Source organism: Schistocerca cancellata, chromosome 1 (assembly GCF_023864275.1).
Source record: "Schistocerca cancellata isolate TAMUIC-IGC-003103 chromosome 1, iqSchCanc2.1, whole genome shotgun sequence".
NCBI classification, from domain to species: domain Eukaryota; kingdom Metazoa; phylum Arthropoda; class Insecta; order Orthoptera; family Acrididae; genus Schistocerca; species Schistocerca cancellata.
Window position 1 is genome coordinate 810,539,913 of NC_064626.1, and position 144,179 is coordinate 810,684,091.

The window sequence follows — 144,179 nt, forward strand, 5'->3', positions numbered from 1 at the left end:
TAGAATGTACACGCTAACAAGGGGAAGGCCTCAGACACGGCCAACCGATTCGGCTCAAATTTGGCAGGTCGCTTGTGTACAACCTAAAACGAAGGACTCTTAAGATATTTTGGGTCAACACCCCCGCAATTTTGAGAAAATCACCCCTAAAGGTTTTGACGAGCAATCGACTCAAAATTGGAGGGATCGATAGACAATTGTAAGTAGAACATTTTTCATCATGAGGTATGGGGTCCGCAAACGCAAAATTTTCCAGAAATCGAGGAAAGAAACTTTTACAACTGACACTTTTATAACCACATGGTAAACACGTTTTGCCGCCAGCGCCGATAGCGCAACAGCCAACGTAACTGGCTGGGAATCGGAAAACCCGGGTTCGAATCTCGAAGAAGCCTAGCAGATGTTATTCTTTTCATTTGTATTTTTCCATATCTCAATTGATAGGGATAGGAGGGTTAATAAGGTAAGTAACTCAATAAGGAATGATAATAATAAGGTAGGCAAACTAATTTCCCAAATGCCTTGAGTTAGTAAAGTATTAAACTTTTAAGCCTTGTCAAGTGAAAACAACTCCGAGTAAGAGTGCTGCGAATTCCTCACGACATATCACAGATAGCCAACTCCGCGACGCTTGTTTATAGCGAGGCATGGGACAGAATGCACGCGGAGAGAGTTTTGTTGTCCTGGTTGCCTCTTCGTCATATCATAGTTGTGAACCTGGAAGATTGAAGATGTCCAGCACGAGCCTTATAGAAGTCAATCGGAAAGAGTTGTTTTCCGTCATTAGGCTGCCGCGAACCTCGCGGATACATGTAGTGATTTATCCATCGTTAATGCGCCGAATGAAATACGTTTTGTGAATGAATACAGTGTTCTTCCTTAAGTAACATATGAAGAGCACTGTTTGTAGTTTGTAGTGATTAGCTCGTCTGTTTACGTTGTAGTAACTAGTTATTGTTTGTTGTGTCATATCTTTCAGGTGTATAATCTGAATAATGGAGGATGTACACCCTTCGACTAGCGCTGTAATGTATAGTTAGGAGCCTGTCACAGGCGATGGCAAGCGGGAAGTTACCGACGCTGTGTTTTGGTTTGTAAAAGTGTTGCAAGACAGGTGCATTATCAATGCACTACCGGAATCAGGCAGTTCTGTTTCTTGGCGTTCCAGATTGATAGGAGCGGCTATATCGTCGAGCGATTTTTGGAGCTGACGAACGAAATGATTTTTGTTGATACTGAAGTACTATACCATGAAGACGAAGCAAAAGGTGATTCAGTGGAAGATATCCCGACTGTGAATCGCAAAATGGTCATAACACTTTGGAAATCTCAACGCACTTCATCTGTTCCCGATGAGTATTACGAACCGGTTACTAAACGATTGACCTACCGCGCTATACCCCTTGAAGTAAAAGTAAAGGCGGTAGCGCTAGCCAGGAATCATCCAAATTGGAACTGCAAAACAATGGAGCAAGAACAGACCTGAAAAGGAAGAAGGACTTGAAATTGTGGGAAAGTGATATCGTTAAAGGCGGGACAAGGTACGACAAATACCAGGCGATAAATAAGTGGTTATACGACCGATTTGTCGAATCTCGTTGTCGTAACGAGAATGTAACAACGAGAATACTTCAGGAGTGAGCTGCAGGTGCAGCGCTTCAATATATGGCCAACAAGGATTTTACTTTACTACATCATTATCTTGGGCCAGAAATTTCAAATCGGAGTATAAAATTCGTCAACGGCACGTCACTAAATACGTCTCTCATAAGGAGGTACAAAATATAGAAGATATACAGAAAGTGGCGGCTCTTTTCAGCACGCAAACGGCGTCACTTATGACCGATTTTAAACGTGATTACGTGATCAACACCGATCAAAGAGGATGCGAGTATCGGGTGAACATTCGACGCACGTTTCGCGTAAGGGAGAAAAACGAACCCTTGTCGCAGTTGGTAGTAAAAACAAACTAACACATTCGTACACGGCGCAATATGCCATCACAGCCTCTGGAAAAGTGTTGCCTAAGGTTTTCCCCTGTTTACAAGATACGAATGTTATTTTGGTCCTCGGGTTATAGAAGAGATCAATCGTTTAACCGACTCGTTGAAAATTTTTTACATTACCTGCTCCAAATCCGGGAAACTGACGATTGAGTTTTACAGAACATTTCTTGAGAATGCTTTAAAACCATACGTTTCTGATAACAAGTTTTGTCTTATATTGGATTCCTGGAGTGGACAAATTACTATTACAATATATGACACAATGTTTATAGATGGCGAGGGTCAGCCGACGCGCGCATAAAAGTAATACCTACAAACTGCACACATGTGTGCCAGCCTTGTGATGTTTATTTCTATCGCTAGATTAGAAACTTTATTTCCATGCTTCAGAATTGCCGTGTGCTTCTAGAAAGCCAGCGAGAATTGCACAACCGCAAGGATGCAATAACTATTCACAGCATAATTCATAACCAACTTTCAGCACCGATTTTTCAGGCAATGATATCGTATGCGTGGTACGCATCAAAATTTATTCCCAAAAAAGACGTATTTTTAAATGTAAACCAAGTTTGTTTTCCGCCGACTCTTCGTAAGGAACAGTGTCGAAAGACTGCATTCATTAGATGTTATTGGTGCCGTGAGTATTTTTGTTTCGAATGTTTATATGACAAGTACCATCCATCTAGTTGTTAGAAGAAAAGTGAGGACACTTAGCAGTGACTGAACGAGCCATTATAAAGTGACTTGGAGTAACGTTTTAGTTGTTTACCATCCCAACAGGTTTGAGAAATTTATTTGCCTACCTTATTATTATCATTCCTTATTGTTTAGTTTACCTCATTAACCCTCCTTATCCCGTCAATTGAGATATGGAAAAATACAAATGAAAAGAATAATATCCACTAACTTTCTTCGATTCCCAGCCAGTTACCATGGCCGTTGCGCTGTCGGTGCTGTCGGCGGAAAGCGTTTACCATGTGGCTACAGAAGCGTCAGTTGTAAAAGTTTCTTACGTCGATTTCTGGAAAAGTATACGTTTTCGACTCCATACGTCACGGTGACAAATGGTCTATTTACGATTATCTATCAATCCCTCCAATTTTGAGTCGATTGCTCGTCATAACCTTTAGGGGTGATTTTCTCAAAATTACGGGGGTGTTTGACCCGAAATATCTTAGTCCTTCGTTTTAGGTTGTACACAAGCGATGTGCCAAATTTGAGCCGAATCGGTTGGCCGTGTGTGAGGCCTTCCCCTTTTAAGACAAACAAAAAACTTAGGAATTCCACGAATGGGACGGAAATCTGTAGATGTGACGTACATGTAGAGGCAAATAAATGATTACAGTTTCAAAGAGATTATTCAAGAGAACGAGTTTCACATACTGGGCATCTCAGTAAAGAGTTGGTCCATCCCTGACCTGAGGGATATCGTGCAAGTTCTGTGCAATTGGCGCATTAGATCCTCAAAACGCCCAGTTGGTTTGAGGGCCCTGCTCATAATGTTTCAAACTTCCTCAACTGGCGAGAGATCCGACAACGTTGCTGGCCAAGGTAGAGTTTGGAAAGCTCGAAGACAAGCAGTAGAACCCCTCGCCGTTTGTGGGCGGACAATGTCTTACTGAAAAGTTAGCCCGAGACGCTTTGACATGAAGGGCAACAAAACGGGGCATACAATATCATCGACATACCGCTATGGTATAAGGTTGCCGCGGATGGTAATAAAAGGGCTGCTATGAAAGGAAATGGAATCCCAGGTCATCACTTCTGGTTGTCGGGCCTTATGGCGGGTAACAGCCAATTTGGTATCTCACCGCCGTCCAGGGAGTTTCCAGACTCACCAGGCGGAAGAAGTATCTGGAGAGGTCCCGGACAACGGTGGGGTACAAACCTAAGTGTCGCCCGCCAGACGTCACCACAACAAAGAGTGATGATCTCTGATACCATTTATTTTCATAGCAGGACCCCATTGGTTGTCATCCGCGACACCCTTACAGCACATTGGTAAGTCGACGATCTTCTGCACCCCGTTTTGTTGCCCTTCATGACAAGCCAGCCTGGGCTTACCTATCAGTAACACAATGCCCGCCCGCACACGACGAGAGTTTCTACTGCTTGTCTTCCTCCTTGTCGAACCCTTCCTCCGCCAGCAACGTCGCCGAATCTCTTCCCAATTTAGAATGTTTGGAACGTTACGGGCAGGGTCCTGCGTTGAGCTCGGCACTGTGCCGATATAACGCGCCAATCGGACACAATCTGGCACGATATCTCTGAGGAGGACATCTAACAGTTCTGTCAATCAGTGCCAAGCCGAATAGCTGCTTGCATAACACACAGAGGTGAACCAACGCGCTATTGATTTACTCATTTTGTGAAGCTCGTTTTCTTGAATAAATCATCCTATTTTTACTGAAATGATAATCATTTTTTGTCTGTACATGTTCATCACATCTACCGCTTCCTACACTCATGCTCATAAGGATAATTGCAGAATGCGATGCCAAACAACGTGGCACTACACAAGACTGGCGCTAATAGCATAGGCACATAGGGAACACACACGACACAAATCTGTAAGTCCTCGGTATTGATGATAAGTTGAGAAAACCGTCCCGAAACACATGTGCTACAAAAAGCCACTGTTTCCTGCGCATGTACCCCGACATCAACATGGGATATGATCACCATGCACACGCACACAGGCCGCACAACGGGTTGGCATACTCTGGATCAGGTTGCCGAGCAACTGCTGGGGTATAGCCTCCCATTCTTGCACCAGTGTCTGTCGGAGCTCCTGAAGTGTCCTAGGGGTTTGAAGACGTGCAGCGATACGTAGACCGGGTGCATCACAGACGTGGTCGATCGGGTTTAGATCTGGAGTACAGGCAGGCCACAGCCGGCCGGTGTGGCCGTGCGGTTAAAGGCGCTTCAGTGCGTGAGCGCTACGGTCGCAGGTTCGAATCCTGCCTCGGGCATGGATGTGTGTGATGTCCTTAGGTTAGTTAGGTTTAATTAGTTCTAAGTTCTAGGCGACTGATGACCTCAGAAGTTGAGTCGCATAGTGCTCAGAGCCATTTGTAGGCAGGCCACTCCATTCGCCTGAGTAGGTACTCCTCCACTATGGGAGCTCGTTGGGGCCGTGCGTTATCATCCATCAGGAGGAAGGTGGGACCCATTGTTGTTGTTATGGTCTTCAGTCCTGAGACTGATTTGATGCAGCCCTCCATGCTACTCTATCCTGTGCAAGCTTCTTCATCTCTCAATACGTACTGCAGCCTACATCCTTCTGAATCTGTTTAGTGTATTCATCTCTTGGTCTCCCTCTACGATTTTTACCCTCCACGCTGCCCTCCAATACTAAATTGGTGATCCCTTGATGCCTCAGAACATGTCCTACCAACCGATCCCTTCTTCTTGTCAAGTTGTGCCACAAACTCCTCTTCTCCCCAATCCTATTCAATACTTCCTCATTAGTTACGTGATCTACCCATCTAATCTTCAGCATTCTTCTGTAGCACTACGTATCAAAGGCTTCTATTCTCTTCTTGTCCAAACTATTTATCGTCCATGTTTCACTTCCATACATTGCTACACTCCATACAAATACTTTTAGAAACGACTCCTGACATTTAAATCTATACTCGATGTTAACATAGTTCTTTTCTTCAGAAACGCTTTCCTTGCCATTGCCAATCTACATTTTATATCCTCTCTACTTCGACCACCATCAGTTACTTTGCTCCCCAAATAGCAAAACTCCTTTACTACTTTAAGTGTCTCATTTCCTAATGTAATCCCTCAGCGTCGCCCGACTTAATTCGACTACATTCCATTCAAAATGGTTCAAATGGCTCTGAGCACTATGGGACTCAACTGCTGTGGTCATAAGTCCCCTAGAACTTAGAACTACTTAAACCTAACTAACCTAAGGACAGCACACAACACCCAGCCATCACGAGGCAGAGAAAATCCCTGACCCCGCCGGGAATCGAACCCGGGAACCCGGGTGTGGGAAGCGAGAACGCTACCGCACGACCACGAGATGCGGGCTACATTCCATTATCCTCGTTTTGCTTTTCTTGTTGTTCATCATGGGTGGGACCCATTGCACCGCTGGAAAGGCGGACATACTGGTGAAAAATGACGTCCCGACACATTTGACCTGTTACAGTTCCTCTGTCAAAGACATGCAGGCCAATCATAATCCCACCCCACGCCATCAAACCACGACCTCCATACAGGTCCCTTTCAAGCACATTAAGGGGTTGGTATCTAGTTCCTGGTTCACGCCAGATGAAAAACCCGGCGAGAAACTCTATTCAGACTATACCTAGACTCGTCCGTGAACATAACCTGGGACCACTGTTCCAATGACCATGTAGTGTGTTCTTGACACCAAGCTTTACGGGCTCTCCTGTGACCAGGGTCACCTTGCAGGTCTTCGGGCCAATAAACCATGTCTGTTCCGTCATCTGTAGACTGTGTGTATGGAGACAACTGTTCCAGTGGCTGTGGTAAGGTCCTGAGCAAGGGTACCTGCAGTACTTCGTGGCCGTCTGCAGGCACTGATGGCGAGATATCGGTCTTCTTGTGGTTTTGTACACTGTGGGCGTCCTGTACTGTAGCGCCTGGACACTTGTCTGCTGGAATCGTTGCCATAATCTTGAGATCACACTTTGTGGCACACAGGGCCCGTGCTACGACATGCTGTGTTTGACCAGCCTCCAGTCGCCCTAGTATTCTACCCCTCATAACGTCACCAATGTGTGTTCTTTGAGCCATTTTCACCACACAGTCACCATTAGCACGCCTGAAAACGTCTGCACACTTACTCGCTGCACCGTAGCCTGACATCCACCAACACACCTTGCGAGGTGCCGGGGCAAGCAGTGCATTTAACACTAAATTCTTCTAGAAGCTACATATGTACATGATGCGCTAAGCCCCCCCCCTATTCTAACTCCGACTTTTGCTGTTACACAAGGATTAAAAAAAATTACGCGAACTGACTCTAATCAACCCTGCCAGTGGAGTAGAAGAGAGTTTGGCACCTGCACTAATTTAATTTGATAAATAAGTTAAATAAACGAAGGTCTCATTAACATAGTGAGGAATGATAGGGTTGCTCTACCGATTAACAGAATGAAAGTTCTGTCCAAAATAACAATATGATTTATTAAGACTAAACACAAAATAATAAACAAAAATACATGAAATATTTACAATACATCAAATTGGCTCAAATTGGATACTCAAACAAACACTGTGAATGTGAAGTTGTCCCTAAACTAGATTGTGAGGATTATGACGAAGTGGTATGTGCAGCCAATTCCTTGCAACTCAAATCTTAGAGAAAACACATAGCCAACCCAACATTAATTGCTGCTACCCAAGACAGAACAAAGTTAGAAAAAAGACGAACCGGCGCGCTCTGCTGAGCTCTGATTATCACCTAGGAAAATCCCTATCTGCCGGTGCTGCGGACATACATTACCAAACTGTCTTCTTGACTGCCAGGACACGATCTGGCATACCAGAGCCGTTGGCTGGTTGCTTCGACGTCCTCGACCGAAAGGCGAGAGCCGACTACCTACAAGAGCACCCGTACAAAACCGAACACAGAACATTCCCGCCTCCACGACAGTGGCCGTGGTTAAATGTTCCAATCAGCAACTCGAAAACCGGCGGAAAATTCCACTCCATTGCCCGAACGCTACCATTCCACCAATGGAGATTCTTGGCGCCAATTTCTGCGCCGATCTTGCTACGTCACGGAGCTATGCCCTGAGCAAGCCAATCATAGTTACTATTTTGCGGAAAGCGCGGGAATTTTCCCGCCACAGCTGCCTGGGTACACAAGTCATTCCCACGCCTCGCTGGTAGCCCGCCAGAAAGTGTTTTCGCTAAGTTTCTGTGAAGTAACGGAACCTCTAGCCCAGCCGCTACTTCAGGCCCTGCGGGCGTGCCTCTTGACAATGTCGGCGTCTGGAAATCATTCACTCGACTCCCTCACACCTGTCGGCTCACCCTTTCAAAGTCAAAGGGATCCCGCCTGTCACTGGACCACCCGGGTGACGAGAGACGCTGCGTGGGAAGTCCGCGTGTGAAGGAATAGCAACTTTCCACCGCATGCAATTAGAGAGGAGAATCGTAAGATAGAAATATGAGAGGGGGCTCATGCCACCTCTCAACCTCTGCATATGTGGACTGCTGCTAGCGCCACCGTGCGACGACCGCATGTCAAATGCACTGCATGGTCATACCCCGAGGTGATTTAAACCCACAAACCGCCCACCAGAGCGTTGTTTCACCATATATCAGCATTGTCCTTAATTTATGAGCATGATGTCTCTCGCGCAGGTAATTCCTTAGTGGTGCCTCGTTCTTTTTTTTTGTTTTAGAATGTATTTGAGAAGTATGACTATGGTATAACCTTCAAGTTTCGTTAATATGGAGAGTGATTACTGCAAACATCAGTGCATACATGTACTGACTCGTGAAACTGGAGACATCAATGAGTTCCAGGGGAAGCGAATGTTATTCTTCTCGCAAAGCTGCTGTCAGAAACATAAACGTCTGTGGAGAGAAAGCGCAAAACACCTTTACTGCATAATGTCAACGACAATTATGTGGTTAGAAATAGTTTCCACCATTTATCAACAACAGAAAAATGTACATTTGTCGTCGATCGGCAACCTGTACTTCACTGGCGTTGCGCAAGCTCAGTCACATGTCATGTAAAACAGCAAATATTGTAGCAAAAGACTGAACTCTCCGATGGAGATAGGCAACACTAAGTCCGAAGGGTGCATATCAACAGCAAACGACGATGCAGTCCAAAGAGCGATACAGAAGCGGAGAATGAATTGTATGCAGTTGTTGATAACGGCGTTGTGTAACGGGAGGCCTGGAGATTGCAGCATTCTGGAAGCTGGGACCGTGTTGTTAGTGAACAGCTGCAGCGGGGCAGATAAAGGCTTTCAACGGTCCGCTGATCTGCAGTGATTCGTTAACCCTCCCTCCTGTGGCGCCGCTCTGGTGGACAAGCAGCGCGGCTCAGCTGGGCTTACCATCAATCCTTACCGCATAATCCGAACGATACGCCACACCTCTGAGTAGGTGGCCCAAATCGAGGGAGATGAGGCAGTGCTAAGACAGTGGACTGGCGTTCACGAGGAACGCGGTTCAAGTTTCAGCTTTTCGTGAATTCCTCAAATCGCTAAAGGCAAATGCCGGAATGGTACTTCTGAAAAGCACATCGCCGCCTTAATTTCCCAATTCGAGTATGTGCTCCGTCTATAATGACTTTGTCATTGACGAAACGTGAAACCGCAAACATCCATCCATCTTCAAATTGTCATTGCAGTTAATTTTGTCTAAATAATGCACTCACGCTAGAGTAACTAATAATTATATTAATTAATCTAGCGATAACATGTGATACATGTACAATGCTGAACACAAATTTCGCTCTTCCGCGTGAACAAAAAGTTCTCTAATTTATAGCTTACTTTACATCCATCGTTAAGAATGGAACCCTTATACGATCAATTTATTGTTCGTCTGTCTGTTCGTCTCTCTGTCCGACTGTTAAGACCCCTTCTTTTACCGAACGGCTGGAACTATTAAGCTGAAATTCGTGTTACTTACTAAGGTCTAGGCCGCTTGACGGTGTGACGCATTTCAGCTTCTAACTCAAGGTAATCAAAAGGTACGATCATTATTTCACATATTTCGATACCTGCGATCTCACTCGCTATATGGTACTGCCCATTGACCTAGATCATGAAATTTTACAAGAAGCAAGATTTCACAGTAGAAGTAAATGAAAAAATTCGAGAATTTTTAATCTGTAATTACATCACATAAAAAATATTTTTGCCATTTGTTGTCCGTCTGTCCGTTTCTCCGTCTGTTGTTGCTGTGCTCTTCAGTCAGAAGACAGGTTTGCTGCTGCTCTCCATGCTGCTCTATCTTGTGCAAGGCTCTTCATCTCTGAATAACGTCCTTCTGAATATGCTTACTATATTTATCTCTTGCCTCTCTCTAAAAATCCCCCCCCCCCCCATATTTCATTCCAGTACTAAATTGGTGATCCCTTGATGTCTCAGAATGTGTCCTTCCAACCGATCCCTCGTCGTAGTGAGGTCACGCCACAAAATTTCCATCCTCCCCAGTTCTACTTACAAGGGAACCTCCACATCGCACCCCCCTCATATTTAGTTATAAGTTGGCACAGTGGATAGGCCTTGAAAAACTGAATACAAATCAATCGAGAAAACAGGAAGAAGTTGTGTGGAACTATGAAATAAATAAACAAAATATACAAACTGAGTAGTCCATGCCCAAGATAGGCATGTGCGCTCAGGAGCGCCGTGGTCCTGTGGTTCGCGTGAGCAGCTGCGGATCGAGAGGTCCTTGGTTCAAGACTTCCCTCGAGTAAAAAGTTTACTTTCTTTATTTTCGCAAAGTTATGATCTGTCCGTTCGTTGACGTCTCTGTTCACTGTAATAAGTTTAGTGTCTGTGTTTTGTGACCGCACCGCAAAACCGTGCGATTAGTATACGAAAGGACGTGCCTCTCCAACGGGAACCGAAAACATTTGATCGCAAGGTCGTAGGCCAACCGATTCCTCCACAGAAAAACACGTCTGATATATTCTATACGACACTGGGGACGGCATGTGCGTCACATGACAGGAATATGTTGTCGACCCACCTAACTTGTACACTTGGCGAATGGGTAAAAAAAAAAGATTCTTCTACCTTGCCCGATTTAGGTTTTCTTGTGGATGTGATAATCACTCCCAAATAAGGGATGAAAACATAAGAGTTTGTCGCATAAACTGAAACAAATGAATGCAACAGTTTCACAGTCGCGCAGTTTCCCCTGTGCTCTGTCAAAACATATGTTTTTAACGTTTTCAAATTTTTCCGTGTGTAGACCGTCAAATCCTGCATATGTCCAAGCAAATCTGAACATGTCCTGGAATTCTGGAGAGCGAAGTTGATTATGTGTGAGTGCCTGAACTTTGACAATTGTCTGAAAAATTAAACTTTCCACTCGAGGTTAGACTTGAACCTCTCGGTCCGCAGCTGCTCACGCTAACCACGGGACCACGGCGCTCCTGAGCTCAGACTATCCTTGATGTTGCCTATCTTGGGCATGGACTACTCAGTTTGTATATTTTGCTTATTTTTTCGTAGTTCCACACAACTTCTTCCTGTTCTCTCGATTGATCTGTGTTCAGTTTTTCAAGGCCTATCCACTGTGCCAACTTATAACTAAATCTGAGGGGGGTGCGATGGGGAGGTTCCCTTGTCAGTACCTCCTCAGTTGCGTGAACTTCCCATCTAGTCCTCAGCATTTGTCTGTATCACCACATTTCAAAAGCTTCTCTTCTTGTCCAAACTGTTTATCGTCCATGTTTCACTTTGATACATGGCTACATTTCATGCAAATACTTCCAGGAAAGACTTCCTAACACTTAAATCTATAATCGATGTTAACAAATACCTCTTCTTCGCAAACACTTTTCTTGTCATTGGTAGTCAACTTCTATGTCTTCTCTACTTCGGTCACAATTAGTTACCTTGATGCCCAAATAACAAAATTCAACTACTACTTTATGTGCCTAGTTTCCTAATCTAACTCCCTCAGCATTACCTGATATAATTAGACTAAATCCATTATACTTTTTTTGCTTTTGCTGAAGTTCATCTTACATCCTTCTTTCAAGACACTGTCCATGCCGTTCATCTGCCCTTCCAAGTAATTTGCTGCCTTTCACAGAATTACACTTTCATCGGCAAACCTCATAGTGTTTATTCCTTCTCCCTGAACTTTAATTCATATTCCAAATTTTTCTTTGTTTTTCTTTACCGCTTTCTCAGTGTGCAGTAGGCTAGAACACTGTCTCACTGCATCTCATTCTCTGCTTTCCTTTCATGCTCCTCAACTCTTATAACTGCCATCTGATTTCTGTACGAGTTATAAATAGCCTTTAACGTAGATTTGCCTTGCCTTAACCGATCTTCTGAGATAACTGGAGGGGCAGTATTGCCTTGCGTATTCCTAGATTTAATCGGAATCCAAATTGATCTTCCCCGAGATAGGCTTCTACCAGTCTTTCTGTTCTTCTGTAAACAATTCGTGCTAGTATTAGCAACCATGACTTATTAAACTAATGATGTGTGTAAAGATACGAATATGTATGCGAGCTAATCAGCCGCCTAGAATTGTTGCGAGGAAAGATGAATTTGTCGTACGGCTCAACGCTAGCGGGTCCAGGTTTCGGGGTGCACTGCGGCAGTTCCGGCTTCCGGCTAGGCGTCCAGAGCGAGCGAGTCCAGTAACAAAGACTAACAGCGTTCCCGGAAATAGGGAAAATCCGAGCATGGGGAATTTTGAGAGCTGCCGCTCTTATGGATTTTGTGCAGGAGACAGTACTCAAAGACGTAGCAGACTTTGAGACAAGCTGAAAGACGTCTTCTTACAGCTCTTTAAGAGTCTATAATAATTTACAATTAAATATTAATGCAGATCTGAATACATCGATGACCCCAAGTAAATGAGGCGCATTCAGTGACACAACAGTATTTCAATATTATTAAAACTACAAAAGTTACAATTTCGCAGCGAATAAAAGGACAGCATTGAACTATAGCTACCATCTCTGAAAGCTATGTATCTGTATCTATTTTTCGCCCGCATCTCGTGGTCGTGCGGTAGCGTTCTCGCTTCCCACGCCCGGGTTCCCGGGTTCGATTCCCGGCGGGGTCAGGGATTTTCTCTGCCTCGTGATGGCTGGGTGTTGTGTGCTGTCCTTAGGTTAGTTAGGTTTAAGTAGTTCTAAGTTCTAGGGGACTGATGACCATCGATGTTAAGTCCCATAGTGCTCAGAGCCATTTTTTTGTATCTATTTTATTTCTTGAATTATTACGTTTTTTGTATTTTTCATCATGCAAGTGTTTGTCAGAACATCATATTCTCCACAGTTATACAACAAAAGAATAAGGTATGAATACCTCGCATATTGTTATACTTGTGTAGTTATTTAATGAACAGTTAACTATTTTGCTAATGTGCTCATTTAAAGGTGGTCAATTGCATGTGTCAGCGGAAACCACAATTGAAAAGAGAACCAAAAACGCTTCTGTCAGGAAGGCATAAATAATTGTTTAAACAAAATTTAACGACAGTTCGTCGTCATTTAACATGAGCGCACTTGCGCGAGAATACTAGTTTGTTTATTTCTGAACAGACCTTAATTTGTAATTATTGTACATGGTCTGAGTAAGAGTAAATGTTTGTAACATTTCTTTTATTTAAATATTGTTGTCATACAGTAGTTTAGTGTGGGAAAGTAGTCAAGATGAGACAAATCATGTCTGTAGCATGTAAGACCAATGTGGGGACGGCGTTCAGTCAATGGAAAAGCAGACGGTAGTAAAGCACTACGGGAATCAAGTTAAGACTGGAAATTTTTGGAGTGAAGGACTCGAGGGAGCGATTCTGAACACTTTATGTAAAGTTCTTGAAGACGGCAGTCCTTCCTGCAGTAACGTGTGATTTGATAGTGGAGTTGTTTGATTCTGGGGTGTGGATGGCTGCTACTATAATTCTCAAGGAACTTCATAATTCCACAGCTCTGAATATTCTCCAGAGCAGAACTCTCAGTTCCTCAATTTGTAATATGTAACTGCGCAAAGACGGAGTTTGAGTTATTATTCTTTGTATCGCAAGAGTTAATTTGTAAATCGTCATGTTGAACTCTGTACTGTTTTGAGCTGATGAATATTTCGTGTATTGGGATTATGAAATGAACTTTGTTTTCGCATCTTTCATAACAGTTTAGTTGGGGAGTTTTCTACCGTTCTCATAATGCTCTCATCGTAATTTTACTGCTTTTGTCTGTATTTTAACTGAATACCGTAGAACCACTTCCTGATTATTTGAGACGTCCTTTGTTGAATAAACATTACTCAACGTAATTGTCCGTCGTCTATATCAATTACAGATGTCAGAATAGAGCCCTTGTTGTTAAATAATACATTTAACTTTCATTTTGTGTTTCTGTGTATTTCATTAACTCGCAATTCTAGCCAACGCATAGACTGTTTGACTGCAGGATCACAGCTACAGATTATTTGCGGCGAATTAGCTGAAGCTCATGAAAGCAAACGTGCACAACTCGACTCTATGACTAAATCGAGCTATTCTTGTTAAATAGTGCCGTGCATAGCCCAAGTACCTAAATTACAAAAGAACTTAGAACTACTTAAACCTAACTAACCTAAGGACATCACACACATCCATGCCCGAGGCAGGATTCGAACCTGCGACCGTAGTGGTCTCGCGTTTCCAGACTGTAGCGCCTAGAACAGCATGGCCACTCCGGCCGGCTCTTGCAGTATCCAACTGATTCTCCAGCAGCTGACGTTATTGTAGTCTTCAGTGTCGCTTAGTGTTCTTCAGTGGTTTCTGGGTATTTATGCAGTAACCTTTCTTCCAAGAGTTTCTGGAATTTTTCTTTGTTGCTTCAATCCTTAAGACGGACTGTGTTCATTTTAGATCTTGCAAGTTGTTTCTGTTTCCTACGTTGTAAGATAATATAAAGGGTCACCACCGACCGTTTCAGTTCAGTAATAGCACAGTGGCCAGAACCTGCTTTCTTTTGAATTGGAATTGTTATATTCTTCTTACACACCACATGGGAGGGTTTTGTCATGGCTGGCTCTCCGAAAGCTATCAGTAGCTCTGACGGAATGTTGTATACTCCCAGGTCCTTGTTTCGACTTAGATTTTTCAGCGCTCTATCAAATCTTCTCGCAGTATCATATCTCCCATCTCATCTTCACATAAATCCTCTTCCAGTTCTATAATGCTGCCTTTAAGTTCACATTCCTTGTGTAGACCCTCTACAAACTCCTATCACCTTTCCCTCCTCTGATTAGAACTGAGCTCTTGATTTTCATACAGCTGCTTCTCTTTTCTCCAAAAACCTGTTTAATTTTCCTGTACGTAGTATCTATCTTTCCCCTAGTGACATATGATTCTAAATCCTTACATTGGTCCTCTAGACATTCCTGCTTAGCCATTTTGCACTTCCTGTCAGTCTCATTTTCTAGACGTCTGTGTACCCTTTCATTTGCTGCATTTTATATATTTTATATATTTTCTCCTTTCTCAGTTCAATATCTCCTGTGCTATCCAAGGATTTCTACTAGGCCTTGCCTTTTTGACTATTTGGTCTTCTGCTGCCTTCACTATTTCATCTCCAAAAGCTACCCGTTCGTCTTTTACAATATTCTTTCCCCCGTTCTAGTCAATCATCGCCTAATGCTCCCTCTGAAAATCTCAACAACCTCTGGTTTTTTCAACTTATCCAGGTCTCATCTCATTAATTTCCTACCTTTTTGCAACTTTCTCAGTCTAAATCTGTCGCTGGAAATGTCTTACGACTTACAATCTGGTTCCGAAATCTATGTTTTACCGTTATACAGTCAATCTGAAACCTCCAGTTTTCTTCCATGTATGAAACCTTCTTTTATGACTCTTAAAGCAAATGTTAGCGATGATTAAATTATGATCTGTGCAAAATTCTACTAGGCGGCTTCCCCTTTCATTCCTTTCCACATTCCATATTCACCTACTGATTTTCTTTCTCTTCCTATCCTTAGTATCGAATTCCAGTCCCCCATTACAATTAAATTTTCACATCGCTTAACTATCTGAAAAATTTCTTTTATCTCACCGCAAATTTCCTCGATCTCTTCATAATCTGCGGAAATAGTTGACATACAAGCTCGTACTGTCGTTATGGGTGTGGGCTTCGTGTCTATCTGGGTTACGATAATGCTTTCACTATACTGTTCATAACAGTTTGTCTGCTTTCCTATTTTGTTATTCATTATTACGGCTATACCTGCATTGCCCCTATTCGATTTTGTATTTATAAACCTGTATTCGCCTGACCAGAGGTCCTGTTAAATTTTCTAGCGTCCCTGGCTGCTTAAGGGATCTAACATTCCACACTCCGATCAGTGGAACGCTAGTTTTGTTTCTTCTGATGACGACATCGTCCTGAGTAGTCCCTGCTCGGAGATCCGAATGGGGGACTATTTTACCTCCGGAATATTTTACCCAAGAGGATGTCATCATCATTTAACCATACAGTAGAGCTGCATGCCCTCGGGAAAAATTACGGCTCTAGTTTCCCCTTGCTTTCAACCGTTCGCAGTACCAGCTCAGCGGGGCCGTTTTGATTGATGTTACAAGGCCAGATCGGTCAACATTCCAGACTGTAGCCCCTGCAACTACTGTAAAGGCTGGCTACCCCTCTTCAGAAACCACACGTCTATCTGGCCTCTCAACAGATACCCCTCCGTCATGGTTGCACCTGCGGTACGGGTATCTGTGTCGCTGAGGTATTTAAGCCACCTCACTGACAGCATGGTCCATTGTTCACGGTAGTTAAAGACCCCTTTCTCTTAGGAATGGGTATATGTATCAAGTTGAAATTTGTGGCAGGAACTAAAGTCTACGATCCCCTGATGGTATAGGCAATTTAAGCTTCAAAGTCAATGCAGTCTCATAAGATCATTTTTTCTCCGTCACGGGTAGCGGTATAAAGTTGAAATTTGTGTCCGATACTAAGATGTACGGTCCCTTGACGCTGTAAATAAATTAAACCTCTACGTCAACATGATCAAAAGATACGATCATATATGTCAAGTATTTTGATACTTGCACTCTTCAAAAGCTATATAGACCCCATGATTACCTTATTTAGTCGTCGTGTCTGGTGGTCTAGTGGTAAAGCACGCAGCTGTAAATAAAGAGGTCGCGGAATCGAGTTTCAGTCGCATAACGTATTTTTCAGTATTCATTTCAACCTAGACTTCACCCGTCATCGATGTGAGGGGTCGCCATCAACAACGCGTAGTTCGGATTACATGTTAAAGTGTTGGTCCCGTTTCCCGGGATGGATCAATGGGGTAGCCTAAGGACACGCAAGCGGTATAAGTGCTGTTCAATAGAAATACCTGCACTAGGCCACTGAGCCACAACAGCTGTTATTGTAATCCACATACGTAATTTAGTGTGTGCGGAACTCTCAGAGGCCGCTTAGCGTGGCCGTGCGGTCTGGGGCGCCATGTCACGGACTGCGCGGCGCCTCCCGCCGGAGGTTCGAGTCCTCCCTAGGGCATGGGTGTGGGTGTTGTTTTCAGCATAAGTTACTTTAAGCAGTTTGTAAGTCTAGGGAACGATGACCTCAGCAGTTTGGTTCCTTAGGAATTCACAAACGTTTGAACATTTTTGATTTACCATGTAACCGAAATTTAGCGATTTTCTTTTCATGATCATGTGGATGACATCCCACTTTTCATTATTTAGAGTGAACTTCCACGTATCGCACCATACAGATATCTTGTCTTAAAAAATTTTGAGATTGGCTTTGATCATCTGATGACTTTGCAAGACGGTAAAGGACAGCATCATCTGTGAGCCATGTTAGTTGCTCACTTTGTCTCCTACGTCCTTTATGTTGGTCAGGTACAGCAGAGAGCCTGTAACACTTCCTTGGGGGACGCCAAATATTATTTTGTTCACTTGATGACATAGCGTCAGTTTTACGAACTGTGACGTTTCTGACGGGAAATCGCGAATCAAATAGCACAACTGAGGAGATTACTTGGTGAGAATAAAGAGCTAGTTGTTTTTCACAAGAACGATATTTTCTGAATACCTGCTGACTATTTGTCAATTAATCTTTTCCTTCGAGGTCATTCGTAATGGTTCGAACACAGTTCATATTCTAAAATCCTACTGCAAGTCTAGGTGACTGATATGGGTCTATAGTTCAGCATATTACTGCTACTTCATTTCTTGAGTGTTGGTGTGTCTTGTGTAACTTCCCATTCTTTAGGTACGGATCTTTTGACGAGTGAGAGGTTGTGTATGATTGCTAAGTATGGAGCTATTGGATCAGAATACTCTGAAAGGAACCTGGCTGGTTTACAGTCGGGACCGGAGTCTTGCATTTATTAAGGGACTCCGGAAAGGCTCAAAATCATGAAAAGTTCAATTTTTACTTTTTTGCGTTTTCTGAATCTGCAGACTATTACCTTTTAATAGATATATAATTTATTCAATTCCGAAGACTACAACTATTTTTAAATTTTTTTTGAAATGTGTTCTACATGGGCGTGACCCATTGTGGCGATGTTAAACTGCTGTCAAATGGTGTTATTATTAACGTCCGTGTTCATCAGGTACAGTTTAGTGATGTGAGATAAAGTATGTGTTGTGGCTAACCTGTGATGGTTCAATATATATCGCTGGTGTGATTGTCGATTGTTTCATGTTTATTTACTCTGTCGTTATCTCGAAAATATTCGTAATTAATTCTGTTTCTTGAGTCTCTGTTTTGTTGAAGTATAATAATGAGTAAAAGTAAAGTTGCTGTTGCGACTTTCAATGATGGCAACATTGTAAGGTGCAAGGTATTTAGAAATATGGGAATGAAGATAGGTTCTAACATGGTACGAGCGATGCTTGCTTTAGACAAGGAACGCCTTCGGGCTGGAGACAGGGCTGTAAACAGTCTAGAGATACAAGCAAGAGTAAACAGGAGGAGGAACAAGAGGAAGCTGGAGGAGGAGTTTGCAGAGGATGAAGATAATCCATCCTATGGACCTGGAATGCACTAAAAAGTTAATCCAATCTTTGTCGCTCGATTCCCAAAACTTTTATTTTCTCATACTAATTACATGTTTCCTAAGGATCTTCCAAAAATATTTGTTTCAAACTTTCAGTAAATGTTACACAGTACCTTCTGCATAATTTAACACAGCATTTTTCCAAAAAACCGTATATTTTTGAATATATAAATAAAAAATTGCAAAAAAATATTGTGAATTTTCATTACAATTGAAAAAAAAATCATCTTTAATAACTGAACTAAAATTTTGTAAAATCCCTGTGTTAAGTTGTAGCCCATATTCCAATAAATAATCTGTAAAAAGTTCAACTTCCTACCTCAAATACTTTGTGAGGAAAGATATAATTTATAAGCGTTATTTTAACATTGCAAGTATAGGGCGTTCCGGAGCCCCTTAAGTGATTTAAGCTCCTTCACTACACCGAGGATACCTACTTCAAAGTCGCTCATCTCGGCAATTGTTCTAGATCCGAATTCGGGAATATTTCCTTCACCTTACTTTGGTGAAGGAGTTTCGGAAAACCGTGTTTGAGAACTCTGCTGCAGTCGCACTCTCGCCAGTGACATCACCATCATTATGGCGTAGTGAAGGTATTGATTGTATTTTCTCGCTGGTATACTTTACATACGACCAGAATATGTTTGGGTTTTATGTCAGATTTTGAGACATAGTGTCATTGTGGAAACCATTAAAAATATCTCACATTTCGATATTCTGTAAAACTGGAGCAGTTTCAGGGATTCTGCGTTCTTTTAAATTTGGCATGCTTTTTTCGTTGCTTCTGCAACAGTCTTCCGTCCCATTTTGTGCACCATGGGGGATCACTACCACCTATTATTAATTTCCAGAAATTTTTATTATTAATTTATTTGGTATACATCTCTAAGTTGTCATCGGTGCTATTTCTCTGAATTCACATCACATCTGGTCTACGCTTACATAGTCAGATCGGAAGGAGTGAAGATTGTCTCTTAGGAAGGCATCAAGGAACTTTCATCTCCTTTTTTAAATAAATGTATTTTATGTTTATTCTTAGTGCGTTTGGATGTGATGGTATTCAGTCTCGCTACAACCAACTTGTGGTTACTAATTCCTGTGTCTGTCATGATGCCGCCTATTTGCTCAGCATTATTATGTGCTAAGAGATCAAGTATTTTTTCGCAACCATTTACAGTTCGAGCGGGCTTCTGATCTAATTAGTCAAAATAACTTTCTGAGAAAGTTCAAAAATGGCTCTAACCACTATGGGACTTAACATCTGAGGTCATCAGTCCCCTAGACTTAGAACTACTTAAACCTATCTCACTTAAGGATATCACACACATCCTTGCCCGAGGCAGGATTAGAACCTGCGACCGTAGCAGCAGCGCGGTTCCGGACTGAAGCGCCTAAAACCGCTCGTCCACAGCGGCCAGCTTTCTGAGGAAACATTCATTATAGTTTAGGATGACGTTTTATGCCTACCGCCGGCTGTAAATATGTGTTTTCCCCAACATATTGAGAGTAGATTGAAGTTCCGTCGTAAATTGCTCCGGAAGAATAGCATTAGATAATTGACAGATATCGATACATGTTGGTGTAATCATGGCTTTACATTTGCTATTGTTAACAATCGGTTGCCAGTCTTTGCAATAAGTGCTAATTACCTGCAGGTCTTTGTACATATCACCATTTTTAATCTGCAAACTTCTCTGTTTGCATCTTCGTACATCGCAGAAAGCTTCTGACTTTATCTGCTAGATCACGCGTAACAGTTATCACAGCAAATAATTTATTCTAGCTGACGCAGCAGAGCAGCTAGCAATGAACATCTGTAACATGTCTTTGACGAGGGACCTGTGCTCGTCGGGTTGCCCGTATAACGTCAAGATGGCGCCCCGTGGAAGATTAATAAAAGAGGAATATGGCAGTAGCGGCATATTTAAACGTCAAAGATTACAATGGCCAAAAATTTAAAGAAATTTAAGGTGACAGTGGCCCGCAAAATTTGAAAAAAGCAAAATGATGCTGATGGAAAATTTAAAAATAATTGAGCATCCATTACAATGAAACAGCCAATTTTACCGAGGAGGCCACTAAAACGAATCTGACAATCAGTATGTAACTGCCATGTTCAAAAGTATTCCATTATTTATAAAAGACATTCAAAGTACTACAGGATTTCCAAAAAATTACGTATGTTTCACCTGAGTTGTATAAACTGACACCATTACACACAAGCACACACAGATGTTCATGCCAAAAACTATAGCTTCATCAGTAAATTTCATTGCTTCTATTGTATTTTATGCTTTATTCTTTCAAGAAGAACATTTAGGTGTGCATAGTATCATTTCACACAACTGTTTTAGAATGATAATTTTTTGACTAACATTATAATATGTCGGATTAATCGTCAGTCTCCTATTGAACTGGAGGAACTCTGAGATCAAATAAATAAAATTGTTGTATTATACGTAATTTTTCCACAATAAAGGAATTGCAAATTACATCTAATGTGTTTTACACTTTCACAAATACGCTAAAATCACATTTATCTTTCTCTAGCAGTAAAAATCAATTAGAAAACCACATTTTACCTTTTCATATGTACACAATAAATTTAGTCATTCTCCTCATTTTTAGGTGGTAGTGACTCCAAAATAAGATGATTACTTTATCCACAGGTATAAAACGTTTATTATGTGGAAACTGCGTGGCAATGGGATTCAGTTATAAACTGTACTGTTATTTAAAATTCGGAATTTAACACAAAGTTCCGGTAATCATCGATGGTTATTCGTTAACAGAAGCATGTCTGACAGGTTTTGCTCTGTGCATTAGCTGTCACTAATGCATACCTTTTAGTTCATACACCGACGAGTCCAGTTACAGATTTGCCATTCAATTTATCTTAAGTTAATCCAACTTCTTTTCTATTTATAAGTCCAGTGCTGTTCGAACCTTTCTGACACCATTATCCCTGAGTGCAGTCAGGTATTAGCTAGTACCCCGACCGCTCCCTCCACCTATATCAGCACCTAACTAAACTTTATACTGAAAAAGAATTTTTTGATCAATTTCTTTTTTAAAATGATGAAAGGTTGATGATATTTAGTTTTTGTTCGCGTGTTCTTAAAACACGAGCTAGTGACTCAAAGAGACAACTGATAAGCCGTACTTCTGAAAAAACTTCTTGCTATAGAAAGATGAAACAATTCTCATTGCAAATGTTACCTAAAACTACTTCTTAAAAATGAAAGCTAACTGTCTGTAGTGAGGATAGACACCCATTACAAAACATGCTTCCTTTTCACCCTAATGACACTTGGTTCACCCACACCTGCACCATAATTCAAAATCAACCTAATTAATCTGTGTGCACTGTACAGGATGTTTCACAGTGAATGTATAGGGTTTTAAAACTTTGTAACATTTATTACTTTCAACTTATAACTGTAAGTAATACTTCTAATGAAAAAGCAACTCGAACAGTATTGTTTGTATACTAGTGCGCAAGAGTGACTGAATAACGTTTGAACGAGTGAGTGTTCCACATTTGGCCCTAAGAAATCAGTTTAGAAGGCTACTCGTGAATTAGTATTCCGAGCTCTAAAGCCTACAGACTACCGTTTATGTGCCAACTGTGCAAATGAAATGTTGCTGCTGAGGAAAAATATTTTCTCTGTAGTGTCATCCTCAGTGATGAATCGACATTTCACCTAACTGGAAATGTGACCAGAAACAATGCGTGCATCTGGGGGTCAGCTAATACCCGTGAGGTGGTACTGTTGCAAAAAGACCCCCAAAACTGTATTTTTTTGCGCCATAGCCCGGTGGAAAGTTTATCGGTCTTTACTTTTTAGAGAAGCAACTGTAATAGGTGTTTCTTGTTTTGAATCCATAGAATTATGATTCTTTCCTGAATTGTAAGAAGCTGAGCGAAAGAACGTTATTTGGCAGCAAGATGGTGCGCTGCCTCACTGGTATAACTCAGTACATAACTGTACCTGGCCGCTGGATGGCCGCAAGGAGTCGGATGACAGAGCTTGTTTTGTGTGACCTCCATGTTCACACACGATCTGACGCCATGTGATTTTTACCTTTGTGGGTTCATAAAGGATCAAGTGTATGTGCCTCCGCTAGGCAGCTGATCTTCCCAACTTTAGAAACAGCATTGTTGCAACAATTATTCCTGACACGCTGATCAAGGTTTCAGAAGAACTCGCATATCGTCTCGATTGGTGACGAGTGTACTCACAATGAACACTAAAAGAAAAACTGTTTGAGTTGCTCTTTAATTTGATGTGTTATTTATAATTGTAAGTTGAATGTAATAAATGATGTAAAGCACTAAAAGCCACGTTTTCATTTAGGAACTACCCGTACTTGAGCAGCGTTTGTAAATCACTCGATTACTGGACTTCTTACTTCCGAACTGGCAAAAATTGGAATACTTCAGGCTGCCAACGCTTTGTGTCTGATTATAGCTATTACTGCTACTACTGACTAATAATAATAATAACACAGCGTCAGCTTTAAAGCAGTGTTGTAGTCATTACACAGCTACTGTTGTGCTGTGAATTAGTTTGTTTATTGTAGCGAATTAAATAATGAAGCAATTTCTACAACATTATTTTTATAAAATAATAAATAAATATAATATAAATATATAATATAATATATAAATTATATATATATATATATATATATATATATATATATATATATATATATATATATATATATATATATAAAAATAATATTGTAGAACAAAAGCAAACTGGTGCTTTTCATTTATTATTATAATGTTGTTCTACCAAGAACCGACGGAAGATTCTATTAATATGAAGCAATTTCTGTTTTGCTGCGGAACTACGCACAATTCTGAGAATGTATTTTCACGATACATTTAAGCATATGTGATGTATGTGCTCAATTGTACTGTTGTAGATGCACGGTAGCAAGAATAAGTGTAGTTGGTGGACTACGTGAGGAAGACCTTAATACATTCATTTAATAAGTTGTAAACCTTAAAACACTGTCATGAGTTGATGCTAGTATTTGAAAAAATATAGTTATTGGTAACTTATGCAATCAGCAGTACAGTATTATGGAACAATGATAATACACTAACGTTTTGAAAATAATTTAGTTGCGTGACTGAAACACAATTGCATCCTTTTGTTTTTACCCCTCAGAATTTTTACATTTTACTCCTTGGGGGTCATAACCGCAAATTGGGAACCACTGTGTTAGAGAGGCAGTATATGAAATTCGACTTGTTAATAAATAATTAAAGATAACGATAGAAGCTGAAGAAATGAATTAAAATTTTTGCCACGATCAGGACTCTAACCTAGATGTCGTTGCTTACTAGGCACGTGTGCCAGCCATTGCGCCACCATAGCAGTAGAGGTAATATAGGTCCATGGACGACCCTAGTCGAATGCCCTCCCTAACACAAACGTCAGTCCACATCTTCAGCTTATTTTCCGCTTCTTAAATCGTCACTATTGCCAACGCTTCCTAGCATTGGATGTAATGGGGAAATCCTGCTTGAACCTCAGAGATAGGCGATTTATAGGTCTGATACAATTAAATTTTCCTTCAGTCGTTTCAGTCTCAACATTATCTTAGAAGCTGAAGAAACGAATTAATATTTGTGCTACAGCTAGGACTTGAACCCAGATCTCCTTGCTTACTAGGCTGGAGTGTAGCCATTACACCACCGTAGAAATATAGGTAACACAGCTACATGGCTACCATAGCCCAGTGGCCTCCGTATGTTAGTGTTAGGGAGGGCATTCGACTAAGGTAGTCCGTGAAGCTGCGTTACCTATACTGCTGCGGTGGTGTAATGGCTACACACCAGCCTAGTAAGCAAGGAGATCTCGGTTCAAGTTCTAGCTACGGCACAAATATTGATTCGTTTCTTCAGCTTCCATCATTGTCGTAGATAATGTCTCAAAGAAAATTTAATTATATCAGAGCTACCATTTGTCATTTATGCAGACATCGACTGTTTGCTGCAACAGGGTGTTAGTAATGAAATTGACGTGCATAAATCGTATAGAAGTGCAGTGTATGTGCACCGCAGTTACAGTGCCAAATACTCAGAATTGCAGCAGTATCGAGGTACACATTGTGTGGAAAGGCTTAGGAAATGGCTGCATCTGATTGCAGAGCACATAAAAATATGCTTGCTGAAAACAAGTCCCGAAGAGTAATGGGTATCTTGAACAGCAGCAATTTGTCATATCTGCAAGAAACGCTTCAAGCAGACCAATGTGAAGCACAGACGTCATTGCCATTTTACAGGCAGATTTTGTGGAGCTGTACATGGCAGATCTAATTTAAACTGTAGATCTAATTTTATGGTGTCTGTTGTGTTTAACAGTCTGACGAATTACAATCCATATTTTATAATTACGAACATATCCAAAACAGTGGAAGAAACGATTAAAACAAATCCAGGTCCTTGTTTCTGTGATTGCAACAAACATGCAAAAATGTAAAGCATTCACTAACACTGTCATAGTGGGCTATCGAAGCGACACAAAATTTTAATTTACAGATGCCTTTGACTATCTGTTGTTATGTCTAGAAAAACGTGTCTCACATTTAAAACCCGATGCATTGCAAATAGAAAGAGTACTCTCCCTGACAGCAAGCAGTTTAATTTGATGAGTAAGAGAGGCATATTTCCTTATAAGCATGTAGCTAACGAGTTCCCTTTTGTAGGAGAGCAGTTACCTCCAATTGAGGCATTAAAAAGGTTCCTGAACGGTGAAGCGACAGTCAAAGATTTTGATTACCAAAGAATTTGAATAAAAAACACTAGAAGATTTCTCTGACTCATTTGAAAACTGATGTCTTGCTTTTGGTCAATGTGTCTAAAAATTTCCGGACACTCTATCTTAAAACATGTAAACTACCGGGAGGTTATAATTAATCTTTCCCTATTTAACACTTTATAACACGGAAACTAATAACTGTACGAGTACCAAACTTGGCAGCTTTAACGTCCAGAGTATGGGGTGTACGATTTCCATGCGTCACAGCACCACCGTCCCGTTCCAACTGTGACCAACAGGTACCGTGATCAGTCATCGTGATATATACACTCCTGGAAATGGAAAAAAGAACACATTGACACCGGTGTGTCAGACCCACCATACTTGCTCCGGACACTGCGAGAGGGCTGTACAAGCAATGATCACACGCACGGCACAGCGGACACACCAGGAACCGCGGTGTTGGCCGTCGAATGGCGCTAGCTGCGCAGTATTTGTACACCGCCGCCGTCAGTGTCAGCCAGTTTGCCGTGGCATACGGAGCTCCATCGCAGTCTTTAACACTGGTAGCATGCCGCGACAGCGTGGACGTGAACCGTATGTGCAGTTGACGGACTTTGAGCGAGGGCGTATAGTGGGCATGCTGGAGGCCGGGTGGACGTACCGCCGAATTGCTCAACACGTGGGGCGTGAGGTCTCCACAGTACATCGATGTTGTCGCCAGTGGTCGGCGGAAGGTGCACGTGCCCGTCGACCTGGGACCGGACCGCAGCGACGCACGGATGCACGCCAAGACCGTAGGATCCTACGCAGTGCCGTAGGGGACCGCACCGCCACTTCCCAGCAAATTAGGGACACTGTTGCTCCTGGGGTATCGGCGAGGACCATTCGCAACCGTCTCCATCAAGCTGGGCTACGGTCCCGCACACCGTTAGGCCGTCTTCCGCTCATGCCCCAACATCGTGCAGCCCGCCTCCAGTGGTGTCGCGACAGGCGTGAATGGAGGGACGAATGGAGACGTGTCGTCTTCAGCGATGAGAGTCGCTTCTGCCTTGGTGCCAATGATGGTCGTATGCGTGTTTGGCGCCGTGCAGGTGAGCGCCACAATCAGGACTGCATACGACCGAGGCACACAGGGCCAACACCCGGCATCATGGTGTGGGGAGCGATCTCCTACACTGGCCGTACACCACTGGTGATCGTCGAGGGGACACTGAATAGTGCACGGTACATCCAAACCGTCATCGAACCCATCGCTCTACCATTCCTAGACCGGTAAGGGAACTTGCTGTTCCAACAGGACAATGCACGTCCGCATGTATCCCGTGCCACCAAACGTGCTCTAGAAGGTGTAAGTCAACTACCCTGGCCAGCAAGATCTCCGGATCTGTCCCCCATTGAGCATGTTTGGGACTGGATGAAGCGTCGTCTCACGCGGTCTGCACGTCCAGCACGAACGCTGGTCCAACTGAGGCGCCAGGTGGAAATGGCATGGCAAGCCGTTCCACAGGACTACATCCAGCATCTCTACGATCGTCTCCATGGGAGAATAGCAGCCTGCATTGCTGCGAAAGGTGGATGTACACTGTACTAGTGCCGACATTGTGCATGCTCTGTTGCCTGTGTCTATGTGCCTGTGGTTCTGTCAGTGTGATCATGTGATGTATCTGACCCCAGGAATGTGTCAATAAAGTTTCCCCTTCCTGGGACAATGAATTCACGGTGTTCTTATTTCAATTTCCAGGAGTGTAGTCTCACAAATCTGAACAGTCACAGTGCACTTGTTGACGTGTCAACATGAGCTTGGAAAAAAGGAGTAGGGTATTATTGGTGAAGCGCTATTATCAAAACACCAGTAATGCTGTAGCTGCACTTCGAGAATAGTGCCGGCTGAAAGGAAGAGTCCTCTTGCTCTACGTGCTGTGTGGAGGATGATGAAGAAGTTCGAATCAAGTGGAGAACTGGGCATCGCTCTGGAAGGGGCCGGCGGCCGGTTGCACCATATGTGGTTGATGGAATCGCTATTGCTATGGCAGACAACGCTGCGCGCAATTCCCGATCGTCAGGCAGTGCGCGTGCTGTGTCACGATAGTTGAACATCTCGTGGTCCACTGTACGGAAGATGCTTCGAGCAATCTCAACTGGTATCCGTACAAGATCCATATCGTACAGCAGCTTGAACCGCAGGACGCACAACAGCGTGTTGACTTCGCTCTCTACTTTCTCGCAATGATTGCAGTTGACGAAGGCTTGCTCTGGACCACCCTAAGGACAGACGAAGCTCATTTTCCTCTGACGGGTCAGGTGAACACACAGAATTGCTGAGTGTGGGGATCTTCACCTCCAGTCACTGTGCATGAACTTCTTCTGTATGGCGAACGTGTCACCGTATGGCATGGCTTCACGGCTGCGTTCATCTTTGGCCCATTCTTTTTTGAACGAGTGGGCGGTCAAGGACCAAAGACGTGCAGAATGACTGGCTAATGTTACTGCGATATGCTTCGCCACCATGACATACCCGCCCTTCAGGAGAGAGACGCACTGAACTCAACAGTTTTCATGCAAGATGTGACCCCACCGCACATCGCTCGTGGAGTTCACCTGCTTCTTCGAAGCACATTGGGAAACGATCGAATTATCAACCGATCGTTTCCAAATGCTTGGCTGGCACGATCACCTAATCTCATTCGCTGTGATTTCTGGTTGTGGGGGCTACCTGAAGGACAAGGTTTACAGGGGGAACGTTCACACATATTTTCAGCACATCAAGAGAGATAGCCAGCAGACCTGCGGACATGCTTCGTTCTGCTGTGCAGAATGAAATCCTGCGCTTTCAGACTCTTCTAGAGACTGATGGGCTCGATACTGAGCCCCTTTTGTAGCAGTGATGGTACCGGTTTGTAATAGTATGATGTACCGTAGCAGTCCTTGTCATTAATGCTATCAAGTTCAGTACTCGTATGGTAATTAGTTTCAGAGCTATAACGTGTTAAATAGGAAAAGTTTAATTATAACCACCCGGCATATCTAGCCCACAATATGATCGCATTGGCTTGGCATGCAATGCATTGTTGAAAATTACTGATGTAAAATTGCAGCTTATTATGAACACGTGACAATCACAATTTGTTGAGGGTGGCTTCAGAAACGGTAATGTGAATATCCCCTAAAATTTTTGTTGTTTAGCCTCCCGCTACTAGTCCAGAGTTCAGAAATTCAAGGCTGTCTTTGGCCTGTTCCATCCCCTAAGGCAGACAATGACGCCCATCACTGGACGAGAGAAAAGCATTACCGAATTACAAGTAAACAGTAGGTGAAAGATGTAAGATTGTTGATAGTAATACACTAAGGTGACAAAAGTCACGTGATATTTCCTAATATCGTGTCGAACCTCCTTTTGCCCGGTGTAGCGCAGTAATTCGACGTCGCTCGGGCTCAACAAGTCTTTGGAAGTCCTGCAGAAATGCTGAGCCATACTGCCTCCTTACCCATTCATAATTGCCGGTGCTGGAGGTTGTGCATGAACTGACCTCCCGTTAATGTCCCATAAATGTCCGATGGGATTCATGTCGGGTGATATATGTGGCCAGTATGTTCTTCAAATCACTTGCAAACAAATGTGCCCCTGTGAAATGACACCGTTGTTTGGGAACATGAAGTCTATTAATGGCTGCAAATGGTCTCCAAGTAGTCGAAAACAACCATCTCCAGTCAGTGATCAATTCAGTTGGACCAGAGGCCCAGTCCTTCTCATGTAAACACAGCCCACGCCATTATGGTGCTAACACCAGGTTTCACAGTGCCTTGTTGACAACTTGAGCCCATGGACACACACACGAACTCTACCATCAGCTCTTACCAACTTAAATAGGGACTCATCTGACCAGACCACGGTCTTCCGGTAGTGTATGATCCAACTGGTAGGAAACCTTTTCACGTGAATCAACTGAGTAGAAATGACAACTCCGCCAATGCACTGCTCTTTTATATCTTACGTTCGCGATGCTACCGCCATATGTATATGTGCATATCACTAGTCCACGTTTTTTGTCACCTCGGTGTACACTGCTATGTAAAACTTAAGGACGATTTAGATAAAGTAACGTAATGTTGGAAATGAATGAAAGTACGATAACGTGTTGCCAGTCTGGAACAGAAAGATCGACGCCACATAGAATGTCACTTTGACTAGAGCGCCAAAAGGGACGGAACCTGCAACACCAGGCATTTGAACGAATGGGAAAAAGACAGCGTGTGTCAGACAGTGAGCAGTTACAGCGCACTGTTCTGGTATTCATTGCAAAATCCCAGAGACCACATTTGGATGACTTCACGCGAGGAAGAAACTTTGGGAAAATGAAACAAGAACGAAGTGTAATGAGCGTAGCCTAGAGTTTAGCACTGCTGGCAGCACTCCTTCAGGTGCATGGGGAGCTTTCAGAGCGACAGGCACTGCAGCCTGAAGAAAAGGAGGTGATCGATCAGGGTCAACTGCAGCACAAATAATTGCTACATTGTACAACAGACAAGAAAGGACTCCACTTCAAACATCAGGTGCAATGGTAACCACATTTAACAGGACTGCGTGGCATGCAGCCCCATGCTACAGAGTGGCACGGTGACTGCATGGGGCTGGTCTCTTTGTCCAAAGACCAGTAAATTGTGTTCCATTGATAAGTGCACATATCTGCAGCACCATGTCCGATGGTGCCAAGAGCATAGCGCAAGGACCAACGAGGAGTGGTATCGTGTACTCTTCTCGGATGAGAGCAGATTCAGCCTGAGTAATGATTCTCGACATACACTCACATGGCAGAAGGTGTGAACACATAATGCATCCAGAAATGTCGAAGATGATCGTGTAGGTGGTCCATGTGTTATGGTGTGGGGAGGCATAATATTGAATTAGTGTACTGACTTTTAAATCTTTGAACACAGAAACTCACTGGTCAACGTTATTGTGACACTGTGCTCCTTCCCCACGTCCATCTTTTCAGGTGTGCATTCTGCCATGGCTTCATTTTTATGGATGACAGTGTGCGACCACATCGAACAGCGCAGGTGTAGGAGCTCTTAGAATGAGAGGATGTTTGGTGAGTGAACTGGCCTGCCTGTTCCCATGTCTTAAATCCCATCTATAACGTGTGAGATACATTGGGGGAGATGTACAGCAGTGAGTCCGCACTACCAACGACCATCCAGCAGCTACCAGCCATGCTGATGGAGGAATTAAGAGTCGTACCACGAGGACTCCTTACTGTCCTTGTGGCCAGCGTGGAAGCACATTGCAGAGCATGCAGTACCATGGGTGGTGATCACACAACATATTAAGAACCGTGACATACCTTTTGTAATGTCCAGGGTACCATCATTAATCGTAGTGTCTTCTGTGTAGTTATTGCCTCTGAAGAACAGGTCACTTGTTTTTCTCATTGGATATTTCTTTCAGTTACCTTCTCTATTATACTGTAGCTGTTCTTTCTATGTGGTCCAAGTTTCATCGAGCTATGTACTTAACTGTAACACATCATGCGGAAGTTACCTTTGTCCTTATCTTTTGCACATCAATGTATATGTCACATTTACATCCGTATGTGTCCAAACAAAGTATTAAAAGACTGCTATGATAGCTCAACATCAATAACTTGCTACGAATAGCTGCTTCGATTCAATACCTATCTTTATACAATCAAATGAATACCCTAAGTTGCATACAGGTTTTGATGTACGTCAACGGGGACAGTTGAAAATGTGTGCCCCGACCGGGACTCGAATCCGGGATCTCCCGCTTACATAGCAGACACTATATCCATCTTTTTTTTCCGTTGTTGATCGTTTTGTTTGGTCGTTGTGGGCGTTGTGGGCGTCACAGGACAATCGTTAAAGTTCGTCCTTCCACTCAGTTTTTTACCACTAAGGCCAACCAGCTCTCTGACCGATCACTCTGACCGATCACTCTGAGCTACCGTGCCGGCATCCATCTGAGCCACCAAGGACACAGAAGATAGTGCGACTGCAGGAACCTATCTTTGGCACGCCTCCCCTGAGACCCACAATCCCACCTTATTGCCCCGCACTATATTCATAGTGCCCCTGCCCATTATACTAATTACTCCCGGCTTTTTGCCCATTCGCGTAAGAGTTCGGGCACTGTTTGTGCATATATCTATATATATATATATATATATATATATATATATATATATATATATATATATAAGGTTCACCGGCAATTTGACTATCTTTTTCTGTGCAGATGCACAAACAGTATATATATGAAGATGGAGTCTGTTCTTTCGGACATGCCCATGGAGATATTATATGTTCTTTCCGATATGTCCGAAAGAACAGATACCAACTTCATATATACCTATCTTTTTGCCTAATCAGCAAGTCAGTGCTTTCGCAGTCTCCAAACATAACATATTTCGCTGAATCGAAAAAAAGAATGCATGTATGTTTTCTCATAGAAAAACGCAGAACAGGTTATAACTTGTTCTAATAATCAAAAATCTAGCCAATAATTTCAGACTTGCTGATGCCTGCCAAGGATTCAGCATGAATGTCTTTTTTCGCTGAGCCAACACATTGGTGAGAAACATGAACTGCGCAACGAAATTGCTGGTGCTTTCCAAAATGATTTATAGAAACATGAAGCATTTTTTACCGTCAGTTATTAACCTACAGTGTTACAAATATAATATGATTGTTGACCATGACAAGTAATACATTGTTATCAAATCAGCCTTGACTGTTCAGACAGTTTTGAACATGACACCAGTTTAAACTAAATTCAGATTGTTCGAATACTTTTTAATATGATACTAATCTACACTAAATTCAGGTCATTCCATTTCTTTGAAACATGACACCAATTTATGAAAAATGCAGATTGTTCGGATACTTTCGAACATGGTGCTAATTTATTCGAAATTCAGATCGTCCAAGTACTTTTGAACATGGCGACACTTTACCTAAAATTCAGATTGTTCACAACTTTTGAACATGACATCAATTTACGCAAAGTTAGATCATTCGGAAGCTTTTGAACATTACACCAAGTTGCGTAAAATTCAGGTCGTTTGGATACGTTTGAACATAGAGCCAACTGACACAAAATTCGGATCGTCTGGACACTTTCGAATACGATGCCAGTTTACCCAAAATTCAAATCACCCGAACTGTTTTTAACATGATGCTATTTTTCTTAAAATTTAGATTGTTCAAACACTTTTGAATATGACACTAATTTACCGAAATTGATACTAATTTATGCAGAATTCATATCGTCCTGATATTTATCAATATAGCACATGGCCCCACCAAATAGTATGCAGGGGCAATTGTAGTCACATCGCGAATTACTGACTAACACGGTCCCACTTTATAAACTGACCATCATTGCCCAACCAATAGTGCCCATGGTGGTCACTCAGTTCGTTATTCACAGTGGAGTCAGCCCCAATAGCGTCTCTACGCCGGCCTGATGGGACGGCCGCCGGTTCACAAGTTGGAGGTTCGCCTCCCTACTGTGAACTGGAAACAGGTGTGGGCGAACATCAATGCCAGCGTGTTGCCAACCGACGTTTCGGCGTTGTGGTTCAAGTTGGTGAACAACACCTTATCGACCAACCAACGCCTCGCCGACATCCACCTCCTCGCATCGCCCAACTGTGGCAGGTGTGGCGCGCCTGACACCAGGGAGCGCCGGCTGCAGTGTCGGGCTGTTGCAGACGTGTGGTCGCTTTGTCAGATCATGCTCGCACTTATTCACAGAACTGTACCGGCAAATGTCACCGTCGATTCCGTTATTACCCCTGATTTTAAGTATTTTCCATGTGCAAGGCATACAATTACTGTGTGGTTATTTGGACATACGGTTTACGCCCTGATTGGTCTGGAACTGTCTGATGCATTTTCTTATTTGGCATATATCTGGGATTGTTTTGTGACGGCGAAACGTAAAAAGACATACAGTGCAGATTTCGCGAACTATTTGAATGTAGCGATCTCTCACGCTTATACAAAAGTTCTGCGACTATGAATTTTCTTTCTTTCATTTATCATTAATTTGAATTCTTTATCAATTTTTTTCCAATTTTGGACGCTTTGGCGTGTTGTTTGTGGTACTGACATACACATTTTCATTCTCCATTTATGGTGACGCAATTCGGGCCGTGTGTTACCTCAATGTGTATATGCTTGTTACTGCCACGACTATTATGTTTAGCTTACGTGCCTGTTTTTCTCAATCGCTTTGCTTTTACGAGTGCAGTGTCGCCTTCTTATGTGTTGAGCTATTTTTCTGTGGCATGCTATTGCCAGGTACTTTAGTTTTCATTTTTTTTCTTGCAGCTTGGCGAGCTAATTGCCCAATATTTTACTTTTATTTTTTGTGTGATGACCCTGCATGTGTGTTTAGTTATTTTTCTGCGGCATGATAATGCAGGTACTTTAATTTTCATTATTTTTGAAGCGTGGCGAACTTGCAGCCTAATATTCACGTTTATTTTTTGTGGCGGTGGTCTTAAAAAAAGAAAAAAAAATACACCGGTTCTCGTCCGATCAGCGAAGTTAAGCAACATCGGTCCCGGTTAGTACTTGGATGGGTGACCGCCTGGGAACACCGGGTGCTGTTGGTTAAAAAAAAAAATAGCTGGGTGGTCAACGTGACGGATTGCCGTCCTACGGGCCCGGGTTCGATTCCCGTCTGTATTGGAGATTTTTCTCCGCTCAGGGACTGGGTGTTGTGTTGTCTTCATCATCATTTCATCCCCATCCGGCGCGCACGTCGCCCAGTGTGGCGTCGAATGTAATAAGAGCTGCACCAAGGCGGCCGGACCTGCCCGCAAGGGGCCCCCTGGCCAGTGACACCAAACGCTCATTTCCTTTCATTTCATCCGCAATGACGAGAGCGGCCGACCAGCCTTCTGAATCTAAGAGGCATAGCTGCAGCTCTCTTGGCAATTTTTGTTTGGATGTAGAGTGTTTCTTGAAACAAAGCCATAGTACAGACCACAATTAATTGCTTGTTTCACTGTCTCTGCTCACACACTAGTGATTACACCGCATTAAGATAGGGAAAATGCACCTGACAGATCTTAGATGAGACAAAGCAGTACTGCAGCAGCGGCAGCAGCCCTCGGCCCGTGCTGACTGCCACACTGATGTCACTGCTGGAGTCCTAGTGATTCTTCGTATTTTGCCGATCCTCTTAATACACAGCGATAAAACTAATATCGCACTTTATTAATGCGAGACAGTTTTGTCGAATGAGCGCGTGCAATTCCGATTCAAAAATTATTTTGTTTGTAACAGAAAACAAACCGACGCTTTCCGTCGACGAAATAAGGACGTCGCATGAGAGACGTAATGCGCAGTATTTGTTTACATTGTTTGCAGTTACACATTGGAAGAGCGAAACTGCAAATTTCCGCAGAAACACCAGAGAAAATGAGCCTGTCTACGTTTAAGAGAGACGCGCGGAGAGGGACAGCTCTGGTCCGAATCATTTCCACTCTTTAATCTGATCTGCAGTGTGCTAAAAGATATTTTGAAATTTATATATCATTTTAACACCTGAAGCCGCAGGGTGTTTGGAGAGCCGATTCAAGAAGCAAGCACTTCAACGTCCCATGAGAGCGATTTCTCAACCACTGAAGAAATAATTCAAGAAGGACACTGTTCCCAAAGGAGAAGAAGATAGGCCAAGCTGAAGAAAACAAATTGTTTATGACAGCAAGCGGCAGAGATCTACATCTACATCTACATCTACATTTACATGAATACTCCGCAAGCCACCGTACGGTGCGTGGACGATGGTAGCCTTTACCACTGCTAGTCATTCCCTTTCCTGTTCCCATCGAAAACAGAGCGACGGGAAAACGACTGTCTTTACGCATCCGTGTGAGCATTAATTTATCGTATCTTATCTTCATGGTCCTTACGCACAGTGTACGTTGGCGGCATTAGAATCGTTTGGCAGTCAGCTTCAAATGCCGCTTCTCTAAATTATCTCAACTGTTTCCCGAAAAGAGCATCGCCTTCCCTCCAGGGATTCCCATTTGAGTTCCCGAAGCATCTCCGTAATACTTACTTGTTGTTCAAACCTACTGTAACAAGTCTAGCAGCCTGCCTCTGAATTGCTTTGATGTCGTCCTTCAATCCGACCTGGTATGGATCCCAAACACTCAAACAGTACTCAGTAAGAGGTCGCACCAGCCTCCTATATGCGGTCTCCTGTACAGGTGAACCACTCTCTCCTAAAATTATCCCAATAAACTGAAGTCGACTATTAGCACACTTTTCACCTGCTTGTTCCCCCTCATATAGCATTACAACGTTCCGCCCAGATATTTAAATGATTTGACTATGTCAAGCAGGACACTAGTAATACCGCATCCGAACATTACAGTTTGTTTTTCCTACTCATCCGCATTAACTTACATATTTTCGTATTTAGGGCTACCTGCCATTCATCACACCAACAGGAAATTTGTCCAAATCGTCTTGTATCTTCCTACAATCACTTAACTTTGTCAGTTAACGAGCATTTCGTTCTCATTTAAGTATTTAGTCGAAAGAGTCAACCTTCAGGAATTGTGAAACGAACCCTGTCGTCCAGGAATGTGTGCCACAAAGAACGCACATTCGCCACGAGATGGGGAAATTCACAGGCGTCTGTTATGCTGAACGAGGCCTAAGCGCTGTGGTGTACAAGTGAGACAGATGAAAACCTACATCATAGGGAAACCCCGTAGAAGCTGTTTGTGGCCAAGGAGACGTAGCAGTGTTAAATATGGTCGAACTAAGATCGGCCATAAAGGGAATCATTCATGAAAACTATTTCTATTCTGCAGTAATTCAGGGAATGAAGCCACAGTAATTTTAATCTACCACCCTTCATAAATTTTCATTGTGATCCCAACAAAATTTGAAGATTGATCATATCTATAATAGTTTAGGATTTACTGTTAAAGTGAAATTAACAAGTTTTGTAGCAAAGGCCTGAATGCTAAAATCTGAACGCTTTGGTCGATCATAACGATCGACATTTCATACAGAAACGCATCATTAAAATGACAAATGTTGTAAATATCAACTCTGTAACTTTATTTGTTTAAAAGATATAGTAAATTTAAATTATCAGTATTTTCAGTTAATCATCAGATCACCATTTCCTCCAAACAAAATACATGCAACGATGACAGCATGACACCTTATTGAATCCTTAGATAATAGAATATTTGTTGTAAATTTTAGTGCTTAATAGTTACTTTTGTTCTTTATTTATTTATCAGAAAGCATATTGGTGCATGACTACTGGCCATGACATTCAAAGTTAAGAAGGAATTTGTATTGGTTTTATGTAAAAGAATTTAACGTTTATTATGTAATGGTTATTATTGTTCATTTAGAACGTGAAAGTGGTCAAGCTTTGATTATTTAAATATGTTAAAATGTAAAATAATGTAGAATAAGCTGTACTCAATCAGACGGCCGGCTTCAGAGAAGGGAACTGCATTTGTCAGTTGAGCGAGGATGTTTGGCGCGCGGGGAACACGGCCGGGGACAGGCAGAGAGACACAGCTGGTGGAGTCGCGAAAGCGGACGGTCGGTCTTTACATAGCTAGGAAGTGAAACGACTTAGAAAATTCCATGTTGTGTGGTATCGCGGAACTTAGTCTCTGAGCGGTGAGAAGCTGCACGCCTGGTGTGAACTATAACTTTTCGAGTAGTTAACGAGGTGGAGTATTGGACTTGAAATTCGCGACGAGATTATGAATGATCGAACTGTGACAGTTGGATATGTACTCGAATGTGATAGTAATTCTAAAGACGACCACTTTCGCTATTAGTTTGCTTTGTGAATAAACATTATTCTAACCAAATTATAACTGTGTGGCCTACATCATTTATGGGTCGTTATTTAGCTCCCGATATTATTACTACCGTTGTTATATGTTATATTAACGTTGGAGATTTCATACAATTTCACAAACTTGCCACCAACCGGACAATTTAACCAAAGTGCCAAAAGTGTCTAATTTACGGCGTGTAATGCGAAACATGTGGTTCAACCCCTAGACGAGTTTGAGCCAAGACATTTCGACGAAGGGGAACCGCATGAGATCCCGAACATCTTTGGGATGTTAGCTCGCAACTTCGACACCTTACCGTACACCATATCGTCATCAGGAAACAACCGCAGATTGTTGCCTACCCTGGCTGCCAAATCATTTATGTATGTAGAGAACAAGAGCAGTCCTGTCACAGCTCCCTGGGGCACTCATGACGGGACCCTTGTCTCCGATCGTCACTCGTCGTCGAGGACAACATAACGGGTTCTGTTACTTAAGAAGTCTTCCAGCCACTTACATACTGTTGAACTTTTTCCATATGCTCGTACCTTCGTTAACAGTTTGCAATGGGCACCGTGTCAAATCCTTTCCGGAAATCTAGAAATATCAAATCTACCTTCTGCCCTTCATCCATAATTCGCAGTATATCATGTGAGAAAAGGGCAAACTGAGTTCCACACGAGCGATGGCTTCTACAACCATGCTGATCCGTGAACATAAGCTTCTCACTCTCAAGAAAGCTTATTTTATTCGAACTGAGAATATATTCAAGGATTCTGCAGCAAACAGAAGTGAGGGATATAGGTCTGTAATTTTGCTGGTCTGTTCTTTTATAATGGAGTCACCTGCGCTTGTTTTCAGTCTCTTAGAAGTTTCTGCTGGGCGAGAGATTCACGATAAATGCAGGTCAGGTAGGAGGCCAATGCCGTAGAGTCTCTTTGTAAAATCTAACTGGGATACCATAGGGACCTGGTGATTTATTTGATTTCAAATGTTTCAGTTGTTTCTCTAAGCCAGGGATGCTTATTACTGTGTCATCCATGCCAGAGTTCGTCCGATGGTCAAATGACGGTATGTTCGTGCTATTCTCCTGTATGAACAGTTTCTTGAACGTGAAGCTGACAACTTCGGCTTTCATTTTGCTATCTTCAACTGCCACTGGTCCACAAGGGACTGAATGGAAGCCTTAGATCCACTTAGCGATTTTACGTAAGCTCAGAATTTCCTCATGTTCTCTGCCAGATGTTTTGCTATGGTGTGACTGTTGTAGTTGTATGCTTCGCGCATAGACGTTTTCACAATCACACGAATCTCTACTAACGTTCGCTTGTCGTCATTTGTGTGTCTCCTTTTGAATCGAGAGTTGAACAGCATCTGCTTCCTTAGCATCCGCCGAATTTCGTTATTAAGCCATGGTCGGTCTTTTCCATCCTTTATCCACTTACCAGGCACATAACTCTCCAGACCACGATTTCCAATTTGCTTAAACTTTTCCATAATTCCTCTACATCCATCTTACTGGAACTAAGTGATGCAAATTCACTAAGTGATATGCTAATAACTGCTTATGTGCTCTATCTAGTAGAAACACTCTCCTAGCCTTCTTGACTCATTTATTAATTTTCGCAATCATAGTTGCTATAATGACATTATGTCGCTAATCCCAGTTTCTATACCGACATAGTCGACAAGGTCCGGCCTATTTATAGCTACAAGGTCAAAGATATTTCCATTGTGTGGGCTGCCGAGATCGTTGTTCAAGACAGTTTTCAGAAAACCAACCGTGGTTTCAGTTGCCTGAGACAGCAGTCGTGTGTGTAAGTTGCGTTTACCTGAGTTTGCGTGTGTGCTTATGTGTGCCTGTTGTTGACAAAGGCCATTTGCCAAAAGCTTTAAGTGTGAAAATCTTTTTGTTGTGCCTATCTGCGGCTCAGCGTCTCCGTTAAATGGTGAGTAGCAACTTTCCTTGTCACCAAATTGATTCTTGCTAGCTTTGAAAGTCGTAGGCAATAATACACATAATAATGAAATAATATCTATTGAAGAGGAACGTTGGGTAGCGGCGATTGTTGCTTGAAGTTTATGGTGACAGCAGGACACAAAGCGAAAGACTTAACTCCAGAATGGGAAGTTGCATACCAGGTCATTCCATCAATTGAAAGACAGCCACAAAAGCTTTATTTCGCAAATTCAAAAGATTTGTAAGCAGTTCACGAAATTATTGAAAGGGGTTTCGCATGCTGAACAGCATAATTGGGATCTTGGAAAGAGCTGGCGAGAGATCGTGTTCGATTTCAATGGAGGATTGAACATATAGGCAGTATGATCTAACTATAGAAAAATGTAAGTTAATGCAGATAAACAATCCTGTAACGTTTGCGCGCTTCTTGACAAAGATATTCCAGTTAAATATCTAGCTGTAACGTTGCAAAGCAATATATAGTGGATGAGCGCATAAGGAAGGTGAATAGTCGACTTCCGTTTATTGAGCGAATTTTAGAAAAGTGTGGTTAATCCGTAAATAATACGGCACATAGAACACTAGCACAGCCTATCCTTGAGTACTGCTTGAGTGTTTGGGACCCCACCACCTTCGATTAAAGGAATAAGTCAAAGTAATTCAGAAGCGTGCTGCTAGATTTATTACCAGTAGATTCGATCATCATGCAAGCATTACAGAGATATTCCATGAATTCAAGTGGGAATTTCTGGAGGGTAGACGACATTCTTTTACACTGTTGAGCAAATTTAGAGAACCGACGTTTGAAGCTAACTGCTTATCGATTCTACTGCCACCAATGCACATTTCGCGTGAAGACCGCGAACATAAGAAATTAGGTTCTCATGTGGAGACATTCTTTCTCCCTCTCTCTAGTTGCGAGCGGTACAGGAAAGGAAATGATTAGCAGTAGTACAAGACATATTTCGCCATGAACAAAATGAATTGTGGAGTATGTGTGCAGTTGTAGGTGTAGAACTGTAGTGTCAACTTCACAAGTGACTCGTCACAGGAGCTAAGAGCATAGCAGATGCACATGTATTCATAAATGATCATGACTGATTTCATTGTGTCAATGTGAAAAATGTTACTGATATGAATTGTAACTAAAGTGAATACCTTAATTTGAGGTCACCACCACTTGAGCAAATGGTGACTATAATTGAATATATTGTGCATTGTGTATGTTTGAAAATGTAAAAAAAAACAGTAAATATGATTTGTAAGTGATTTAAGTGTATGTGTGAAAACATAAAAGCATTAAAATGTGACTTGTAACTGATTGAATCTGTGAAAGTTAAAAAAGCACATGTTACGTCAGTGTTTATCTGAAAAGTTCTTCAGTTTAATAGGAGGTGGATCATTAATTTGTCACAGACATTAGCTGATGAGACAGTATAGTATCTGATATTACAGTTTTTTTAGGTGTATCAAAAAGTCAAAACAGAGAGAGAGAGAGAGAGAGAGAGGGAAATTGGAAATTTGTGATAAGGACAATGGGGCAAACTGCTGAGGTCATCGGTCCCCACGCTTACACACTACTTAATCTAACTTAACGTAACTTACGCTAAGGACAATACACATATACACATACCCATGCCCGAGGGAGAACTCGAATCTCCGACGGGAGTAGCCACGCGAACCAAGACAAGGGGGGGGGGGGGGGGGAGAGAGAGAGAGAGAGAGAGAGAGAGAGAGAGAGAGAGATATGAGAAGAGATGAGATGAGATTTACTGCCAGAGCAGTACACAAGAGCCATCTTTGGTTTTTTAGTTTCCTGCCATCGTCATCTTGCATTTCTTTAAAATTTCCCACCAGCACCATCTTTTATTGTTACGTTATTGCTCCTGGCAGCCATCGAGTGAAAGTGAAAGCGTACCAAAGTAGCCTTAGCCCTACAACTAGCAACCTTACAACTCTTTGGTCCACCTTTGCCAGAAAAGAACAGTTTAACCACAGTATGCAAAAAATAGCATACAGAGAGTACATAAAAGAGTGAAAACACTTGGCTATAGTGCAACAATGTAGATCATAGTTGCTGTTGAGTAGTGGAGGCATACAAGTGAGAAAACAGGTAGAAAGCAGCTGGTGTTGAAAGGCGAACACGAATGATAGACACACGAATCAGAACACTGGAAGAAAGATTTAGATTGAGCATCCCATCGACGACGAGGTAATTAGGGATAACGGAAGCTCGTTTTGGGAAAGGACGGAGAAGACAATCGGGCATGTCCTACAAAAAGAACCACCTCAGCATTTGTCTTAAATGATTTATGTAAAACAACGAAAACCTAAATCTGGATATCTGGACTGAGATTTGAAACGCCGTCGCTCGAAATCGAGCCCATGGTCTACCAGTGCACCATCTCGTTCGATGAGCACAGTGCACCAAGATCAACTAGAGTAGCACAGCTTGGGACATTTTTTTAAAGTTTCGCATGGAAACAAACAAAGTTAAGATGTTACGGGGCGTCTACGTCGCAGCAAACAGAGACGGAATACATTGGTCGAAATTGGGAATGGAATCGAGTGTGCCTATCTCAAAGGAAACATATTGGGATTCGCTTTCTACTGATTGTAGAAACAACAGATACATAAATCTATATGATCGGATGGGGATTTGAACCCTTAACTTCCCGGATACGAGACCACTCCCTTAACTACAAGGCTGTCTTGCTCGGTTTACTTCCTACAAAAGCGGTAAAAATGTGCTATTTCTGAGAAAGGTGAACGACTGTTCAATAAATTGAGGGACGATTTACGCCTTCTTGCATTAGGAGGGAGCGTTTTCGCTGTTCCATCGCGAACGGCTGTTACTTCATGAGGAAATTTAAATTATTTGGGCTGCAACGCAAATTAGCTTAGGTAGCATCCCGGAAAGGATAGAACGAATCAGTATCGATCCCAAGACGTTGTAGCTTGCAGCCAAATACTGTGCTCCCATACTTACTTTCAAGTTTTATGTGGCGTGCAATGAGAGGACGCTCGGTTTAACACTGTTCTTTCATTGTCAGTGTAGTAATAATGTTCTAGATTCCAGTAACAGAAGTAAGTTGCATATGTTATACACATTGCCTGTTTTAAATACTTAGGCAATAGGCTACAATGATTGTAAATGTTGTTCTTTATTTCTACAGACTAATGTGAAAATATACTTCATTGGATGAGGAGAAACTAATCAATGTAACTCTGCCTCAGATACACACGAGATTTACGTACTTGTGTCGGAATTATAGAACTAATAATCGGCCCGAAGCAGCTATCACACGCTGTCCACTTCTACAAAAAAAGTCCTGACATACGCTAGTACAAACTGAAAAGTAACCACTCTGAGATAATTTTCCCATATGAATGGAATTAATTCATAATTGTACCCCACGTAAGTGGTATATAATTTTAATCAAAGTATCGCACACCTGTGGACAAAATTTTCAGGATGTCGTACATTTTCTGTTGCTACATGCGTCTAATGTTATCTCGGAAAATACTACTTCCACCTGATGTCGCAATTAGCCACTCAATGCAGACTCAACAAGACACTGTTCCATGCTCTCCGAGACATGCTCAATAGCTGACAGGTTTGGTGATAGTGGAGCTAACAGGGGGAATTGACGAACATTGTCGAGAGGACGTTTAGCAACTCGAGAATTGTGCCCATGGCTGTAGACCAGTTCTATGAGCATGCGATGTATCGTTACTTGAGTATGTCCAGATGACAGATACTATTACAGTTTACCAGAGAATAAAAGTCAGCACACTGAAACCTTCCCCACTCCTCTATAACTCTTTTGTTACGCAACCTTCCCTTCTACAATAACCTATGAAACCTTCCCTTAGGATTTCTACATCTTGCTTAATAATAACAAATGAAACCTTCCCCTTGAAATTAATTCTCTTTCTCAATCTTCGCATAGAAATTTAAATGCTGCTTATTAAAAGTTATTTTCTGATTATTTCGACGAAACATAGAACGTGTTGTCGTCGTGGCCCTCAGCCAAAACTGTTCCTTGCCTTTTTTACTCTTACTGTTACTTTTACTGGATTGCCATCTGACTGCTACATCGAACTGCGATATGAATATACTTACTCTGTTTTACTATACTCTAGTAGCTGCTGGTGGGCTGTCATAATAAGTGGCTGCATTTATTACCAAAGCTGACGTTATTCTTTAATAGCAAAGCTGACGTTATTCTTTAATTAATTTGACTGAAGTTACGTAATTCATAGTTAAACTTTTTCTTGACAACAATAAAATTTTGCGAAGTTTTACGTTGATGGCGTTTGAGACGGATTATAATCAGTAATCCAATATTACTGGCAAAAATTAAGTATATTCTGAATGAAATGATTTTACAAATGTTCAAATGGGACTCACTTTTTACAATAATCTTACAACTAGCAATGCGCAAACATACCTTCAGTAGCCTTGAGTTTCTCAAAAAATTAATTCAATAATATTAGTTCCTCTTATGATAATAGTTAGCTGACGTCTCTGTACATCCGTTTATAATCTCTTGTAAATCATAGCTAGTGGCTGGCAGGCGCACCGCTCCTCTCAACCTCTCGCTTCAGACCTGCTACCGACTCGCTTCACATCTCGCTTACTACTGACTTCCTACGAACGCTAAAGTGCGGTCTCTCCTGCCAACAATGCTTTCTGGTGCAGACAATCCCTGCTACCATTACAAAAGGTATCAATGCGCGGTCTTTCCCGCTCTTTTCTTAAAGTGTAACCATACGCTGTCTCTCCCGCCCTTTTTAAAATTATATCAATGTGCGGTCTCTCTTGCCAACAATACTTTGGTGCAGACATTCCCTGCTACCACAATTATTTCCAACATGACAAATATTGATTGTTCCTACATAATCCTATTAATGAAATATAAACATCTTTCATAAATTGTGGTTTGACAATAGACAATAGAAATATACACGTCTTACAACACTAACAACATTAGAGCAGTTGAGTGAAAGGACTGTTGTAATCGTTGTTGGAGACATGTAACAAATTCAGTAGGTACGCTGATCTTTTCGACTAGTGGCCTTAAATCAAGTCGTAAATTTTGTATCCCTGCACCCATATCGATATTTATTACTTTTGAGAGAATTAAGAGAAGTACATTTTCTTAGAAAGACAGGAGTGTGCCTTATAAACAAGTGTAGAATGAGAAGAGGAATGTTGGGTAAGGTGTTAGCTGTTTTATTAATTGGAGGGGTGGGGGGAGGAGGGGACAGAAAATGTTTGCTTGCCAATTGATGCAAAACACCCCTGTGAGACCTTTCGCTAAGGCTTATTTTGTGTCTGAGGATTCGTGTCAAAGGCTTCTGTTAGATTATTGCTCAGGACTATGATCATGACCGCCACTGAATAGATTATCGAGATTTGTATGCGATGACTCTACGTCCAGTTCGGGTCTTCCAGGATGACACGCCCCAGCTTTCATATAATGTTATGAGAAGCCAGTGTGTGGCGAGTCAGAAGTTTCATCCCTCCATAACTGCCGCATCTAACTGGTAACATGATACACTAGTACACACGAGTTGAAGTAGAACTCCTAACGTTCAGAAGCATACTGACTTGCTTGACTCCTAAAAAAAGTAATATAATGAGCAACACTTTATTTACTATGAGCCTCTCAAGGGATTAAAAACAATCTAAGGTTGTGCAACGGCTAAGGCACACGCCTCACTTCCAGATGGAGTGGGTCTCATGTCATCACCGGCGGGCTGTGAAGCCCTAATATTCTGTTGTTCAACTCACTAAATATTCGGAAATTAATGTGTCTAGGACTGTGGTAAAATTACGGGACGAGTAACTATAGTAAAATTTAGTCATGTCTATAAACACTGATTCATGGAGAGCAGAAGTCCTTAAAATGAGTGTGTTTTCTGTTGAGTTCTTCGTAGACGCCACACTTAGCTGTACCTCCTCTTGATGAGAGCTTTCCATAAATGTCTTTCTTCACATATTCTTTTTTTATGCCTTTTTGATGCATACTTTTTTACTTGATTTCTTTTATTCTCCTGTAACACCAGTATTCAAGTATTCCAAGTCTCCATTTTATCTCAGTCCACGTTTCTTTTGATGTAATGTTCTTCAGAAACACAGTCGCAGTAACATTTACAGTAATTCTGTACTAGTATTTAGCAGCAATAGACATTCTTTTTTACTGGTAAGATATCTATTTCTGCTCTAGTCTGAGTGTTTTTTTTTTGTATTCTGAATAGCAGTATCTTTTCACTTCTTTCACTGTTTTCCGCGATTTGGATACATTGTCTTACCTTTGTACATCCTTAATCTGAGTGTTGTGACACGTAAGTCACTTAGTCCATCCTTCAGTACTTTTGAGGATACTTTATTCTTGGTCTGAACTGCTTCCGTGTTCTTCCAGGGGACGACCAACATTTCAGAAAAGCGGAAGGAGTGCAGATGTGGGATGCTAGAATGTTACACAGTTCACCTAAGGCAGTTTATGTGCTCACTTCCCCGTATTGCCGTTAGATTTTTACCGGTGAAAAGCTTGGTCATCTCCTTAAAAGCGAGTGACGTGATAGCGGCAAGTCATAAGTTTCCAACTACGTGCTTAAAACGCAGATAACGTTATGAGGCTGCCCTCTATCTTCCCAGCTTTGCTCTCGTCTTTTGTGCCCCGTTTTGAGGACAAAGTCCCATTGAAAGCGATAACTGTATTCTTACCTTTATCTGAATGAAAGAACCGTAATATATTCTCTAGAGTTAAGCACTGTGACGCAAAGGTGAGACACTGAGAAATTGTTCAAAAAATCCAAATTTTACTTTCAAATCGTCTGTTATAGGTTCAGTGTTTCATAATGTCATAAGCTCGTGCTTTTGAGAATCATTGTACGGTTGAGGAAAAACAAACTGGCTCGGAAAGTGTTTATAAGACTGACGCGGAATTGACCCCTGTTAATGAAAAAGAGAACTGTCCATCGCAGAAAACGCTGAAAACCATGATTGAGATGCAACAATGAGAGCGACAGCACACACCGCCTTGTCGAAGCTTGTCACGAGTGTACGAGGCGTTCGGTGAGGAGCAGTGATATGCACTACCTCTGATCTCCTGGCCATCTCGACTGCCGATCTTTCTCAAGCAGAACTGCTACGCAAATCTCACGATATGATATATCGAGCACAGAGCTGATCGATGTCAGCAGTAGCCATTTCCACCTCCTTGTGTGTCGTCCTTTAACAGCTGTCAACCTCGCGTCAGACTTGCTTTGGTTTGTTTTAATTTGCTCTCCTAGTACTTCTAATGAAGAGAAAAAATTATCAAAAACCCCAGGTTCCTTTTAGTTCAAATTAGAATAGGGTGACCAAAAAAAAAATCTCTAAATTTATGAGATCTGACAAAGAGTTGAGGAAATCTGGAAGAAACACACATCCAATCTAGCCCAATTAAGACACTAACCTTTGTAGCTACTTTTCCGTTCTTAGGAGTCCGTGAACGGTTATGAATTTATCGGCTTCAGACAGTTCGTTACTTGTGTACCTTAAACTTTCCTCTACATAAAGTGTATTCCTGAGTTTTCAGGATTACAGTCCCAGGATGTCCCTTATTGTCACGGTATTTTGACCGACAACCAGGCAACCATCTTCGAGGGATACGTTTGTCTTTCTTGGCGAAGTGAAATTACATAAATTTCTTGTGTTTCCAGACGAGTGATTTCGTTGAAATGGTGCAATGTTTCGATGAGTGCAAATTCCATCATTTTGATGTGAGTGACGTTCATCGAAACGTGGCACTATTTTGACGAATTCACTCGGCTGGAGAAGTGAGAGCTTCATATTAATATCTCTAATTGAGTATTACAACCGGAGATCTCAAAGTTTATTCAAAAAATTGATTCGTCAGGGCATCTACTCGTTCTTCGTCACATGATCACTCTCCATCGAATACCAGGGAAGTAAATCGGCCCTACGTTTTCAAAAAAACTAGCTCCAGCATTCGTGATTTAGAAAAATTACCTAAGACCTAAATCTACATCGTGGGTACGGGGATTTGAACCAACTCCTCCGAATAAGAAACTCCTATCTTGGCAGTGCTCTTCCTCGGTCGTCAGTTGTTCTAATGTATTTTCTGTCTGCACCCTCCTTAGGGCTGTATTTTACCTTGCTTCTCCTCTGTCTGCTGTCTTCATCCGACTTTTATCTTCGTGCAATGCCAAATTAGCAGAACTGTGTCCTATTTTTGTAATGAAGAGGAAACAAACCTCAACCAGCCACTGCTTTCCACATTTCTCTTCATTGCCCCATCAGAACGCTTTTCGGAGTCAATACTCCATACACAGGGTGTCAAAAAATACATTCCACATTTTGAGAGGCAGAAGTGTGGACCAAAACAAGACCGAAATGCCCAGTAAACATCGGCTCAATACATAACTTAAGAACTATGAGTACTTGGTCATTTTCAGCACTTTGAAACACATTTCTTCTACTGACCAGGTGCTCATAGGCCTTAAGGTATATTAGAGCCCATAGTTATTCGACTCTTTTTCTTGTTTTGGTCCATATTACCACCTCTCAAAATATGGAAAGCAAAGAGATTGCATCAGAAGAGATGTGCTTCACAGCAGCGAAGATGAAAAAGTGCTCATAGCCTACGTTTACTAAACGCTTTTTTTATTGTTTTCGTCCAAAGACACTCCTCCTAAAATGTAGAACTTTTTACCTCCATGTATAGGTGATGTATAAATCATATAACTTTATTTTGAAATTTCGTCTGCTTCAGTTTCAACCACTCAGACCTATCTGGTATTCTGTACAAGAAAAAAAGTTTACTTTCGTGGATATAGTCATCATCAGAGGCTGCTTTTTCAGGTTCTACCAGGATTTATGTTGCAAATACAATTGTCGTGTTTGCCACAGGATGATACCAAGTCCGCCAACTTTTCATCGAAGCATCTGTTAGGTATCTTCAGCTTGCACAACGTTATTCGGCGGAAAACTCAGAAAGTTATTTGCATCATCAGACGCACTTGATACGTCACGATACGATAGTGAACAATTTTGACTTCTTGTGACCAAAACATTTCAACAGCCTGTCACTTACCAGGTGTAGAAGTATGAAACCGGAGTTTCCTTATATATGGTGCTAGCCGTTAGTGTAAGGTTCGTGAGACCGCGTCTGCAGCGCCATCTTCTTCCTCTAACAGTCTAACGGCTGACGACGATTTTCAACACGCAGTAATGCAAGTTTCATACATCGGTATCTGTTTCAAACGCGTAAACATGTCGAGTTTCGTGCCTACGAACTATCATTTGCCGACAGCATTGGTTTTCTGTTATCATTTGAAGAAAACTGCTGCAGAATCGCATCGAATGCTTGTCGAAGCATTCGGCGAACATGCTCTTGGAAAAACGCAGTGTTTCGAGTGGTTCAAAAAATTCGAAAGTGGTGATTTTCATGTGAGAAACAACGAGCGCGGGAAACCACCGAAAAAGTTCGAAGACAAGAGTTTCAGGCCTTACTGGATGAAGATACTCAAACTCAACAGGAACTCGCGGAACAATTGAATGTGACACAGAAAGCCGTTTCTTTTCGGTTGAAAGCTATGGGAAAGGTGCAGAAAGTTGGAAAATTGGGTCCACATTAACTGAATGAAAGACAGCAAGCAAATCGAAAGACCACTTGCGAAATGCTGCTCGCCAGATGCAAAAGAGAGTCTTTTCTCCATCGAATACGGACACGTGCTGAAAAAATGGATATATTTTCAGAGTCTTAAGGGTCGTAAATCATGGGTGAATGCAGGCAAACCATCGACATCCACTGCAAGACCAAATGTCTTTGGGAAGAAGACAATGCTCTGTGTTTGGCGGGATCTGACGGGGTGCCAACTATTACGAGCTTCTAAAACCTGGTGAAACAATTAACACTGCTCGCTACCAACAGCAAATGATCGATTTAAATCAAGCATTACGCGAAAAACGACCGGAATATGGAAAAAGGCAACACAGTCATATTGCTCCATGATAACGCCCCATCACACACAGCAAAATGTATCAGGGAAACGATCGAGGCGTTCCATTGGGAAATACTAGAGCACGCGGGTTATTCTCCAGACTTGGGTTGGGTTGTTTTGGGGGAAGGAGACCAGACAGCGAGGTCATCGGTCTCATCGGATTAGGGAAGGACGGGGAAGGAAGTCGGCCGTGCCCTTTGAAAGGAACCATCCCGGCATTTGCCTGGAGCGATTTAGGCAAATCACGGAAAACCTAAATCAGGATGGCCGGACGCGGGATTGAGGCATCTCCAGACTTGGTTCCGTCCGATTATGATCTGTTTGCGTCACTGGGACACGCTCTCGCTGAACAATGACTCAGTTCATATGAAAATCTATAAAAAATGGCTGACTGGTTCGCTTCAAAAGAAGAACAGTTTTTTTGGCGTGGCATTCATAGCCTGCCGGAGAGGTGGAAGAAATGTATAAATAGCAATGGAGATTGTTTTGAAGTAAATATTATTTATGAATTTCAAAATACAGACGTGTAATTGTTGCAACCAAATTTCGGTTTCATACTTCTACATCTGGTAAGCCTTAAATACTATGCTAATAACGAACTGGCGTTGGAAGGGAACTTGCCGGTCAACACAAGTCGACGTTGAAGTCATTAGAGCAGATTGTGGAGTGATACTGCAGTATGCGGGCTGGTCCGCTGCTGAACGCCGCACCGGGTTGTCGTCTATTGCGCAGGTCGGACTGAGGTGGCTGTACCGCGGGGCGCTAACTGCGGATTTCCTCAATCTGTCCTCCTCACCGACCACGCCCCTGACCTGCTGTACCCGGATGGCCCACTTACGTCCCACCCTCTGGGGATCGCTCCGTAACTCTCGACAGATTGGCGCTAGTTACGGCCACGAATCTGCTACGAGCCCACTCAAGGTGAAAAGGTCGAAAGCATTTGGGCCCGCAGTGTTACATCATAGTCCCGATGTGCGCAGTAAGAACAGAGGTTGGCGACACCAGACCCTGCTGTTGTTCAATAATTGCACCCAGCTATTATGTAATAACGATCGATAGAACTATTGCTTCAATCTCTGTCGAGTCAGTATGTCATCGAACGAAATATCGAAAGAATCCATTTCGAAGTTTTATCGAAATTAAGAGCAAGTACTCATAGCTCTTAAAGTATGCATTTTAGAGCCGATGTTTACTGGATATTTCGGTCTTGTTTATCTCCATACTATTACCTGCGTACATGTGACCACAAAATACTACAACACAGGTAATGCTCACTCTGAATACAAATGAGGCACTGAGAACCACAAGAGCCCAAAGCACAAACACCGCGTATCGAGAAAAATATATGTCTGTGAAAATTAGGTTTGTGGAGAATCACCAGTCTCATAGGTCTGACTTGCTTTTTAACCAAGTCTCAACACCCTACATTTTTTATGAAAAAATAATCAAGTCAGTTTATGTTACGAAATACTAGTTAATATCAGGATTGTATTTATCATCAACGTTAATTCACAAGTTTTCTGTAAGTTGGATAGTGACATAGTGTCTTTTGGCAGTTGTGAAGTTTGTAATTAATGTTAAACTAGAATCATAAAAGATACTAAATACACCAAACACACATTTATCCTCTATAACAACACTTCATGGTCCTCGTTAACATCATTTTCATTGAGCACATTCTGCGGCTTGAGGATCAGATAAAACTACCGATATACCTTCGATTATGGAGTACTACCACTACGTACATGATGTAGACATTAAATTACATTCCTCAACCCAGATTACAGACCAAGAAAATTTTGATTTGTGCTTTGGGCCCATATGGAAATGAATATTCGAGAAATCGATGAGACACCTTTTCGTGAATGTTCATATATACAGTGTAGGAATACAGATATAGGAAAAGCTGATTCACCAAAAGATCAATAAAAGCCAGGAGCATGTACACATGATAAAATCTCAAAATCGATGACGGTGCGCTTTAGGCCCTTATGGTTCGCAGTGCCTCAAATAATTTCGAACACTGCTACATGTAGCATTAGGAGAAATCTTGAAGAGAAACAAATGTTCAAAAGTGGCACGAAGGAATTTACTGTTTTAAAACTGCACTAGGAGCGAAATGTACAAATCGTACCAAAATAGTGACAGTATAGGACAATAGATGACACATACGGTGAAACTACCTTTCAAATGACTTCTTCTAAACGGAACAAAATTGAACTGCATTCTAAGTAGTACGACACTATTCGACAATTACGTACGAGAGTGCTAAGCATGCGTTTTCCGTACCTGGAACACGTGCCAGAGGTACTACTTGCTTGGTGCAGACAGTAGTAACCCTTATGGAGCTACAGTTCTTAGTAAAAATATAACCACAACTTTCTTCTCTATGTGTTAAATATCTGTGTATGTATTGTTAAAGAAAAAATGTTTCCTTCTAGGATGTCGTGCTAGACATACGCTAAATAACAATAAACGTGTACTCTATATATGGATCAATAATCATTTTATTTCTGGTTAAAATTTTTAAAACACAAAAGAACAAGGAACTCTTCTTATGACATATAGATACATACGACAGTACCCGTATTTTTTTAGATGGGTGGATTAGAGGTATTCCAGGTGGAAATATAAGAATCAGTCAAACGAAAAACGAACATCTGCCGCAGTGGGACCATGAAATAGCGCCATTCCAAAGTAATCATCACACGCTTTAAGACATTTATCCCGCTGGGAAACTAGACGTTCACTTCCTGTTTCGCAGAAAGCGGTGGGCCGCTGATGGATCCGCACGCGCATTCACTCTTGCATTTCCTCGTCCGAAAAAATGGTTCAAATGGCTTTAAGCACTATGGTACTTAACAGCTGAGGTCATCAGTCCCCTAGACTTAGAACTTCTTAAGCCTAACTAACCTAAGGACATCACACACATCGATGCCCGAGGCAAGATTCGAACCTGCGACCGTAGCAGCAGCGCGGTTCCGGACTGAAGCGCCTTGAACCGCTCAGTCACAGCGGCCGGCTCCTCTGCCGATTGAAACCGACGTCCACGCATGTCTTTTTTCAGGTTACCAAAGATGTGAATATCACATGGTGAAAGATCCAGGCTGTATGGAGGATATTGGGGCGTTTCTGAACCAAATCACCGAAGCATAGCCTTCGACCGTTAGGCAGTGTAGAGACGGGCATTACCGTTCGACAGGACTATTCCGTCCTACAGTATTTTGGCAGCCCGAGTTCAAAAGACAAGGCCAATAGTAGAAACACCCACATCTCCCCCGCCAAAGAAATCCAAAACTGTTCACACAAGTTTCGGTAAGATCATGATGACCTCTGTTTTGACTGCAGGGATCCTCAGCTCGTCGAGCTCCTCGACCCTGGAACCACAATCAGTGTAGGCACTCTGCAGATACTAGGACACACACCATAAAGTCAGAACACCCAGGAATGCTTCGGACGGACTCATCCTGTTGCACGATAGCGGCTGGCCCTACACTGCCAATCGGACGAAGGCTACACTTGAGCGATTTGATTGGTAAACATTGCATCATCCTTAGTATAGCCCGGATCTTTCAGCGTGTGATTTTCAAATCTTTGGCGACCTGGAAAAGGCATGCGTGGATGTCTGCTTCAATCGGACGGGGAAGTGCAATATTGTGTGTAATAGTGGGTCCGTCTGCGCTCTAGCACAAAGAAAATGATCGTCTCCTCTCCCAGGGGGTTTGATGTCTTAACCCGTGTGGTGACTGCCTTGGAATTGAATCATTCAGTGGTCCCGTTATGGTGGGGTTCAGTTTTCATTTGAATGCCTTTTACGTATCTCCCTGCATAGCTGAGTCGGTAGCGTCGTGGATAGTACTCTGCAGTGCAAATCTCACTTTGATCTTATATATTTTTTCGTTCAATTTCGAATACCTGCATTGTTTAAATGAAAAAATTCATCAAATTTATGCTAATTAACACGCATCTAATCATAATTTTTCATGAAAAATGCACGTCTTCCAGTTTCTTATTACAATTTGTATACAATATTCCAGTTTTCATTGCAAATAAAAATTCTTATTTATTTATATTTTATAAAAGATTGTTAAGGGGCTCCGGAAAGGCTCAAAATCATGAAAAGTTCAATTTTTACTTTTTTGCGTTTTCTGAATCTGCAGACTATTACCTTTTAATAGATATATAATTTATTCAATTCCGAAGACTACAACTATTTTTAAATTTTTTTTGCAATGTGTTCTACATGGGCGTGACCCACTGTGGCGCTGTTAAACTGCTGTCAAATGGTGTTATTATTAACGTCCGTGTTCATCAGGTACATTTTAGTGATGTGAGATGAAGTATGTGTTGGACACGTACAGAAGCGAATGGGAACAAGACTTCGGCGACTAAAAGCTTCGTACAAAAAACAAAAACTCAGTGATGGTAAAGGGTTGGATGGGAAGGGAAGGTTAACTGACAGTGTAATTGACAAAATACAGAACTATTATGGAATGGCTATTAGGCAAAATACACAAAGTGTCGACGAAATGAAGATGGCTGTTTGGGCTCTTTTTTTTTTCATACTTCTTCAACCGATGAAAATCCCCAACATAGCTTGTGTCCCAAAGAAGAAGACAGTTGGTGTAAACATAACAAACGATTGCTAACTGGTGAAGTGTACACTCATAAGCATAGTCTGCCTCATGCAATAATGGAGGTGATAAAACCTATTTTCAGATACTTAGCAGCACCTGAACTGTTGAAAAAGTGTATTCACGGAAAAACTCAAAACCCCAATGAAAGTGTAAATAGTGGTATATGGTCGAGAATCCCCAAGACTGTATTTGTTGGAATAGAAACACTTCACTTTGGTGTGTATGATGCTGTTGCGACTTTCAATGATGGCAACATTGTAAGGTGCAAGGTATTTAGAAATATGGGACTGAAGATAGGTTCTAACATGGTACGAGCGATGCTTGCTTTCGACAAGGAACGCCTTCGGGCTGCAGACAGGGCTGTAAAGAGTCTAGAAATACAAGCAAGAGTAAACAGGAGGAGGAACAAGAGGAAGCTGGAGGAGGAGATTGCAGAGGATGAAGATAATCCATCCTATGGACCTGGAATGCACTAAAAAGTTAATCCAATCTTTGTCGCTCGATTCCCAAAACTTTTATTTTTTCATACTAATTACATGTTTTCTAAGGATCTTCCAAACATATTTGTTTCAAACTTTCAGTAAATGTTACACAGTACCTTCTGCATAATTTAACACAGCCTTTTTCAAAAAAAACTGTATATTTTTGAATATATAAATAAAAAATTGCAAAAAAATGTTGTGAATTTTCATTACAATTGAAAAAAAATCATCTTTAATAACCGAACTAAAATTTTGTAAAATCCCTGTGTTAAGTTGTAGCCCATATTCCAATAAATAATCTTATAAAGTTCAACTTCCTACCTCAAATACTTTGTGAGGAAAGATGTAATTTATAAGCGTTATTTTAACATTGCAAGTATAGGGCGTTCCGGAGCCCCTTAATAAAGCTGTTTAAACTAAGAAAATATAGCAGACTAAATTTTTAGCCGAAAAATGAAATATAAAATACTTTTTTTTTTTTTTTTTTTTGGAGTATGTCCATTGTTTTATACCTCAGTTGTTTTATACCTCAGATGTGGTTTCGCACGAGCCAGAGTGGAAAGTGTCGTAGAAATTTGAAAAACAATCATTTTCACAGAATCGAGTACACCATAAAAATGCTGCATTTTTGCAGTTGCCACTGTACCATAGCTATATGAATCCAACAGAGCTGATTTGTAGCAAAATTAGGGGATTTTTCGTGAGAAATAACAAGGAACTAGCGTACGAAACTTCGTCACATGTCACGGCCGAACGCTGGCGGGATACGGAACGGCATGTCAGGGGGAGAAAATGTGACCCTTGAATGGCTTCGTGGATCCTGTTGTTGATCTACTAGTTATCACGTAGCTGATGATAGCTCCTGCACTGAAATGTATTTCTCAGATTCGGACATGGAATGATTTCAGACATTACTAGATGACTGACTGTAATACCTTCGGTGGCTTCAATATTATTTTAAATATACGCTGAAATCCCTGCAATGCGCTTTTGCAGCATTGCTTTCCTTCTTTCAGCATCTTCCAGTACTCGTTGGCATTATCAGGTGCTTCTTTGTCTCGTAATGTGTTGAGAAAGTCCCGAGACAGCATTTCTGTAATTTGTTCTTTGTTGGACCTTATCTTCTCTAAATCCCACTTCTTCACCATGGTCGCCTTCTTCAGTTCTTTCATTCTTATTTCTATTTCTGCCATGAGTAAGTTGTGGTCACTATTAATATCTGCACCTGGTAATGTGTGCACCTTCTTGATTCCATTCCTGTATCTTTCTTCTACCAGTATAAAATCGATTTGGTTTCTGTATTTATCCCCTGGTGATTTCCAAGTGTAGAGCCTCCTCTTATGGATCTTGACGTGTTTGCCGCTATCAGCTGCCTTTCCCTACAGAAGTCAATTAACCATTCACCTCTGTCATATCTCTTTCCAAGACCATGACTGCCTACTATGTTTCCCTCTTTCCCTTCTCCCACAATGGCGTGCCAGTCTCCCATTACTATTTTGCAGCATTTTTTATTTTCGTATATTATTCTCTATTACATTGTACATTTCCTCTACAATTTGGTCATCATGTTCTGAAGTTGGCATATACACCTGGACAATCAGTAAATCATTTTTTGCTCCTTTCAGCCTTACACCAATAACCCGGTCATTTGCATAGTCTACATATTCCACACATTTGGCCAATTCCTTTGTTATAATCATTCCTACTCCATTAATTCCTTTTACTTCTCCTCCTGAGTAGTAGAATACATATTCATCTGACTGCAACTCTCCATGTCCATTCCATCTTACCTCAGCAACTCCTACGAGGTCCATATGATTCTTTTTCATCTCTCTTTTAAGGTTTTCTAGTTTTCCTGCTCGTATCAGAGTCCTGACATTCCAGGTACCAATTCTCGTTTTGATTTTTTGCCTCCTTTCAAGTTGTTTCCCCCCCCCCCCCCTTGGAGATCCGAATGGGGGACTATTTTACCTCCGGACACTAATGTAACATGAGAGGAAGCCATTTTTTGTGCATAAAATGGAGACTGCATTATGCAGGGAAGATAATCTGCGGTGGTATTCCGTTGCCTTCCGCAGTTCTGGAGGCCGCCCCTAACACGGGATACAGACGCCTTTTGCAGCCGCCCGCTCCGGGTCAGACGCTGCATGAGAAGTATAGGTTGGAAAATGAAAGACCCTTAGCCCTCGAAACCTAATAGCGTCAGCGTCGGAAAAGAAGAGGAGTTGGCCGAGGGTGGCCAGATAGGAAAGATAAAAGTGAGGAGCCTGGCATAAGTAAGTGGAAGCAATGCCAGGACTCAGCTCCGGGCCCCGTGGTCGCCAGCCACGTACTCACTAGGTGTGAGTCCCTGAGGGAGTTTACAGCATTCAAATTACTTGCATCACTAAACGTTCATAAATATCATTTTTATAAGAATTTACAAAGTGTAGAACAGCCAGCTGAGGCATGTAGCGTTCACTTATGAGGAACAGGTGGTGCCGTTGCGTTGCTATTTCCGCCAACGGGAGCAAACGCATGTCTACACAGGAAAATCAAACAATTTGAGAAGCACAATGTTGAAATCCAATCATCAGTTCCATCAATAACATACGGCAACCGTTCCAGATCGAGTTACATAACTGAAACGCTTTAACCCTCAGCATCAATTTAAAGCACTATCTAAAAGACGATCATGTGAAAACCAGTGCGGTATTAATGTAATGGTGGACTGGCAGCTGTGTTGCATTCTATAACTTGTCCCCTATTTCATAAGCATTTGTAGCCACATTATTACAAACAGTTTTACAGGATCTTTTAATATGTCAAGAATAATCATGCGTACCCCTTTATCCCCCTTTAGTTGCGTCGCGGTCTTATGCAATGCTTGTTATTCACAGAAAACAATTTTATTGTCATGCAACCAAGGAAGATCTTATTTACGTTATTTTAAGTGTGAAAAATTTAACAAGTCCCCGTCCAACCCTCCAGTAATATCTACAATTCTAATTGTTTTTAATTTTTCTACTATCTTACGTACTATAAGAGCTTATGGTTTGTGATATATAGTTACACCTATTTCTGTAAGATTACCCCCTTCATTTCTTTAACTGCATCACGGCCTTTTTGCAATGTTTGTTATTCAAAGTAAGCCGGCCGCGGTGATCTAGCGGTTCAGGCGCTCAGTCCGGAACCGCGCGACTGCTATGGTCCCAGGTTCGAATACTGCCTCGGGCATGGATGTGTGTGATGTCCTTAGGTTAGTTAGGTTTAAGTAGTTCTAAGTTCTAGGGGACTGATGACCACAGATGTTAAGTCCCGTAGTGCTCAGAACCATTTGAACCATTTTTTTGTTATTCAAAGTAAACAGTTTTAAGGCCACAGAACCACAGAAGATCTTACGTACGTTATTTCAAGTGTGCCAGTTCTAACCAATTCCCTACCCATCCCTCCCGAAATCTCCATAATTTTTATTTTTTTAATTTTTCAGCTGTCTTACGTACAATTACAGCTTATGGTTGTGATGTGCCTATTTCTGTAAGAGTTTTCTTTGGTTCCTGGAGAAAAAGAAGACATGTAACGTCAGTAAAAAGGAACAAGTTATGTAAGCTAGCGCAGTTGCCAATGTGCGGTCCAGACATAAGAAAAGTTGCCGAATAATTTTACTCGTTTCGTTTGTTTCTTTGAAAGATAGTTATTACGAATAATAAACACTTTCAGAACCCTATTTTTACGCGAGCTGTGTTAACATTTAAAATAAATATGAAATGATACGACAGTGTTGGTACGTAGTATTCGCCGATAAGCTGTGTCAGCGAGTTGTTGATACTTTATTCCTTATTCTTCTATCGGTTTCGTTGTTAGAAGGGCGTTACAAAATTGGAGCAGAGTTCCGTGTTGCGTTAAATATGCAGTGTGGACTAAGAATCATTTTATATATGGATCATTACAGGAATTACCAACACGTAATAAAAAAAAGCATCGTTGTCCGTTTCCCCTTTCAAGGTTCCAGACAAAATCTGCAGAAGTGTATACACTTTAAAATTCATTCCCCATGAGAATGCGGTGGATGAAAATTCCATTGTAATTCCACAGGATTGCGAAATCAGCGGAGCATCTTCATGGAAGCACGTGTTGTAATGTAGTAACTAATAACTGAAACTATTTCGTATGGGTTGCAACATAAATTACTCCCCAATTTAACTGTGATGGAAGACATTTCTTAAGTGTATCAATAACGAAGAATGCTATTTGAGGGATGAAACTTTTATTGAATAAGCACCTTTTTGAACTACTATCCAGAACTATGTCTTTATATCTTGGTTCTGTTGTTTTTAGCAGCTTATCAATTTCTTCTACCACACTTCTGTACTTGTGAAACACAAATCATAGTTGGGAGTAGAGACTTAACTATGTTCGTGGAGGTTCTTCCCCTTTTCCAGCTCTGACCCCCATTACGGAAAGATGAGAAAATCCTTCAATAGATTGACTTTGTTACTGCATGAAAAATACAGGAAATAAGAACGAAGTTCGAAAGTGAAGTATTACTGTCTGCGACAGTGGACTTCATATTGTTAGTAATTTATGAAAATCAGGACTAGTACAATAGTCTATCTTTTTGTATTTATACTTTCGCGGTCTTTATCTAAGAACGGAGAGAACTACGCCTTCGCGCCGACTCCATACAGGGCATGCACTGCTGTGCTAGCATTCTCATTATTATCAGCGCAGTTCAAAGGCAGAGGTAGTTGACGTAACAAACAGAACAAATTGTTCCATAACGACCCACATGGGACCTACGTTTCCTGACTTCAAAACACTCAGCAAGCAATTCTGTTTCATCTATGACAGTGTGTCGGTGGAATGGAGATTCATCCCGCATTTTCTCTCTGTATGTTTCATGCGTCAGATCTTATGTGATTCAAATTCAGAACCACACTTCACCATTAATTTAGGAAAAAAATCTGTTTCTTAGATAGTGTTATGTTTCTACTTCACACGCAGCTACACATATTTTCAGAGGGTGCGTTGCTAGATGGATAACTCTGCCAAATTTTCCATTCACTTCGTCGTTAATATTAAAAATGTACCAAAGACACTCAAATACAGGCGTTTTTAATAAACGTCTTAGACACCAGTGCAGAACCAACTTCGGCGAATTATAATATTACAAAGTGAACATGTTACCTTGCCTCCAATCATATAGAACACAACTAGCAAATTAAGTTTCCAAATATTGCGTAACAGCCAAATTCCTGTCCCTCCTAACCAACCCCTGTTGTAACCAACGATAATGTCCCACTCACTTCCAGTCATTCCTTCTTCGGGGATAAAGCTTTGAAATCGCTTTTAGGAGGAGCCAATTTTGATTCTCGCTCTGGTGAACCTAGTTTGATGTTTCCGTGGTTTCTTCAAATCAATCCAGCCGGTGCCGGGACAGTTCCTCAGTTAACATCACAGTCGTTTCCTTCCCCGGCCGTTTCTAAACTGAGCTAATGATTCACCTCCAATAACCTCGTTGCCGATCGAGCATTAAATACTACTTTTATCTCTTATGGTGAGTATACACAGGGTCATTGTAAATGATTGGAATGATTCCACAGATCTACTGTAGCTATATTATTTCACATATTTTTACAGGACTCTGCACACTCGCACAACATATACAAGTGCTCCATAAGCACCCCTATTGATCTGCAGATATCAAGTCGAATTCAAGTTCTTCCCACATTCGACGCAGTATTTTCCTATCAGTCTGTTTAAAAGCACTGTTAATGCTAGCTTGCACTTCTGGAAGTTTTGTTGGTAGAGGATGCGTAAAAACCGAATTTTTCACATCCACCAACTGGACATGTTCAAACACTAGCTATATCAACGGCGCTCGACCACATAGTCAAGAATGTACACCTTAAAGATTCTCTGTCATGTCCGAAGGCAGTCAAAAGCATCAAGGATTTGCCTTCAGCTGCTTAAACGACTGTGAGTGCTACGTTACAGTAAAACAGAGAAGCCCAAATTTAATTATTAAGTGAATATTATAAAATAGCACAAACAGGACAAGTTTGAAAACTGGAATGCAAATCGACCTATCACCACAAATCTGCCATTATCTGAAATATCACTCTGTAGATCTTAAACAAGATCTGTCAGAAATATGGAATCACATCATCAGTACTATTCACCCAAAATTACAAGAAACTGCAGTTGAATGGTTAAGCTGTATAGCCACATCGTCAGCTTCTGAAAGACTGTTTTCAAAAGCAGGATACGGTCTTTATCACAAAAGCGATAGAGTGAAGGAGAAAATTCTCTCAATAATGTAATTTTCACAGTTCCACACAGGATACGGTGGCTGATGCGCAGTAACCAATTTTCGTCCAGAGCCCTGGGCGAGTTCATTCGTTCGGAAGGGGAGACCGACACTGTCTTCCACCGTTTGCCTGGTCGACGATGACAGAATTGAGGCGCACTCCCTGTAATATTTCTGAAATGATTTTACAGAATGTATACGGTAAAAAATTTCATTTTTGCGTTACTTGTAGCTTTATATGTCAGGTTCATTATCATGTGCCCATCATTTCGTTAATCGTCATAGTTATTTTGAAATTTACGTGCAAGTTCAAATGGTTCAAATGGCTCTGAGCACTATGGGACTTAACAGCTGAGGTCATCAGTCCCCTAGAACTCAGAACTACTTAAACCTAACTAACCTAAGAACACCACAAACATCCATGCCCGAGGCAGGATTCGAACCTGCGACCGTAGTGGTCGCGCGGTTCCAGACTGAAGCGCCTAGAACCGCTCGGCCACACCGGCTACGTGCAAGTAAGACACTGCATGAACTTCAAAATAGTTTGCAATGAAAAATAGATGTCGTTATGATTTTACATTTGGTGTATATCACGTGACACATTGCTGTGTATGAAATTTACTTAAAACATTGAATTTTTTTTTAGATTAGGTGGAAGTCAGCATCTGTCAGCAATCTTGAGAAAATTGATCTGGTGTAGCACGCTCATTTGCGATCGCCCTGCGCCAGCAATAAAGCCAGACTGAAATATTCCCAACATTCCTCATATTTCATAAACTGTCTGAGATATCTAAATAAGCTGTTGGTAAATGATAGCATGTATACAGGAGAATATTTTGTCATATGGTTATTATGCAATAATTCATTATCTACTGTGTTATCCCACTAACTACAGACTTTTTCGATGGAAGAATGTGGTTTTTATGGGTCATCGATAGCTGGTGAGACGAAAGATGCTATGGGTTTTGGAACATCAGTGAAGGCACATCTATTTTGCACCGAGGATGTGGTTTTTCATACGATACTGACCTTACTTTTTTTCAGTTCCTCACTTAATAAACTACTGTTTCAGAATTATGTTACTAGTGCCTCTGCACAACATGTTAGTATGGTGAGATTGTGTAAACTTCGCTGTGTTTTGGCAAAAGAAGCTAATTTTAACACGGCAACAAGAGAAATGTGTAGGTTTTACTCAAAATTGACCACTCATGACGTTTTTTTCTGAAAGTTAAGAATGATTAACAAGCCAGGTGGAAATAAATCGCTACATTTTCAGCGGAATCCTTTCTAGATACTAACTACAGCAGAAGTGTCAGATCTTCTTGAATGGTTACCATGTAAGTGAGGGCATGGGGGCGCTCCACTTAATATTCATGAAATATGTGAACATAGACTTCACTTTAGAATGACACTTCCCCAGTGCTCAGCATTTCGCCTACGGCACCTGTCTGCAGTCCCCACCACTACTGCTCTCCACACACGTGCCCTGCTGTGTACGCATCTACTGGCCATGGTACTCTGTGTGGACTCTACCTCTCACTCACTGCACATGCGCGTCAGAAGACAGAAAGCATCAAAATGTGTACCGAAGTAAAGACATCAACATAAAAAGATAGCTTGTACTTGCTAATTAAAACCATGTAATCCTTGTCAACATGTTGTAAGGGTGAAAGCCATACTTATAAAGAGGCTAATTTGGCTTGGATATAATTTAGGACTCTCGTTCTGATTAGCAAGTTTTACTGTTATCGAATTTGTAAATAGACTAAACAATGAAGTGTAAGAAAATTCCAAAATTGGTGGGAAAGACAAGCAAATAACAAAATGCTAGCATCGTCAGGTGGTATAGCTGCAGGAAAGTGAGGTACAGTTAAATGACTGGAATGGATAGCATACAGAATATTATTAATGAACGCAGCTAAGACGGAATTGAAGGAGCATAGTAGAAAGGACAACATCGACTCGCGTAATATCAGAACTGAAGCAGTCAGATGAATAAAAGAAGTGGGATTACGCAGGGTAGCCGAAGCAAGGAAGATATTGTCAGTAGACTGTTGCAGCTCTCTTCAACAAAAGATGTGTATTGATATCAAATAGTATATATTATGAAATATTGACTTGGAATTAAGGAAAAATTTTCTGATAGACTGTGTTTGGAAAACAGAACTGTACACACGTAAAATACGAATCATATAGAAACCAAATAAGCAGAAACTCTGTTTGTCTGGGGTATGAGAGAAGCAGTTTAAAAATTAAGTGGACATATGAAGTACAGAATGGAGAGGTGTTAGGAAGAATAGGCGATAGATATCTATTGAACACTCAACCAAGATGAAAAGAAATAGAAACAAAACTGTCAAATGTTTTGCGAAATGATTTTTCTAAAAATAAGAAACAGAATAGGTTACATAAACATTTGCACGTCTTTCAGTGATGCTCGAAATCATGTACAACAAATTGGACTGGACTGGAGAAGCAATGTCCACTTGGATTCTGTAATTAAGTGTTTAGACATCAAGGCATCAAGGCCTCTCTTAGCAGTGAAAACGTGAATATGTTCAAGAATGGTGGTACAGCTATTACAGTACGTAGCGTCCTGCGCAGCCTGCACATACGAGGCATAAGATTTATTTTTTAACTGATCAAGAAGATAATAGATGCTATTCAGGGTTAACGGCATTCATGGACTTACAAAACATGGAATTTATAACATTTATTGAGAATGCGGGAGCAAGGATACCACTTACTCAGTTATTACAGTTGCGGAGGAGATGTGCAGAATACTAGAATGAAGCTGAACAGCCTTAGCAAATTGTCTCTGATTTTCTTCGAGCCCATTCCACCGCTTTACTGGTGGATAGTTAATCAATAGAATACAAAAAATTATTTCTGACTAGTTAAGTATGTATTTATTCCAATCTTTTATCAGTCCATCTGCAGCTTCCCCCTCTCTCTATCCATCTGCGCCCCCCCCCCCCCTAATCTGTTTACCTGCTCCTTTCACCTCCGTCCATCTCTTCCACCCTCTCTCAGTCAGTCTACTCCTCATTCTCTATCTTCTCCTCACCCCCTCTAAGTCAATTTCTTCCTCCGCCTATTTCCACCTCCCCTCTCTTCACCAAATCCTTCTGCCTCTCTCTCTTTGCATCTGCTCCTCCTCCAAATGTCCATCTCCTCGTCCCCACTCTTAGTCAGCTTCATCCTCCTCTACCTCCTCCTCACCCCTTCTACATCCATTTTCTCCTGCCCCTCTCTGTGTCAAACTCCTCTCACTGTTCATCCTCTTCATCTTCTTGCCTCTCCACTTTCTGTCCATCGTGTTCTCTTCCCTTTCCCTGTCCATTTCCTTCTACCCCTGTCTCTGTACATCTCCTGAGAAATTCTGCCTGCTTGGCACTAAACTAGAAGAAACTTCCAGAATGAAATTTTCACTTTTCAGTGGGGTGTGAGATGATATGAAACTTACTGCCAGATTAAAATTGTGTGCAGCACTGCGATTCAGACTTGGAACCATTGCCTTTCGCGAACAAGTGGTCTGCCGACTTTTCTTTCATGAGTGGTTGTTGCCTTAACCGTTTTTTTTTTAAAATTTTAAATTCATTATTACTTCTTTCTTTAATAAATTTTGATTTTTAAAAGTTTTTTGTTCATCACAAATGCAAAAATTTTACAATAATGACAAAGTGGAAAACGTACTGTACAATTTGAATAAGAAAGTCACTGTCACTTTTCCTCTTGCGACACTAACATGCTTTATAATTTTTAATTTTTTTTTACTTATTTATTTATTGCTTTTTTAATAAGTTAGTAGACTCACAAGGTCCAAACAATAGTGAACATCACTTAACTACAGTACAAAATGAAACGTATGTGACAGTGTTGTATTTTGTTAGTAAAAATATTAAACGAAATACAATCAAACTGAGGATACCCTTCAAGAAGTACAACATAAGAACAACGACCTCTCGAAAACATCGGAAAAAAACTCTGTTTGGTTGCAATTCTCCACAGTGGGGACCCAGGTTCGTCTTCTCTGAACACAGTCTGGTTCAAAGATCCATTTCGGGATTCAAGGCAGTGTCTACCGAATCAACTTCTCTTACCCGGCACTGCCAGCTGAGGGGTGGTGGTGGTGGGGGGGGGGGGGAGGTATGGGTGCGAGGGTTTCGTGAATACTCTGCTTAACTAATTAGAAAACGTCTGACGATATCTGGAATGGTACTGTAGTTGTACGTGTCGTTCCTTTAGGAAAGCCCAAAAGTCAAGCACATCTTTGAGACTGTCCCAAAACAGGTAGTACACAGAAAGCCCTTTAATTCAGTTCATCGCATGTGCCTTTGACTGGGGAAAGTAGGTCTTAACCGTGAGGAGGAGCATTCAGGATGCGATCGTGTGGCGCGGCATTCACACATCGGCGGAAGGTCCACATTCCATGCGATGTTCGTCAGTGTCTATCGCACAACACCACATACGCGTTGTGGAGCCGGCTAGAGCCATATAGTGCATTTACGTCTTTGTGGAAACTTTTCGTTAACCACGAGGTATCAGGTGGCGCGGATCTCAGTCGTAAAATATCTCTCGTGAATCGCTCACCAGACCACAGGCCACCCAACTCCTGGGTGGCGTCTCTCAACCACATTCCGAGGGCGATTCTTCATCAACTGGCCGTACACATCACGCGCCGTAGATGCCCTGGTACAGGGGATTCATATGCACAAAGCTGTAATCTAGGAAACGTGTTTTGGTGTGGGAGAGCGCAGGCGTGATGTGAGCGAGTGCAGTATGGGGCAGGTAGGACAAAGGCTCCAGTTCCACAGTGAGGAGACCGGTGAAGCTGTGTCGACGATGGGCTCACATCTTGAGCATGGTGTTGATGAAAAGGGCCGCTGTGCGCGCTCGAACATTGATCAGTCCCAGTCCTCCTCTGCGAGGGGGAGGGTGAGGACATTGCATCTCGTTACTAAGAGAAGTCCCTTACTAACGAAGTATCCGAAGGCCACTTGGATCTGCTGTGCCATCAGTGGAGTCATCGGCAGGATCTGCTCCAAATGAGGAATCTGGGACGCCATGTGGACGTTAATGAAGGCGACATTTTCGACCATAACTAAAGCTCTGAAAAGGTGGCCTCGGATGCCCATGAGAGCTTGTGAGGACGTTTATAGTTCAGGGCCGCCGTACAGCAGACATCTCTGGTAAATACAATGGCCAAACACCGAAGTGTATCCATCGTCCGCGGCCGCCGGAGTGCCACATTCACGGCTGATTTACCCATGCACGGATGCCGACTCGTACTCACAGAAGTTTGGAAGTAGGAGGACTTTACTTCCGCCAGTACCTCACCTCCTACCTTCCGAAGTTCTGAGTGAATGGGTCGTGAATCGTGCTTGGGTATCACTGTCGGTAGAGCATTTTCCAGAGAAAGTCAAAGGTCCCGAGTTCGAGTCTCAGTGCGATAGACAGTTTCAGATGAAACGCACTTTAAATGTCATTGGGGGGGGGGGGGGGGGAACTGTGTGACTCGTCAGTGTTTTGGAGATTTATAATTTCCACACTTTCAGCAAAGCGAAAGATAGGTGTATACCGGAAGGCAACATGGCGGAGCTGAGGTACATGTTAGGGAAACGTGAAAATAAACTCTGAATGCAACGAGTTTCAATAAAAATCACATAAACAAGTGAAAAGAGGTGCTCCAACCAGTATCAGAGAGAGAGACAGAGAGAGCTTGCATATGAATTTGATGTACATGCTCTATAGTTACATGATCGCTTAACAATTTATGCCTCCCGCCGCCTTGATCCCCCTCACCCCCTGGTTGCTCCTCTCCTCTCCCATCCCCACCACCTGACTCATCTTCACTGTTGTGTCCCCCCTACCCTCTACTCTAACACCCTTCATCTCCTTCCCAAGGTGGCTTCCATCAACTCCCCCTCCCGGATGATGCCCTCTCTCCCTCCATTTATCGCTCCTATCAACTGTGATCCTCACCCCCCTTCCTTTCCTCCATCCTTTTCTTGGGCTCCCTCTCCCCCCTTCCATCCTCTTTTTTCCCCACCTACACTCTCTCTGTCCCCTTTTTCTCCCCCGAGTCCTTTTGCATTTCCCTCCTCTGCCTTTTCCCATTCCCTCTCGCGTCTGCCCTGCCCTCCCCCCCCTTATAAGTCCTCTCCCTCCTCTGGTTCCCCCCCCCCCTTTTAGTTTTTTCCTCTCCTCCCTCCTTGTTTTCCCCCTCACCTGTCCAGGTTCACCCCTCCTCCCCCATCTGCCCTAGGCTATGGTGAGCCCTCTTTCTGCCGACATTTTAGTGCAGTGTTTACAGTGAGTGTTCAGTGTTGTGTGTGTTTTCCAAAGTGTTGCGAACGGCCATCCTACTGTCGCTGGGTGTGATTTTATATCTCTTGCGAACAGAAACCAGACTGTCGCCATGTTTTTTAATTGTCTGTCTACTATGTTACCTGTCTGCATCCTATGTATTTTATTCGCGTTGCCAACCCTTTGCTTCATGTTTTAACTTTCCACAACTTTCCGCCGTTTTACAATTTAAGTCCCCATTTTATCGCCTGCTTTTATTGTTTCTTAACTTCTCCTTACGTTTTAAAAAAAGTCTGTAGGCTGCAGAACAGGGGGCAATCGAAATACCATAAAGGAAAAACAAAGAACAATTTATGACATAAAATGAAACGCTTTTACGTTCTGTTAGGAAAAGTTGGAAATCAAATTAGAAGAGCTGAAACGCTACCGCAAGTTTCCGGTGGTAGACACGTGTGCGTAACTAGTGTGAATGGGAAACGATGCCACGCAAACTCTGGCACGAGGCCAGCTGGCAGGCTGTCTCTTCATCGTGCGTGTTGACTGAGGGCAGGCACGGCATATCGACGCCGCGATGGCACTCACTGCACCGCGGGCCGAGACAATGGATGGCCTCTGCGGCCGATTGTGCCCGCTATCGACAATTCAGCGAGCTATTAGCGCCAACGACTTGTTTCAGTCGGGCGAGTAAACACTGCGTCATACAACGTTGCTTTCCACCCTGAATTTCACAGCTTTTCCGACCGGCTGACGTGTCATACGAAATATGGAGAGAAATTATCAGAGTACCATTCTGCTGGAAAAATGTCAGTCTTACTCAGTCTCTTTTTCTTAACTATCCTTTGTTGAATTACTTAGGTGGTTTCTAAAATCAGGGCCTCCCACCATATGTCATTATTACGTATTCATCTCCATATTAATTGTCAATAATATCTTGTAAGGACGTCACAGTTATTTTTTCAGTTTTTTCTTTTACTTCAGCAGCAACATCTCTATCACTTTGTGGAAGGTCTGCAAAGGAAAACACCGGCTTGACGAAAGGCTCGGCGTTGATCAATAGGGTTTTGATAGTTACCCAGCAGTAGTTTTTATTTTCACAAACGTGTATGGATGTGCACTATCGAACTGCTTTTATTTTAGGTTTCTTAGTTTTAGCTGCAATCATGACACGACGATCCGTGCCCGAGGCAGGATTCGAACCTGCGACCGTAGCGGTCGCGCGATTCCAGACTGTTGCGCCCAGAACCGTTTGGCCACCCCGGCCGGCGATCCACGTCAGATTATTAGCGGTGACCAGTCAGATATTACACGGGAGTCTCAGGTGAATGCGGTTGCATACTGGACAGAAATGTCGAACGTAGAACCTGCAGAGTATGACGACATGTCTCAGTCAGGTGACGAAAGTGAACGGGAGACCGCAGCAGAACGAAATGTAGGCGCTGCTGGTACGAGAAGCACCATCAGTGAGACTGCAAACCAGAATCACGAACGAAACGTCACAGAATGATGGAATCTCGTTCATCTAGTCGTGGGAGTGTTATTGGCGGCTCTCATGCAATTCATGCAAGAGGCAGAAAGGAAGAGGCAAGAGGCAGAAAGGAAGAGAGAAGAGGCAGAGGAAAAGAGACGGGAGGAAGAGGAGGAAAGACAAATCAGTCATAAAAACGATCACGGACGGTATAGAATGAGTCAAGAAAGAGATCGCAGGAATCCAAGAAGAGCTAGAGAATGTCAAAAGAACGACAACAGAAACGCGTGAGGTTGCGAACCAGGTGAACCGCGATGCCAAAATTGCGCGATTGGTAGCGCAGGTAGCACGAAATGACGCAACAGCGGCCAAAGAACACGTTAAACTGGCAAGAACTGAGGTGTGTAAGACAAAAAAGGCACCTGCAACTCTCCAAAAGCAAGGCAAAAACATAGTTGAAGAAACGCAGGAAAAAATGAATGAGCCTGCGAAGCGAATCGAACAGACAGAAATCAAACAGGTCGAAATCCCTGAAGTTAAAGACCAGCAGACCCGAGTCGCCGCGCAACAAAACGAGTTAGCTAAGGACGTTTGGCAGGCACATGAGCGGGTAGCGCAATTGCAGACGCAATCTCGTCCGGTAGAGCGCCATCGAGAGCATCACAGAAGTGAAGAAAATGTTTTGCGATTCTCCGAACTGCTATATGAGGACACACCCCCCCTGCACATGGGCAAATGCAACAGAAATATTCTCCTGCCGCGGCGAAACCTGTAATAGAACACGCTCCGTCGGTAACACGCAGTATGTCAGAGACTGAGCCGCAGAACAATTGTACACGTCTACGGAGGTCAGAAACGTTATTTCGTGAATCTGACAACACGAGGCGATACCACAACAGTGCACGAGGATCGTTTGGGCACGGATACATGGAAACACGTGCTGCAGACGAGAGGGAAAATTCGTACGACGGATACGTCGATACTTTCGACCACCAACTTTCCTTGACTATACAGAATGTTCAAGTCTACAAGGAGGCAAACAAAGCATTACATCCAAAAGACCTGGATGACACAGTACGATCACGTGTTACCAGAATCATGGCCACTGTAGTACAAGCTCCAGTTTATCCGTGGTTTCATAGAAGGGTCGACTGCAGAACATATGCGCGGAGTTGTGGAGAGTTGTCGCTCCTATCAAGAATTTAAGGACGCATTCCTTAGCACATGCTGGTCGCAAGAGACACAGGAATGGATAAAACATGAGATCATGTTAGGAAAGGACTTAGAAGCGTAGGATTCCGCAGTCCTGTCGAATTCTTCGAATCCCTGGTCAAGAAGAACCGATTCTTGGATTATCATAATTTTCCATTTGTTATATTTCGGTGTTATTTAGTTTGGGTGTCATTTCCATTAGCTTTCAGCATGAATCCTTGTTGAACGTGGTCAAATGAGTTGCGTCTTTGTGACATCTTCAAGCCAATATGCACTGCCAGGTGGCAGTTTGAATTAAAAATTCCATTGCAATTTATACGAGTACGTCATCAGGAATTGGCACTTTTTGTGCCAAACCAAACCAGGCACGTTGTAAAACTGAGTACTCCAAACAACTGAGTACTGCTATTATTTTTCTGGACCTCTCAATTGTTGTCCGATTTCGGCTCTCAGGAGAGTAAGGTGATCTGTCGTAATTTGACAGCAATTGAGCATCGTACTCTGTTGTAGCATTCTCGCAGGAGAGCCTCCACAAGTATGACCATGGCCACTGAAAATTGTTTCTGTTTGCTTTCCATTGTTTCTTGTACACTGGCCAAGGGACGGATGTACGTCACTTTATGTTTTTCGTGGTGTCAAGACGATAAAATGGCCTTAGAGCATGTGCGTCTGGATTTTCGGATGTGTTTCGTGTGGCGTTAGTGATCCACGCTTTGGGCGCGTGTCGACGCAAAGACTCGGTGTGTTATGAGCCGTCGCCTGTCATTTCGTGTAGCCTGTCTCGTGGTGGGATTTTGCCAGTGCCATGTGAGCGCCGTTAGCGAAACATTGTGTATGGGGAATTAGCACGGACAAGTGCAAGTCGCAGTAGAGTGGCGAACCCCAGACCCGGAAACAGGAAGCAAAAACCAAAGGATGGACCATGGATCAGACTTATATATATTCAGCAGCAGCGATTCCGACAGAGGAGACAGGAGGCATCCTTGTAGTATGTAAAATTACGTGTACATAATCATAAATGCCACTACAAAGATTTCAGCAAATCACCAGCACATCAGTAAGTAGACGCACTTCCTGACCACGTCAGCGTCAGCAGACAACACTGCTGGACATAGAAAAAATAAAATCTGAGTGTACAAGGTATAAAATGCATGAAATTTCGCTTTGTTAGTACTAGCAAAGGCATAGCGTAATACAACAAGTTAGTATTGTCTGCACGTTTGGTGGAGGTATAGAGGTAGCGCCAGCGTAAAATGAGGGTGCATGACAGCAGTAGAACTAACCAAAAGCTAATGAAAACACGTGCACACACAAACAACATTAACAGGGCCCTGCAGTCATTAAATTTATTTTTGGATATTGCGTCCTTAGTATTACTAAATGTATATATTAAGCAATTTTTTTTTCACTCTTCATTATTTTTTTCTGTAAATAGGAGAATATGACACTTGACCGCACTTGAGGATTGTACAGACTCCGGAACCAACATTACAGACTGGACGTCATGGCTCATACCCACAAGTGAAAGGCGAGTGGAGTGGGCTGCCGTAATAAGTCAGCTGTAGCAGCCCAGGTGCGGGGGACCGCCTGCTGCGACACAACCGGCCACTGACAGCTGATGCGCCTACGTCATGCAGCCCGGTCGTCTACCAGTGGAGGCGACACGTCTCAAGCCAGTGCAGATACAACCACGTGGCAACTGACACACCAATCCGATGTCCCGCAGCTGGCAGGCATGTGTTCAAATGCAGAGGCGAATGGGCAGACTAGGGCTGTCCCACATCCCACTAACGCTGAATGGATTTCAACGACAGGGTGTGGGTTGCACGTCATGTGCCATGCTGTCACGCCAGTCCCTCACAGCTGACTGTGGCCTGAACAGGATAGGGCCAAGGGTACAGCTGTGGTCCATAAGCTGCCCAAAATGCCAGTTGCCGCCTAGACACCAGATGCTGCCTTAGATGAGAGGGAATGCCAGAGACATCTGCCTCCACTTCTGCCACATCATGTTCTGAGTGAGAGGCCATTACACTTTGGCGCAAATTGCTGTTCTTCAATCCTACCAGTGATGGTTTGTGCACGTGCATAAGTGCCATGTTCTCAATTAGTGTGACATTTTCAATAGTAAAATTTGTCTCCCCATTGACCCTTGTGGAGGATAGGATACCTTCCCGTAATATCATAATGTAATATCTTTTTGTGACTTTGTAAGTATCAATTGAACTGTTTTGGTCGTGAGGTGTATCTTTTCTGCACATTTATTAATGCTCTGATTATGTTCCTGTATTTGTTTTCATGTCATAGAAAATAATACATAAATTTGCACAACTTAGGTACTAAGACAAACAGATTACACATATGATTTCCTTTTTCATTGAGAATATGAAAATGTATGTGTTTGATGATTGAGACCAAATGATAGAGCAGGGGTAAATCAATGAGCAGAGGACAGTTCATACTCCAGGATATTGTAGATGATTATTGACATTACACATCTCTTTATTCAGGATATGGTGTAAACAGGTATATTTCTTTGCTGCAAAGCCTTTTAACCTCATATCAAATGTTTATTGGACGTCTGTGATGTAGCAGTGACCCCTGGGTCTAATATAATTCATACTTCTCACAGCAGTGTTTACATGTACTGTTGCTAGCTTGCAGCTTCATGTGAGTGAATGACCCTTGTAATGACTGAGGTCAAGATAGGATGTGTTTTAGCCATGGGCAATCATGATTGGCAAAGTTACCTTTTCACATACATTTCGGTTATCAGGATAAGATTCTCCTACTAGTTTCAGTGATTTCCACCGGTTTGTGTCCCACTAAACAATACTGAAGTGAGCGCTACCCTTGCAAAAATCAACAGCAGGTAGAGGGCAGTAAGAGAGGACAAGTTACACTCTCACCAATTTTTCGCATACAGAAAATTATTGAACATTTCATTACAACCTGATGCACCTTGAGCAAGATTCTGGAAAGGTAACCGCCTGAGCAGATGTTGATGGAGCCTGTTAGGGCACTAAAAGCACGTCATGGGGTGTTTTTATGATTCTTAGCTCATAGAAATGGCATGTTGGGAGTTGAAAGCAACTGGCAGTGAGCCCATCCCTTGGTAAATCTTGGTGTACAGGTCCACAGCCATACAGGGCAGACAGGGCAGCCCCTCATCAAGATAGGTCTCTAGCAGAACAATGCCATGCTATCTGCCATGGCATCATCAGAAGCACGCGCTGGGGCGACAGTCTGAAGGAACGCGTCTACACAGTGGAGTTGTAAACTGGGCATTGTGTGCAGAGACCTGTGTAATAAAAATTCACCTGTTTGTGTGTTCACCAATAGTGCAAATAGGCCAGTGAACCATTTGCCCTGGGCGCCACGGTTGTGTAATAAAAATCCTACTTATGAGAAACGTTTGGAGATAGAATCTTTATTACACCTCATAGCTAGGACTAACAAGTTCCAAGGCACAGGTGATTTAAATAAAGATCTTTGAGATTGTATCTGTTTGCTTGTTGCCGTGGGAACGGACCCGACTTTGGAAAAAATCATCTTCCACCTCTCTGAAAACTTAGAAAAAACCAGTAATTGGCGGTTTCTTTCTTTCCAGAGACGCAGGTATCTTAAGTCATGCCCTGGTTCGACATGAGTTTGTGTTTTCGTGTGGGAGGGGAGATTTTGCGCCTCCAGAGTCTTGTGATTAGCTCGAGACGGGGTGAAGGCAGTGTCGGTTCGTGCACTTTGCGGTAAAACGGATTTTTTTTTTTTTTTTTTTTTTTTTTTTTTTTCTGGAGAGGTGCGAGGCACTCCGGTGGGAGACTATAGTCTGGAAGCACTTCTGGGTGAAGCTCTGGCATGTGTGATTGGTACTTGGGATCTGTCCTGAGACTGTCTTCACCTGCGAGTAGTTAGATTGGGGAGCGTGTGGTGAAGTTCTTACTGTGCCGACAGTGTGACTTCAAACGTCTCAGAGTACTCATTTGCTGAAGGGACACTTATTCTTTTTTGGTTTACCAGTCTTTTGACGTTTGGTATCCTTGTGTACTCTGTCGTATGAGTAAGCCAGATTGGTTCAAAAAATGGCCCTGAGCACTATGGAACTTAACATCTGAGGTCATCAGTCCCCTAGAACTTAGAACTACTTAAACCTAAATAACCTATGGACGTCACACACATCCATGTCCGATGCAGGATTCGAACCTGCGGCCGTAGCAGTCGCGCGGTTCCAGACTTAAGCGTCTAGAACCGCTCGGCCACAACGGCCGGCGCCAAATTGGTCCTTGCTACGACCAGCGAACGGGTGTGACACACTGAAATCTTCGATGATTTCAGGGCTCTGGTAGAGAGTAAATTGCGATCCGTCTGCCTGATCTCTAGAGTGTGAGATTTTTGAATTTCTTTCGTAGCCGCTATAGATTCACAGGTCCCACCATCACATCTCATCTCTGCCGCACACATCTACATCTAAATCTACATTCATACTCCGCAAGCCACCTGACGGTGTGTGGCGGAGGGTACATTGAGTACCTCTATCGGTTCTCCCTTCTATTTCACTCTCGTATTGTTCGTAGAAAGAAAGATTGTCGGCATGCTTTTGTGTGGGCTCTAATCTCCCTGATTTTATCCTCAAGGTCTTTTCCCGATATATACGTAGGAGAGCAATATACTGCTTTACTCCTCGGTGAAGGTATGTTCTCGAAACTTCAACAAAAGCCCGTACCGAGCTACTGAGCATCTCCCCTGCAGAGTCTTCCACTGGAGTTTATCTATCATCTCCGTAACGATTTCGCGATTACTAAATGATCCTGTCACGAAGCGCGCTGCTCTCTGTTAGATCTCTTCTATCAACAGATCCCACAATGGTGAGCAGTATTCAAGCAGTGGGCGAACAAGTGTACTGTAACCTACTTCCTTTGTTTTCGGACTGCATTTCCTTAGGATTCTTCCAATGAAACCCAGTCTGGCATCTGCTTTACCGACGATTAATTTGATATGGTCATTCCATTTTAAATCATTCCTAATGCCTACTCCCAGGTAATGTATGGAGTTAACTGCTTCCAGTTGCTGACCTGCTATATTGTAGTTAAACGATAAAGTATCTTTCTTTCTATGTATTCGCAGCACATTACACTTGTCTACATTGAGATTCAATTGCCATTCCCTGCACCATGCGTCAATTCGTTGCAGATCCTCCTGCATTTCAGTACAATTTTCCATTGTTACAACCTCTCGATATACTACAGCATCATCCGCAAAAAGCCTCAGTGAACTTCCGATGTTATCCACAAGATCATTTATATACTGTATATTGTGAATGGCAACGGTCCTACGACACTGCCCTGCGGCACACCTGAAATCACTCTTACTTCGGAAGACTTCTTTCCATTGAGAATGACATGCTGCGTTCTGTTATCTAGAAACTCTTCAATCCAATCACACAATTGGTCTGCTAGTCCATATGCTCTTACTTTGTTCATTAAAAGGCTGTGGCGAACTGTATCAAACGCCTTGCGGAAGTCAAGAAACACGGCATCTACCTGGGAACCCGTGTCTATGGCCCTCTGAGTCTTGTGGACGAATAGCGCGAGCTCGGTTTCACACGATCGTCTGTTTCGAAACCCATGCTGACTCCTGCAGAGTAGATTGCAAGTCTCCAGAAAAGTCTGTTCCAAAATTCTACAACTGATCGACGTTAGAGATGTAGGTCCTCCACATCTGTTCGACGTCCCTTCTCGAAAACGAGTATGTGCCCTTTTCCAATCTTTCGGAACGCTACGCTCTTCTAGGGACCTACGGTACACCGCTGCAAGAAGTGGGGCAAGTTCCTTCGCATTCTCTGTGTAAAACCGAACTGGTATCCCATCAGGTCCAGCGGCCTTTCCTCTTTTGAGTGTTTTTAATTATTTTTCTATCTCTCTGTCATCCATTTCGATATCTACCATTTTGTCATATGTGCGACAATCTAGAGAAGGAATTACAGTGCAGTCTTCCTCTGTGAAAGAGCTTTTGGAAAACACATTTAGTATTTCGTCCTTTAGTCTGTCATCCTCTGTTTCAGTATCATTTCGGTCACAGAGTGTCTGGACATTTTGTTTTGATCCACCTACCGCTTTGACATCAGACCAAAATTTTTTTACGATTTTCTACCAAGTCAGTACATAGAACTTTACTTTCGAATTCGTTGAACGCCACTCGCATAGCCCTCCTCACACTACATTTCGCTTCCTGTAATTTTTGCTTGCCTGAAAGGCTTTGCATATGTTTATGTTTGCTGTGAAGTTCCCTTTGCTTCCGTAGCAGTTTTCTAATTTTGTTGTTATACCACGGCGGCTCTTTACCATCTCTTACGATCTTGCTTGGCATATGCTCATCTAATGCATATTGTACGATGGTTCTGAACTTTGTCCACTGATCCTCAACACTATCTGTACCTGAGATAAAATTTTTGTGTTGAGCCGACAAGTACTCTGAAATCTGATTTTAGCACTTTCGCTAAACAGAAAAATCTTCCTCCCTTTTTTTTAATATTTCTAGTTACGGCTGAAATCACCGATGCTGTAACCGCTTTATGATCGCTGGTTCCCTGTTCTGCGTTAACTGTTTCAAATAGTTCGGGTCTGTTTGTCACCAGAAGGTCTAATATGTTATCGCCACAAGTCGGTTCTCTGTTTATCTGCTCAAGGTAGTTTTCAGATAATGCACCTAAAAAATTTTCACTGGATTCTTTGTCACTGCCACCCGTTATAAACGTTTGAGTATCCCAGTCTATATCCGGTAAATTAAAATCTCCACCCAAAACTATAACATGGTCGGGAAATCTAATCGAAGTATTTTACAAATTTTCCTTCGGATGTTCTGCCACAACAGCTGCTGAGCCAGAGGGCCTATAGAGACATCCAATTACCATGTTTGAGCCTGCCTTACCCGCGACCTTCACCCAAATTATTTCACATTTCGGATCTCGGTAAATTTCCTTCGATACTATTGCACTTCTTATCGCTATAAACACGCCTCCCCCTTCACTGTACAGCCTGTCTCCGCAGTATACATTCCAATCTGAGTTTAGAATTTCATTATTGTTTACATCTGGTTTCAGCCAACTTTCCGTCACTAGTACTATGTGGGCATTGTGACTGTTTATTAATGAGAGCAGTTCTGGGACCTTTTTATAGATGCTCCTGCAGTTTACTCTTACCACATTAATATTGTCATTCCCTGTTGCGTTTTACCTACTGCTACCCTGTCGCGTCTCAGGAGGCGTCTTGTCGGGCCTAGGGAGGGAATTCTCTAATCTAAAAAACCCCCATGTGCACTCCACACATACTCCGCTACCCTTGTAGCCGCTTCCTGTGTGTAGTGCACGCCTGACCTATTCAGGGGGACCCTATATTTCTTCACCTGATGGCGGAGGTCAAGAAATTTGCACCCCAGGTCTCCGCAGAATCGTCTGAGCCTCTGGTTTAAGCCTTCTACTCGGCTCCAAACCAGAGGACCGCGATCGGTTCTGGGAACGACACTACAAATAGAATGAGATTTTCACTCTGCAGCGGAGTGTGCGCTGATATCAAACTTCCTGGCAGATTAAAACTGTGTGCCCGACCGCGACTCGAACTCGGGACCTTTGCCTTTCGCGGGTAAGTGCTCTACCAACTGAGCCACCGAAGCACGACTCACACCCGGTCCTCACAGCTTCACTTCTGCCAGTATCTCGTCTCCTACCTTCCAAACTTTACAGAAGCTCTCCTGCGAACCTTACAGAACTAGCACTCCTGAAAGAAGGGATACGCAGGGGTGCGCAGGAGAGCTTCTGTAAAGTTTGGAAGGTAGGAGACGAGATACTGGCAGAAGTGAAGCTGTGAGGGCCGGGTGCGAGTCGTGCTTCGGTAGCTCAGATGGTAGAGCACTTGCCCGCGAAAGGCAAAGGTCCCGAGTTCGAGTCTCGGTCGGGCACACAGTTTTAATCTGCTAGGAAGTTTCGACACTACAAATAGTTAGCTGAGATTCAACCCTGCGAGTGAGGCTTTCTGCCTTTACCAACTCCTCCAACGGCCTGTATGAACTGAGGATGACCTCTGAATCCAGACGGCAGCAGTAATTGGTGCCGACATGAGCAACAATTTGGGGTCGGGTGCACCCAGTGCTCTCTATCGCCACCGGCAGGGCCTCCTCCACATCTCGGATGAGACCCCCCAGCCAGCAGACAGAGTGAACACTGGCCTTCTTCCTCGACCTTTCCGCTATTTCCTTTAGGGGCTCCATCACCCCCCTTACATTGGAGCTCCCAATTACTAATAAACCCCTCCCCCCATGGGCCTGCTCGGACTCGCTGAAGGAGCTGCCATATGTCCACTCACAGGCAGAGAGGTGGATGACACACGGCCTGCCTCCACATTGACCCTCCGCCTCGTACGACGCGATCGCCGTTGAATGCGCCACTCCCCTTGGGGAGAGGGTGGCTCAATCGCGCCCGGTACCCATGAAGATGTCTCGACACACGGGGACCGTGGGTGAAGCATGTAACACCTGGGATCTACCATGCGACGCACCAGACTCCCTACTGCAGCTACACTCCGAGGCAGCAGCCTGAAGACGGCTGACCGCGGCCATCAACAGGTTCAGCTGTTCGCGAACAGTGGCCAGCTTCTCCTGCATCCGAACACAGCAGTCACATATCCTATTCATCGTAAGAAATCAATAATTTACTGTAGACAGTTAAGTAATCAACTTTCATCTAGACTACTAATTCACTAAAGGCGGATGATAGCTGACTAAACTGTGGTTTCTGGACACTTCTTGTTGGAAATAATGAAAATAAGCACTAACTGTCTCTGGCCTGTATTCAAAATAAACACGAAATCTATGGAACGCTATTACTAGTACTCGAAAATTAAAGCTTCCTAAAAGCAAAAACACACGCAAAAGAAGTGACAAGTAAGAAAAACACAATTAATACTTAAATTTACGTAGCTTGCTGCACAGGAGATGTGAAGCAGACGACAGTTACGACGCCAGCTGCAAGTTACTTCGCCACATGAAGCAAACAGGGTAACGTACTGCAGCTCTGGCATTGTCAGGGCGTACAGATCTCAATCGCTACTTGCTCTCAGCAGCACCTATGTAGAGAAACCTGAATAGATTTGATCAATCAAAGCCTGCTCAGCTTGAGATCAATTCAGATTGCGTTATCCACATTTTTTGGGCCAGAGTACTTGTATCACTCCACTAGTTAAACTGTCTCCGCCACCCAGGATCCTTGTCCAGTATCGTCTTAAACCACGTGCTAGTTGTTTACGGTATTCAACCAATAACTTATTTAGCATAATTTATGTCTGTTTTTATGAAAATAAATGTTGTTAGTAATCTGAATTTCGTTTATATTATCAATCATTTATGTAGTCCCACCAGGGTTACCTTTCACAGTTATGCAGCACATCGATATCCCGCGCATAATAACGTCTGTTGTGCTTCGTTTGATCCATGGGGTGGTCATGAGGATTATCGTAAATGGGTGTCGTCTGGCCCCGTCCGTGTCATCAGGTGCGTCAGACAGGGTTATCCTCTTTCTGCCAAGTTATTTCCCATTGCCCTCGAACCAGCTCTTCACGGACTGTGGAGACACTTGGAAGGACTTAGCGACCACTCCGTGACCTTTTGATGTGGTGCATAGTCTGATGATGTGATGTTCTTAGCACGGACTGGTGACGAAAGACAAACGGCGCTTTCCTGGCTCCAACAGTGTGGGGCGGTGGCAGGCAGTGTGATCAACCTCCGGAGATACCGCTACATGGAGGTGGGATGAGGCATGGCTGCAGAACTGGATGTACCCCTGACAAAGGTCCCAATGCCCTAATGTTTAGGGATATCGCTCCATCGACAAATACAACGTATGGCGGCCTTTACGTATTGTAAGGTCTTAGGACGATTCCACATAGACGTTCGCCTCAACAAATTCAGATCGTTGAGCGTCTTGCAACATGCTCAATACATCAATGTGTACATGGATTTTTCACCTTAACCATTACGCCCACGTATTAAGGATGACTGACGCGATGGATTCCCGGATACAGGCAGTGTTTGGACACGTGGTGAACGCTGGTTCCATTTTTAAGAGTCATTTTGTTACTCTTACTTTACCCTTCCAGAAAGGATGTGTTGGGCTCACCCATGTCAAGCATAGAGTGTTGGCACTATACCTTCGCTCAATGCGGCGACTCTGGCTTTCACCAAGAGACAATCTTCCTGGCATCCTGACAGTAGACGTGGCCTCACACATGCTGTGCCCACCGGTGCCTGTTGCACATTTATCATCCTCGCTGTCACATATTAGGAAGTTTTCTTTTTGTGGAACACAGCTATATGTTGGGGCTATACTGGAGATACGGAATCTGACAGCAAAGATTTATTATAGTGTTCTCCAACAATGGAATCCGACTAACGACATTGCACGACGCCACCCCACAGTCGACTCGACGTGGGCTTGACAAGCCATCCATGCATCCATCCTGTTGATCTGTGCTGATCTAAGCACTATGGGACTTAACATCTGAGGTCATCAGTCCTCTAGACTTAGAACTACTTAAACCTAACTAGCCTAAGGACATAACAGACATTCATGCCCGATACAGGATTCGAACCTGCGACCGTAGCAGCAGCGCGGTTCCAGACTGTAGCGCCTAGAACCTCTCGGCCACAGTGGCCGGCAGCTGTGCTGCGGCTCGCGTTGGTGCCGTGTGTAGGTTTCTGCCAGACCGTATCGTTTAGTTGGCATGGTTGCGTTGTTTGTCTTCTTCTCATGTTCACTGGCGCCACTCGGTTTCGTAAGCGTTGCCTGTCCGCTAGTGACAGCAGCGGTGCTTATCGATATGTAGTTCTGTTGCCCTATCTTTGGAGCGACCTCGTTCGTTTCCCGTGTGGTGTGTGTGGGGAGTTCGGTTGGGGATGCAGGATGTAACACCTCCGTTTATTTCGATCCGACCTGATCTGATCGAATAGCAGCCCAATAATTATTATTAAAGTGACCGTGTACCTAATGGGGCTGGCAATCGGAATTGACTGCTACGGAAGTTGTTACTTTCCAGTTCGTCCTTCTCAAATGCTGTAATAATGAAATGTCTGGTAACAAGATAAACACCAACACAGTTTCACTAATTACGGACCTATATTCGTCTCAAATGCACAAAAGGGAGGAGACAGCCACTGGCTTCGTCATACATATCTAATTACGGCTAATCTCAGCACAGGCTTCTTCATTTTTCATTATCGTCACACGCTAATCCATCACTGCAATCCAACACTGCAATCCAACACTGCAATCCAAAGAGATGCCAGCGCGGTAGACGCGAAACCAAAATATCGGCACTAGAAAATCACTAATCACTTTCGTAATTATACTTCTTCACTTTCCCGGTATTATTCTAGTACAAAGGGGTTAAACCACGGCGATGGCAACTCCCTTTGTCGTTAAAGCCTTACATTACAACAACTGGCCTCCACACACCTCTACTCGCAACATGGGACTGACACAACTCCACACTCGCTCTCGCAACACGACACAATCGATTATTCGCCCTATCGACCTGTGCCGAGTGCAAATTTATAGGGCCTATGGACCCCTTACAAGGAGCAGCGAGGTCCGCGCAGAGCGACAACACGCCGGGACCGCTGGTGGAGTATATGGACTGCCGGATCGTAGGGCAGTGGTCATGAGGGTCCCCGACCTCGTTGAAACCGGATCCTGCATATTTGAGTGCATTGCAATTCGCGTAGAGGAACCTCCACCACTGCGAAATCTTGTGATTCTCCATTGACTTGTTTCGTGTTACTGGTCGTAGTGTCGCCAAGGCGAAAAGCAGCGAGTGCAGTACCTGGGGAAGGCGGATCTGATTAGCCTTATTGAGCTTCTAATTACTATTTACTATTTTAGCTTCTTACATTGCTAAGTTCAACCAGCGGTATTTTTCCTGCCTCGTGGAAGCTAACGCCCCAGTTACCTGCCCTGGGGGTTAGTGCACGTAACGGCAGTGTACATTTCCTCGCCTTGCCGCCGCTGTCCGGTGAGGTGTGTAAGTTTGACAGTTTCTAGATTGCAGGTTGGTTGGCGTTCTTCTACTTTAGTTGGAGTCATTCCTTCTTGTTCCAGGCGCTCTAAGCACAGTATTCTATGGGTGGAGCCCAGACCACCAGTTTCGGCTTTGGCGTAATTTTACATCTTGCATTTTTTTTTTTTTTTGTTGGATGTCAGGTAGCCTCACCAAGATCATCATTAGTCGCTCGTTAGACTGCCACTAGTCCGAGTTACCATCTTGTGAGCTGAATGCAACTCTTGGCTGCCTTTCTCTTCGCTCGCGAAAGTGTTTTTGGTGTGACCTACTCAGAGGTTGATTCCTGGAGCGCCGTCTGTCACTGGCCTTTGTGTTTTATTTTATTATTGTATTATTAAGTTACCATCATTTCGTGATGTTCGTTTTTTTCTTTAAATTAACTTTTGCTATCCCATTTACGTTTGACAGTATATTTATTAAATTTTTTTATAACTGCCGTTTTGGCGTTACGAGGCCTTCAGCCGTGATAGTGGTTACTTGCCATAAAATTATGATTGCTACCACATTAGCTTGTTTTCTGAAATTATCTGCTGTCTGTATTTTATGTACGTTTGTTTAATTTTTAATAATTGCCATTTTGGGCGTTACAGGCATTCAGTTGTCATTATGATTACTTGCTTTAAAATTCTGGTTGCCACCACATTGGGTTGTTTTCAAAAAATATTTGCTGTATGTATTTTATGTATGTTTGCTAAATTTTTTTAATAATTGCCATTTTGGGGGTTAAGGGCCTTCAGCCGTAATTGTGGTTACTTGCCTTAAAATTCTGATTGCGACCACATTGGGTTGTCTTCAAAATTATTGGCTGTCTTTATTTTATATATTTGTTAAATTTTAAAGAATTGCCATTTTGGGATTATATGGCCTTCAGCCGTGATTGTCGTGACTTGCTTTAAAATTGTAATTGCGACCTGATTGGCTTGTTTTCAAAAATTATTTATTAAAATAAATGAGTGAAATTGCAAAGCAAACCAATAGTAACTGGTTCGGGCCCCGTTCACAATTGTAACCCAATCCTGCCATCTTTAACTACCAGCTTTCACTGGTAGCAGAGCGTGGTTATGATTGTAATATCGCCATTTCAGTTACTGTTGGTTGAACTGGTTAAGCCTTGTTACTGTTGTACGTTTTCTGTCTTTGTTGTTTGGTTCTGTTTTAGGGAATCAGTTCTGTAATTGCGGTCAGGTAGTGCCCTGGATCGGCCTATTGAGGAAGGACCACCTCATGTATGAGCTGGCTATAAGTCACCAGCCTATTGAGGGCAGTGTTGCGGACTTAGCAGCCCGCTTGAGTGCTACCATTCTTCAGCCAGTTGACGTCACGCCGGATGTTGTGGGTGAGACAAAGGCAGCCATTGAGTTTTTGTTTAAAGCTGTTAGGAGTCTCGAGGACAATATTGGCTTTTTAGAAGGCACTCAACCTAGTGGCAGTCAGTTATTCAGAGTGCGAGGGCAGTTGGTACATTTAGCCAACCAGATATTTGACTAAAGGGCATTAAAGTTAGAGGATCGTGATAAGGAATCGACCGCTGAATTTGGGTCCTAGGTTAATGAACTGCACTTTAAGGTCACATGTTTAGAGCTTGATGGGAAGACGACCGGAGAGCACGATTTGTTACCTTCTAGGCGCTGCATTAGCGAGCCCGGGAATAACGCCCTTATGTCCTTCGAGGGATTAGTCAGGGCGTTTGATAAATTGCCTAATCCCATGGTGCATCTGTTTCGAGACATCATAGAAATAGCTATAGACAGACTTGAGCAAATTGAAAGGTTGTTATGGTTGTTGGTTCGCTTTGAGCAACATGCTTATGGGTTTGGTGTTTTGCATCAGGTAATTTTGTCTCTATTGTATCCTTTAACTAGAGGCGAATTGATGACTCTGGTATCCAGGGCCATGGCAGAAGGGTTTTCACTGCAGCAGTTGAAGGAGGTTTTGATTAGCAAAAGATTCGTAAAAAGCTCAAGTGTCGCTACGTTTGGCAGATGCAGGAAGATGGCGAGGAGTTGCATCAATACGTGGAAAGAGTTAAGACGGCCTGTTTGGCCTTGTTATGGGAGTTAGTGTGAATTGTCCTGAGGGGATTGCGAGATGGCGGATAGGTCAATTTTTTTTTTTTTTTTTTTTTTTTTTTTTTTTTTTTTTTTTTTTTCCGTGGTCGTTTCTCCACTTGGGAAGAACTGCGTGCCGCCTTTGTAGCGATATCCCCATTGCCACTCTCGGACCATAGACACTGTGAAGTTAAAGTTCAGTCCATGGGCGTCACCGAGTGGAACTCCCGATTACCACCATCAGCTGAGTCTGCTAAAGAGGAATCGCGTCGTTGTTTCAGGTGCGGTCGAACTGGGCATTTAGTTTGTATTTGCGTTCAGCCGCGGACACCCAGAGTGAATAAATTTGCTAAATGGGAATCACTGCGTTGTTTCAGGTGCGGTCGGACAGATCATTAATTTGTACTTGCGTTCAGCGGCGGACAACCAGAGTTAATAAATCACGTCCGGCTGGGCAGCGACCCCGGGATCGAGCCTTTAAACCCTGGTGTGCCCGTGTCGCTGCTCCATCATCACCCCGACTGCCTAATATTTGTTCTAGAGTAGGTGGTGAACCTATTTGTGCCCTTTTGCATTCAGGTAGCTGCTTTTCATTGTTGAGCTTGGAATGGTTTCTTGAATTTTCTTGCAAGACTTAGGCCGGTCCCTTCTTCAGTGCAGAGATGTCGGGTTGTCAGTGGGAAGGTGTTGCCTCTGCAGGGTTGGGTCCGAGGCACTATCTCGGTTAGTGATTCCTCGTGGCCCTTGTTTTGGACTTGATTAAGGAGCTGTTCGTTGATTTGATTTTGGGATGTGATTTCATCGGTAAAATTGGTCGTGTCTTCGATTATTCGGCTTACACCTTTTTCTTTAAGGTCGCTTCTGATCAGAAATCTGGCTTATGTGAGTGTACTAAACGTAGGGTGCATCAAGATGCCGGAATGTTGGCTGTTGATGCTAATGTTAGTGAGTTGGATCTCATCCATCTGAACTAAGGGGTTTGTTGGAGAGGTTCCCAGTGCTTCTCTGTGATAGACTGGGGGTTACTAATGTTCTTGACTACCATATTTGTCTGTCTGACCATATTCCCGTCAGGCAGTCCCCATATCGCCTCTCACCACCTAAGATGAAGATACTAAGGGGAAAGATCTCCAAAACGCTTGAGCAGGGAGTTATTAGGCCTTCTACATCCGCTTATGCCTCCCCTATATTCCCCGTTCCTACGGATCGGGGGCGGGACTTTCGGCCTGTTGTTGACTAGCGTCGCCTAAATGAGAAGGTCGTCCTTGAATTGGCTCCTTTACCTGATCTTCATAACTCCTTTACTTAGTTTGCCGGGGCTAATTGGTTTACTGTGCTCGGCCTGAATCAAGACTACTATCAGATTCCCTTAGCCGAGGAATGTAAAGACGTTACAGCATTTTGTACTGACTGGAATCTGTTTGAATTTAATAGGTCCCCCTTTGGTTTGGCTACTGTCACAGCCGTCCTTACTCGTTTGCTGGATAATATTCTTGGAGACTTGAAATTAGTCTGTGTTTACAATTACCTGGACGATCTGGTAATCTATAGTCTTTCGTACCAAGAGCATTTGGAGCATATGCAGCAAGTTTTTGTTAGGTTGCAAGGGGATGGCTTAACTGTTAAAGCCAATAAGGTGACATTAGCCAGGCAGCAGGTATCCTTGTTGGTCACCAAGTATCAGGAGAGACTACTCGCATCGATCAGGAGTGGACTAAGGCCTTGAGAGCCCTTCCGCCGCCCACTGATAAGCGGGGGATTGTCAAGTTCATAGGGATGGCAAATTATTTTAAGCGTTTTGTCCCTCATTTTGCTCAGTTGGCGGCTCCTATAAATGAACTGCGCCGAAAAGGGGTGCGTTTTCAGTGGGGACCTGCTCAAGAGGCCGCGTTTGAGCATATGAAGGCGGCCGTAGCCAACCTTCCCGTTCTCGAAGTGCCTGATTTCAGTAATAAATTTATTGTCCAAACCGGCGCAACGAATGCGGGAATTTCAGCAGTCTACCCCCTGAAGTTCGAAGGTCAAAGGCAGCCATTAGCATACGCATCTCGTCGGTTAACCAGCGCTGAGCTTAAATATTCTGTTTACGAATGTAAGGCATTGGCCGTCTTGTTCGCGCTGGATAAGTACCGGTTTTATCTCGAACATAAAGTATTTCAGCTAGAGACCGACAATCAATCCTTAAGCTGGGTGCTAACCAGGCCACGATTTCATGGTCGAGCGGCTGCTGATAACCCACACATCACGCGTCTAAATGCCAAACGACGCCTCGCTTGGTGTAAGGAGTGTAAACATTGTACGACTAACAGTGGAAAAACGTTATGTGGAGTGACGAATCACGGTACACAATGTGGCGTTCCGATGACAGGGTGTGGGTATGGCGAATGCCCGGTGAATGTCATCTGCTAGCGTTGTATAGTGCCAACAGTAAAATTCGGAGGCGGTGGTGTTATGGTGTAGTCGTATTTTTCATGGAGAGGGCTTGCACCCTTTTTGTTTTCCGTGGCAGTATCACAGTACAGGTCTACATTAATGTTCTAAGCACCTTCTTCCTTTCCATCGTTGAAGAGCAATTCGGGGATGGCGCTTGCATCTTTCAACACGATCGAGCACTTGTCCATAATACACGGCCTGTGGCGGAGTGGTTACAGGACAATAACATCCCTGTAATGGACTGGCCTGCACAGAGTCCTGACCTGATTCCTGAGGAACACCTTTGGGATATTTTGGAACGCCGACTTCGTGCCAGGCCTGAGCTGCCATTCGCCAAGAAACCCTCTAGCACCTGATTGAACGTGTGCCTGCGAGAGTGGAAGCTCTCATCGAGTCTAAGGGTGGGTCAACTCCATACTCAAATCCAGCATTACCGATAGCGGACGCCACGATATTGTAAGTCACTTTCAGTCAGGTGTCCAGGTATATATCATTTGTTAGCAAATAGGAAAGTAGTATTTGTGGTTTATTGGTTTATGATTAGCGTACTACTGCACAGTCTGAATTTGCAATACCAATAAACACGACATAGGTTCAGAGGGAGTTGAGCAGAGATTAATAGAGGTGTGGGAGGAAATGACATAGAAAATGGGAAGGAGATGGACTGCGAGAGGGGCAAGAGGATGTAGAGAGAGAGGGAGGAGTGCAGAAGATGGACAGATAAAGAGGGAGGAGGTGATGGACAGAGAGAGTGGGACGGAGGAGGAGATGGACAAAGAAAGGGGAAGGCGAGATGGATAGAGACAGAAGAGAGAAAGAGATTAGGAAGTACAATCATTACGACCGCTCCCCACCATGATATCGGATGCCACCTGATGGCGTTACGGGAATGTGACGTGGCAACAGAAGTATGTAAGCGGAGCAGACACGGAAGCTGGAACGCCATAGCGGAGGTATGGGCTGCAAATGAAGAAATCCATTGAGATAAGCAACTTTGAGAAAGATCAGATTGTTATTACGCAGAGCCTGTGAACGAATATCTCAAAAATGGCGAAGCTGGTAAAATGTTCTCAAGCTACTGTGTCTGTAAAACAGAATAGATGGTGATTTGTGGCATCTCTGCCCGAAAAGCACACGGCTGGTACACGCATACGTGTTTCGGAGCACACCGTTCGTCGTATATTGTTGAACACGGAGCTCCAGAGCAGACCATCCCTACGTGTTCACGTTTTGAACCAACAACATCGTCAATTACGATTGCACTGGGCACGGGACCATCGGAATTCGACCGTCGATCAATGGAAACGTGTCGGCTCTTTGGGTGAATGACATTTCTGCGACACTAGGTCGCTGGTCGTCTCCACAAACACTGTCATCAAGATGAACAGCGGCTCGAAACGTGCAGCGCGCCACGAAAGCACGCTGGTGGGAGCAGTATTATGCTATGGGAGACATTCTCCTGCGCTAGCATGTGACCTGTGGTAGTAATCGAAGACACGCTGACAGCTGCGAACCACCTACAGCCCTTCATGTTTGATGTCTTCACCGACGGCGATGTCATCTTTCAGCAGTATAATTTTCCATGTTTTTGAGACAGTATCTCGCTGCAGTGTTCCGACGAGCATTATAGTGAACTCATGTTGATGTCTAGGCAACAAAATTCGCCTGATGTAAATCCTAGGGAATCCATCTGTGTCATTAGCGGGCGCTATCACCGCGTACGCAAATCGGCGGCCTGTTATTTACGAGAATTAAATAACCTGTGCGTAGGTATCTAATGCCACATACCTCTAGAAACCTGCAGACATACTGTCGGGCCCCTGGTACGCAGAATCATTGATGTATTTCGTTTCTAAGACGGACAAATAAGCTATTGATCGGATGGCCATAATGTTTTGGCTCATCAGAGTATACTCAGTTGTCATTTATATTAGAAACGTGTGCTTTCTCTTTTCTTTCTCTTACATACAAGCAGACTGAGCCACAGAAAAGCCTGGCCGAGTACAGCTAGTTAAGCATAAAACTTTGATGTGCAGTCCGTTGAGCCGTGTGGAGGCCGTAAAAATACTGTTTTCGATTGTAGACAGCGCGAACAGTTTGGTGCTTATCACGGACTGTGAAATGAAACAGAATGTGTGGTAATGCATTTTCATGTCGTATGCTGATACAAAGAACTTTAACTGTGAATGGACGGTGTGCCCATCGCCGCGCGATTGAAGTGATTACGTAGACAATTGTGCACGGCAGGTATTGTTCGGTTTATACCGCGGACTAATGATTTACGCTAGAAGTAACTTGATATAATTTCGTTGTTCGGACAGATGCACTGTGAAAAGTTCCACGTCGCGATCAAACAGTAAAGCAAAAATCGGAAAACTGTGGCCAGAATGTGTAACAAACATTATGATGTCAGGTTATGTCACGCGTTAGTGTCGTATGTTCATCGTTGTATTCAGATACGCAGACTGTAATTAATTCTGCAAACATCGAGCGTTTCTGTTTCGTTCGTAACAGGCGCCCACGATCAAGGAAATCAGTAAGACGATACCAGTTATTGGATAAGACACTCGAGGATCATGGACTAACGACGCGAACGTCGACGACTTGCCAACTGCAACAGCTAAGTGAAAACTGCTTTGAAGGAACATTGTCTAGGAGATACCACGAACTACATTGTTCTACTCAGTAATTAAATCTCAGTATATAAATTCAACAGTAACTGTTTTTCGTCAGCCATTTACGCAATTGTAAATTGTCTATTGTAATGCTATTCTGATTTGTTTTTGATAAAATTGGGAACCATAGTTAAAACTTGGTCTCGTTCACTGAAGAATTTCAGCCCATAATCATAAATATACACTCCTGGAAATTGAAATAAGAACACCGTGAATTCATTGTCCCAGCAAGGGGAAACTTTATTGACACATTCCTGGGGTCAGATACATCACATGATCACACTGACAGAACCACAGGCACATAGACACAGGCAACAGAGCATGCACAATATCGGCACTAGTACAGTGTATATCCACCTTTCGCAGCAATGCAGGCTGCTATTCTCCCATGGAGACGATCGTAGAGATGCTGGATGTAGTCCTGTGGAACGGCTTGCCATGCCATTTCCACCTGGCGCCTCAGTTGGACCAGCGTTCGTGCTGGACGTGCAGACCGCGTGAGACGACGCTTCATCCAGTCCCAAACATGCTCAATGGGGGACAGATCCGGAGATCTTGCTGGCCAGGGTAGTTGACTTACACCTTCTAGAGCACGTTGGGTGGCACGGGATACATGCGGACGTGCATTGTCCTGTTGGAACAGCAAGTTCCCTTGCCGGTCTAGGAATGGTAGAACGATGGGTTCGATGACGGTTTGGATGTACCGTGCACTATTCAGTGTCCCCTCGACGATCACCAGTGGTGTACGGCCAGTGTAGGAGATCGCTCCCCACACCATGATGCCGGGTGTTGGCCCTGTGTGCCTCGGTCGTATGCAGTCCTGATTGTGGCGCTCACCTGCACGGCGCCAAACACGCATACGACCATCATTGGCACCAAGGCAGAAGCGACTCTCATCGCTGAAGACGACACGTCTCCATTCGTCCCTCCATTCACGCCTGTCGCGACACCACTGGAGGCGGGCTGCACGATGTTGGGGCGTGAGCGGAAGACGGCCTAACGGTGTGCGGGACCGTAGCCCAGCTTCATGGAGACGGTTGCGAATGGTCCTCGCCGATACCCCAGGAGCAACAGTGTCCCTAATTTGCTGGGAAGTGGCGGTGCGGTCCCCTACGGCACTGCGTAGGATCCTACGGTCTTGGCGTGCATCCGTGCGTCGCTGCGGTCCGGTCCCAGGTCGACGGGCACGTGTACCTTCCGCCGACCACTGGCGACAACATCGATGTACTGTGGAGACCTCACGCCCCACGTGTTGAGCAATTCGGCGGTACGTCCACCCGGCCTCCCGCATGCCCACTATACGCCCTCGCTCAAAGTCCGTCAACTGCACATACGGTTCACGTCCACGCTGTCGCGGCATGCTACCAGTGTTAAAGACTGCGATGGAGCTCCGTATGCCACGGCAAACTGGCTGACACTGACGGCGGCGGTGCACAAATGCTGCGCAGCTAGCGCCATTCGACGGCCAACACCGCGGTTCCTGGTGTGTCCGCTGTGCCGTGCGTGTGATCATTGCTTGTACAGCCCTCTCGCAGTGTCCGGAGCAAGTATGGTGGGTCTGACACACCGGTGTCAATGTGTTCTTTTTTCCATTTCCAGGAGTGTATATTTTCCAAACCCGTTAACTTACGACCCAGTCGTTATTTGCAAAGAACTTTTGTTAATACTGTTGTTGTTGTTGCTGCGGTCTTCAGTCCTGAGACTGGTTTGACGCAGCTCTCCATGCTACTCTATCCTGTGCAAGTTTCTTTATCTCGCAGTACCTACTGCAACCTACAACCTTCTGAATCTTTTTAGTGTATTAATTTCTTGGTCTCCCTCTACGATTTTTACCCTCCACGCTGCCCTCCATTACTAAATTGGTGATCCCTTGATGCCTCAGAACATGTTCTACCAACCGATCCCTTCTTCTAGTCGTGTTTTGCCACAAACTCCTCTTCTCCCCAATTCTATTCAATATCTCCTCATTAGTTATGTGATATACCCATCTAATCTTAAGCATTCTTCTGTAGCAGCACATTTCGAAAGCTTCTATTCTCTTCTAGTCCAAACTATTTATCGTCCATGTTTCACTTCCATACATTGCTACACTCCATACAAATACTTTTAGAAACGACTTCCTGATACTTAAATGTATACTCGATGTTAACAAGCTTCTCTTCTTCAGAAACGCTTTCCTTGCCATTGCAAGTCTACATTTTATATCCTCTATACTTCGACCATCATCAGTTATTTTGCTCTCCAAATAGCAAAACTCCTTTACTACTTTAAGTGTCTCATTTCCTAATCTAATTCCCTCAGCACCACCCGACTTAATTCAACTGCCTTCCATTATCCTCGTTTTGATTTTGTTGATGTTCATCTTATATCTTCCTTTCAAGACATTGTCCATTCCATTCAACTGCTCTTCCAAGTCCTTTGCTGTCTCTGACAGAATTACAATGTCATCGGCGAACCTCAATGTTTTTATGTTGTCTCCATGGATTTTAATACCTACTCCGAATTTTTCTCTAGTTTCCTTTACTGCTTATTCAATATACAGATTGAATAACATCGTGGAGATGCTACAACCTTGTCTCACTCTCTTCCCAACCACTGCCTCCCTTTCATGTCCCCCGCCTCTTATAACTGCCATCTGTTTTCTGTACAAATTGTATATAGCCTTTCAGCCGGCCGCGGTGGTCTAGCGGTTCTAGGCGCTCAGTCCGGAGCCGCGCGACTGCTACGGTCGCAGGTTCGAATCCTGCCTCGGGCGTGGATGTGTGTGATGTCCTTAGGTTAGTTAGGTTTAAGTAGTTCTAAGTTCTAGGGGACTGATGACCATAGATGTTAAGTCCCATAGTGCTCAGAGCCATTTGAACTATTTTTTGTATATAGCCTTTCGCTCCCTGTATTTTACTCCTGCCACCTTCAGAATTTACAAGAATGTATTCCAGTCAACATTGTCAAAAGATTTCTCTAAGTCTACAAATGCTAGAAACGTAGCTTTGTCTTTCCTTAATCTATTCAATAAGTTGTAGGGTCAGTATTGCCTCACGTGTTCCAGTATTTCTACGGAATCCAAACTGATCTTCCCCGAGGTCGGCTCCTACCAGTTTTTCCATTCGTCTGTTAAGAATTCGCGTTAGTATTTTGCAGCCGTGACTTATTAAACTGATAGTTCGGTAATTTTCACATCTGTCAACACCCGCTTTCTTTGGGATTGGAATTATTATATTCTTCTTGAAGTCTGAGGGTATTTCGCCTGTCTCATACATCTTGCTCAACAGATGGTAGAGTTTTGTTAGGCATGGCTCTCCAAAGGCTGTCAGTAGTTCTAATGGAATGTTGTCTACTCCCGGGGCCTATTTCGACTCAGGTCTGTCAGTGCTCTGTCAGACGCAGTTGCATATCTCCCATTTCGTCTTCATCTATAAACTCTTCCATATCCATAATATTGTGCTCAAGTATAGACCCTCTATATACTCCTTCCACCTTTCTGCTTTCCCTTCTTTGCTTTGAACTGGGTTTCCATCTGAGCTCTTGATATTCATACAACTGGTTCTCTTTTCTCCAAAGGTCTCTTTAATTTTCCTGTAGGCAGTATCTATCTTACCCCTAGTGAGATAAGCCTCTACGTCCTTACATTTTTCCTCTAGCCATCCCTGCTTATTTCTTCTGTTACCCAAGGATTTCTACTAGCCTTCGTCTTTTTACCCACTTGATCCTCTGCTGCCTTCACTACTTCATCCCTTAAAGCTATTAATTATTAATACTAATGAAGTAAAAATTAAGCAGTTTTATTTCAGTTGTTTTTTGGGCTCTCGGGTGTCCAGCCGGATGCGATCGTTGAAGTCTCACGATATTTCGGCGAATAACCTTCCCGCTATCATCAGGTGGTTCTGATCGCAGCTTGCTGGACACCCGACAGCCCTGGAAGCAACACATACGCTGGGAAAGCCTCCGATCACATAGTTTTTTTTCATTTCATTCCCCCTTTAATTGCCATTGTTTGTTTATTTATGTAGTCTGTAAGTGTTTATCTGAAGTTGCAAGTTTTATAGTTTTGTATTTAATTTTTTGCGAATCATTATGCTGTGCTGACGAAGTACGTGCGCTATACATTATATTAGCAGGTAGTAGCACTCCACGAATTATTTAGTTTGTTTAGGAGAATATCTCACCAGTGGTAATTCGTTTATTTTGGACTAACGTTTGATCATTCATAGCGTTACGGTGTCTGGGTAATCACTTTTGTGCGTGGGTATAATGTTCAGTTAAATCGAGGAAAAAGTAGAGTATTCCTCCTTTCAGTTAGTTTAAAGATTAGGGTTTTCTCAGTCCGAGTAGTTGAACACAGTCGGTTCTGGCTCAGTCGATGTTCGAGAAAGTGCTGCTTCAGATGATACAGCTGCATTTTGTGATAGCCTCTGCTCCATTATTTTCACAAGCTATACACTTTGTTGTGTGGCATTTGAAACAATCTTCTAAGAGAACTTCAATGACGTAACATCTATGGGATTTCATCAAAGAGTATGAAGATAACAGTGCCGCAAATCGCTGTCCCACCGTCAGGAGAAGGGATTCGACAAATGTCTGCCCTAGTATACCAAATGTAAGCAAGTACATAACTGAGCTACAGTTCATGTGTTTATTATCTCGGTTGTCATACAAAGTGCTCAAAATATTGACCTCGAGAACTACTACACGCTAGAAACTCATTCTGGAGAAACAATACTCCATGTTGAATTTTCTATGGGGCTAACGGCATCACAGATCTGTATTATAAGGCATTTCATGCCTTCAGAAGTCATCTGTATCTTGTAATGGACTCTTGTTTTAATTTTCGCCATAGATAAAAGTAAAGAAGCGTTGAGTTTGGTGTGTGTGTATCATTTTGTATTTCCTGAATGACAGTTCCACTGCACTCCAAATGTCCTCTTAAGAGAGTCTGTCATTACTTGTGCAGAATGGGAGGGACATCAATCATGTTGGTACTGCAGTGACTGCCTTCTGTCCAGTGGGATGTCTTCCAATAACTGCGCCAGCAGCGTCTTAGAAACTCAAGATACTTGACTGTATTTAAATTCCCACAAATAAAACAGGAACCAAAGACGTGGGTTTTGAGAAAGAAACACCAAACATTGATTGACCATGAGCATTGTTTTTATCCAAGCCTTCTAGTTGGCATGTACTTTCATCTGACGATTAGTGCATGTTAGATGTTTCTTCTTTAAACAAAATATTGCATACATATGGCGTCACTTTGCACTTTTTGTAGGTAACAATCGGGAAACTATAACCAAGTTTGGTAGTCACTGCCATGAAGCTGCAGATGCAGGGAAATGTGAAGAGGATGAAATGCGATGGTAAGGACAACACACACACACCCATGCCCGAAGGAGAACTCGAACCTCTGACAGGGGGAGCACAACAGTGAATGATGGACTTCCAGCATACAGATAAACAGAGGAACCATACCTGCGTTATGTCTGCTTACGTTTGGTATAATAGGGTAGACATTTGTGGAACCTCTTCTTCTGATGGCAGGACAGCAGTTTGTGGCGCTGTTATCTTGATACTATCTGATAGTCCCACGCATGTTACATCGTTAAAGATATCTCAGAAGCCTCTTTCAAATGATATAGAAAAGAGGCTGTGGCACCATTAGAAAAGAACAAAGACGATCTAGCAATTCGACGATTGTAAAGGACAAAATTTACTTGCGAACTTCGCGAAACTTGAAATATTGTCCGCTGTAACTGCGATACCGATGTCTCGATGTATTTATTAATTGAGGATATATCCAGGGTGGGGGTGGGGCTGTCATACCTGCACCGCCCTGTATATACAGGGTGAACATTAATAAAACCAAGATACTGCAGGGACAGATTACTGTCTAGAAATGAAGGTAAAACGGTCCTATGAACATGTGCCTGGAAAAGAATTGTTGCCCTGTTGTCATGGTAGATGGCGCTGACAAATGGCACTTTCTCTGACCACATGCCATGTGTTCCTTATGTGTTGCAGGCAGTGTGATTGACGCAGTGTACTGTAAACAGCAGAAGGGTTCGGTGTTCATGTGTTTGTGTGTGGCCAATCAGATGGAAATGATAGAGAGGGAGCACCAAAACAAGTACCCTCACAGACACCAACCACTTCACACAATATTTCAAGCCCTTTTGGCGTTTATGTGATAATGGGTCCATTTAGACAGACAAATATGCAGGGAGGCGGTTGACTGTGCATATACGAGACTTGGAGGACTGGATTTTACAGAATATTGAGACAAACCCCAGCACAAGCAGCAGACAGTGGCCCTTCAACATGGTGTAGGCCAATGTATGATTAAGTGTAACCTGCATGACAAACGCTACTATCCCTATCAGGGCCACTTTGAACACGTTGTGATGTGGATACGACGCTGCTTTTACTGTGTACCAAGACGATTTGTTCTCATTGCAGACACACCCTCCATTTCTGGACAAATGTTCAAAGGACCTTTCGTCTGTTATTTCCAGTCAGGAATCCGTCCCTGCAGTCTGTCCGTTAATACAATGTTCACCCTGTATAAACGACCCAGTGAATAATGTCCTAAGCTCTAAGAGGCTGTTCATAGAATATGCTATTGTATACAGAGAAATTGAAACGCTAGAAAATTGTAGTGAAATAGACCTGCAGAGTATTCATGATTGGTGTGAGAACTGGCAGTAAACCTGTTCTCAGGAAAGGTAGATGCCACATTGAAATTCACTGGATGAACCCTCAGGAAGTGTAGTTCACCCACTATGGAGGTAGTTTACAGAACTGTCGTTTGAGCGACATCTGAATCTTGCTAGTCAATCTAGGAAATTTATCAGATAAGTGATAGAGAAAAGAGAGAAGATTCAAAGAAGCATTGCACAATTCTTCACAGACTCGTTTGGCAGACGCGAAGCCGTAATTGAGGTGCTCATCCGATCCACTACAAGACACTACAAGAAAGATGGTGTGCATCATAGTGTGTTTTACTGAAAAAGTTCCAAGAGCACACGCTCCAATTGTCGAGACACTGTAAAAAGGTCCTTGACAGCTTGCAGCGCTGTTGCCACTTTTCAACTGCGAAGCGCTAATGGCTGCAGAGCGAAACAATAGCCATCTACAGAGCTGTGACAACATTGAGGTGTTGCCATAGTGATGTTTACAAAATCATGTTACATTATTGGTTGAGGTAGGCCCACGAAGCTACCACACCGAGCTCACTGCAACTATCAGAAATCAACTTATGCTGACTCAGATATAGAAGAGTCAACGAATGTATTGCTTCCTTCTACGAAACGACCACGGAGATAATATTAGAGAGATTCAAATTCACAAGGTGTCTTATTGACAACCAATATTTCTGGCACCATTTGCGACTGGGACAGCAATGGACGAAGTTACAGTAGCGTCCTCCACTCATCATAAGATCGCTTGCGGAGAATAGACGTAAATGTAGGAAACCGATCAGCTCAGTCACAGTTGACAGTTTCCTCCTGACTCGTTTCCGCACTGCAGCGTATGCATCAATGCTAGAGTGCCTGTGCAACCGCACTGTAAACAATGTACAGAAGTGCGTTAAAGTAATTTGTAACATATGGACCCATGTGTAGACAGATACAGTGATTAGTCAAAAAATTATGAGTACTGTCCATCACGAGAGCGAGTGCCGCCTGGGGGAGTTGTTAGCATGCGACGCTGCAAAAAAAGTATGTAAACAGAGTAGAGGCGAACGGGGAATCATTTTTGCACTAATACGCGACACATGTGGAGAGCTCTACTGGCATAAAAGTCTGGTCGGATGCAAAACCGCTAAGCGGGTCTAAGGCTTCCACTCAGTTCTTTGTTGACCAGTCTGGCGAGGCAGTTGAAGATAGCAAAACGAAAGCCGAAGTTTTCACGTTCGAGACATCGTTCACGCAGGAGAACCTTAGAAACATACCATGATTTGAACATCGGAAAGACTCTCTTAAGGACGACATAGGAATAATCATATCTGGCGTAGAAAAGCAACTGAAAGATTTGAAAACAAATAAATCATCAGCTCAGGATGGAATCCCATTTCAGTTTTACAAAGTGTTCTCTATGACATTGGCCCCTTACCTAGCTTACATTTATCGTGAATCTCTCACCAAGTCCGGATGGAATCCCATTTCAATTTTACAGTGTGTTCTCTATGACATTGGCCCCTTACCTAGCTTACATTTATTGTGAATTTCTGGCATAGCACAAAGTCTGAAGCGCCTGTAAACAAGCGCACGTGACTCCAGTATATAAGATATGTAAAAGAACGGATCACGCAAAGTTGCACACGAACATCCCTAAATTCTGTTTGCTGCAGAATCCTTGAACACATTCTCAGTTTGAATATATTAAACTTGTTTGAGGACAAGAAGCTTATGTTCACGAATCAGCATTGTTTTAAAGCACTGCTCGTCCGAAACTCAGATTCTTCTTTTCTCACATGATATCGTACTGACAAGGGAATGGTCGGACTTGTCATGCCGAAATATGTATTGCTTTTTTTAGCACTGTTATTTAACTGTGCAAAAGGTCCGTATGCAAAATTGTAGCTGCTGACATGAACTGGAAGTCACCTAACAAAATTCACGAACATGGCTGTGTCTCCTGCTTGGCGCTTGCAGTGACGGCTGGCCACCCCTGGAAAAGGCGAGTCGCGAGCGTCGTGCGCATGGTCTGCAAGTGCAGCCGTCTTATCGCGGCGTTCATTAAAGAGGAATATCGCTGCACGCTTTTGGTGGAGAGGGGAAACGAATACTCGTTTCTGTGGCATGCACGTCCTTTTAATTTCTGGTACGTATTTCGAAACATACCGTCCTGAAACTGGTTAGAGATGTGAAAGATGTTCTGTACATGTTCATTTATACTCCGCAAGCCACTTTACGGTGAACATTCAATCTCCCCTCACAGGTGATGGCGAACTCTGTAAATGTTTTCCTGCTTGCCTTGGAGATATACCACAGACGCCAAATGAAGCAATCAACAGAAAACACGCGTGAAGACTATGTGTTGTACGACATGGTTGTTAAACTTCTAGAGGAGCATGTAAACGGTGCTGACATGTGACTAGAAACAACTGAAACACTCCATATGGCAGACTGTGAATCTACAGACGGCGAAGACATCGACGAAGGTTGCACTAATGAAGACTCTTCGAGTGGTAGTGCCACGTACTATCATCAATTATCTCCGAAAGTAACACCAGCAACTACAATTACCTTATCAGACAAACAAAAAGCGGTGACGTATGGTTGAACGAAAGTGGTAAGAAACGCCTACGTGTCAGTACTGTTCAAAATAAGCATCGCTTTGTCCGTTCTGAACGTGAATTGTATAGATGGAAAAAGGAAGTCGCTGGACGACGTAAGAGTCGACTGGAAATTGCGACGGAGATAAAAGCGCGACTTTTTGAGCTATTTACCGATGCCAGACAACAGTCATTTAGTGTCAGCGATACAAATTTGCGTGATTGGGCGTTAGAGATTGTCAACACGATAGGCGCTAAAGAATTTACAGCTTCTCAAAGTAGGATTAGTCGCTTCAAAAGATCACATAAAATTGTGGCAAGAAAAATGACAAAATTTGTATAGAAAAACAGGTCGGAAAATGAAGTGACACAAATCGAAGTGATAGAAGCTTTTCTTACGAATGCAAAAAATAAGATCGCTAGTTATAGTGAATCGTACGTGTACAGTGCAGATCAATCAGGTTTCCAAAAAGAAATGCGTGCGAAAAGAACACTGTCATTCAAAGGGGAAAAACATATTGAGGCGATTGCGCAGTCCACGACTGCACTCACCCATTCATACACTATAATGCCCATAATTAGTCTGGATGGTTCACTGCTGCTTAATCTATATGTGTGTCTTCAAGAACCAACTGGACGTTTTGAACCACATGTTAAAAGAACAATGTTCTACGCAAACAATCTTGTGGTAGGCGCATAGGAATCTGGAAAAATGGGAAATGAAAACGTTACACTTTTCATGCATCATGCTTTTCTTCCATTCTGCGGGGACAAATCTCTTCTCCTTCTAGATTCGTGGTCAGGTCATAAAATGTCTGATTCATTAAAAGCTGTATTTCGAGCCCACCCTGACAAAGAAGTAGAGATACTTCAGATTCCACCCGGCACAACGAACGTAACTCAACCTTTAGACAGAGAATTTTTCCGTCAATATTTCGCATTTTTGCGGTAATTACAAGAAATAAAATTTGGACGTGTTGTAAACCGTATATTTATTTGTGTCTATTTCATAGCTATTTGGAAAGAATGTTGTAGATAACATATCAGCCATATTTGTCAACGAATGTTTAATTATCATACGATCGCTTTCACTGGGGGAATCGGCTCTCTCACTGCTGTGGCAAGAGAGCGGCGCCTAGCTAACGCCACCTTGTCCCTAGATGGCGTTGGTATAACGTAGCGAGAGAGGTCAGGGTTGTACAAGAGGAAGTTATAAGCGCGGAAACTATGCGACAATAATGTCTTACTTCATAAAATTGTTTAGACTTCCAGGTCATGTTAGCAGCTAAAATTCTGGATACAGACTTCTTGCAATGTTAACTCACAGTGGTAAAAAAACCAACACAGGTTTAGACATGACAAGTCTGACCATTCCCTTGTGAGAACTATGGCTGAAGGGAAACAGGGAGATTCCATATTTTTAGATTTCCGGAAAGCATTTGACACGGTGCCACACTGCAGGCTGTTAACTAAGGTACGGGAGTGTGGAATATGTTCACAGATATGTGAGTGGGTCGAAGACTTGTTAAATAATAGACACTCGACGGCGAGTGTTAATCAGAGACAAGGGAATCGTCACGAGCGCCTCAGGGAAGTGTGATAGGACGGCTTTTGCTCTCTACATACATAAATGACTTGGGGGACAGGATGGGCAGCAGTCTGTTACTTAGTTAGTTAGTTACGTGTTCCATTAATCAATAGCAGGGAAAACCGCTATGATGTGAAACGTGTCAAATGCACAAGAAATGCGCACAGAAAACAAGTTTTTCTTTCTTTTTTTTGTTTACATTATACTGTTGTATCTGAATATTTCTATCATCTATCCCATTCCCTTAAATGGTACAAAATGCCTATATTATATCTCCAGATTTATTTACTCATATTCAAGAATTCATCCATGGTATAGAAAGAGTTGTCAAGGAGGTATGATTTCAGTTTGTTTTTGAAACTATTACTGCTGTCTGTCAGACATTTTATTCCATCTGGTAATTTATCAAAAAGTTTTATAGCAGCATATTTTACCCCTTTCTGTGCCTAAGATAGGTTAAGTAAAGGATAGTGTAGGTCTTTCTTTTCTCTGGTATTGCAATCATGAATGTCGCTGTTGATTTTATACTGGTCTATGCTGTTGAGAAAAAATTTCATTACTGAGTAAATGTACTGTGAAGCAGTTGTAAGAATTCCTAACCTTTTAAACAGATGCCTACAAGATGTGCGACTATGAACCCCACACATTATTCTAACTACTTTCTTTTGAGCAGCGATTACCTTTTGCCTAAGTGTTGAGTGGCCCCAGAATGTTATTCCGTATGACATCAGAGAGTGGAAGTATGCAAAGTATGTTACCTTACTGATTTATGCATCCTAAAAATTGGCAATTATTCTGATTGCAAAAGTTGCCGAACCTAGTCTGTTTTAGGAGATCCAAAATATGAATTTTCCAATTATTCTCATCTGTATGTACACCCAAAAACTTAGTATGCTGTACCCTGGCTACTGACTCCTTTTGATGTGTTATGCTTAGTGAAAGAATTATACTTTTTGCAGCAGAAAATTGGATGTACTGTGTTTTTTCAAAGTTCAGAGCAAGCCCATTCGCAGAAAACCAATTAATAACTTTTCCAAAGACCTTATTTGTATAATTTTCTATCGAACTTTCTTTTACTGGATTAATAATTATGCTTGTATCATCAGCAAACAGTGTCAGTTCAGCATCTTGTTTCACATAAGAAGGCAGGTCATTCACATATATCAAGAACAGGAGGGGACCCATGATTGAATCTTATGGAACACCTAATGTAATTTCACCCCAGATAGATGAAGTGGCAAACTCCTGCGAATCACTTGAAGCATATAAAGAGACTTTTTGCTTCCTGTTCTGTAGATATGACTTAAACCACTCATATGCTGTTCCATTTATACCACAGAATTGTAATTTCTCTAACAAAATGTCATGGTTAACACGATCAAATGCTTTGGCTAAGTCACAGACTATTCCTACTGGTGACATTTTACTATTTAAAGACTCTATTATGTGGACAGTGAAACTGTATATTGCTGTCTCAGTGGAACAGCATTTCTGAAATCCGAACTGTGATTGTTTGCTGATGATGTAGTGGTGTTGAGTGACTGTAGGAAAAACAAGACGACTTAGACAAAATTTCCAGTTCGTATGATGAATGGCAGCTAGCCCTAAATGTGGAGAAAACGTAAGTTAATGCGGATGAGTAGGAAGAACAAACCTGTATTGATCGGCTACAGTATTACTATAATCTAGCTTGACACAGTCAGGTCGTTTAAATATCTGGACGTAACGTTTGCAAAGCAATATGAGGTGAATCGAGCGTGTGAAAACTGTGGTAGGGAGGGGAAATGGACGACGTCGGTTTACTGGGAGAATTTTAGGAAAGAGTGGTTGACCTGTAAAGGAGACTGCTTATAGGACGCTGGTGTCACCTATTCTTGAGTGTTGTTCGAGCTTTTGGAATTCATACTAGGTCGGATTGAAGGAAGACATCGAAGCAATTTAGAGGAGGGCTAGTAGATTTGTTACTAGTAGGTTCGTACAAAATATGTAACGGAGATGCTTCGGGAAATCAAATGGGAATCCCTGGAGGGAAGGTGGCCTTTTTTCGTGAAATGCTATTGAGAAAATCTAGAGAACCGGCATCTGCAGCTGACTGCCGCACGATTCTGCTGCCGCCAATATATATCGCGCCTAAGGACCACGAAGACAAGAGACGGGAAAGTAGGGCAAATAAGGGGGTGTGCAGACAGTCGTTTTTCCTTCCCTCTATTTGCGACTAGAACAGGAGGGGAAAATGACAGGTAGTGATATAAAGTACTCTCTGCCACACACTTTAAGGTAGCTTGCGGAGTATCTATGTAGATGATGATAAGCAACTTCGACAAAAATTAGTTAGCTGTGGCAGGTTGTCTGGGAACAAGCATCTCCGAAAAAGAGAAGATGGTCTAATGCTCGTGTGGTATACTCGTTAGCAGCTATGAAAAGGATGGTGAAATCACTAGTGGACGTCATCACAGAAAGTGGAGGTCAGAGGCTTGCTCGCTCTGTAAAACAAAACAAGCGGTGACATGTGGCAGATCTGGCAACAGAATACACTGGTGGTCAGTCAGAAGTCCTTAGAATCATACTGTTCAGCGCGTATTGTTCAACTTGGGGTTCCACAGCAGACGATACCTACGTGTTCCCATGTTGGCTCAACGACCATATTGCGATTGCAGTGGACACAGAAAAATTGGATGGGGATCTATGGAAACTTTTCAGCACGTCGGATTAATCATGATGACTTCTCAGCGTATTTATTTCCTGACAGTATATGTTTACCGATTATTACTGCCAGGCTAGTCTGGTTCCGGTTCTGAGTGGGAGAGTTTCATTCGAGGCTACACGGTGTACGAAGGAAGTCGTCTTTATTTAGTGGAGATCCATCTTTTGAACATTACAACATACAAGGAATCTAGTAAGACCAATGAAATTTCTGTTCAGTGCAGAAGTTTAGTTTTGCATCTGAGGTTAGCTGGCAATATTTACTGATATCAGTCCGTATGTAGGTATTTCATCATGTGTTTCTGCAAAGTGCAGTTGGTGGAGTCAGGTTGCTAATTCGAAATTGCTTGGAAGCTCAATGTATCATCATCACTTCTTGCTATGATAAATTCTAAGACGTTACCTCACATGTAATGCGAAGATTAATTTTCTCAGAGATTTGTAGTGATACATTTCATGAATGACGCTGTGTATGCGTGTGTATACTATACTTTATATTGTAGGTTGAAACATCCTCAATGGGTTGTAAAGTATGCTTGTGAATGCAGATAGTTAAACACATTCCTCATTCGTTTATTGTATCGAGAAGCCCATCATTATTTGTATACAATCCATTTTAATATGCCTGTCTTACATAAAGTAACTGCTGGAGTTACAGTCACTCTGATAATTAAATCTACGATTACTGATCCATGGCTGAGGCACTATGGTAATAAAAAGAAATTCTGTGCATGCTAGCTGGGTTACAGGAACTGATTTAGTGATTACGCTGCCTCACTAAATTGTGACCATAATATGTTTGGCAGAAAGTTAGGGCCTTATTAAATAATACTTCGGTTACCTAACTATTTTATGCATTTCGTATTTATGAGCACAGAGCTTGGGAGACTCCGTCATTGCACTGCTGGGTGTTAAAGTGTAATGCTGACACATGTTCAAAGTATTCAATACCACTTACAATATAGTTCATTCCTGTACTACATGAAATATTGAGATTTGCAGGCCCTCGTTTCTCCTCATAGCAGTGAATTTATGAAATCGTATTCTGTGTGACTATTTTATATACAACTATCTGTACCTGGTCACATTTTCCTGTGGTACAGTGTGCTTAACTGGGAAACCCCATGTTTCTAATATGTATGGGGGTTGGGTACACATCCTAATCTACTTCTCTCCTCTGTCTGTCCATCTCACCCTCCCCATTTCTTTGGCCCTCTCCCTGTCCATCACTTCCTCCCCCTCTCCCTGTCCATCTTCTCCTGCCCCCCTCTCTCCATCCCCTCCTAACACCCCTCTCTGTCCTTCTTCTCGTTTCCTATGTCCATTCAATTTTCCCACACCCCTGTTTTCATCTCGTCTTCTCCCTCCCCTCCCCCTTCTCTGAACTTGAGCTTTGTTTATTGTTATTGCAAATTCAGATTCTGTAGTAGTATTCTAATCATGAACTTACCTGTTTGCTAGCAACGTTTCACTGTTTTACATTTTACATATATATACTAGCTGTCTCTGGCGGTTGCGTTCGCATTTCAGTAAAATGAAATGTGTGTATGCCTTTAATGGCTTTATTGGTCGGGAGACCTCGTCCGGGAGGTTCTAGCGTTAGTGCACGTCTATTTATTTGACGCCACTTTGGCGACTTGAGCGTCGATGATGGTAACGTTATGATGAGGAAACACACACACCCAGGTGCGAGAGGAAGAATTTCGGCTCGGCGAGGAATTGATCTCCGGACCCCACGGACAAAAAATAAAAAAAGTTACCCACAAGACCACCAACACCTGACTGACGTTGTTCAGTCTCTTAGGAGGTTTACTTAATCAAAAAAATGGTTCAAATGGCTCTGAGCACTATGGGACTTAACATCTGAGGTCCTCAGTCCGCTAGAACGTAGAACTACTTAAACCTAACTAACCTAAGGACGTCACACACATCCATGCCCGAGGCAGGATTCGAACCTGCGACCGTAGCAGTCACGCGGTTCCAGACTGAAGCGCCTAGAACAGCTCGGCCACACCGGCCGGCTACTTAATCAGACCACCCCACCTTACCTCCCATCTCACATCGTCGGCACCCCACCGCCCTTTATCTACTTTATTTAAAAAGTGAAGATTCATCATTATACTTTATTGTTTTTTGAAATAATGGAACAACTGTTGTTATGTTGTGCATTACTAGATTTTTAATGGAAAACTGTCCTGTACATCTTATGTTTTTAATGTTCACTACAGTTACTACAGTTATTAATATTCATCCAATGTGGATTACTGTTCCTTCTAAACAGTTGTGTAGATAATATTGCAGTATAGGTGTATATATGGTGTATACAGTATATATTGTAAACATTAGTTTTTCTTCCTTTCCCTCCCTTCCCCCTCTTTTTTAATCTCCATCTACTTATTCAGACTACTCCCCCCACACAAGCCAACAAGTTTCTTCCAGATGTCATGTCCCTTTCATAATTAAATCTGGTCTGTTGTTCACATTCTTTTTGATAACAGAACATAACTTCTCCATGAAATTTTACCTAAAAAGTATACTTTAATGTAATTTAAAATAGTGGAGCAACTGGTGTAGTATACTACATTTCTATATTTATAATGAAGAGCTGTTCTGTACATTTTAAATATTTAATATGTAGTAAACTTACTACAGCTGGTAACCTTCATACAGTAAGGGACTCAACATTCAGTCTAAACATCTGTGTAAATAAATTTACAGTATAGGTGTATATATACACTGTTTCCCCTTCTCTTACCCCATCCCTCCCCCATTCAGTTCATCTACTTAATCTGACTACCCCATCTTTCCTCCCCTCCCACATCAATCCTTTCCACCCCTTATCTATTGAATGCCTCTAATCCGTTTCTTTAATCCTAGTGTGCACCATTCTGTCATTCATTATGGATCCATTGCCGCTCCCTCCTCCCCCCCCCCCCCGCTCCTTACTCCTTCCCCCAGTTTTCTCATCATTGTACTATACTTGGTCTTTATAACAATCATTGGCGCTTTTATGTAAAGGGTATTAAATTCCAACTACGTTTGTGACCATTTAGTTTATATAACAGACCAGTTTTTAAGCATGACTGGAATTAATTACAATTTATGACTGCATATTTTATAATTGACCATGTATCAAATATTTCCTATCTTACAAGATTGTAGCTCTATGAATCTTTAACTACAATGGTGTAAGACGCGTTTTTACATGCACACTGGGAAGTTGGCTCTTCACACCATATAATATGAACACTGGCATCTTCTGCCATTTCAAAGATAATGTAACCAGTTCGTACAATAAAGAGTCCCATTACCTATTCCTATGACATACCACAGATCATATGGTACAAACTGGGATGCCTTTATGTTAGTCTTTGAAGATATTTTCCCTTATGTTTAACTCAGTGGCTGCTTAGAGACAGTATAGCGAAGCTTAAAACCTGTCATTTGGTCAACTATTTTATTCCATAACCATATCCAGTGAAGGGTTCATGGTAACTTTCTGTAAATTAGCCTATGACACAAATGTTCTCGCATTTACTTTTGAAAAATTTGATTTATATAACCGACGATACATATTTTGACTATAGTTTGTGTTCTACTGAAGTCCAATGATTTTAATATGTAAGCAAGAGAAAAAATCATGCAGCCTATGCATTAATTTAAATGTTTCCCCTGCCATTTTTCTAATAGTTGTACTTTTATTGTGCTTTAATCTGTTGCAGTTGTAACTCTCGATAATGGCCTAATGTCGAAATCTAGATTGTGGAGTGAAACCTGTTGTACAGTCAAATGGCAGTTATATCTTTTAAAAGCATAGGGAATTGTATAAGCATTGTATTCATTACCTTAAACGGTATTACATAGATCATATCAAACAATAAAAGCATTTTCACAATTATAATCAAATTCAAAAGTTAAAGAGCATATAGCTTTCTCGAAGAGTAATTATTATTGCATATTTTGCGTTATATTCTTCAAATTCACAAATGTGTTGTACTACATACTTTCTAAAGTAGGTAGTGTTCTTCCTCAGCATTCAATCTATCTCCATATTAAATATCATCAGAGTCGATTCAGCGTTTTAGCCGTGAAAGCATAACACAGAGGTAGGATCATATTTATAATGTTATTATGGATTTATATATTTGAAAGTATATAGTCTACATGTGTCTAAACGTTTATTGCAGCAACGTGGAAAAATTTGAAGTACATCGGAAAGGTACATTTTGAGATTCTTTGTAACAATGTTTTCCCTTTATGTATTACATATGTATACAGGGTGAATCACCTAAAACTTGCACTGCAAATATTGAGGATATAAAAAGTGCTATTGAGGTGCGGTTTTTACAGAATAGATTGGTAGTCAGAGGCTGGTACTGTTAGCCAATCAACAGATTGCAATAATACTTATGAAGTGTATTTTTTGTGCCAACATATAATTTTTTAAATGGAACAATGCCTATTGATATTAAAAAAATTAAAAGTAAGGTAAATTATAATGCCGTTGGTGTTTGTTGCAGCATTCTAGTGCGATTTGGTTACGAGATATTGTATTTTTAAAAGTTCCGTCACTGAAACTTGTACAATACCTGTCGCAGCACATACTAAAGAACAACAAGTGCATGAACTAGTTATGTGGATTCTGACCATTAACGAGACCATCAGGCACAACAGTTATGTTCAAAATGACCACCACCATAGCAGAAGCAATACAGGCTTCCAATCTGGTATGGAAAAACAACTGCACACGCACTAGCATTTCAGCGGAGCTGTCCGAGCAGGCTGCATTAATACGTCTTGCATACCGTGGGGTGTAGTTAAGTATGTTCTTGTTAACAGCGTCCTTCAGCTTTCATCACAGAGAAAAAGGCTCCATGCATCAAATCCACGAACGGGCCGGCCGAAGTACGGCTCTTCTGCGCCCCATCCAACGATTTGGAAACAATTCGTCAAGACATACTGTAGCACTTCGTGCACTATGGTCTAAATAACCATAATGTTGGCACCATAGGTTCCTCCTAATCTGCAGAGTGACGTCGTCTAGCATCTGTGGAGGACGGTGTGGTAAGAGGCTGCGATGCTTGTGTGCGTTCAGTGTTCTGTCTATGAAAAACGGGCCTAGGAGCAGATGGTTCACTATCCCACATCACACGCTCACAGGCCATGGACGCTGATGTTCCACCTAAGTCAACGAGGTTGTCAACAGGCCAATAGCGCATGTTTCGGCGGTTCACTTGACCATTATTGGTAGGCGTGGATTCATCAGTAACAAGATACATGATACATCTGGAGTACCCTGTCTTAATCCATGTACAGAAATGAAAGAAGGTTCTCATAATCTTTTCCATGCAGCTTCATGCTGTATACAGCGAGCAATATCGTGCTGAAGTGCAGTAAGTGGACTTAACCTGAGAGAGAGACAGTGCCGCGGGTTATAGAAGCGTCACGCTATAACAGATGTTTTTCGTATTCATAACCATCAGTTGATAGGAACTGAGATGACGCGTTGAATTCAGTAGCGCCTCAAACCATAGCATTGTTTATTTCTCCACTAGTCGACAAGGCAAACTGCGGCTTTCCTGTCCCCGAGGTAACATGTATTAGATATGAAGTCATCACTCTAGGGCAAGTTGTAATTGGTCACTACATTTTGCCACTCGCTAAGTGAGGGGCGGCTGTCACAAACCCGTTGCAGTCAGAGGCAATAATGGTTTCTGTACAATAATGGTTGACGCCCGCTACCGGGTCAGCCTACGGCTTCAGCTGCAGGAAGGTGCACATCCACTGCAGCACTCCATTGCCGCACCAACAGTTTGGAGAAAATTTGAACGATCCGTGACCGACATATGGGGCGTTCAGAGCACAAGAGAGTCAGGTCTATTTTTGGTTATTTTGGGCTTATTCCATTGTTAAATACTGTTTATGAAGTTGCTTTCAGAGCATAAAACATTCATGCCAGTGTACTGTAAATGGCTGCCGTAAGACTGGCAGCACTGTTGAGCACATAGAGAAGTCTCTTGTTCAGAGCGCAATAGGAACATATCCAATGTAATAGTTTGCATGGCTTGTTTTGCCAGTGTCTGAACTCTAGTTCAAGCGGACTGATGATTATGAGTGATTTATCTGAAGATATGGAAGATAACGCATCGGAATATCAATGTTGTAGCTCAGTTAAACTAATGATAACTTCCTAAACTTGATAAGTGAAAGTAAACTAATGAGTAAATAACTAGACTGGGCTGCAGAGCTTGAGTGTATGGTAAATTATTTTATGTACTTTTGCAGTCATTATACGTTATATTAATATATTTTTCTTTTACTTCAGTAAAGGTGGTGGTGTTTCTGCAGCAGCTGACAATAATGTCTGCAAGCAATACGTAGCAGAGAGCAGAAGAAGAAAACGTTCTCGACATCCTGAGAACTGGAAGAGGAGTGGCAAGCAACTGCAGTGGAACTTTGGGCAGGAGTATACTACGAGGAAGGCCGTAAGTGTTCCAGCTAAAGGTCCTCCTGCTAGCTCCCCATGCTGCAGGTTGCAGTGGTATAATCACCTCGGAGAAGAAACGAGAGAAAATATATTTCATTTAACACATGTACCTTCTGGGACTTGTTCAGTCAGTTCCGTTTATGAGATCTCGGAAAAGAGTTGGTTTCGTAAATCCTAAGAGCGTTAGCCTCAAATATTTCTGAAGGACTTGAGTGAGGTCGGTAAGGAGGTGGTGGTGGAGGGGGGGGGGAGTTTAGTGTTTAACGTCACGTCGACATCGAGGTCATTACAGACGGACCAAAAGCTCGGATCGTGTCAAGGACTGGGAAGGAAGTCGGCCGTGCTCTTTCAAAGGAATCATATGGGCATTTGCTGGAGCGATTTAAGAAATCACGGAAAACTTAAATCTGGATGGCCGGACGTGGATTTGAAACGTCGTCAGATCTGTAAGGGCGCGTAACCTCTACACATAATAAAGTAATCTTATATTCAGAATGTTATACTAAGGAAAACAGGAACGTTACAACATCGTTGTCTCCTAAGGAAAACAGGAACGTTACAACATCGTTGTCTCTCATGAGATTTTGTCAAGATCCCAGCATCTAGTCTCATCCATTGATAACAAATTTTTGGTATCAGTACATTTTTAATTACCTGACGACAGTTATTTTTGTTTAGCGGAGAAAATCAGTAGGAAAATTTCGGACATTTACGGACCAAACGACTGGATAGGTATCGTTATAGAGGAAAAGAAAACGTTCTCCAGATTGATGTCATTGAAATGATATGCTCAGCCTTCTTATCCTCCAGAAACTTTGACAATTCAGTAACGAACAGAATGGCTGATGGTTGTGGCATAAACTGCCTGATTATGAGATGATTACATTATCCAATAGAATTTCATTTTACCCTGATTCATATGCAGACTTTGAACTCTGTTGTACAGTTTGACGAAACTGACTTAAGAAAGAAACGTGTCCGTCCCATGACATACTTTTGTAACATCCAGCTGTGTCATCTTTATACCAGATGTCGACAGTAACAGAAGCGAAGAAAAAGGACGTGGAGGAGTTACTGCTGTTTATTCCGCCTGTGCATAGTCAGTTTTTCAAAAACCGGTCATGTGTCAATGCTATAAGAGGTTCCTCAGCTTTGCAACAGCAAGCAGACAGTTCTTGTTTAAAAATATTAGCTATAAGCAGACACAGGGAGTAAAATTACAATTGCATGTTCAAGAAACGTGCTTCCGTTACTGTATCGTTAATAAAACCTGTATACTAGAATAAAGACGGTACACCGATTGCAGATAAGAATCAAGTCGAACATTTTACTTTTCTTTTCAAGTTTGCATATAATGGCACTTAAATTCACCCTTTAGTCATTACATGAATACGTTATACAAAATATCGTCTATCATTCAGACACTTTACATGGTTTAAACTTTCTCATGAAAATAATTATTCAGCTAAAACTTTGTGTCAGTTTTCTCAAAACTCTCTTCTTGTGACTTAAGTCCCTTGTGCACTGAACACCCCACACGTACCAAAAAGAGACCGTTCAGTAATGTGGCCACGTTGCATGGTGCTGGACCTGTTCATAGCCAAACACGACTCTCCCAACTGTTATATGCAATACTATCGTAAAGTATCCTCTTTGGGAGTTGAAATGTCACATCGCGACAAATTCATTACCCGCTCATTCTGCTCCCTTCCAGCTCAGATACCGATATTGCACTATGAGACGTCGAAGACGTATACTGATATTTGCTTTCAGATTTTCAGTTCTTTGAACGCTTTTGATTTAATGAATCTGAATTTGTCCATGAATGCTATCTCTTACTAATGTCAAGAGTCTTGCTGGTGTACCGTGCTATACATCTTCGAGTTGAATCAAACTAATTCTTGCTGGCCATTGCTATTTTTAGACACAATTCATTCTTGAGGATAATCTCATGTCTTTTGTCACCTCAGTGTATATACCAAACAGAGGCGGTCCTGCAGTGGGGCCATGCTGCGTGGCGCTGGAACTGTTCATTGTCAAATACGCCTCTCTTGACTGTTGCATGCAATACTATCATGAAGTACACTACTGGCCATTAAAATTGCTACACCACGAAGATGACGTGTTACAGACGTGAAATTTAACCAACAGGAAGAAGATGCTGTGATATGCAAATGATTAGCATTTCGGAGCATTCACGGAAGGTTGGAGCCGGCGGCGACACCTACAACGTGCTGACATGAGGAAAGTTTCCAACCGATTTGTCATACACAAACAGCAGTTGACCGGCGTTGCCTGGTGAAACGTTGTTGTGATGCCTCGTGTAAGGAGGGGAAATGTGTACCATCACGTTTCCGACTTTGACAAAGGTCGGATTGTAGCCTATCGCGATTGCGATTTATCGTATCGCGACATTGCTGCTCGCGTTGGTCGAGATCCAATGATTGACTGATTGCAGAATATGGGATCGGTGGGTTCAGGAGGGTAATACGGAACGCCGTGCTGGATCCCAACGGCCTCGTATCACTAGCAGTCGAGATGACAGGCATCTTATCCGCATGGCTGTAACGGATCGTGCAGCCACGTCTCGATCCCTGAGTCAACAGATGGGGACGTTTGCAAGACAACAACCATCTGCACGAACAGTTCGAAGACGTTTGCAGCAGCATGGACTATCAGCTCGGAGATCATGGCTGCGGTTACCCTTGACGCTACATCACAGACAGGAGCGCCTGCGATGGTGTACTCAACGACGAACCTGGGTGCACGAATGGCAAAATGTCATTTTTTCGGGTGAATCCAGATTCTGTTTACAGTATCATGATGGTCGCATCCTTGTTTGGCGACATCGCTGTGAACACACATTGGAAGCGTGTATTCGTCATGGCCATACTGGTGTATCACCCGGCGTGACGGTATGGGGTGCCATTGGTTACACGTCTCGGTCAGCTCTTGTTGGCATTGACGGCACTTGTAACAGTGGACGTTGCATTTCAGATGTGTTATGACCCGTGGCTCTACCCTTCATTCGATCCCTGCGAAACCCTACATTTTAGCAGGATAATGCACGACCGCATGTTTTAGGTCCTGTACGGGCGTTTCTGGATACAGAACATGTTGACTGCTGCCCTGGCGAACACATTCTCTAGATCTCTCAACAATTGGAAACGTCTGGTCAATGGTGGCCGAGCAACTGGCTCGTCACAATACGCCTGTCACTACTCCTGATGAACTGTGGTATCGTGTTGAAGCTGGATGGGCAGCTGTACCTGTACACGCCAGCCAAGCTCTGTTTGACTCAATGCCCAGGCGTATGAAGGCCGTTATTACGGCCAGAGGTGGTTGTTCTGGGTACTGATTTCTCAGGATCTATGCACCCAAATCGCGTGAAAACGTAATCACATGTCAGTTCTAGTATAATATATTTGTCCAGTGAATACGCGTTTATCATCTGCATTTCTTCTTGGTGTAGCAATTTTAATGGTCAGTAGTGTATATGCTCTGTACGAGTTGAAATGTCACACTACCATAAATTCATTTCCCCGCTCATATTGATCCCTTCCAGCTTATATGCTGATATTGCACTGTATGACGTCGATGAAACATCTGACATCTGCTTTCAGATTTTCAGTTCTCTTGAAGGCTCTTCACTTACTGAGATTGACGTTATTGCTGCTCGATGGACGTCAACTCCTACTAATATCGAAAGTGTCTTTCTGGTGTAAAGTTCTGCATATCCTTTGAGTTTGATTCCTTTGTCTCATTCTTGCTGGTCAATGCTATTTTTAGCAAGAACTTGTTCTTGATGAAACTGAAAGCTGGGTACCTGGGAGGAGCGACGGCCGGGCGCTCGAGCCATTACGCGCTCGGGCCCGCCTGTCAGTGGGCGGCACGCTGCGCCGGAATGTGCGGATCGCAGACGGATCCGCTCGTGCATATCACTGCGCCGGCCGCGCCGCGCGGTCCGCCAGAAGGAATGCCGGGCGGCAGCGGTGAGATTGCGGCGGAGCTGTGAAAGCCGCGAAACTGGCTCTGCTTTTAATTAAACGCCGAAAATTTGCATCGCTATCCGCGGCGTTAATTAAACTTGAGGTTAGTCCGCTGCGCCATGTGCTGTTAGTTTTACATTAGGCAACTAATTTTCACTTCTAGCGATAGCGTCCATTTTATCTGATTTGGAACTGTTTCCATTTCCTTCTCAGATTGTTTACTTTAAAGCATGTAACGCAGAACTGCATCCCACTTTCTCAAGACAACACAAAAGCGATCGAATGGAATAACTTCACAGTAACGTCATGTAAGTATCTATAATGAGTTTTCACTCTGCTGCGAAGTGGGCGCTGCTATGAAACTTCCTCGGCTGGTTACAACTGTGCCGGACCGGGAACTTTGCCTTTCGTGGGCAAGTGCCCTACCTACCCAGTTACCGCACTCACAACTTTCATCCGCCAGCACCTCGGGTAGTTCAGTCGGTAGACCACTTAGGGCCTGTGCTCGAGTTCCGGTACAGCAGGCATTTTTTGATCTGCCAGAAAGTTTCATCCTTTAAATTTATTTCTTCTGTATGTTTCAGTATGTCATTACCTACTTCTTCCCCGCAGGAATGTCTTCCCTCTACCATACAACTGCCATGTCTGTAGTCCATTTTCCTCTCTAAATTTACACAAATTTTTGATTAAGTAACAGTTGCATTGTGTACTATGTTTCGTTTCCCAAAACATAGAAAACAGTTGTTTGTCGGAGTACATATCGCGTGAGGTGACGTACCGTTTGTTTACTATTTTATTTTTATTTATTGGTTTATTTAATCTGACAGATTTAGAGCAATCAGACCCTCTCTTAAATCTCGCCAGGAATTCCACGTATTTTATGTTACACATATTACGATAAGCGTGTCATAATATACGTTCTAATACAAACTATAACACTTAGAAATTGCAGTAGTGCAGATAATAACGCAGAGTTTACAGTGTTTCGTGATTAGAACAACAATAAATAAAAATTGCTGGAAGGTAGGTTTAAACTAAGAGCGCTAACAACAGTGGACCTGAGAGAAAGGGATGCAAGAAAAGGAGAAAGAGCAACTTGATAACAAACAGTTAATAAAGGTAAGCTTAAAGATAGCGGCGTGACTCATACAGAAATGAAATTAAAAGGGTGTGTAACTGGTGTGAAATGGCAGCTCCACTTTACTGCTTAACGGATGGAAACTTAGTCATACCCATCAATTTTTATTTGGGGAGGTGGGTGTTACAGAAGAGAATGCTCCCGCTTCATCCTAAAAGCAAGAGGGCATTCAGTTGTGCGCAGAAGAGAATGGCAGCAACAGAGGAGTTAGCGAATGTTTTTGTTTTATGAATAGGGACAGATAGGATGCAAGATAAGTAAGACCTTGTGTTTCGTTTATGATGTGACGGCCCGTGATTGATCTCTGCTGCGAGGTACTGGGGAGCTTGCGCGCTGGTCGATAAGGTAGACGTCATGTATGGTACTCACATAATGTGTCTGCCCGCAGTCAACCTAATCAGGCGTATGAAGCGCTGACATGCTCATATAGGCGACACAAATGTAACTGAAGGTGTGACTGCACAAGTCTATGTTTCAATTCTATGGATGTGAGTTCTGGAACTTCTTTAGGGCGTAGAAGCAGGCAGAAGTCTTCCTGCTTTTGGCGACAGTGGTCTATGTCCAGCTGATATGCACATTCAAAGTTTCGTCCAAATACAGTACTTCGCTGTTTGTCCTCGGAGACTTCCACGGCGGTAGGCATAAATAAAATCTCTGTTCTCAAGCCCCGTCATCTGGAATAAAACACTCGAGCTTTCGATAGCTATCTGCGTCATTGTCGTCAGGAGTAAAAACCACGGAATGTTGTGGCTGTTTCTTTTTTCTTCTTTATTGTTTTTACTCGTACATCCTACTCGCCCCATATGGGTGGCGCTGGGCTGTCAGCTGTACAATCAACCCTCTCTTCGGTCAGCTGGACAAGTAAAGGTAAATTAGATGACAAAACACTAATACAAATGTGGGATATTCGCATGGACTTAAAACATCTGGAATGGGGAAAAAGTAATGGTACTTCAAAAATGGTTCAAATGGCTCTGAGCACTATGAGACTTAACTGCTGTGGTCATCAGTCCCCTAGAACTTAGAACTACTGAAACCTAAGTAACCTAAGGACAACACACGCATCCATGCCCGAGGCAGGATTCGAACCTTCGATCGTAGCTGTCGCGCGGCTCCAGGCTGTAGCGCCTAGAACCGCTCGGCCACTCCAGCCGGCGCAATGGTAGTGTTTCTATGTATATGAAACAAGGTGTTCTTCGTGTTTAAATTAAAAACAGTAATAATGAAAGAATAAAACGGAAAACAAGATGAATATCGGTAAATACAGGGGAAACTATAGGATTATTAGAGTCAAGTTATATCTCGTTATTGGTCATGGCATCTGAGCCGTGGTAAAAATTGCCGTTTTGAAGAGCGCGCCGCAGCGCGTTGTGTGAAGCAGTCGCCCTCCGTTTCAGGCGGTGGCGCCGCTGTGGCAATCGCAGCTTTGGTGTCTCCCTCTGGTGGGAAAGGGGAAAGGTTGCCTTTTCACGTGCATTTAAGGGGCGCTATGAGCTCGCCAGTGGGTCAGTTAGTCTAGGTGAGCCTGGAGTCAGTCCGGGGTCAGTCTCTCGTCCCCAGCTTGCTAGTCTGTCCCTCGTCCGAATTTGCGACGCAGTGAGAGAACTCAACGAGTGGTCGCCCGGTCGGGGGCTTAGTTCCTGCGTCTGAGTTTGTGCGTTAGGCCGCCAGTCTGCTCGAGTTGCTCAGGAAACGGTCATTGGCGGTTGGATCGATCGGTTGGTCGGTCGCGCACTGAGACACAACATGACTTGTCCGCCTTGATCGTCGGCGCATGTGAGGTCGCCACGTGGGTCCAGTGGGCCGCGCCGTATAGCGAGGGGTAGTGGCTTCGCGGCTGACACGAGAGCAACAAGAGTCAACCCACGACATCGGTCTGGCCGGTGCGAGCTGCGACGCCGTGAGGCGGGAGATTGGCGCGCCTTCCTGCGTCCGTTGAAGCGAATGGCAGCGGGCGGTTCGGGTGAGCGTTTTGGGGGTGCTGCGCCAGTTCTTCGGAAGAAATCGCAGTTTATTAGAAGTTAAGTGTTTGGTGATATGTTGTTTCATTTACTTGTTAAATTCTATTTGTTTTCTTGATGAGGTTACCAGCCGCTTTTTATTTTTGGAGGTTATCCTACCATTCTTCTCCGTTTGCCCACCCGCGGGAAGGTGGTTATTTATGAATTGGGTGGTCCGTTTTTCCCTTTTGGAGTAGGGGCGGTTAGAGCAACCTGCGGTTCGGGTTGTTCGGTAATTTCCCTATCAATCTGCATTACTTTACTAGCTTCCTCTGTCATGTTTGTCGGATTCGGTGTGTCCGAATTTATTGCTTGAAGTGTAACGGTCTAATTCCTGAAATATGTTTTTATCTTGCCTATCATCTTGAGAGGCGGTATATGTGTACTGTAGAGCATGTTTGGCCAACCTTGTATAATTTTATGTAAGATTACATTTCATGGGCTTTTATTTGAATGGTCATTTTAGTATATAAAATTGCCACCCTTCCACCGTAAGACTTTTCTTAGAACTTAAAATCAAATTGCACCTTCGGTGGCAAGTGAATCTTTTAATTTTAGTGTTTTGTACCATTTCCATCCTCATAAGGGGTGCATAGTTTGTGTGCTTGTGTGAATTGTTAAAACTTTTACTTTAAGGTAATCTGGTGTGTTGCAGATTTGCACCTCTCCAGTCTTTCAGAGGTTGTTGTGAGCGGTCGTGACTACGGCCGTGTGAAAAGGGAGCGGCAAGGTTCTCAGCCCGAAGGCTCATACACTCAAAAATTTGTTTCTTTCTGCCTCTGAATAAATTGTCACTTGATATTTAGAGGGTGCTTTCTGCTTATAATTTGAAATCTGTTTCTAAAAAAATTCACATTTGTTAAAAGCAATTTCATTTTGGTTTCATCAGTTGCTCCCTGGCAACTACTTCCACGCTCACATAGTGTGATTAAATGTGTTGATGTTCTTGATGAATTGCTAGTAAATAAAGTAAATTCTTAAGAAAAGGTTTTGAAAGTAAATTCACGGTTCAGCATCACAACACGATACCACTCTTTGTGTACTAGACAGCAGTGGGACACAACGCTCTTTTCTGTTGTGGCCCTGACGATACTGATATTCGAGTGTGGAGGCAACGAGAACAATGTTGCTACCCTAACTGCATCGCACGTCGCTGCAATTATGAAGGCGATCCAGACATGTTTTGGGGTGGAATCATGTATGGCCGCAGAACACTTTTCGTGCCAATACATTTGAGGATGACTGATGTAAAGTACCAGGAGGACGTCCTTGCACGCACTGTGGCTCCATTAGGTGAACATATTGCAGTGGGATTCACGCTGAGGGACGACAATTCACGGCTGCCCCGCCATAGTCTTGAGAACACCTTGATAGTGGAGCATAGAATCACTCGGATGGAATGGCCTCCATATTCTTCAAATCTCAGCTGCGTTTAGAATGCAAGGGCCATACTAACACGAGCAGTTTGCAGTCGTCCTGTCCCACCAGAACCGCTGTGTAAGAGTGGGACAATATTCCACAGGCTTACCTGGACAGTTCGGTAAGGAGTATGGCTAACCGCAAGCAAAAGTATCTCCAATTACGAGGCGGGCCAATTGGTTCATTATCGATGTGTTAGGCACGATAACAGTGAGAAGAAACTGTAGCGTTTGCAATGGAATCGTCTATCAAGATTCGCTTTTGTTTATTTGTTTGTATTTACCAAGCAGAAATGTGTTTATCTTCTTTTCTCTTGTTCCGATATGCCTTTACCTGATAGAGCATAATCAGTTTGGTTCCTCTTATGTTCGGCCAGCCGGAGTAGCCGTGCGGTTCAAGGCGCTACAGTCTGGAACCGCGCGACCGCTACGGTCGCAGGTTCGAATCCTGCCTCGGGCATGGATGTGTGTGATGTCCTTAGGTTAGTTAGGTTTATCTAGTTCTAAGTTCTAGGGGACTGATTACCTCAGAAGTTAAGTCCCATAGTGCTCAGAACCATTTGAACCTCTTATGTTCGGTATTGACAATAAAGCAATATGCAGCATTTATTTTGACCATTGTGTCGTTTTTCCTGCTATGCCTGTTTGCTGGTTGCCGATGAGATAATAATTTATTTTATTACCGTTGGTTTGCAATGGCCATTGTTCTCCTTTCCGTAATTACTTTTAAACTGATTTTACACCAGCTGTTCGTATGACTAGTCGTCGTAAGTTTTGTATGTCTTGCAGACATGCGCTTGTGACTGGACTGCAGCTTCGACAGGCAGCTTGTCGTCAAATACGCCAACTACTGATTGAAAACGGCATAGGAACAAAATGTGTGCTTTAGCACTCGGCCAAATCAGACTTCGTTGACAAAATGACGAATTAAGAACTGAAAACGAAAGAATGCGTAGAGAGTTATCTCTACTATAACTATAATTGATGACGTAAATGTTATCATTTTAGAAATTGTGTGCGACTGTGGTACCCGGTCTTTCACTTGCATTAGACCCAGATATCGGGAGCTGGCTGTGGGTTACCAAATACTGCCTGGTGTGAGCTCCCTCTACCTCACCCTGTGGAAGATTTTAAGCACGTGCATACTGGGCTCTCCATTAGGTTAAGGTCTATGTCCGCGCTAACAGGCAGACACTGGAGCATGCATCGTGGGCCAAGCTGGCGTCTGCTGCATCAGACAGCGATAAGGCGGCCAGACGCCGAAATCAAACATTACAATAACTCCAGCTGGAAACAGGAATGACAATACACCAACACGAGAACAAGGAGCGACCAGACGAACAAGCTCAACAGCGGATGTAACACCTAGATGTAAATACATGAAATCGAAAATGATAGCAACTGTAGACGAAATTCTCGCGGATTTTCAAGCAGAGATAAAGCAGAAAAGGGTATTATCTACCACAATTACTGTACAAGTCAGGAACAAAATGTGTGCATTAGCACTCGGCCAAATCAGACTTCGTTTACAAAATGACGAATTAAGAACTGAAAACGAAAGAATGCGTAGAGAGTTATCTGCGGCAAATGCCCCTGACGTAATAGACATAATTCAGCAATTGTAAATGGAGATCGCAGTCCTAAAAGAAGAAAATAAAAAATAACGCACTGAAACGAGGCCAACATCATTGAATTTCTCTGCATTCGGGGCAGGTAGTCCCGTCACCAGGCCGAAAACCAGGGTTGAAGAAAAAATTGAACTAACAAAAAATAAACAGGCAACTGCCCTCTTTTTTAAATCAGAGAACAACCAGTTGCTAAAGCGAAAAGGGAAACCTTAACTAAGGCAATAAACCTTAGAATTGATAAAAATGTTCAAATTTATGTGAAACCTTAAGCTTACACACTACTTAACCTAAATTATCCTAAGGACAAACATACACACCCATGCCCGAGGGAGGACTCGAACCTCCGCCGGGACTAGCCGCACAGTCCATGACTGTAGCGCCCCAGACCACCCGGCTAATCCCGCGCGGCTCAGACTTGATAAAATAAAAGTTAAAGCAATAAGGAATACAGCAAACACAATAATTCTCGAAACTGAGACACAAGCAGACAAGAGGAAGATTATTGAGAAAACATCAAACTTAAAGGACGGTCGATGCGAAGAACCCAGAGAACTGAGACCACTACTGGCAGTACACAGCGTTCCAACAACACTTACAGATTGAGACTTTCTAGAAGAACTGCTTGAAATAAATCTCAGCGACGACATACAATCCAAAACAAGTCCCAAAGGGAAAAGAACGGTAAATAATATTCTGGTGGTGACACCAAGGGTCAGATTAATGTTATTACAGAGGGATAGGTTGTACATACAAATTGAATCTTTACGCACTAGGGACTATGTGTCACTACAAAAGTGCCTCAACTGTTGGGATTTTCACCATTCGTCAAAAGGATGTGACAGGGAAACTGTCTGCGAGAAATGTGCGAAACCCGGTCATAAAAAACTCGGATGTCGTGAAGAAACAACTGCTACCTATATTCCTTGCAAGAACAGGCAAAGAACATGTAAGAAAACGACAAACGACAAATAGAAAAAGCGGAGTATGATTCAAAAATGGTTCAAATGGCTCTGAGCACTATGGGACTCAACATCTTAGGTCATAAGTCCCCTAGAACTTAGAACTACTTAAACCTAACTAACCTAAGGACATCACACACACCCATGCCCGAGGTAGGATTTGAACCTGCGACCGTAGCAGTCCCGCGGTTCCGGACTGCAGCGCCAGAACCGCTAGACCACCGCGGACGGCGCGGAGTATGATGTCACCAACAATGCCAGCTAGCACACACCAAAACAAAAGCAGTGACACAACACTCTTTGGAAATAGGGATGCGAATGCAAGTATCAGCTACGGAAATGTACATAAAAAGAACCACGGATATGAACACCAGCATCGCACCTCGCGGAAGCAAACACAAATCATCAGCAACCAAAACAAGAGCGTGGCTACGTCCCGTAGCCTGGATGCAACGACTTGGGTTGATGCTGACCACAGACTCTACAACGGACATGAACCCCGTCAATAGTTGCAACAATGTGAAACAAAAATATTTTAGCCTAACAGACTATAATGACGATGCGTGTTTATACGGCGACATGGACTACAATGTGGTGACGCATGTCTAATACGAACTTTTCCAGGGGACAACAAACAGCGACCTTTCCAAGAATAGAAGAACCGGAAGAGGAAGCCCTGAGTGAAGAAGACCTTAAAAGCAACACGCTACACACAACAGAAGTATATAAAGATGACAATAGAAATCCAAGATATTGTTCTGCCACACCAACAGTAGGACTATGTGTTATGATGACGACGAACGAGTCGTCGCCAACGTGAATGACTGGTGGCCAACGCTAAATAGAAACATACGATCTCTTCTTTGCATATACAGCAGGTTTGTCAGTGAAGTCGATAAGGAGCTGGGTGCATGGTCTGGGTCTACAACGACTAAAATAATTAGAAGTGGTTGGTAAAAAGTAATGTATTGTGAAACTCCCTGGCAGATTAAACTGTGTGGCGGACCGAGATTCGAACTCGGGACCTTTGCCTTTCGCGGGCAAGTGCTCTACCAACTGAGCTACCCTAGCACGGCTCACGCCCCGTCCTCACAGCCCTACTTCTGCCAGCACCTCGTCTCCTACCTTCCAAACTTTACAGAAGCTCTCCTTTCTTTCGGAGTGCTAGTTTTGCAAGTTTCGCAGGAGAGCTTCTGTAAAGTTTGGAAGGTAGGAGACGAGGTACTGGCAGAAGTAGGGCTGTGAGGACGGGGCGTGAGTCGTGTTTGGGTAGCTCAGTTGGTAGAGCACTTGCCCGCGAAATGCAAAGGTCCCGAGTTAGAGTCTCAGTCCGGCACACAGGTTTTATCTGCCAGGAAGTTTCATATCAGCGCACACTCCGCTGCTGAGTGAAAATCTCATTCTGGAGTAATGTATTGTACTTAAATGGTGGTACAGGAGTCTTCATAGTCAGGTGGAATATAATTACAAACAGAGTCCTATAGAGCCATCACATAGGCCATACTTTAACTGAGCGCCTTGTCATAGGTTGCTTCCTGTCAGCTGAAGGCTATGCTACATTCCTAGTTGAGGTGCCGAGCAAGTGGCCGAGCGCACGGTAGAGACTTATAAGCCGCGGAGCGGCGCTAGTCTCGACTCGCGGGTCCAGTGATACTAGTATACGGACCGCGGTCGATAACTGCAACCCCTAACAAGTATGGTATCGAACGTTGATACCACATATCACACTTAACAGAAGTACATAATAATGCCAGCAGACGTCCGAGACACCGTCAAGCCAATGCAGAACAGGCTAACGACACATAAAACCAGTACACCTGGAACCCCCCCCCCCCCAATGTCCGCCCCCGGTAGCTGAGTGATGGCAGTCTGCCTTCGGCAGTGACACAGTGCGGACCGTGTTGCCTGCCGGCCGCGCTGTGGTGCGCGCGCCGGTTTGTTTACGCCGGAGCAGCTTCGCGTGTGCGGTGTTGTGAGTCTAGAACGAGATGGCACACTCGTACAGAAAAACGACTTTGAAGTTCAGTTTTGCGAACGACTACACACGACCAAAGGCACACGAGATTGAACGTTCCTTAAGAGAAGAGGTAAAAATCGATCCACAGGAAATCGTGGGAATCAATTTATCGATCGTTTCTAGCGTCGTCTATGTCAAGCTTGTTGACAAGGCGGCTTGCGAAAGAATTCTACAACGATCACCGAACGGGTATCGTTTCTGTCATGCCGACGGGAATGTTGGTGTGGTTACAGTCGATCACGCGGGAATGGGGATCTGCACTATACGAGTCTTCGAACTTCCGTTTGAGGTCCCGTCTGAACTTGTTACCGACGCCTTTCGACCATACGGTACAGTTCTATCCCATGTGGCCGAAAAATGGACGAGTTTTACCACGTACCCCGTTTTAAATGGGGTGAGACAAATACGGATAGAACTGCGAAAGCACGTCCCCTCTTATTTGTACATAGGAGGTTGTCGCGCGATTATAATCTATGATGGGCAACCTCGCACTTGCTCGGGGTGCGGGAAAGAAAGTCACGTCCGCTCGGAATGCCTCCAGCGACGTTTAGTACAAACTCCACATGATGACGTTCAGGCGCCACAACAGATGACTGTCTTACCGTTGACCTTTGTGGACGCCCTGAGAGGCGATGTGAGGGAGATTTCCGATGGGCACCAGCAGCTGCCCCCTACGGACACCAACGGACTGGAACTCCGCCCACCGGTTCCACCACAGCAGACACAGGACACCACACAAGAGATGCAGCTGACGACCGCTCCAGGCTCATCCGTGGTGGCTGCCAGTGCTTCCACCGAGAGCGTGATATGCCAGGACCAAGACAGAGGATACGAAACCCAAACAGCCGATGCGGAAGCAAGGCAACGGAAACAGCGTTCGCCGAAGAGAAGAAAGAAGCGTCGACTGACTTCTGCTGACGATAGCCATAGTCCCGAGGGGACAGTGGACGACAACGACAGTATCGAGTTGAGGCCAGTGGATTCAACAGATACCGAGATGACGATGCAGGAACTCTCCTTCTGGTGACCGGAAGGCGGAAGTGGTGATGACAACTGTCCAACATCAGAGCGGTGACGACGTTGCCTCCCATCCTTCGACCAGTTCCGGAAATATGCTGGGGGACTGGGCGCAAGAAATGGACCAACGGGAACAGAATGAAAATACGAACGCGCCGATTGAGGATAGCTCTGACCAGAGGCCGGGAGGGGTCGGGAAATGTTGAACAACTTAGTGTGGTGAGGAGCGCCGGGAGTGCAGATAGTCGCTTAATGACACCGCCCTACAACTGATGAACACACTCCAGGCGTACCGCATTGCCACGATAAACATTAATGGCATTCGGACACCACTTAAAATTCAAATGCTGAAAGATATGTTACGCGCTGCGGACGTGGATATTGTACTCCTACAAGAAGTGCGTTTCACATCGCCGCCAGAGTTCTACGGCTACGAGGCACATTATTCAGTGCACGATGAAAGTGGATGCGGTGTGGCGATCCTCACCAGGGAAGGAATAGGACTGGAGGACGTCATGTCCCTCCCTTCGGTACGTGGCATAGCGATCACTGTCGACGGCATACGTTTCATCAATTTATACGCGCCATCTGGCTCCACAAAACGCAGAGAAAGGACGACCTTTTACACTGACGAGATAGCACCGTTGTTCGCTGGACGCTATGATAACTATATAGTGGGCAGCGACTTTAATTGTGTCGTCGACAAAAAGGACCAAGTACCTCATTATGTGCCATGCATGGAACTGCGTGCGTTGATTACCGAAATTGCGCTTCTGGATACCTGGGAACTGCAGCATGGCGACAGACCGGGTTATACGTTTGTAACGGGACATTCGGCGAGTAGACTTGATAGAGTGTATGTGACACGAGCTTTACGGACGGCGATACTGGATGCCGAAATCTGGCCAGCGGCTTTTACGGATCATATGGCGTACGTCTGTACGATTTCACTAACGCGTCAGAAAATATGGCGGATTAAGGGTCACTGGAAAATGAATTGTGCACTTTTACGTGACACTGAATGTCGCCGGACGATAGAGGCGGCCTGGGAGACCTGCGTTCGCCGTCAACGAGCATACACCTCGGTTCTCCAGTGGTGGGTTAAATGCGCGAAACCAACGTTACGGAGAACGTTGATACGATACGGGCAGGACAAATCGCAGTGGAACCGTACGACGGCTGATTTTTATTTTACAGCCCTGAGGGAGCTGATGACCCAACAACCATCGCCGGAAAGGCACACGGCCATGCGCAGGATAAAAGCCAAGTTATTACAGCTGACGAGACTAAGAATGAAAGGTATAATGGTCCGGGCGAGATTGGCGGACACAGTTGCTGCCGAAACCCCCTCCATGCACCACGTAGTACGTGAACGCCAACGACGACGCAGGATATTGATCAGGGAACTAATCTCTGAAACTGGCCAGCAAGTTGTGAACCAGCGTGATATTGCGCATGTGTTAACTGACTATTTCCGCCAGTTATATGGACCTGCACAAGTGAACCACGAGACACTACATGATGTCATCTCGGAAATGCCAGATAGAGGACCACCACTGGATGCAGAGACTTTCGTCACAGCGATAACGGAGGACGAGCTGACAGATGCAATTGCCAGGGGGGCTCCGAACAAGTCCCCAGGACAGGACGGCTTCCCAATTGAATTTTACCGCGCCTTTGCATCCCTCATGGAACGGACCTGGATCCAGATGTACAACGAACTCCTGTTATCGCAGACTGAGATACCTGCCGAATTCACGGAGGGTATCATCATCCCAATACCCAAACCACGCGGTGGCAGAAGGCCAGGAGATTATAGACCACTCACTCTCTTGAACTGCGACTATAAGATTTTCGCGCGCATCCTTGGGGCTCGCCTGCGGTCTTCACTTTCTGATAGACTCCTCATAGATCAAACTGGCCTCGGCGGTAAGAGTAACGTACTTACGGCGCTCGGTGACTACCGAGATACCTTCGCATTAGCAGCGGCATGCCGAGTGCGTGGGGCACTCGTCGCAATTGACTTCGATCATGCGTTTGACAGAGTGGATCATACCTTTTTGCATGCGGTGATGGGCAGATTGGGAATCCCACAGGTCTTCATTCTAGTGATCATGCGACTGTTACACGGCGTGCGATCAAGGGTCTCGGTGAATGGACGGGGCACTGACTACATTGTTATTTCAAGGTCAGTTCGTCAAGGTTGCCCCCTTTCAATATTTTTGTATGCAATGGCTTTGGAACTCTGTCTATATGGTCTCCGAAGACGGTTGGAGGGAGTGCCGTTGCCACAACTGACCTTTCATTGCTGCGCTTATGCTGACGATGTGATGCTGGTGGCACGGACAGGCGAATAAGTACGTACGGCGTTGGCATGGATACAGCGATACGGGATGGCGGCAGTAAGCGTGCTTAATCTACAGAAATCACGCTGCATGAATGTCGGTCGAGGATTACAACCGGGGGAGGAAGGCCCGCTCATGTTAGTTAAGACCATAAAATGCCTAGGTATTACGTTCCACACGGATGTGCAGCGGACAGCAGCGGATAACTACCGACGCATATTGAAGCTGATGCGGACAATGGTGCTGTTACAGAAATTAAGAGCGTTGGATATGATTCAGAGGGTGACCTATGTTAACGTATACCTAGCACCGAGACTCACTCACGTAGCGCATGTCCTGCCTTTAACGCGCACAATGGCATCACGGATACAAGCAACTTTCGGAACCTACGTGAGTGTGGGACACTTATTTCAGATCAAATACACAATGCTTACGCTACCACCTGGAGAGGGTGGACTTGGTCTAGTGAACGTATATGAAAAGGCATGGGCGTTATTCGTCAGTACAATTTTCCGACAGTGGCGCGGTCAATTTCACAATATCTCGGGTGCGTTGGCCGATGTACTAGCGCCGACTTCAATGCTGCCCCCAGTCAATGTGGGCCATATTTCACCGAAGCTGTCACATTTCAAGTTTTTTTTTTTTTTTTTTTTTTTTTTTTTTTTTTTTTTTTTTTTTTAGCTTAGCTATGTCAGAGAGTCCTTCCCAACAACACGACTACCGACGACGCGAGATGTATACCAACTCTTACTGCGCCGGTGTCCCAGGAATACCCTGGAAACGAAGTACCCAAACAAGAACTGGCGACAGATATTTCGCGTTATGCGGAACGTTTACCTCCCAACGTCGGTACGCTCAACATGGTATGTGGTGATAAATAGGAAGTTCGCAACGAATCAACGGCGGCACGCGATTCATTTGGCAGACACTCTACTATGTTTAGGCTGCGCAACAGTGGACACTGATGAACATCGTTTAGCATGTAGTGGGACGGCTCCAGTGTGGCACTTGGCACAACAGATATTGGAGTTCCTGTTACGCCCCGCCCCTCACACAATTTCATCAGACACACTTTTGTTCCCCCAAGAAACTTATTTTCCGGTCCAAAAACCCAATGCAGTGACATGGGTACGGGGAATGGTGGTGGACTACGTGTATAACGAATCGGAAAAGGACAAAATTGATTTTCTCCTGGATGGAAACACGAAGCTGCAACAACATAAGAAATATGGGCAAGACTTCGCTAATTACTTGCGACTTACATTTACCGACCCGCCGGCCAGATGGGGTGTGACGGGTGAGAGATGAGATAGACGAAGAAGCCGAGATAGACATCGATCACACTTACGGACCCTTAGTTAATTTCGAGAAGACGACCCAGTCTTACACGAACGTCTGGAGAACGAGTCGATAGATGGCTCTCTTGCTCTATCGAACGTCGGGTCGTGAGCAGGTGTCGCCCCCGACACGAATTTCATTTCATTGCTACAGGAGCATGTTTCTTTTACATTTGTACTATCCGCAATGCCTTCATGTCTTTCATTTGGACATTTTCTGTTTTATTCATTTCCTTAATTACTTAATTTCCTAATTAGGCACTATTTGTCAACATATGGACATTGTAGACACTATTTATGCGGTAGTACAACAAAATGCATGTCAGCAAAGGTGGTAAGCCTGACATTGGAAATTAAAAAAAAAAAATAAGAAAAATAAAAAAGTGGTAATCTTAAGAAAAATGGTAGAGCACTAAAAAAAGATAGCTGAGAGGTAAAAAAATAAAAACAATAAAAAAAAGATGGATAGAGGGTCTGCCATGTAAGCAGGTGATCCCACGTTCGAGTCCCGGTCGGGGGGGAAAAAAAGTGGTCAGCGCGACAGACTGTCAATCCTAAGGGCCCGGGTTCGATTCTCGGCTGGGTCGGAGATTTTTCTCCTCTCAAGGACTGGGTGTTGTGTTGACCTAATCATCAGCATTTCATCCCCATCGACACGCAAGTCGCCGAAGTGGCGTCAAATCAAAAGACTTCCACCAGGCGAGCGGTCTACCCGCCGGGAGGCCCTCGTCACACGCCATTATATATTACCAAAACAACATAAACGTAAAGAACTTCTTCCCTCGCCAGAGGATAGATTACCGTATAATGAAACAAGACCTTCAGAAAAGTATGAATAAGATACATCAAAATGTGCCGGCCGCTGTGGCCGAGCGGATCTAGGCGCTTCAGTCCGGAACCACTCGGCTGCTACGGTCGCAGGTTCGAATCTTGCCTAGGACATGGATGTGTGTGATGTCCTTAGGTTAGTTAGGTTTAAGTATGTTAAGTCCCTTTGTGCTTAGAGCCATTTGAATATCAAAATCTAAACCATACATGCAAACTACGGTGGCAATACGCACGAAACGACAACTCAGGTGCAAGAAACAGTTATCAATGAGAAACAATCGCAAACAGAAAACTTTAAGCAGCAAAAAGTGATCAGACACCATATGGATACTAAAAACAACATGAACACACCATAAGCTCACACTGAAAATCACAACAATCATCAACTGAAGAGACATCAAATCACCCAAAACCGAAAACTACACCAAGAGATAAACACCACGAAACAGTTAATCAAAAAATGTTCAGTTGTGTGTGAATTCCTAAGGGACCAAACTGTTGAGGTCATCGGGCCCTAGTCTTACACATTACTTAAACTAACTTGTGCTAAGACCAACACACACACACACACACACACACACACACACACACACGAGGGAGGACTCGAACCTTAGGCGTAAGGGACCGTGCAATTCGTGACATGGCGCCTCAAACCGCGTGGCCACTCCGCGTGGCTACAGTTAATCAGAGTTACAAAACCATGAAGTAAGAAACAAAGTAGACTACGATGACATCGAAGAAAACTTGCGACTAAGTCGACCGGAAAAGAAAGGAGTTTTCCAAACTGCACCAAGACTGGCAACAAGGCTGAATCACCCATTGGGCGACACTATATGATACGCCACGATTGAACAAAGAGACAGAATGATTCTACGAACCGAAAACCTACCAATAGATAAACTCGAACTCTGTAATCTTTTACGTACATCATGTAAACGAAGAAATAAAGACCTTAACCTTGACAATGTCTACAAGGACCTGGTAAGTACGCATGGACGCGTGTACCTCGATTACTTCCAGAGCGAGAATAAGTTCTTTGTTTTTACTAAATTTCCATAGTGAAAGTCTCGCTGTCAAACTGTATGGATAACACGACGGTGGCCGAAGAGCTTGGCAGGCTGGTGAACGACGTACGCGCGGACATATTGTGTCTGCAAGAACCGTAGATACGAGATGGAGAATTCCAGGCCTTCCGAGGCAGTAGTTGCAAATCGCCGGCACAAACAAGGCCAAGGCTGCAATCATTGTAGTAAACAATAACAGAAATTACGCAATTATGCACACAATATACGGTTACAGTTGAAATAACGTTAGGCAGGGAAACAGAGCCCTTTGCTGAAGTAATAAAAGATATTGCACGATTTGCACTTATCTTGACAGACACAAATGATAGGTCAATCCTCTCTCTGGCACTCTGACAGAACGGACACCAGAGGACAAATAACAGTCGACACTATAAAGGAATGTAACCTCTTCGTGTCAAACAAAAGCAGGGCAGCCGCCAACTTACCACGGAAATACTGGAGTAGGCAGCAACACAGACATTTCTCCGGCAAACAGTGCATCATTAATTCAGGTAGCGAACTGGCAGGTGCTCGATAAGTGAATACGCAGTCTTCATAACGCAATAATAATATACACTAAAACAAAGACTGACACAAACACAGACACATTACAACACCAAAGGCTGCTGCTACGCAAAGCAAACTGACAAAAGCTAAGGCAAGTGACTGAAGAGTTCCGTCTATGCGGCACCATTCTTACAGATGTCTTACAGAGGGCACAACCTACAGCAATACCTGCAGCACGAGACGCACCCAAACAAAGGGCACCATGGTCAACACTATTAACAAAACTAAGAAAAGACGCTCGTGATAAACGACGGTATTACCAAAAATCAAAGACAGCACAGGAAAGAGAAATTAGATTTCAACATTATCGTGACGCTAAAACACGATACAAAGAGACGAAGTACATAAGACCAGGAAAGACCACTGGGACACATATGTTAGGACAAACTTACAGCCGGCCGGAGTGGCCGTGCAGTTCTAGGCGCTACAGTCTGGAACCGGGCGACCGCTACGGTCGCAGGTTAGAATCCTGCCTCGGGCATGGATATGTGTGATGTCCTTAGGTTAGTTAGGTTCAATTAGTTCTAAGTTCTAGGCGACTGATGAGCTCAAAACTTAAGTCGCATAGTGCTCAGAGCCATTTGAACCATTTTTTAAAAACTTACAGAACAACATCTAAGAGGCACGCTGAAAAGAAATCCAATTATAAAGTTAAACAACACATCCATTAAATGGAAAGCTGTGAGAAGATAACTTGGCATTTATATTGACGATATATTGACGAACATTTACACTTAATCTAACATGACAGGCTGACAATTAACAAAGCGACGAAACTGATGCATAAACTTGCAAGACTGAACGCAGACTACCGCTTCAGACAATGAGGACGTATTACACAGCACTCTTTGAGTCAATGACTTGCTTTGCGGCTAGTGCTTAGGCACATTGGTTATGGTTAGGTACGCATAAAACCATTTTGAGTCGCGGCCAGTGGAGTGATCTACTCAGAATTTCGGGGGCTTTCCGCACGACCTCGATTCAGGCACTGTGCGTGGTACTGGAAGTTTTCCCTATAGACATTACAATTCGCCACAGAGCAGCTGCATACTGGCTGAAGAGGGAAGGACGCGACAAAATAAGAGAAATAGCTGGAGAACAGGACATAACCGATCGACGGAAATTAAATAAGTGCTGAATTGATACATGGCAGACATAATGGGACACAACTGTTAAGGGAAGACGAGTCTTCTCTTTCTTCCCCAGTATACAAGAGCGGGTGAGTTTTAAGTACATACGAGGTGTGTTCAAAAAGTATGGTGACTTCACATTTTTATGAAAAAATATTTGTTTATTCACCTATATTCATTGTCCCCTTCAACGTAATCACCCTCAGATACAAAACACTTGTGTCAAGCTTCTTTCAATCCTCAAAGCACTTCTCGTAAGTACTTTTTGGTACAGCCTTGAGTAGGCTACATTCAGCGATGCAGTTTTTATTTTCTCAATCTTTGAAAATCTTCGTTCTTTCATAGGTCTCTTCAGTTTTGGGAACAGTAAAAAATCGCAGGGGGCCAAATCCGGTGAATATGGTGGCTGAGATATGATTGTCGTGTTGTTTTTGGCCAAAACATCTCTCACAAGCAACGATAATGAGCAGATGTATTGTTGTGACACAAAATTCCACAATTCCGGACGTTCTTTGAGTCTTGCTTCTCGCAAACGGTGCGTAACGTCAAGGCAATACCCCTTATTGACCGTACGACCTTGAGGCAAGAAGTCATGATGCATACGCCACGGTAATTGAAAAAATAAACGGTGAGCAGAACTTTGACATCTGATCGAACTTGGCGTGCTTTTTTCGGTATTGGCTCTCGGGGATGCTACCATTGGGGCGATTGGGCTTTGGTTTCGACGTCATAACCATAAACCCAAATTTCGTCACCATCTATAACCCTTTTGAGCAAATCAGGAACATCACTGACGTCATTAAAGAGCTCATAAGCGATGCTCATGCAACGGTTCTTCTGATCAAAATTGAGAAGTTTTAGAACAAACTTCGCTGACACACGTCTCACGCCCAAAATATCCAAAAATTGCATGACACTAGCCGACCGATATGACGACGTCCTCAGCAACTTCATTCGACGATTTTCCAAAACATTTTACTTCACAGCTTCGACTTTATCATCCGTTGTTGATGTGCTGGGGCGTCCAGACCGAGGGTCGTCATAGGCATCTTCTCGGCCATCTTGAAAGAGCTTGTACCACTTCTAAACACTTTTTTTTTACTTAGAGCACACTCACCGTATGCCACTGTCAACATTTCAAGTGTTTTAGAGGACCTGACTCCATTTTTCACACAAAATTTGACGCAAATTCTTTGCTCCATTTTTTTATAATAATCGAAAATCGCCGAGAACACTAAGACATGTCTAAGCTTTCTATCTGTCAAAAGCAAACGAAGCATGCTATACACTTGAAACTGTGAAAATATGTTCGGGACATTTGTACCAACATAAAAAAAACAAAAGATCGATTATCGAATGTAGGTTGCCGGCGCAATTTTATTTTTTGAATAGCCGTCGTGAATCAAACACGCGGGATGGTGCACTTTCTCACGGGCCATAGCCCGTTTCCTGTGCATCTCCATAAGTTTGGCCTAAAACACACTCACGTTTGTGTCCGTAGTAACAATGGTACGCCTGAACAAATAGTGCTCATCTGTTATGCCATAGGACACATAAGACCGAGTTTAGGAAACCAGGACACAGGACAGTTATTACGCAGACAAGATGACTGGAACTCTATAAACAACATTGCAGACGAAGTATCGCGAGCACTATATGCAACATACAAACAGAAGAAACCATACTCAAGTATAAGACAGTACACATTAAACGGCACAGACACAAGCATAGGTACGGAATCGGATGCTTCATCACATACAGGAAGTGGAGACGAGACAAACATACAAATATAGCAAAAGTAAGCGAAGGTTCTACAACACTGCGTCGAATTAATCTGAAAAAAAAATCTCTCTATGCAGCTGTTTGTTATAACATTTTATACCATGTAACACTATCTGAGGATGTGACATTTCTTCTTCTTACTCTCCATCAGGTGTGACTGGCTCGAAGTCTTACCGAGCCCTCGTACCTGTCGCAGCTGACTATGACATTTAAATCAGCTCCCAATCTCCATTGTTACCTTAAGTTCGGAAACACATTGTAACATAACTAATCGATACTTTAAATTAAGTATTACCACCGTCAAGGCAACACATTTTTAACAGACGTAACCATACATGAAAAAGATATAAAGGGAAGAACTGTCACATCATTGCTAAGTCAGTTTGCCATCTCTTGTTTCTTCCATTAAATACGCTTTTAAATTAAAATTAAAATACATCCATAACCTATTACGTATCTCATTAGTCTGATTATCTAAGTTAGCAATAAGTTTAAACAGAATTGCTTATATGCGTTTATTTGCTTTTTAATATGTTTCTTGTAAAATTTTCAACAACAAAAAAGAAATGTACTAGTAATAAAACTGAAGTTGTATGACAGAACATGTAAAATCAGACAATGTACGACCTGCGATGTAATAATAGGTAACAGGTCTTTACTTAAGAAATAAATAAAGTAAAAATAAAGATAAATAAATACCTAGTCGAAAGGAAAATTATAAAAAGGAAAACTTAAGTCGGTGCACTTCCGTGAGTTGCAGCATTGTTGGTTTGGATTAGATTAGATTAGATTTACTTTCATTCCCATTGATCCGTAGTGAGGAGGTTCTCCAGGATGTAGAACATGTCAGAAAAACAACAATACGTGACAAATATTTACAAGTAAAACAAATAAGCTAATGTACCATTCCACAGGTCCCAAGTGGAATGATCGTCATTTTTTTAATGAACACTATATGAAAGAGTCATTTTACAAATTCTAATGCACTGAATTGAAAATAAAAAAGTTTTTTATTTATTTATAAGGTAATAAACGTGTAATACAATGAACACATTAATGCACTGAAATGGTGCAGAAGTTAGATTGTACTTACACACACACACACACACACACACACACACACACACACATCACACACGCACACACATTTACAATGAAAACATTACTGCACTGAAATTGTGCAGAAGTTATACACATACACATATACATACACTCACAAATCAGTTGGTTTTACTGAGAAATTCATCAATGAAGTAGAAGGAATTGGCCGCCAATAAATCCTTTAGGCTTCTCTTAAACTGAATTTCATTGGTTGTTAAGCTTTTTATGGCTGCTGGCAAGTTATTGAAAATGTGTGTTCCTGAATAATGCACACCTTTTTGTGCAAGACTAAGTGACTTTAAATCCTTGTGAAGATTATTCTTATTTGTAGTATTGATTCCATGAATTGAGCTGTTGGTCGGAATATATCGGGAAGCAGTAGTTAGTATCCCTAGTTCCCTAAACAGCTATTGCAGGATGTTCTTGAGTTCACACCACATATAACTCTTACTGCACGTTTTTGTGCAAGGAAAACTTTAGCTTGGCTTGATTAATTACCCCCAAAAATAATCTCATATGACATTATGGAATGAAAGTAAGCATAGTATGCCAGCTTTTTCATTTTTATATCCCTTATGTCTGACACAATTGGCATTGCAAATAGAGATTTGTGAAGACGCTTCAGCAGTTCTGTGGTGTGCTCCTCCCAGCTGAATTTATTATCAAGCTGTAATCCCAGTGGACACGTTGGGGATGGACTGAGAATTTCCAGACGGGGTACTCCCACAGGTGAGTGTTTGCTCGGCCTGAGTGGCTGGTTGGCTGCAGCTGGCGGCACCAGAGGGCGCTGTATGGGCGGAGAGGCGTAACTCTGCCGCAGGGCGCTATCCGTCAGCCGCGACGTGGCAGCCAGCCCGCCTGACAAATCGCTTTCTCCGGCGGGCAGAGCGCCTCGGTGCGCCGCCCACCTACACGTACAGACGCTGACGTAAGGAGTGAGGAACGACGAATCGTAGCAGAATGAAGCATTTAGCCACCAAAGTAATTAAGGGGGCGGCGTTCATGTAAACTGACCGAAAATGCCAATTTTCAATTTATTTTTTATTTATTAATACAACTCATGAACAAATGTGTGACGAGACACGCCCGTCAAGCCCACTTTTTAAAACAGTACTGCAATACTAGTTCGGTGACAAAGATTCCGTGGGTTACTTTCAAGCAAACTTGCACTGGATACAGCTACACTACTCGCCATTAAAATTGTTACACCAAGAAGAAATGCAGCTGATACACGGATATTCATTGAATAAATATATTGTACTATAACTGACATGTGATTACATTTTCAAGCAATTTGGATGCATAGATCCTGAGAAATCAGTACCCAGAACAACCACCTGTTGCCGTAATAACGGCCTTGATACGCTTGGCCATTGAGTCAAACAGAGCTTGGATGGCGTGTACAGGTACAGCTGCCCATGAAGCTTCAACACGATACTACAGTTCATCAAGAGTCGTGACTGCTGTATTGTGACGAGCCAGTTGCTCGGCCACCATTAACCAGACGTACTCAATTGGTGAGAGATCTGGAGAATGTGCTGGTCAGGGCAGCAGTCGAACATTTTCTGTATCCAGAAAGGACCGTACAGGACCTAAAACATGCGGTCGTGCATTATCCTGCTGAAATGTAGGGTTTCGCAGGGATCGAATGAAGGGTAGAGCCACGGGTCGTAACACATCTGAAATGTAACGTCCACTGTTCAAAGTGCCGTCAATGCGAACAAGAGATGACCCAGACGTGTAACCAATGGCACCCCATACCATCACGCCGGGTGATATGGCAGTATGGCGATGACGAATACACGCTTCCAATGTGCGTTCACCGCGATGTCGCCAAACACGGATGCGACCATCATGATGCTCTAAACAGAACCTGGATTCATCCGAAAAAATGACGTTTTGCCATTCGTGCACCCAGGTCCGTCGTGGAGTACACCATTGTAGGCGCTCCTGTCTGTGATGCAGCGTCAAGCGTAACTGCAGCCATGGTCTCCGAGCTGATAGTCCATGCTGCTGCAAACGTCGTCGAACTGTTCGTGCAGATGGTTTCTGTCTTACAAACGTCCCCATCTGTTGACTCAGGGATCGAAACGGGCTTCACGATCCGTTACAGCCATGCGGATAAGATGCCTGTCATCTCGACTGCTAGTGATACGAGGCCGTTGGGATCCAGCACGGCGTTCCGTATTACCCTCCTGAACCCACCGATTCCATATTCTGCTAACAGTCATTGGATCTCGACCAACGCGAGCAGCAATGTCGCGATACTATAAATCGCAGTCGCGATAGGCCACAATTCGACCTTTATCAAAGTCGCAAACTTGATGGTACGCATTTCTCCTCCTTACATGAGGCATCACAACAACGTTTCACCAGGCAACGCAGTTCAACTGCTGTTTGTATATGAGAAATCGGTTGGAAACGTTCCTCATGTCAGCACGTTGTAGGTGTCGCCACCGGCGCCAACCTTGTGTGAATGCACTGAAAAGCTAATCATTTGCATATCACAGCATCTTCTTCCTGTCGGTTAAATTTCGCGTCTGTAGCACGTCATCTTCTTGGTGCTGCAGTTTTAATGGCCAGTAGTGTAGAAGGCCGTGATATACAGGCTGAACATTAACGAAATCGACAAACTGCAAAGAAGGTGTCCTGACCGGAAACGGAGGAAAGAAGGTCCTACGAATATGTGTCCGGCAGCAGATCGTCCCGGAACACAGTACGAGGTGCATTCAAGTTCTAAGGCCTCCGATTTTTTTTCTCCGGACTGGAAAGAGATAGAAACATGGGCATTGTTTTTAAAATGAGGCCGCGTTCATTGTCAATACGTCCCAGAGATGGCAGCACCGTAAGGCAGATGGAATTTTACCGCCAGCGGCGAGAATGAGAACTGTTTTAAATACTTAAAATTGCGACGTTTTCCTTACTTGAACAGCGTGCAATCATTCGTTTTCTGAATTTTCGTGGTGTGAAACCAATTGAAATTCATCGACAGTTGAAGGAGACATGTGGTGATGGAGTTATGGATGTGTCGAAAGTGCGTTCGTGGGTGCGACAGTTTAATGAAGGCAGAACATCGTGTGACAACAAACCGAAACAACCTCGGGCTCGCAAAAGCCGGTCTGACGACATGATCGAGAAAGTGGAGAAATTGTTTGGGGGATCGCCGAATGACTGTTGAACAGATCGCCTCCAGAGTTGGCATATCTGTGGGTTCTGTGCGCACAATCCTGCTTGACGACCTGAAAATGCGAAAAGTGTCATCCAGGTGGATGCCACGAATGCTGACGCACGACCACATGGCTGCCCGTGTGGCATGTTGTCAAGCAATGTTCACGTGCAACGACAGCATGAATGGGACTTTCTTTTCGTCGGTTGTGACAATGGATGAGACGTGGATGCCATTTTTCAATCCAGAAACAAAGCGCCAATCAGCTCAATGGAAGCACACAGATTCACCGCCACCAAAAAAATTTCGGGTAACCACCAGTGCTGAAAAAAGGATGGTGTCCATGCTCTGGGACAGCGAGGGCGTAATCTTTACCCATTGCGTTCCAAAGGGCACTACGGTAACAGGTGCATCCTACGAAGATGTTTTGAAGAACAAATTCCTTCCTGCACTGCAACAAAAACGTCCGGGAAAGGCTGCGCTTGTGCTGTTTCACCAAGACAACGCACCCGCACATCGAGCTAACGTTACGCAACAGTTTCTTAGTGATAACAACTTTGAAGTGATTCCTCATGCTCCCTACTCACCTGACCTGACTTTTGGCTTTTTCCAACAATGAAAGACACTCTCCATGGCCGCACATTCACCAGCTGTGCTGCTATGCCTCAGCGATTTTCCAGTGGTCAAAACAGACTCCTAAAGAAGCCTTCGCCGCTGCCATGGAATCATGGCGTCAGCGTTGTGAAAAATGTGTACGTCTGCAGGACGATTACGTCGAGTAGTAACGCCAGTTTCATCGATTTCGGGTGAGTAGTTAATTAGAAAAAAAATCGGAGACCTTAGAACTTGAATGCACCTCGTATAGAGCTGTATCGCATCCACGTCACAACAGGTGTTCAAAGCGGCCGCCATGGGATGCAAAGCACGCGTTCACACTTCGCATCATGGATTGGCGCACTCCTTCGCACTATCCAGTCTCTCTCCGAATAGCGCCATGGGCGTCATGATCACGCTGTTGAAGGGTCAGGAACTGGTTTAGCGTACACAGCGCTTTTAAGATGCCCCCAGACGTGGAAGTTCAGGGCGTTTAAGTGCGGTCATCTAGCAGCCCATGGATCTCCGCTTCCCGTCCAACGTTCGGGGAAGATGTTGAGTAGTCGATGAACTGTAATGCGGAAGTGGGGTGGTTATCCGTCATGCCAAAGGCATATGGTCAAGCAGCCCCGGCAGAGTACCACGCAGGAAGTCCAAGTACGTTCCTCCGTGGAAGCGTTGTGACGCAGTAATCGATCCAAGTATGTGGTCGCCAAGAATCTCTGCCCACACACTGATGCTGTCTCGATACTCATGAGACGCCTCAACCATTCCCCGAGGATTGTCTGTGGCCCATAGATGACAATTATGCTGATTGATGATGCCAGTTCTGGTAAAGGTAGCTTCGTAGCTGAAGAGGATTGATGACAGAAATACGTGAACTGTGATTGTGTGATGCAAAAACCATCGACTAAATTCTCCCAGTGAAGGAAAATCCTCTTCTGGTAACCGGCACACTCGTTGCGGGTGCTACGGATAGCAGGGTTGTCATGCAGGATACATACAACCGTACTTTGGCTTACACCATGTTGGCGGGCCACTTGCCTGGAGCTTGTATTAGGATTCGTCTCAGTTTCCTGTGGAACCTGGTCCCCTAAATCTGGTGTATGCACAAACGCCGCCTCTCTGCACTTTCGTCTGTCTGTAAGGATCCATGATCACACAAACGCCCAAAAAGGGCTTGAAATGTTGTGTGATGTGGCGTCTGTGAGGGTACTTGTTTTTGTATAGACCTGTTGTCTCTCGACGCTTCCATCTGCTTGGCTGTGTAGCAAACACCATCTCGGCTTGTTTTCTGACATGAATACCAGACCATTCTACCGCTTACGTACGCTGCGTCAACCACATAGCCTGCAACACACAAGTAATACGCGGAACGTGGTCCGAGGAACATTCATTCGTCAGCGCAATATACCATGGGAACGATGCATATCCGGACCCATGTTCATAGACCTTTTTTCCTGTTTCCAGTCAGGAATCCGTCCTTGCAGTTTGTCACTTGTATTAATGTTCGCCCTGTATACTCTTTGGTTTTGTAAATCACCTCTGAGTATTCCGTGTCTTAGAAACAATAACAACACAGTTGCTTTGTACACTCCTGGAAATGGAAAAAAGAACACATTGACACCGGTGTGTCAGACCCACCATACTTGCTCCGGACACTGCGAGAGGGCTGTACAAGCAATGATCACACGCACGGCACAGCGGACACACCAGGAACCGCGGTGTTGGCCGTCGAATGGCGCTAGCTGCGCAGCATTTGTGCACCGCCGCCGTCAGTGTCAGCCAGTTTGCCGTGGCATACGGAGCTCCATCGCAGTCTTTAACACTGGTAGCATGCCGCGACAGCGTGGACGTGAACCGTATGTGCAGTTGACGGACTTTGAGCGAGGGCGTATAGTGGGCATGCGGGAGGCCGGGTGGACGTACCGCCGAATTGCTCAACACGTGGGGCGTGAGGTCTCCACAGTACATCGATGTTTTCGCCAGTGGTCGGCGGAAGGTGCACGTGCCCGTCGACCTGGGACCGGACCGCAGCGACGCACGGATGCACGCCAAGACCGTAGGATCCTACGCAGTGCCGTAGGGGACCGCACCGCCACTTCCCAGCAAATTAGGGACACTGTTGCTCCTGGGGTATCGGCGAGGACCATTCGCAGCCGTCTCCATGAAGCTGGGCTACGGTCCCGCACACCGTTAGGCCGTCTTCCGCTCACGCTCCAACATCGTGCAGCCCGCCTCCAGTGGTGTCGCGACAGGCGTGAATGGAGGGACGAATGGAGACGTGTCGTCTTCAGCGATGAGAGTCGCTTCTGCCTTGGTGCCAATGATGGTCGTATGCGTGTTTGGCGCCGTGCAGGTGAGCGCCACAATCAGGACTGCATACGACCGAGGCACACAGGGCCAACACCCGGCATCATGGTGTGGGGAGCGATCTCCTACACTGGCCGTACACCACTGGTAATCGTCGAGGGGACACTGAATAGTGCACGGTACATCCAATCCGTCATCGAACCCATCGTTCTACCATTCCTAGACCGGCAAGGGAACGTGCTGTTCCAGCAGGACAATGCACGTCCGCATGTATCCCGTGCCACCCAACGTGCTCTAGAAGGTGTAAGTCAACTACCCTGGCCAGCAAGATCTCCGGATCTGTCCCCCATTGAGCATGTTTGAGACTGGATGAAGCGTCGTCTGACGCGGTCTGCACGTCCAGCACGAACGCTGGTCCAACTGAGGCGCCAGGTGGAAATGGCATGGCAAGCTGTTCCACAGGACTACATCCAGCATCTCTACGATCGTCTCCATGGGAGAATAGCAGCCTGCATTGCTGCGAAAGGTGGATATACACTGTACTAGTGCCGACATTGTGCATGCTCTGTTGCCTGTGTCTATGTGCCTGTGGTTCTGTCAGTGTGATCATGTGATGTATCTGACCCCAGGAATGTGTCAATAAAGTTTCCCCTTCCTGGGACAATGAATTCACGGTGTTCTTATTTCAATTTCCAGGAGTGTATATGAACAAGCAGTTCTTGTTCTGTCTTGTGCTACTGACTGAGATCTAGGCAAGTGAGGATTATGGGAAGGCTATCAGACAGAACCTATTCAGTGTAAGCGACATGAAAGTGCAGTATGGGATAGTTTTTCCCATATGGTGTCGACAGATGAACATCCAGTTCATCGTCTGTACCACATTAGGCAGTGTAAATATCTAGAGGATCACAAGGATACCAACATCTAATTTCACGAAGTCTGTTAACGGCCAGACCCAGAATCCAGCTGATCTGTCAACTCACTCATATGGAATAGAAGCAGTAAAAGCACATTTTCCTCTTCTACAGTTGTCGGTATTGCAGCTTATGCTACAGTTTATGCATTTAATCACGGGAACGTCTACGATAATGGACGTATTAGAGAGAATGGACTTTAAGCTAGGAAATGTCACTTATGACATCTTGAGAAATATAAATTTACAGTGCCTCCCTGCGGCAGAAAAGTTAGTTCAGGAACTGATAAAAGTAAGAAGGAAGAAAACAATAAACCAGAACATAAGTCTTGAAGAGAAAGAGGACCCTGAGTACAAATCTCGAGCCATCTGAAGGGATGACGTAAGAAAAAACGTTAGGTTGAACTTTAAATTCATTTTCTGAAAATTAAGTTTTTTGACGTTTATGTACCTTTTTCTCAGCATCTATGCAGGCGAGAATTATGAAATTTTGTGCACTTATTTCTAAAAACTCAATAAATGTTGTCTTAAGAGTAAATTTTGAAATTCTTATTGTAAGCTGAGGTACGGGACAAAGTGCTTGAAATTTTGAATGAATATATTATATTATAATTACAGAATTATAATTAAAAATTATTAAAATTCCCTTATTCGATATATTCAAAAGACCTAATGGGAGAAGTTACTAGTTCAGAAGATTTAACAGAGAAAAATTTTGCGAAACCCCTTTAATAGTTTCTGAGCAAAGGATATGCAAATGTTATTTTTTGAAAATAAAATTTTTAGATTCCTCAAAAAGCTTAAATATATGTAATACAAGAAGCTTAACTGTAAATATGTTAATTTCATGTAAAGCATGGTACAAAATTTCATTGCTGTGTCTTCATAACTGTGGATTTGGGGTTGGGTTGTTTTGGGGAAAGAGACCAAACAGTGAGGTCATCGTTCTCATCGGGTTAGGGAAGGAAGTCGGCCGTGCCCTTTCAAAGGAACCGTCCCGGCATTTGCCTGGAGCGATTTAGGGAAATCACGGAAAACCTAACTGTGGGTTTGATGCAACATTTAAATAGTGCGGTGTTTTTCATGAACGTATTCCATAAGTGTTTTCACCATGGCTATCCAGAGAAAGCCTCCTTTAGGCTGTAAATAATATATTGGACAACACTACTAGCAATAAAAATTACTACACTACGGCGGGTAGCAGATAACGAAATATACTTTTCGAGGGTATGCAATATTGGAGGAAGAATACATGATTGCATTTGTAAGTTATTTAGATACACACAGAGCAAAATTTAGTACACGGACTGCCACGGTGGTTTTAAACTGGGTGAGTATCATGTCGGAATGAGTTTCGATGACAGATACGGTTGCGTCATTCCACTGTGCTTCAACTCTATGAGGATTTGATAAATGGTAGTGGCCGGCGGGTGACGGTGTGACAGACTCTCGGCAAACCCTGACCAGATGTCTTCAGTGGGTGGGGGAACGAAGTTGTCACAGCAACAGTCGGACACATTCTATCGATAGCAGGACAACACGGGAGCATGCAGTCTAGCGTTATCTTGTTGAAAAGTAAAGCCGTGGAGTCAGTGTAAATAACTCACAGCAGTTAAAGGCCTTAACACGTCTGAAATGTAACGCCCGCTGTACCTAAAAAGGAACAAGTCTGAAAACGTGACGTGGTTCCACTGTGTCCAATACTGCACGTCAGCGCGCTTCTCTTTCTTGCCACGTAGAGAGAAGCCGCAACAATGGTCTGTGTGCTGACAGTCTTTAGTGCTCCAGACGTCGTCGCACTGTCCGTTTGGGTACTTGCTTTGCTGCGGAAAAGCCTGTTTCCTGAATCAAGATACGATATGTGGCTCAACTATCCTGGACGGTGCACGAACAATACGCCTGTCCTCTAGGGATCTAGTCGCTTCGTGCGGCTGAGAACAGGCATCGCATTGCGTTTTGCTTTCCTAAAGCTATTAATTCCGTAATCACACCACAGCCGTTTGTCTCCTACCACTGTGAGCAGGAATATGGTGGAACGATAATCTATGGTTTCGATAGACCAAGATACTACCGCTGTTGCGGTCGTATTCGAGTGTCCTTCCTCCATTGCCGGTGCCGTTATAAACAGAGCGACGGATGGGGCCGTCGACGGGTCAAGCACCACCGGACAGCGATCGCCCAACTTCTGCGTGGCCGAGACGGCTGCCTGGACAGCGAGCGTATTGCCGACCGTCTTCCGTGGTATTGCTCACTCGACTGACGCTGCGTGACGTTGCTCGACGACGTTTATCTGTGAATAGTGGCAAGATGTTCATTTTGCGGAGGAAGAAAGTAGTTTCCTGTATCAGCGCCCTCTGTGGCAGCTTGACAGACGGAGAGGACTATTTGTAAGTCTTGTGTCGGAAGACTAATAAGATTCCTTTTATGCGCGTCCTCTATGTGGCGACTGGTGGGAACTATGTGGCACCAAACTGTATCCTTCCTTGCTGGTGACGCCCTCTGTGATTCCAGATGTGCTGTGTGTGATGAGGGACATAGCACAAAATTAAAAAGTAAAATAAAATAAAATCTGTCAGAAATATGTTGTATTTACATCATAGTCACTAGGTAAGCACCATTTATATTTAACAATTTGTTGTATCTCTTAACGAGTTGACAAGTACCGTACCGTCTGCTTAAAATTCTGACACCTGAGACTGCAGCCAGCCCGTGAGTATTATATTCAGTTTCTTCATCAATGGGAGCCTAAACACATTTCACTCATATTAACGAGGTCTAAATCACGTGCCTCTCTCGTCCCTTTACTTTTCCTAAAGCCAAACCGATCGTCACCTAGCGCATTCTCAATTTTCTTTTCCATTCTTCTGTATATTATTCTTGTAAGCAGCTTCGATGCATGAGCTGTTCAAAATGGCTCTGAGCACTATGGGACTTAACATCTATGGTCATCAGTCCGCTAGAACTTAGAACTACTTAAACCTAACTAACCTAAGGACAGCACACAACACCCAACCATCACGAGGCAGAGAAAATCCCTGACCCCGCCGGGAATCGAACCCGGGAACACGAGCGTGGGAAGCGAGAACGCTACCGCACGACCACGAGATGCGGGCGCATGAGCTATTAAGCTGATTGTGCGACAAGTGCGAGAATTATCGCACAATCAGCTTAACAGCTCATGCATCGAAGCTGCTTACAAGAATAATATACAGAAGAATGGAAAAGAAAATTGAGAATGCGCTAGGTGACGATTAGTTTGGCTTTAGGAAAAGTAAAGGGACGAGAGAGGCAATTCTGGCGTTACGGCTAATAATGGAAGCAAGGCTAAAGAAAAATCAAGACACTTTCATAGGATTTGTCGACCTGGAAAAAGCGTTCGACAATATAAAATGTTGCAAGCTGTTCGAGATTCTGAAAAAAAATAGGGGTAAGCTATGGGGAGAGACGGGTCATATACAATATGTACAACCACCAAGAGGGAATAATAAGAGTGGACGATCAAGAACGAAGTGCTCGTATTAAGAAGGGTGTAAGACAGGGCTGTAGCCTTTCGCCCCTACTCTTCAATCTGTACATCGAGGAAGCAATGATGGAAATAAAAGAAAGGTTCAGGAGTGGTGTTAAAATACAAGGTGAAAGGATATCAATGATACGATTCGCTGATGACATTGCTATCCTGAGTGAAAGTGAAGAAGAATTAAATGATCTGCTGAATGGAATGAACAGTCTAATGAGTACACAGTATGGTTTAAGAGTAAATCGGAGAAAGACGAAGGTAATGAGAAGTAGTAGAAATGAGAACAGCGAGAAACTTAACATCAGGATTGATGGTCAC